The 144,179-nt window shown below is 41.7% G+C and overlaps 1 protein-coding gene across 6 annotated transcripts; it reads right to left on the bottom strand.

The window, feature by feature from the left end:
* Positions 1-82,658: 82,658 nt before the first annotated feature.
* KIF20B (kinesin family member 20B) lies at positions 82,659-130,751 on the bottom strand. 6 transcript variants are annotated; one of them, XM_048506594.1, is made up of 36 exons: positions 130,658-130,751; positions 129,804-130,063; positions 128,551-128,698; positions 127,314-127,400; positions 127,107-127,226; positions 126,264-126,402; positions 124,574-124,758; positions 122,197-122,254; positions 121,833-122,006; positions 120,877-120,988; positions 119,724-119,792; positions 119,481-119,627; positions 118,133-118,295; positions 115,976-116,284; positions 114,354-114,493; positions 112,859-113,012; positions 112,089-112,311; positions 110,328-110,389; positions 110,057-110,176; positions 107,501-107,663; positions 103,452-104,562; positions 101,605-101,743; positions 100,704-100,826; positions 99,391-99,448; positions 97,642-97,767; positions 97,265-97,404; positions 95,452-95,610; positions 95,055-95,222; positions 93,822-93,980; positions 92,311-92,385; positions 90,606-90,806; positions 89,273-89,341; positions 87,764-87,835; positions 86,295-86,442; positions 85,259-85,401; positions 82,659-82,974 (listed from the first exon to the last, which is right to left on the bottom strand). In XM_048506594.1, exons 3-36 carry the CDS (start codon positions 128,695-128,697, stop codon positions 82,906-82,908), a joined length of 5,532 nt encoding a protein of 1,843 aa, XP_048362551.1. In that variant the 5' UTR covers position 128,698; positions 129,804-130,063; positions 130,658-130,751; the 3' UTR covers positions 82,659-82,905. The 6 variants fall into 6 exon arrangements, with proteins under 6 accessions (XP_048362551.1, XP_048362552.1, XP_048362553.1 ...); XM_048506595.1 differs by having other exon boundaries at positions 129,804-130,057; positions 130,658-130,732; XM_048506596.1 differs by lacking the exon at positions 130,658-130,751 and adding an exon at positions 130,399-130,446 and having other exon boundaries at positions 103,452-104,529.
* Between the last annotated feature and the right edge of the window lie 13,428 nt (positions 130,752-144,179).

The raw sequence follows: 144,179 nt of genomic DNA, 5'->3' as shown, positions 1-144,179 counted from the left end.
TAGATGACTGTTTCTTGATCAGCGAGGTTATTTATTCAAGCCAAAAAGCAGAATACATGTGATCACATGTGGTGTCTGAATATTTGGGTTCAGAGACACTTGATCAGAGCTTGCATACACTTTTTATAATTGATTATTAAAGGCATATCTTTGTAGTTTCATCCTATTCTCCTCCCGCTCCTACCTTATTTGGCAAGCAGTTTCCAAGTATACAGAAACCAAATAGCGTCATAATACTTATTTTGCTAATAATTTTAGCACAGTAAGTTATTGGAAGTAAAATAAACAACATATGCTCATTAAAGCTTTGCATAGGAAATGGCAAAAGGGAGGATACCTTGATAAGGCCACTTGGAAAGAAGCCAGCTGCTTATCAAATCTTGGAAGATTGTCAGAGTAACTTAACAAAGATCCGTGGCTTTTGTCCTGAGGAGGATGGAACATATGAAGCTGAGATTAAGGCTGCCTCTATATGTAGCTTACCTGGGGGACCAGGATTGCCAGGGGGTCCAGGCAGGCTACTCAAGCTGCTTTTACCAGCCGATCCAGAGGACCCAAAAGGGACCCTTGGGACCAGTTAGGCTAGCAGCCCTGGGAGGACCTTATGTACCAGAAAGCCAAAAACTTCATATCAGAAAGCATATTATAGCCAAGTCTATTTAGATAGGATAGGAATTGCTATACTCCCTTCTAAGGCTGTCCAACATCGCAGCTGCAACATGTAACATTAGTTCCTTTAAGCGTGTCAGGATGACTGAGCAAATAATCTTTTTAAGCTAAGAATATATATATGAGCTCCACAACTTTTCAATTTAACTATTTGAGTCCAAGTTATCACTGGAAGGCTGGTTTAGCTATGAAGGTGATACTTGAGTTTAAGCTGCAGTCTTAAAATCACACCATCTCTTTGCGACAGCCTCAGGTAGTGGACCTTACGTGCCAACCAATGCAAGGTCAAAGTCTACCTTCACCATCAAAGACCATAAATTTATACAGCCTCCAGCCTCCAAGGCTGGGGAGCCACACTGAAAGGTCAATTCATCCAGGGACAATGGATAGGATAAAGGATAATGTAATTTTTGTATTTTTTAAAAAATGGTAACTTTCCTTGAGCTGCAAAGGTGGGGTATAAAATATAAATGAAAAGCACACTTTTAATGTTTAACACATCACATGCATTTGCATTATTAAATAACGTATGCTACAGGATAGCATATCTGTAACTAACCCACTGTTTGTGTTGTCCATATACAACTACAACGTCACCAAGCGTTGAAATCCCTGTACAACCACAGGCATGTGGTTATATCATATTATTATTGTGTGTTTCTACCCATATGGTAAAAACTTATTTTCTAATTATGCACATGTAGTACAGCGTTCTTTGGCATGCATCTGCTTATGTTAAAGTTTAAAAAAAATCCTTGAAGAGCATCCAATTTGAGTTTAATTTCTCCAGTAATAAATTCATTTTATTTAAGCCTTACAGCTTAATTCTAATTACTAGTTAATCTACTGTGATCTTTTTTTCAAATTTGAAGGACATCTCAGTCATCTCATTTATGGTTTCAAAAACGAATGAATCAGAGATTTATTATTAGCAAAGAATGCAACATTACATCAGTTTCATCCTTTTACAGGAAATTATTACCCTGTGATTTGAAAGAATAAGTGAGTTTTTAAAAATGTGAGGCACAACTGAAATGATTGTCATATCTGGAAATTGGTCAAATTTGCTCTCATTCATTTTATAAAGTCTCAAACCACATGTACTGTTTTAAAAAATAGAAATTAATCCTAGAAGACACTTCTGCAGTTATTAAGCTTGTGCTTATCTATAACAACAGATGCCTTCCACCTGTCAAAAACAGGAGTTCAAAAAGGAAAAATGTGCTACTTTACTACTATCCCATATTGTGCTATTTTGAACAGAGAAAAGAAATAAGCAGAAACTTCATGGAACTAGAGAGAGAAAACATACATTACTGGTTTTGGGTAACAAAATAGCAGTGGCATAGCACCCACAGGCCAATGGGCATGATGCCCTGGGAGAGCAGAGGTGGAGGTGTGGCAGGGCCATTGAGGGGGCATGGTGGGGCTTTCCAGGGGTGTTCTGGGGTGGGGTGGGGGCGGGCAATGCAGGGGTGCAGGACGCATGCATGCCCCAGGCACAGTTTCCCCTCGCTCTGCCTCTGCAAAATAGTTTAACACTCTATAACTACAATTAATCTAGGACAGAACTTTTCTGGAGCCTCAGATCAAATGTTCAATCCAAGCAAAACTCTACAGCATATTCCTGCTGCACCTCTCAGATGTCTGTCTGATCAGAAGTTTAAATCAGAAGTTCTCTACTGCAATCCTATACAAATGCACTCTAGTCTAAGGCCACTGAAACCAATGGCCTTGCATAAGATTGCACTGCTGGTTACATAAATGCATGGCAGCCCAATCCAGAGCTCATGGGGCCCCTCCAAAAGGCTTTCCTGCAGCACGGGAAGACCAGAAGAAAAAGAAAACCCAACCCTCAATGACTATTCCCATAGAGGATTATGGAGATACACCACGAAAAATGTGGGGTATCTCTGAGGGTCCCTGTCCCAGTACATGGGGGATGGAAGGGCACTGGAAGCCAACTAAGGTTGGCTCCATGCCCTGCCCCCCCCCCCCCCCTGGAATGCCTTCAGGCATGCCAGTGCAGCTTTGTGTGCCAGCAGGCCTGGTGGAGGATGTTGGCTTCTGGGTTGGACTCTGCAGAGCCACGTGGCACCCACCCCAGCCTTGTAAATACCCCCTCCACTGGCAGATTTTTTGGCAGCTGAATGGGCACCCACACTGGCACAGAGGGGGATTTTCCCCGCCTACCACTTGAGCTGTGAGTGAAGTGTCTGCCTTCAGTTCTTATGTTTAAGGTGACTCAGCAGAAAGTGCCTTCCTAGTACTTGCAAGGAAATTAATCCTACTATATCCTGAAATTCTGTTATGTATAATATAGTGCAAACCACCATAGATAAATTATTAATCTTCTTCATCATCCTTTATTGGCAGTTCAGTTATTAATCTTTGTTACACTTTAGATGTCACACTAAGGTCTTTTCCACCTGAACAGCTTATTACAGATTTTTCCAGTGGTCAAACTGTCTTGGAAGCATTTTCTGTGAAATCATTCTGCACACCTCCCCTCCCACACAAGCACACACACACTCCTCGTTTTGGGTTTTTTTCTCGCCTTGTCTCTTCAGTTGCATTTATTTCACCCACTTTTCACTGCTGGTGAAAATATATTATTCCTGATGGTGGTGGGATGTCATCCATCGTGCAGAATAATAACCCTTTCCCTTTTTTTCTTTTGTGCAGGCACTCTAGTGTTACTGCACAATTACATTTTGAAGCAGCAATTCAAAAATGCCTCAGCCTCCATTTCTTCTATTGAGAATTACCAATCCAAAATAGAAGCCAAAACAACTCCTAGAGCAGGCACCATTACATGCAGGAACAGAAATACATACCCCCCCCCCACCGCCACCCTACCAAAGAACCACATTTTCAGCCATATTTGCTCTGCAGTAACACACAATCATTATTGCAGCTGTCCCCGATTATATGACGCAGTTATTCCTAGTATTCTTTTCAATTGCTCTAGCATCTCAACATTCTGCATCTATCACTGATGCAGTAACCCCCTGCTTCAAAATCATATTTTGCTCTGAAATTGCCAAAGATGACAAAGATGATCCAATCAGCCCTGTTTCTATGTATCTCTGAACATTAACCTCACAAGTTCCATGTGAAATTGACAAAGCTGATCCAATTGACCCTGCTTCTTTGTATTTCTGCCACAACAGTATACTGCTAGTTTGATATCACAAAGGGAAAAAAATTAAATCCTTTTGAAAACAGAGGTGGTGGAGGAAGAAAAATGCCTGAAGGGGGTGGGGTCATCTTGTTCAATGTTTATAACAGATCATAGGAGTGAAGGCGCAACATGGAGATGGATCCAACACCAGGTAGCACATCTGAGAGCACCTACAGTCATCACCCCCAGAACTCCTGCTTGGGGGACCCACTGGGTGGCAAGTACATGAGAGTCCATGTGGGCACCGACCTCCACTTGGCACTCCCCTTGCCATCAGGGGTTGTAGTCATCCACCTGCCCATGCCTGGACCTGTGGCTTAGTGGTCTCCCCTACCCCCAAGCCCCTTAAGGAGGCCCCAAATAGATGGGTCACACAGGCACTGCCTCCCCCCCAAAAGGTTCTATCCCCATGTGCAGTATGCCAAGCTGCAGCAAGAAGAAAGCATTACAGACATTACAACCTTTATTAACAAAGCTTTTGAAATGACAGCCATAAAAGAGGGAAGGGGTGGGGGTGGGGAAAAAGAATGGCAGTCAATGAGCAGAGGCTGATGGGCAGCATAAGCACATACTCTCAGACATCAAGCCCCCCCCCCCCACCCAAGAGCACAATGTGACCCTTGTAACCCCAAGCCAAGCCACACAACAGTTTTTCAGTCAGGGAAACATGTGACTGGCTAAGAGCTCCCTCCCTTTCCCCTGCTCCTCCTGAGTGGCAACTTATGCCTGCAGGCAAGCTTGTGCTGCATTTGTAAACAACTTGTGAAGAAAAGGCCCAAAACCTAGACAATCCAGGTTCAAATCACTATGCTGTCACAAAGCTTGCTGGGCGGTCTTGAACCAGTCACTTGCTGTCAGCCTCTTTCACATAGTTGCTGTAACATGAAAGCACTCTGTATGCTGCCCTGAACTCTTAATAAAATGTACTTGACAGATGTGTGAAGCAGACCCAAATATAGAATAATCAGTGTTGGAAAATCTGGCAATGTATAGTTTCAGAAAATAGCCACATTGGTCTGCAGTAGAACAATAAATGCATGCCAGCCCAATCCAGAGCTCATGGGGCCCCTCCAAAAGGCTTTTGGAGTCTGGTAGTGACATAGAGATCAACAAGATTTTTGCGGTATACACTTTCAAGAGTCAGGTCCCTTTTCAGAGAGCAATTAATGCAAGGGAAAGAGCAAGCCTATGGTTTGTGATGTTTCCTTGTCACTATTCTCAGAAACCTCTGGAAATGGCCATGCAATACATGCCAACCAGGAAAAATTAGGACAAATTTTAAAAGCATTTTGGGGGGAAAGTGTGCACAGTTCTTTCCCCAAAAACATCTTCAGGATGGTTTATTTCTCTCAACCCAGGTTTTTCAAAAATCGCTAAACTACCAGCATTCATATGTCAGGTGAATGCCTGTCAGTGCTTAGATGTCTTGCTGTGTGGGAATTGCAAATGTTTCCTGTAAATGCTTTCCTGTTTCTCTCTCCCCTCCCTGGCAATTCCCTGGCGCCAGCCCTCCTGCAGGAAGGTGCGAACGTTCCCAGGTTTCTTGAAGCTCTGTAGTGCAAATGTTATACACTTTGTGAAACAGATTTGGTGGGAATCAAATGGGGAGTTGGAAGGGATATAATCGCTGGATCTAAGCAGGAGAGCTTAGATTCAGCTTTCTCTGTTACTCTACGCCAGGGGTCCCCAAACTACGGCCCGGGGGCCAAATGTGGCCCCCTGAAGGCATTTATCCGGCCCGCCAGGCATGGCGGTGATGGCTCCATTCATGTGCAGTGGGGGCTCGAGGGAGGAGGAACCGGCCCCAACGGCTGTTGATTGCGAGATTTACACTTGAAGTGGCACCCCAAATCTCCACTTGAATTTTTTGAAGCCCAGAGTTGGGAAACCCTTACATGTAGCAGCCTGCTCCAGCGCCCTTCCCCTCTACAGCTACTCCCATTGTGTTTGCCTCTCAGGCTTTCTGTTCCACCTCACTCCCATTGGCATCAGCCAGGCTGGCGAATCGCTCGCTGGCTGCTAGGGAGGAAGATACCTGATCCTGGGTTAGATGGAATGTGTCATTGGGAAAGTTCTGCTTTTTTTTTTTTACAGGGGAAGGTATTCCACAGCCTCCCCAACAATATTTGGAGCCCACCCTGTACTTGACATACCTTGGTCACTGTTCTAAAAATAGACAATGACAGAAAGGCTGAAAGGTGAAATCAAACGTTTTACAATCATTTGTGCCTAGGAATTTGTTCATAGTTTTTTTTAGTCCAGCCCTCCAGCAGTCTGAGGAACAGTGAACTGGCCCCCTGTTTAAAAAGTTTGGGGACCCCTGCTCTACGCGTTGTAGAAATAAACTGCTTTAGGACTTTCCTACGGTCTCTGTTATTTCCACATTCGAGAGCCTGACATCATACACTGCATGAAATCATAGTTAAGAATGATTGTGGTCAATAAAGCAACTTCAGATCCTGGTGTGAGAGAGAGACCCTTACTAACTATGGTAGTCTCTTACTAACTACAGTAGTTAGACGAGTAGTCTCCATTCAGGCAATCAATTAATTACACCATGGTTTTATGCAAAGTCTGTACTGAGCCTGTGTCTCACCCAGTCCCCTAGCTAGCTTTCAGTTGGAGAGAAATTCATTTTTTGTATCACCAAAGCACAACAATGTAAGAGGTACATATAGTTTCAGAAAGTAGCCGGCACCTTGGGCACATCAGAAATAAAATGGGCACACTAGGAAAAAAAAGAATCTTTGAAGTTTAAACTCTGCATTGTATTGTATTGAAGTGTATTTGTGCCAAATTGCATAATACTGAATTTTGACTCATTTATCATACTATTCAAATCCTCATTATCCTGCATAATTTTGAAATTTCTTCTGTGTTCCTTTGCCTCTTACTCATTTGCTACTCTTTCTGAAGGAGCACAGAAGAGTTAATGCTGATTGCTGGGGTGTGTGATTTAAAATAATTAGAGGTGTAGGAGGCAACTGTGTGAAGAAAGAGATGGAAAATGTTATTTGAAAAAAGAGATATGATTACCATTTTTGTCTTTATATTATAACATTATCTTGCATGGCTAGGTGGAAACTGATTTGGCATGCCAATATGCATTTCTAGATGTGTGAGCAGTTCAGTTATTGGTAGATAGAACACTATGCCACTTTGCTCAGTTGGCCTCAGATAGGGCCCGTATATATACTTCATTATAGCAACTTCTTTGCACAAGGGGTTTATAATGTTAAGTCTTAACCTCCTTGGTTTATCTTCAATTCTACACTAAAATGCAGGAGACTTCTATGCATTAAACAGCTGCCTGCCTATTTGGGATCAGTCTGTCTCATTCAAGAAACTTTACTGAAGAAGTGTCAGATAATATATGACAGGCGTAGTTGTCAGCTGTTGACATAGTTCATGAGCCCATGTCTCACTAGACTAAAACGTTTACATCCATCAAATAGCCTGTTAGTTTAATGACAACACATCTGGCCTTTCCCCCACTCTTTGTTCTTGGTTTTTCAGCATTTCATATTTTCCTATTAACTTTTGTGTGCTTTTTAATAAAAACTGAGGCCACTGCTACTTGGCAATGATTGTAGAGGTGTTTGCAGTGTAGTAGTAGTAGTAGTAGTAAAGCCTTTATTGGCATTGTAAATTGCAGTAAAACATTTATCAATTTAAAAAACTAGAATGCAGTGGAAATGGAGCATCCACATGGGGATGATCTTTAAGCTTTCCCTCAGTTTCTCCTCACATCCAGCATTTCACCCGCTCCTATACCACTGGCAGGTCTTTTGATGACTTTTAAGAAAATCATTAGTAGTTATATCACTATAGCGTAATGGCATGGTAGCAATATAGCTTTTTTAAAAGACAGCAAAAGAACAAAAAGCTTCCCAATGGTTCAGGGATGGGTGAAATGGGTGAAAGATGAAAAGCTGCACCTTCCCAGTCACCAAGTGGCCAAACCTACTTTGCCTATGGTCTTTCTCAAAAGGTTGTACCAGAGCAGGATTGAGAAAGAGTGGACCAATTCGGGAAAACAATGGACATGAACAGCTGGAGGATGATGACATGTGGATGCTTTGGAAAAAAAACTGTTGTGGTTTGAGACACAAAATGGAGCAAACTGCCCAGGTGGAAATGTGAGCTAATGAAGAACTAGTGTGCTGCTTCCTTGGAGAAATGAATAACTCCTGAGGGTAAGATTATGAAGAAAGAAGCAGAATAATTTCATTGGAAAGCACAACATTCTTAGTAGCATGAGGTTTGGAGGCATACCTATTGAGAGAAAAAACGTGCAGATTCTTGTTACTGGGGCATGTGTTACCTTTAAAATCACCTCAGATCACACATATCTTTATTAAATGCTACATAAGGAACAGATAAGGATTTGAGACCTCTCATCAAATTCTTGCATAAATACCAAGTGATGAATGGTAACTTCTTAGCCATTTATTCTTCTAGAAGTAATAAAGATACCCACGAAGAGTTCAAGGATTTCATTAGCAGCTTGAAAATATTCACTGGTGTTCAATTCAGATCTGTTTTACATATCACAGATTTCCTGCACCAAGGAACTCAATAATGCAGCCTAAAGAGTTGCAATAATGCAGCCTAAAGAGACTTCAAAAACCATTGAAGTCAAGGGGCTCAAAAAGGGGTTAATCTTCTTAGGATAGCATTACCAGAAACATTTTGTAAGGCAGCTTGGAATCTTTTACAAAGGACACATTTTTATGGAATATTTTCCCAAAAGAAAACATATGCTTCTGTATAGACAGTCCCTGAAATCTATGTGGTATATCTCCTCTTCCTATGTTTAATTTTCATGTGTCCACTCTGCAGAAACATCAGTGTGCACCCATGCAACCAACAGAGATTTCAGTGTGAGATGCCACACAAGAGGAAATTCAGAACTTCACTGAAAATGAAAACTGGATTGACTGATATTCTGTACAACTTCATAAGATGATGGCTCTCCTGATAAGAGCACACAGTTTAGACAAGCAAATGCCTTGTGACAGGCTAAATATCACAAGGCCATTCTCAAATGCTGTGGGAAGACAAACTCAGCTACTTCCAAAAGTTGTGGTTTATTTTGTATTTAAATGTCTGAGTTTTTAATTTACTTCAGAAGTCGCCTTTGTGAGGTAATTTAATCATCGCTTCCCCCTTAATCATATTTATTTCAGGCTTCAGGGGTGTCTTTTATTCTTTGCCCACTCATAAAACTTAACAAGCAACCAAAGGAACAGGGGGAAAATATATTCTTCCCATTCTCAGAACTGTTGGAAAGGACCTGAGATGTCCATCAATGCTGCTTTTCCAGTGTGTTTCCATTACAGAGGTGGTCCCAATATATATACATGCAAGACAGATGATGGGTGGGTGAGATAGTTCTGTATGGCATACTACTGTCTTCCCAAATAGAAACAAGTCTGTGTGTCATAAGAAATGGCTCAATCCTAAACATATTTACTTGGAAGCAAGCAAACATGGATTTCTATAGGGTCCTTAAAGAATGCGTTCTCTTTTGTGACCTCAGCCTCTCATGTTTCTGGCATTCTGCAAATGATGCAAAACTGAATTGTACAAGAGGGTATTTTTACACAGGTCTTGTTAGCATGGCAAGGGTAATGTTAGCAAGGCTTGCCATGATGATATCAGTTTGCAAGTGGCACAGTACAGGAAAAGGTGTATAGGTGTGGGGGTTATATGGCTGAATGGTGTACTTTAAAAAGCCTCCCTGTGGTCAGTAAATTAGTTCACTAGGCCGCTCCCTGAAGTTTATAAAATTTAAGAAGTTTTTCCCTAATGTGGAGAAGCATGCAAAAATGGAACACCCCTACCCATCCCCACTCTGCAGGGATATAGTCAGTACTTCCTGTGAATACTGTGAAGAATTGCAATTTCAGATATATCCTTTACTATACAACGCAACAGAGTATGTTCAGTGTTGGATGAACTTTACACATGATATATATACCTTATAATTTTTTTCCTATCACCATTGCATTAATTAAAGCTGTCACAGATGTATACCGATACGTATGAAAATATTAGTGGATTCCATTAATAGAAATTACACAGGATAGGTGTTTTTCTTTCATCAACCTGAAAATATGAAAAAAGAAAGTGCTTTACTTAGTGACAACTGTGTTTGCTGAAATTTTTAACAAGATGCCAAAATTTTCTCATTCAGCTTTAAAAGAACTGCATTTTAAATGTCCCCAAACTGTACAGATGCCAACAGCATGATTTTCCAGAAAGTATAAAGAAGGAACAGCTCACCTGTGGTTAGACTCAATCACTGTTTGGGGGAATAACTTTATTTTTGTTTTAGGAAATACATTCCTAATCAACTAGGACTACACATCCACTACATTTAACTCACATCAGTTGTTGACTGAGAAAATACAGTACCCTATATGAAATAACTTTATAAACATTTGAACTTTTGCAGAATGAAAATATGCAAATAAACCATCTTTTCTTTTTGAGATGCTGACAACATCCTTATTTATTACAGAGGGAAAACTAAATATTTCCACAAAATGTTTGTAACGTTAACAAATCAGTTCTGTTTGTGTAGTGTCCAGAAAAGTATAAACTGATTAAATGACTGAAGAAAAGCTAAGTCGAGAACTGTCAAATGATGACTGAGATAGAAATTGGCTCTGTTCTGCTTGGCCATAATCCCTTAGTGTACTGGTATATGCACCAGTGCTTATATTTCCAGTATATCAGGAAGGTTCTGTCAAGACTCAGAATCACATCAGATCCTAAAGCTGAAAAATATTAGATGTAGGGCTATAATCTATGTGAACTGCAATCCAATCTGGCCAAAAAAGGGGACTGATGTTAGACCTGCAAGCAAGACACGTAAAAGCAACGGGCAAGAAAAAGTAAAGTTGGTATCCTGTAGTTATTATATGGTTTGCTTATTGGTCTACACAACTGGAAGCCCAATCCAGATCTCTACGATGAGTGGGGATGGCACCACTGCAGTGCTGCCCCACAGCCTCCAAAGGGCTTCTCTGTAGTGCAAGTGCGGGAAGCTCCCCCTCCAAAAGAGGAAAACACTGGCTGGCTAAAATCCCCCACAGGGAATAATGGAAACACTGGCCAGCTCTGTCAGTGTGTGGGAGCTGGGAGGGCAGTGGAAGTCAACTGCGGTCAGCTCCACTTCCTGGAACACTCCCAGAATGCCCCTAGCGATTATGGGGCATCTTTCTGTGTTGGCAGGGCTGGGGAATGGTGGCAGTTTCTGGGATCAGGTGCTGCAGAGCTGCACAGTGCCCACCTGCCCATGTATGTCCCTCCTCAACTAGCGAATTTACCTCCTGTGCTGGCAGGGTATGCACCTGTGTTGGCGCAGTGTTGTACCAACTCCTGAGTTTGCCCTCTGCCTCTGGATTGGGCTGTGGGAGACTCTAGTCATACTGTTAGCTGGAGGGTATTTATGTCCCATGCTCTTAAAGAAAATACTGACAAAGATAAAACACATAAATACATGCTAAAAAGCGGAGTAAAATAATCAGTAGGGTTCCAATAAAATGAACAGTAAAAATGGCACAGCATAAAATCAGCAATTGCATTAAAAACATCATTACCTAATCCAACCCATCAAGTTAGATATCCTAATAGTAAAGGGTAGAAGGAAGTGCAATAGTCACACAGCAGAATAAAAAGAGGTAAAAGAGGGTATCATAAAAATCAGGTGAAATTATAAAATTAACCATTGGCAAATACCTGAGCATCCTTTTCTGGCACAGAAAAGTTGTGGTAGTTGAACATATGTGGGGAAAGGCATTCCAAAGGAGAGGCAGCACCACAGTGAAGCCCTTGTACCTGGTGGGTGGGTGGGTGGGTTGGTTCAGGATATTTCTATGCCACCTCTCCAGAGTCCAGCATATCATTGGTGCAATATGAAATTAAAAAGAGATTAAGATAAGCTATGGCCCTTTCCGCACGGGCCAAATACAGCACCCTGGAGACGGAAAAACCGCCGTCCCCAGGGAGTTGTTCACATGGGGGCGCAGCTGCTTCACAGCCGTGCCGCCCTCGCACCTCCTCAGCGGCGCAAAGCCGCCATTTTCTCACCTTGCTTCCCGAGCAAGGTTGTTGGAAAACGGCAGCTGGAAGGCGCCATCCCTCCCCCCCTTTGCCCAATCAGCCTACCTTCCCTGCAACCGTCCGGCTCCGGAGTGGTCGCGCAGGGCAGGGGGGCGTGTCCCCTGGCCGCAGCGATGCGCCAGACGGTAGCAGGGACGGTAAGTCGATCGGGCGATGGCGCAGCGTGGCGCTGTCTTCCCGGTTGTTACCGGGACCGTTCGTGCGAACGGTCCCGGGGGGGTTGGGTCGGCGTCATGTACGCCAACCTGACCCCCAGTGTGGCTGTGCGGAAGCAGCCAAGAGCCATTAAAAACTATCCATAAAACAGAAGCAGACCATAAAACCCACATTTAAAAACCTGAGTTAAAAGATGTAATCTGGGGGGCTAAAAGAAAGTGAAGTAAGCTTCAGGGAGCTTGGACAGAGTGTTTCAAAAGTGAGGTGCCACAACAGAAAATGCCTTTTCTTTAGTCACAGCCAATTCACCTCTGAAGACAAGGGCTGAAAGCAGAGGCATTCCTCCCATTGGGCAAAGTGGGCAGTTGCCCTGGGCGCAGCCCTGTGCGGGGCGCAAAAACTGCAGGTTTGTTTGTGGGATTTTTTGTATTTTTAGTGTTTTTCTTTGGCCTGCAGAGGGCGCAATTATTAGGCTAGCAGCACCAAAATTTAGGGATGTTTTGGGAGGCTCTCCTGATGCTATCACCCATATTTGGTGAGGTTTGGTTCTGGGAGTCCAAAGTTATGGACTCCCAAAGGGGGTGCCCCATCCCCCATTGTTTCCAATGGGAGCTAATAGGAGATAAGGCTACACCTTTGAGGATTGATACCTTTGGACCCCCTGAACCAAACTTCACCAAACCTGGGAGGTATCATCAGGAGAATCATTTACTGATACTATCCAGGTTTTGTGAAGTTTGGTCCAGGGGGTCTAAAGCTATGGACTCCCAAAGGGGGTGCACCATCATCCATTGTTTCCAATGGGAGCTAACAGAAGATGGGGGCTACACCTTTGAGGGTCCATAACTTTGGACCCCCTGAACCAAACTTCACCAAACCTGGGTGGTATCATTAGGAGAGTCTCCTAAAGATACCCTGAAAGCTTGGTGCTGCTAGCTTAACAATTTCACCCCTGACAGAAGGCACCTCCCAAATTTCCCCAGATTTTCCATTTTTGAAATCCCCGCCCTTTGACATGGATTTAAAGAGGAGAATCCTGAGAGACCCCAGTTTAAACAGCTGTTGAAGTGATGCTGTTTCAGGGTGGGGAGAGAATCAACCCCAAAATAGCATCACTTTCAATGTTGTTTAACTAAGGGAACTCGAATTCTCCCTTTAAGGTAGATTTAAAGGAGAATCTGAGCTCCCCTAGTTTATACACCATTGAAAATGATGCTGTTTGGGGGTGGATTCCAGCATCACTTGTTTAAACTTAAGAATTAGATTCTCCTTTGAAACAATGAAAGGGATGCTGTTTCCCCCAATCAGGGGCTGGATTTAGCTGCCATCTTTTCATAGCGGTAATAAAACATTTTGAAAGCATTTTTTGAAAATGTTTTCCAAAAATTATTTCTGCTGTGTGGCATGGCCTATTGCTGTGTTCAGATTTGTGAGTTGGGGCATGTTCTATAATGTGATGGTGACTTTGAAACAACCTGGTGTAAAAAATCATTGCTTGGTCACAGTGGGGGAGGGTGGCTGCCCATGGGGGGCGCCAAACTCCAGTTTGCCTAGATATGCCACTGGGCGTAGCTGCAAGGGGGGGTGCGCGTTGCATTGGGCATGTGCCTGGGGGGCATCAAACTCAGGTTTTGCCCAGGGCTCCAGTTTGCCTAGTTACGCCACTGGCTGAAAGCGAACTTGAGAGGCATATCTTAACTTGTAGGCTGGATAGTACAGAAGGAGATGGGAAGAATGGTGCCACTCACTTTGGCCCTTTCCGCACAGGCCAAAAACGACGGCCTGGGGGCGGTAAAAATGCCGCCCCCGGGCCGCCGTTCGCACAGGCGGCGCTGCTGCGTTGCACCAGCGCCGACCTGACTGCGCTCCCCCTCCCCCAGGGCGGCGTCAGGCCGCCCTAAACAACAACCCTTTAAAGGGTTGTTGTTGCAGAAGCCGATCTTCCCGGCGGTGCGGTGCGAACCGCGCCGCCCGTCTGCTGTTTCCCCTTCCCTTTCCATAACCTCTCGTGTAGCGTCCTGCTGGCCTCCTAAGTCCCTCCCTCGCTGTCCTCCGACCCCTGGAGGTGGGAGGGGGGCAGCGTGAAGCGGCGAGGGCTGAGGAGGCCGAGCAACGTGGCGGCATTAGACGTATCAGGAAAGAAAGAGAGGAAAGCCGTCTGCCAGCCTCTCCAGAGGCCGTCCGCATGCCTGCATGCGAACGGCCTCCGCCTCCACGCCGGCGGAATTCCTTACGGCCGTGCGGAAACGGCCTTTGCTTCTGAGAGTTGAAACATGCTGAGATTCAAAGAGGATCATAGTATTACCAAAATTTTGTATTACTCTAATATTGAAATTCAGTAAAATTCTGAGGCCATCATTATTTGAGACCCTAAACTGGAGCCAATTTGGCTGGTGCATAAATCCAGCTCAGATCAGAGCTGAAGAATAAAAAGCACTATTCGTTTCAACATAAAACTTTTGGCAAACCTTTATCCTTTGTGCAACCGACATTTATGGCTACCTGTGCTCATCTACCCTCACCCGACTGCTTATCTTCTTTTCAACACACACTGCTGTCTTGGGCAAGCTTCTCACCAGCAGGCTTTTGCTCATTTCAGCACCTGGGAATAGAACCATCCAAACCATTAGTGAATCGTGGATCAAAGTTCAGAAAAACCACAGATGTGTCCAGCGGAGAGAGAGCATTTTCCCACAGATAAAAGCATTGCTAAAAGGAAAACACACGGGGAAGAAATAAATCATTGATCCACAGAGAATATTTATCTATGTCCAAAGGAAGAATTGAAAATATAATCCTGGAAACATGTAGCTGGTTATTGTAGTCTTGCAGTTTACACCAGGAATGCAAGCTGTGATTAATAGCATGATTAGTTAAAGCATTACTGAATGAATTGGTGAGAGCCAATGTTAATCAATAAAAACAAACATCTAATCAGCAGGCCTGCTGGTTCAGAACATGCTGATTTTTCAGAACTGTTTTGGTTCTGTGTATCAGTGTTTTTACTTAGAGAAGGAAATAGAAAACCTTTTAAACAATATGTTAGCACACAGTTCATTAAACAACAGTCCTCTTACAGGGCTGCAGCCACCCTTTCTGCTCCTGTGATATTTCCAAGTAGAGTCAGACCCTCCTAGCCAGTTTGCATAGTGGCAGGAGAACAATGCCATCGCCCTTTTAGAAACTGAAAAATTGACTGTTCTACTTCTGACACCCCTGATGCACTTTAATTATCTTGCCAAGCATATTATCATGGTTTATTGCACTTGGTATTTTTAAATTGTGTTTTCTAAGCCAAGAGGAAACAGGGATATATTTTAATAAACAAATAGTAGCTAAAAGTGATCTGTAAGAAATGCTAGATCAGTATGTTCATCCAGGATTAAACTGTGAATAGCAGTAGAGGTTTTTTCCCCTCCCATTTACCATCCTGGCATTCAGAAGCAGGATCTTAAGGCCCAGCATTGGTGCAACCAGATCTCTATTGGTTAGAAGGAAGAGTTGAAGGAAGAGTGGAGAAGCAGCAGCCAAGCCTGCTTTTTCTGGCCAATCTGCATCCTGTCATCATGACTCCCTCTTCCCAGGACCAGGGCCAGGGAAATGGCACTGGTAACCTCCTGGTTAGACTACTACAACACACACTATGTGGGGCTGCCCCTTGAGAGAGGCTGGAAGCTGGAGCTGGTGCAAAACCCAGCAGCTCAGCTGCTAGTGGGTATCTCGGGATGCCATAATCCATGGCCATCGGGAGGGCCAGAGGTTGGAGACTCCTTCTTTAAACCATCAAGTAAAATGGAAACTTTTGTTGGTGTTGCACAAGTGGTCTTTATTTGATAAAAAACTTCACCCCTCTTATGGTCCTTATCAGAGCGTACATGGGGAACATAATATGTCTGCAAAGTGTACAGAGATATACTGCATTCTCACAAGTATTCCAACAATATACAAGTTTCCCTCCATCCTTATCCAATAGCCATACCTATGGGAACAAGTTTCCCTCCATCCTTATCCAATAGCCATACTGATGGGAATTTATCTTTTGAATTGAAAGCACTACAGCGCAGGTGTCAAACTCGTGGCCCTCCAGATGTTATGGACTACAGCTCCCATCATCCCCTGCCAGCATGATGCTGACAGGGGATGCTGGGAACAGTAGTCCATAACATCTGGAGGGCCGCGAGTTTGACACCTATGCACTACAGTCTGTCAGGTCTGATGTCTACATGCAGGTGAATAATGGGATGGTTGCAAGTGGGAGGTTACCATTTTACCATCTCCTATGTGCAAATTTCCTTGCAAGTTTTTAAAAGTACATCAGCAAACATAACAAAGCTTTCATAAATATCCTCATCCAACTGTGTTTTAAGTGGTGTAGTCCATTCTACCACCTCAAGACTGTCACTTGATTCCAACCATTAGCATTCCATCCTAAACAGAGTTAACCCTTCTAAGTACATTGATACCCACTGATTAACATAAGTGCAACTCTTTTTAGGTTGTAGATCTCAACAACAAAGTGGTAATGCCACTGTACCTAACTAATGAAAGCAACTACTCATAGCAAGTACTGATAAAATTTAATAAATAAAGTATAATTTATGGTGCAACATATGATACTGAACAATAACATCTAAGTTCTCTGTGTACAACCCTCTGCACAGTACCAGAGAATATCTTCACAAGTACACTGGGAACAACTACCATCAAAAATACTGATGCCAGAGTCTGGGGTTAACTCAGCATCCAAAGTCCCAAAGAATATCAAACTATAAGTTTTCCAGCACTGTGGTCCTGAGATTCTCTGACTACATTGAATAAGTCCATAGAAGAGAAGGGCAGGTTTGTAGGTCTCAAACAGTGAAATAGAGCATAAGTCTTTGCTTATCAGTACTGGGCAGCAAGTGCAGATATAATGGAGGAGGAGGACTGTTGTATTACGATATCAATGAATATAGGAAGGCACTCAAAAGCAAGGAGAATGGTGTGGACAAATAAGGAAGGCACTAAAAAGCAAGTAAGAAGATATTGACAAATAATGGCTAAACATGCATTCTTTCCATTTCCAGTAGCAATGGACAAGTGAGAAGGTGGTCCCAAAAAGGCTTTATGGACAACATTGGTTTGGAAGAGGGGTCTGAAGAAAATGTAAGAGGAGGTATATGTGCTCAAAAATTAATATGCCCATAAGTCAATTAACTGTAGAAAGCAAAAATAATATCTGAGTAAATTCATGCTGCCAAAAAGGCAGGAATATTGCTGAGGCACAAAAAGTCTGAAGGCATTTTTGAAGATGCAAAATTGGACTGGTTTCAGAGCTTAAAACACAGCATTTTGCTTCTCTGTTAATAGCACAAACATACAGTGTCTTGGGGGTCAAGTAAACAAACTTGGGAAACTATTTATCAGTCAGAATGAAAAATGGATTTTATAGAACGCTGTGTGCCAGACAAGCCATTATATTGCTTGGCTCTATTATAGGCCTACAATGAGCCTCATTTCCATAATTCTATTTTATACAAGCCATGACACAGTCAGTCACAGGTATACATTCTTCCTATGGTTTATTTATAACTTCTACCTAATCACCCCAATTCAGTGGTGCCTTGCAGGTCTCTCTGCATGAAACTCCCTATAGACCACAGCAAAAATCTGTTTAACTCACATGATGGAGAGTGTTCAGTCATACCTGGTAAAGGGCTAGAAAGATTCCCTGTGGCTTTTTAGCTCAAATGACAAAGTTTACTGTTCCTCCAAGTTCAGCAGTAGAAGTTGCACCCTAAAAATATTCAGCCTTCTCACATGAAATAGTACCCCCTATACAGCGTCTAGATCATAATTGAGGAGTCTGACATTTACTGTTTTGAAAGAGGCAGCTCTCTGTGTGCTTTTCAACACCACTGATTCATTCACTGCCAGTACTAAAAAAAGGCAGAATTATAAAGCTTTGGCTCTCCCAGTAAAACCATGTGCTCCTATCAATTCCCCAGTAAAACTAATATGTAAGTGATCATGTGAGGAGCTAGTTCAAGGGTGACTTTTGCTCAGTTCTGCCTCAGTAATCCAAGGATTCTAACAGCTGGATCTTCTCTCATTCTTTAGCTGCCAGGGCGCAACTAGATGTTTGATCCATAACAACTAAAGCCACATCCTGTACTGTGCAAGTGAAGCACATCTGGCTAAGCCCATGAGGCAGGAACAAAAATTCTCTTTGTTTTAGAGTCCCTACCCAATGAAGACTTTAAGTGCTTGATGAGACTTTCTTGTAACTAGAAACAAAGAATGCAACACTATAAATGATCTCAGTTATTTTTTTTTTGTTTTGTTAGTGCAGGTGAATGAGATGTCATAGTGTGTGCTAAGACTGAGAATATGCACGTAGTCCGAATATTTTGCATTGCAAATATGGATGTATGCACACTGTAGTACAACATGGGTATTTGCTCATGACAGGAGATAGATAGCTGTGGGTGTTATTTTGCAGAGATTGCATGCATATGTGTTGGCTTCCGACCATGGCTGCACACCTGAGCTAAACAACCCAGAGTCCTCCTGTTTGGTCAAGTGCCTTCTGCAGCATCATTCCAAACTTTTTCAACCAATAAATTAACAGGAAGAGTGAAGCATAGGATACTGGACTCTAGTGCTTGACCAAACAAATCTCAATTCTGCACATGATGGGCACACTTTTCTCTTAGTTCCTTTTATTCACTCTTTTGGAGAAAACAGCTCTGTTCACACTCAGAGGGACTTAATTAGGGGTGCTGAAAATTTTTTAAAGCAAAATGGGACAACCCTACTTACTGCCGAGGCCATGTGGTTAAGTTGCTTTGAAGACACTTAAGATATAAGACAAAGTCCTTACAAGACCAAGCTATGTTTTGACTTGTAGACCCCAGAAGCCTGAATTGAATGTACCATTCTTGGAGGAGAAGTACCATCCTGAATGTGATAAATAAATAGAAATGAATATTACCAAAAATCAAACAAACCAGGGGCTACAAGCCCTCGTCACATAAAAGATTCTGCAACATGTCCCAATGGGGAAAGGAGTCAATCCTAGAAGAGGCCCAGATCTTAAGTGGAAAGGAATCCCAACCATGCTAACTAATCATCAGAGCTATGCAAAAATCTCACCATCGAAGATCATTGAATGATAGGTCTGCTTTTTCAAATGGTCATTTACACCAATCACATTTCTGGCTCAACAGCTTGAGGGAGGGCTTTAATTAGGTTCTGTACAAGCATCCACAAATGATTAGTCAGTTCTTTGTACTGAACAAAAAGTGCTCCAGATTTTTTAAAAATCTTTCTAAAGCCAGATAACCTTAATTAAATGGAGTCTTGTGAATTAATTTGTTCCTGATAGAAAATTAAGAATATTACATATCGTATTCAGGTTGGATGATTACAATTGTGGGGTTTGGGGCGGGGGGGGGGGGCAACAGAGCACTAAATTAGATATAAAATTCAAATTAATATATTGATTTGTCATAGAAAAATGTCATGATGCTTAATACTTACAAAAGCTATTTAACTAGCTGTCAAATATAATAAACTAGCATAATTTCTATGTTTATGACTGGGAATGGTGAAATATCTCTGTATAGACACCACAGTAGGACTCCTTCCACATGCCTACATTCCTGCTGGGTGACCCTGGGTTTATCACAGTTCCTCAGAACTCTCTCAGCCCCACTTACCTCACAAGGTATCTGTTTTGGGGAGAGAAAGAGAAAGGAGTTTGTAAGCTGCCTTGAGTCTCCTTACAGGACAGAAAGGCGGGGTATAAATCCAAACTCTTCTTCTTTTGCCTGGCAGTTCAAGGCCTGTAATACTGTGAAAAGGAGGTTATACTCTTACTGGAGAATTATCCCTAAATGCAATCCCATAGATGCAAGGGGAGAAAGCACACATCAGGCCTACAAAAAGCCCCAGTTTCTGGCACTTTCAAAATAAGTGTGCACAACCATATCCTCCAAAGGTTATCTCAGAAGTAAATTAAATCAAATATATATAAATCAAATAAAATATATAAATATAGTAAAAAGAAATAAAAACCTGGGTAATCTGCACTGAAATCCTCTCTCAGGGCCTTTCCCCACTTTTCCCTCTACCACCGTTGCTGCGCACTACTCACTGCGCGCGTCATTTCTGGCTCATGCCCTGGCTTCCCCACAACCCTGCGATCTGCGCGGGGTCGTCAAAAGGTGCCGTTTTCTCCAGCGCCAGGAATGACGCACGCTGAGGGGGCGCGACAGCGGCAGCGTCGAGGCGGCTGTGTTGTCGCCTCCCCTGTAGTGGGGAGTGCCGCGGGACCCCACGCTACTTGGCCCTAGTAGCGCGCAGCAGAAGGTAAGTGGGGAAAGGCCCTCAGATAACGGAATGCCTCGTGCAAAACAATCTCCCAGTCTTTGATAGGGAGCAATTTTGGTGGTGTGAGAACTGCTACACTATAGCTTTCCCCACTCACACCTCGGGGAGTGCAAGAATCCCTGACTGGCAATCTGAGAGGACCCCACTTTGTGACTCTTCCTCGTATTAAAGTAGTCCATCTCAGAAACTGGAGCAACATTAGCGTGTGTGTATTGGCACCAGGGAGCTTCAAAGGACAGAGTGTTTCAAAGGCAATGGTGACTGTTGCTGACACATTCACATTGAAACTTTGATCTTTTTATTTCTTATTTTGAGCTATATATTTTCCTCCCTAAGTAGTGAGAGATATCAAGTCTGGTTCTGGAGTCTGATAGTGTATGTGGAAGGGTTATTGTATGGCCCATTCCTACATGGGTTGCGGGTTTTTTTATTTCTGCTAATAAAAATAGCCCTCATGGCAGCTGACATACTCATCAAAACAATCCAAGAAACAATGAACCACAATGAGAATAGAAAATAAAAATGTTACACAGAAAGGGACCATACCTGAACGGCAGAGCATCTGTTTTGTATGTAGAAAACCCCAAAGTTCAATTCCCAGTATCTCCAGTGAAAAGGATCAGGTTGCAAATTATGTAAAAAACCTCTTCCTGAGACCATAGAGAGGAGCTGCCAGTCTAAGTTGACAATACCAACCTGGATAGACCAACAGTATGACTCAATGTTGAAGGATGGCAGACACAGGTTGCAGGTCTGGCAGGGGAGAGGCGTCCAGCATTCCTTCTGAGCACCTTCTCCCTTCACCTTTTATTATGAGCTTATCAGGGTAAAAGACAATGGGACCAGTGGGGGATTACAGGCAAGGGTTGCACCACCATGGTCAATGAAGGCATGTACGAGCGGGAGCCAAAGAGTCTGCTAGTCAGCAGTTTTCTGCCCAATACACATTTTAGCCCGGAGGAGAGGGTGGGCACGTGAATGACCCTTGAGCTTGGCATGTCAAGCTGAGAGGGGACTCCAGCCGGGAGTGTGCTCACCGGGTAGGGCTCCTCTCGGCGTCCATGTTTCCCTACACAATGTAAAGCGATTGTTGAAATGGGCATAAAAGATCCTTTAAAAAGAGAAGAAAGCTATGCAGAGGACAGAAAGAGGGCAGTTAGATAGGAAAGTGAGGTCAGCACCTTTTCTCCTATTACATGTCATTCCTTGTTTGTCTTCAGTTTGTTACTCTTGGAGCAATGTTCTGTTCTTTTTGAAAGTTTCACACTTGGGGGGTAGACACATGTTCAACCAAGAATCTGACCCAAAGGGAATGTATGCTTACTGCTGGGCAGACCACAAGTGCATAAATGACCTCTCTCTCTCCTCTTCATTACCAAATATGTTAGTTCCTGGATAAAACTTTATCTACACTTTAATCAAGTTGTGCACCTTTGTTGTGTTAATTACTCTGCCAACATCAACTTCATGTGTATGTGTATAGTGTGCATAGGTGATCTGCTGCTTTATTGCCCATGCCATGCAAGGACTTAAATCACAGGTTTTCAAGGATGAAAGTAAAGAAGAGTGTAAGTGTGACATAAATTATGAATACTAATAGAGAATGAGCTATTTCTGTCCATTTCTTTCTTCTCAACAAATAGTCCTTGTCTGCATTTTGGGGCATGTGCATAATGAACTGGAAGAAAGAGCAATAGATTCATTTGAGTAACACTGTTTTATGACAATTTTTAGACATAAATGAACAATAATTGGTGAAGCATATTCTTTATAGAAGGGCAGACATTAAAAAAAGTAAGCAAGAGGGAGACAGATAAAGTGGGTAGTTGTGTGACATTTTCACTTGTTTTAATAACAGCAAAAGATTATTGCAGTTTGAAAGAATGAGGTGTTCGCTCCGGCTGCTTCATTTATCATCCTGAGTGGGTCTATGGCGCTCCAAGAATTTCTAAATGAGTTTCCAAACTGCCCCCAAAATTAAATAAGTCCCCCCCCCCCCCCCCCCCCCCACCACGCACACACACACATGCACACTCCTTGCAGGCATTTCCAAGGGATCTATGGTCAGCTTTTGCAAAAAGCAGAAAAATACGAATATAACACAAATATCAATATACATAGAAATATCAATTTAAAGGGCTTTAAAAACAAAGCTGGCCATTCTGCAATGACTGGGAAAGATCCAGAAGTAGCGGCAGGCAAGTCACACAGCAGGCAGTGGGGCGTCTCCACATGTGAAAAGAGAGAAACATGAGGAGACCCCGCTATAACCCCACTGTGCAGTGAAGAGCCCCAAGGAAAACACTCGATAGATAGATAGATAGATAGATAGATAGATAGATAGATAGATAGATAGATAGATAGATAGATAGATAGATAGATAGATAGATAGATAGATAGATAGATAGATAGATAGATAGATAGATAGATAGATAGATAGATAGATAGATAGATAGATAGATAGATAGATGATATGTCTAACCTACCACAAAGCATAAACTATGTAAGGTCAATCCTCTAACCATCAGAAAAAGGAAGAGAGGTGTAGTGGAACAAGCTAATCAAACCAAAAAGATACCTACTACAGCCAAGCTACTGGCTAGTGAAAAAACCACCAGTAATAAGATACAAAGTGCTCAATTTAATAAAAAGGTGTAACAGTCATTTATCACAAGCACAACATATGAACAAGAAGACAGGCTAATAATAAGTACGTGCATATGTATCTGCTCACCAGCCAGTAAGCACTATGTTAGCCTCTACAGGGAAAAAGTCACCAACTACAAAAATATACAGTAGGTCATCAAAACATATACTGAATCAAACCTCAAACAAATACACTCCAAGTAAGTGCCAAGTAAGTGAAGAGGTAAGAAAAATCAATGTAAAGTAACTATATGAACAGGATTTTCGCTGTGTGTTAGTTTCTTCAACAGGGCATAGATTTTCTATACTTGCCCAGATAGGAATCAACACAGCAAGCCTTAGGCATTATAATATAATACCAAAAAAGCATTGTATATGAAGCATAATTAATTATTTAAAAAGAAACATGTAATGACAACATAATACAATTACATCAATGGAAAGGAAATAAAGAATATATTTAATAAACAATAAATGGTAATAGTAATAATTCTAAATTTAAACATCAATGTTGCCAGATACTGGGATATAAATCCCAAATCCAATATAAATCCAAATATCTGGCAAAATCCCTGAACCTGGCCTTTGGCTGGAGTAGGATGGGATATATATCCAATAAAAGTAAAGCAGTTGTCATCCACCTGCTATTCATTCAGACGTTTTTCCCTGCTAAACACTTCCCCCCTTTTTTTCTTCTCTTCCTTTTCTCTCCTCTATTTATATGTGATACAGAATAAAAATCTCTAAACAAAATAGGTAACATGTCAGTTCAGTTTCCCCCTCCTCCACTGTTCATTTCATGAAGATAGTATGAATAATATGCTTTCCATTCCTACTGAAATTCTGTAACTGGTCTATTATTCCCATAACTCATTAATTTTGCCTTTACTGCATACTCGGATAGTTTGCTTTTCCAGTCTTACCACCACGTGTGATGCTGTAATTTCTGATGGGTCCATCACATATGCAATTTATCATTTCAAGTCATCAGAGATGGTTGGATCCAGTGGAATTTCTACTGATCCAGGGGGAGGGTGGATTTTGCCAGTCAGCCATCCTGTTGCAGACTTTTGACTACCCCACTATGCTATTCTTCATCTCTGAGCAACATTTTGGGAGGCTTCAGTAGGAGGGGGTGGGGAGGAAATCATACTCTTCTGATGGAAAGTGCTTCCTTCTGTCAGTGCTGATTTTCTATGGGATCCAAGCCTCAGTATGTAACATGAGAAATAGCTCCTAGCTACATATGTTTTGGGAACTTCATAGACTACGGTAGCTTAATTTTAACCAAATGTACTTGAAAGTAATTTCCATCGCTTTAAGTGGAACTTTCTGCACCTCTGTGAATTCCAGACTGAAGCCTCCACCATCTCGTGGCTCTGCCGTCCTTCACATGTGCCCCTCTACAGGTTGCTTGGCTGAACCACATTAAATTCTTATAAATCTTTCATTAGATGTCACTCAGTCTGTGCAGTTTCATCCCTTTATATTGACACGTCAGTTGCTGCAATCCCCAGTACTCTGCACACAATTATTCATATTCGGGACTCTGCTTTTAGAGCCGCTGTTCTGCTTTGTTGCTGTCGCTGCTTGACATCCTAATATTGTCTACATTAAATAGCTGAAACTATTTTTATACAATCTTTTTGCTTTTTTTTCCCTGCCAGAGGCTCCCACCCTTCTTATTGCTGGTTCTTGCTAAAATAAATTTTCTCATTGCATTTCTATTTCCCACTACTTTTCTGTCTTTGGGGTGGGGGGAACAAAGTTTATTTTCAGTGCCATTTTCAAAAGACCTTTTTGATTGCCTTTCTCTACAATTCTGTTGGTATTTGCAAGTGTTTGTCACAACCAGTCATAAAAGGGTAAACTGTTTGTTTGTAAACAAGTTGCTGAAGCCACTGTTTATGACCTGACCTATTGATTAGCTATTGGTCTGTCAGATAGCCATTGCTTACATGTTAGTGAGCACTACCTCAGAAGTTATAAAGTTAACTTGTTTTGGGGTGATGTGTGGTTTCCGGGCTGTATGGCCGCGTTCTAGCAGCATTCTCTCCTGATGTTTCGCCTGCATCTGTGGCTGGCATCTTCAGAGGATCTGAAGGAAAAAATGCTACTAGAACGCGGCCATACGGCCCGGAAACCACACAGCACCCCAGTGATTCCGGCCGTGAAAGCCTTCAACAATACATTAACTTGTTCTCTTTGTTTTAGCAGAGAACAGCACACAACATGTGAGACAGGAGAATAGAGAACATGTAGTCTTAAGTGCACAGCTAGTACTATAAATATGTAACAAAGCAATACATCATGTATGTGTTTTTATTTCATTAACCCTACTCTTTTAAGTTAGTAAACTTTTATATAAAGCTACTCAAAGTATCTCTGACTCTCTTCTACTGGATACTGCTTCCATATCTCTGTTAATTAAATATCTCTTTAAATGTATACTAACAAATTTCAGTGAATGCAGCATGTGATATTTCTAAATGAGGATTAAAAGATTGTTGCTGACCTTTAGCAGTGAACATGTCCAACCGACTAACTCATCATGTTTGACTGTGACAAAGGCCATTTCTGCACTGCACAATTATCCTGGGTTACAATAGGTATCTTATGATCTGGGTCTATTTTATCCCGTTCTCTCCCTTCTCATGACTGCCTGTTTCTGTGAACGCATCGAATGAAGACTGGGAGGAAATACTCCAGTTCGTTTCGCATGAGCCCGGGTCTTTTGTATTTACACCGCAAGTGTATCCATGCATGTGCAAACATTTCCTGTGTCTGGCATTCTGAACTACTGCTGTTTTGGGGCAGCAGTAGGGGAAAAAACCCCGTTTTCCAGTTCTGGATAGGGCCTGGTACAGGCATCAACACAGCAAGAGGCAGCAAAAAACAGTGGGACACAGTGTCACTCGCATTCCTATTTCTCATATTTTTGTGGAAAACGAGAGATTCCCTTGGGTTGTTGTCAACATGTGGATAACCCCAATTTTATTTCAAAGTCACAGGATCTCAAAATAGCCATGTAATTCCTCAGTTTTCTTAAGGTTGTGGTCAAGTGCCTGAGAGTAAACAATTGGAAGCTTAATCCAAACAAGAGGGAGGTGATGCTGGTGAGGAATGCACAGTAACGGATCTATGCTACTGAAGTCTCCAAACTGGACTCTACATGGAAGTGCCTTTGAAGATGTCTTGGAAACTTCAATTGGTACAAAAATTTAGCCACACAACTCTTCTTTAACATTAGGGGTGCACATTGGATAGGCTGAATCAAAAAAAGTTGAAACAGCTTTTTTCCATCTGAAAAAAGAGGCACAGTTGAAAAAAGGTGATTTTTTCCCCCAGATTTTTTCCCTGTGTTTTTCAGGTCAATTACCTTTGTGACGCTTCGGGGCGGGCGGGTTGTTAAAGGTAAACCCACAAAAATTGTAGTGTAGCTGCAGGTGACTCTCCTTACAAGTCACCACAAGTTTTATGAAGATGAAAACAATGGAGGAAAACTTGAGGGCCCATAAAATTGGACTCCCTGTAGAAATCTTCACCAAACTCAGGGATTCTTGTAAAGAGAGGGACCAGTAGCTATGCTGCAAATTTGGTGCCACTACCTTAAAAATGCCAAAAAAACCCTCCCCCGACACATTAGAGCCCCACAAAGCTTTCCCAGCTCCATGTAACTCTATGGAGAATCTTTCCAGAGTTCTGGGGAAGGGTGTGTGTATGAGCTATTTTTCAAGGTAGGGCCACCAAATTTTCTGCAGAGCTGCAGGTGCCAGTCCTTATGAGAACCTCCATGTTTGGTGAATACTGGGTCAGGGAGTCCAATTTTATGGGCCCACAAATGGAGGAAAATGAGGTGCCTATAAAAGGGACCCTTTGACTTAACCAAACTTGTGGCTCACATAAGGAGAGGCATCTGCAGCTTCACTGAAAATGTGGTGCCTTTGCCTTAAAAAACAAAACAAAACAAAACAAAACCCAGCTCCCAGATTGCACAATGCTGTTTAAAAATGTTCCTACCATTGCAAGAATAGTGGGAGAAATTGACTCAGCTCGGTTCTCTGGTCTAAAATTTGCTTGACTGGAGTTAAGCAATTTGTATCTTTTAAAGGGAATGGTTCCTATGTTAGTTAATGGAAAAACTTTTCAGGGCTCGGGGGGCATTTTTAAGGTAGATAAAGAACCCCCAGGTTTAGTGAAGACTAGATGAGGAGATCCAATTTTATCCCACCCCCCAAGTTTTCCTCCATTGTTTCCATTGGAGAATGGATGGGGACACCCTCTTACAAGAAACTTGCATGAAAAACAAGTGGACTATTTACTTGTTTCTTCTTTCTTTCCTGTATTTTCAGTAAGAAGGATGAGGAGAATCCAGTATTAAGTGTTATGAATGTAAGAAGCTGCTATATGCTGAGATAGATTGCTTAGACGGACCATGCTTAATTCTTTATACCTTTATTCAGATGTACTGCACTTTTCATTCCTATATAATCAACTCTTTTGTTGCAGAACAGAATCAGCCATTAAACAGAGCCTAATATTGCCAGTTCAGACTGGCTCCAGCTGCGTAAGGTCCAAGAAACAGAAGTCTGTCAAAGTCCTGCTATTTTATGCTTATTCCGACCAGAGCTGCTATTGGCAGAAACTGAGACTATTTGCATGCAAAGAGGGAGTGGGGTTAGCCTAAATTATTGGTAACCTTATGGCATCTTCACACTCAGATCCAAGACTGGTTCCAGGTTCTACTGAAGAAGTAACATTGGGATACCATCCTCCCATAACAAAAAAGTTAAAAGTTCTACTGGCTACAAATAGTGCTGAAGTTCAAAGGAAAATCAATTTTTGACAGCTTTATTGTTATGGACACTAAATCTGTCTAAAATTGGCTGCTGCTCATTAAATTACACCATAAAAGTTGCTGCTACTTAAATCTGTACAAAAAAAAACACCTATGACATGAGTAATAGTGCTATCATAATGGCACCACACACCATTGCTTTAGGGACAGAGTTAAGGAAGGCATCAGGTGCATAGCCCTAAATCTGACAATAAAAGCCATCAATACATTTCCTGAAAGAGATGCCTCTTGTGTTGAGTTCTAGTCCTCTGGCAGCTCTTCTGTGGACAGTATGCCATGTGTGTATAAAATTGTGTGAGAGATAAATCATCTCGACGTGACCTCCACAAGCTGCTTTTCTCCAGCCATTTCTCTTCTAGCGAGGTTTATTTCCACTCATGGAGCCGACTGGTAGAAAAACTCCCAGTTTACTATATCTGCTATATCTATATTTACTATATCTAGTGGTTAAAGTGGCTGGCCTCTGTATGGATGAGAGGAAAGTCACACAACTGGAACACCCACAGGCACAGCAGGAGTGTCTAAATGCTTGGAAGAGTAGAACAGTACTTTGTAAATTAATCAAATAGAAAAGAAAGAAAAACCAAAACTGAGGAGCCTGAGGAGTCAAGTCAGCAAATTGTCTCCCCTCCCCCTCAGTTCCTCACAGGTTTCCAGCTTGTCATTGCGTTTTCTACAAACAGAATGGCTTGTGCCAAACATGACAGGAAGACCAAAACAGACATGAGTGATTTTTATTCCAGGAGACTACATACACTGAAAAATAGCACTTGGGAACTGACCAAATGAAGAAATGAAAAGAAAATGAAGTTCGTCCCAACAAAGATCTTGATGTGCATGCCTAGAAGATCCAGAATGTTAAGAGCAGTTGACAGTGAGATGTTGAGAAAGCTGTGTACGACTGACACCCCTTTCAACTTTCTATATTGCCAAGGCAGGGAAACCACTCAGTCTTATTTTCCCCATATTTTCCCTTCAGGGACTGAGGTGCTTCAGAAATAAGGTAGCACTGGTTTGAAAGCATTTTTCCTCAGGCTTGTTATCACACACCAGAAGGTGAGGGATGCCTGCTGACTTTTACTTTTCTTTTCCACAGACACTACACAAAGGCACATTAAAATAAATATACTGAGGCAGATATGAACACAAACACAACAGATTTATTTAACAGGCAGAGGAGATAGCAATATTAACTTGGAGATGTATTTGGATGAGGCAAATAAGGCAGGAGGCAAGAGAGTTATATTTGCACCATTCACAAAAGAGCTTGGCACATAGGTTTATAGTTTTTGGTTTCTTCAGTATAACAGTATAACAGTATAACAATACAATGCAATACAATAACCTTTATTAGGCATAAATTGAAAGTTATTTATGATTTAACCATAAACCTTTAATCAGAGGTGGCAGTAAACTGACAAAACCTTTATTGACATAACCTTTAAGGCCTTTCACGGCCTGGGACCTTCATACCTTCGGGACTGTCTTACCCTATATGCCCCTAGTTTCTAGCCTTCATGCTCTGGGTGGCAGAGGCCAACTTGCTAGCTAGTGGTCCTGGCCCCTCAATGATGTGGCTGGCCTCCACTCAGGCCAGGGCCTTTACGGTCCTGGCCCCTGCCTGGTGGAACACTCTTCCTCCAGCAGTCCGGACCCTGCAGGATCTTGGTGAGTCCTGCAGGGCCTGTTAGACCGAGTTGTTCCACCGGGCTTTTGGAGAGGCCGGCCGCTAATAGGCGCCCTCCCCCTCTTAAATTATGTGATCCTATAACATCTGCAGGACCTGCCATTCCCCTCTTGGGAGGGTTTTAGCTGTCAGACGCTATGTATTATATATTGGAACGCTGTATTTTAATGGGTTTTAGTTATTTTAAAGTTTATATTTCTGATGTTGTCTAAATTGTGCTCTACTATGTATAGAGCCCTTTGGGGAAGGGCGGTATATAAAATTAAATGATGATGATGATGATGACGACGACGACAATAATAATAATAAAACATCATGAGGTTTACTATGCAAACTACGTTTACGGGGTGGTTTGCCATTGCCTTCCCCAGTCGTCTACACTTTACCCCCAGCTATCCTATACCAGGAATAGTGGTATAGTGTAGTGGTTAAGAGCGGTGGACTCTAATCTGAAGAACCGATTTTGATTCCCCACTCCTCCACCTGATGGCAGACTACTAACTGGTGAACTAGATGTGTTTCCCTGCTCCTACACATGAAACCTGCTGGGTGATTTTGGGCTAATCACAGTTTCTCAGAACTCTCTCAGCCCCACCTACCTCACAAGGTTTCTGTTGTGGGGAAAGGAAGGGAAAGGAGCTTGTAGGCCACCTTGAGTCTCCTTACAGGAGAGAAAGGTGCAATATAAATCCAAACTCTTCTGCTTCTATACCTCAGTTAGCATTATACGTTTATTCTGGGTATAGTATACAATTAAATACTATTAAAGAATCCATTGTAAACTTTTTTATTAAAACATTAACAAGTGCATTTTTAACATAGACTAACATTATACTATCCATCCATTCAGAACATTGTCCCATATGAATCTATCTGTTCATCCTTGTTATTTTAGGGGCCCTGCTTCAAGTGCTCTTGCCATTTGAGTCTAGGTCAGTGGTGGCGAACCTATGGCACGGGTGCCAGAGTTGGCACTCAGAGCCATCTCTGTGGGCACGTGCGCACACATCTAGGCTTGCCTGGGCTGCTGGACCTCAGCAAGCAGGGAGGACTCGGCTGGCGGGCCTGGTGCCTGTGCTCCAGGTGACTGCTGCCCGGGGGTGGGGCAGAGGTGGAAGAGATGCTAGAGAGGCACAGAGCGGCGCATGTAGGACTTGCTGAAGGTTATAGCAGGCTGGCCCCTGCTCAAGGGGGTTATTCAGGTTAAATTGCCACATTGGCACTTTGCAATAAATAAGTGGGTTTTGGGTTGCAGTTTGGGCACTCGGTCTAGAAAAGGTTCGCCATCACTGGTCTAGGTAGATGGAGATCCAAGAAAGGGCCTTCTTGGTCATGGCACCCAAACTTTGGAACTCTCTCTGCAGGAAAATTATTCAGTTTCCCTTTATGGTTTTCTTCCATCAGCAGGTGAAGACTTTTTTTGTTTTATTTGACACACCCTCAATAACTGTTATTAGTCCTCCTTTACAGCTTTGGTCTTCTGTGTCCATTCATACATGTTTATTGAATTATTTTAAATACTATTTTAATGTTGATTTTTAAAAAATATTTTGATGTTCACTTTCTTGGGAAACCCTATTGGTTGGAAGGGTGGCATAGAAATGTTCTAAGTAAAAACAAAATAACACTATCATTGCTCAATAGAAGACTTTGAGATTCAGATGGGAGTCATAATATGATGATAAGACATAGTACATCTTTCTGCGCCAACTCAGGAAGCTCAAACTGCCCAAGGAGCTGCTGATACATACAGTTCTTCCTACAGAGGGAATCATTGAGAGTCTTCGTCATTCTGCACCTCCTATAACTGTGTGTGTGTGGTTTGGTTCTGCAACCCAACAAGATCGACACAGACTTCAGAGAATAATCAGAACTGCAGAAAAAACAATTGCTGCTAACCTGCCTTCCATTGAGGACCTGTATACTGCACGGGTCAAAAAAAGGGCTGTGAAAATATTTACTGACCCCTCGCATCCTGGACATAAACTGTTTCAACTCTTACCCTCTAAACGTCGCTACAGAGCACTGCACACCAAGACAACTAGACATAAGAACAGTTTTTTCCCGAATGCCATCACTCTGTTGTTAAACAAAATAATTCCCTCGATAATGTTAAACTATTTTATTATATACTTATTATATAATTAATACTGCACTACTTTTTTTTCATCATTCCTATTACCCATCTCCCTCCCCACTCTTATGACTGTATGACTAATATAGCCTTGTGGTGCTGACATTTTATATTTTTTATTTTATGATTTTACATTTTTATGTTTTCTATATTACTACTGGATTGTTTCCCCTGGATTGCCATTACTAGGACCTATATGACAATCATTAAGTGCTGTACCTTATGATTCTTGACAAATGTATTTTTCTTTTATGTACACTGAGAGCATATGCACCGGAGACAAATTCCTTGTGTGTCCAATCACACTTGGCCAATAAAGATTCTATTCTATTCTATTCTATTCTATTCTATTCTATTCTATTCTATTCTATTCTATGAGAAGGGTAATTAACCCCCAAGCCAATACCTAACCTCAGAAAGTACCTCAAAGCTGCTGCTTATCCTTCCAGCAAAAACTAGGGAAAAGGGCTGGCGGCCATGAGAAAAACACCAAGTGTAAGAAGGATTAACTCCCTTCCTCTCATGGCACAGATTCAAACTGGGCCCACTATCATTGCTACTACCGTGTTTCCCTGAAAGTAAGACAGTGTCTTATATTAATTTTTGCTCCCAAAGATGTACTATGTCTTATTTTCAGGGGATGTCTTATTTTTCCGCTCTACAGCTGCATGCTCTAGTGTTCTGTTCGACGGGCATGCTTCCAAACAAAAACTTTGCTACATCTTACTTTTGGGGGATGCTTTATATTTAGCACTTCAGCAAAACCTCTACTACATCTTATTCTCCAGGGATGTCTTATTTTCGGGGAAACAGGGTAAGGACTAAAGCTACAGTATAAGTTTGTTTATAAATTATCTCTGAGTTGATTGCCTGGACCAGAGTCACATGTCAGCTCCAGGAAGGTCGCTTTAAAAGCATGAGATACTTATTTTGCTAATGGAGTGGCATGGGTAGGGGGGGAATCGTCTTCTGCCCCTCCCAACCTTTTCACTGAGTCTAAAGAACCCCCAGTGGGAATATTATTCGCATAACTTTGGCACTGTGGATATTTGGACTACTCCACAGCTATAAGCAGCTACAAAGTTATGGGAACAATTTCCTACTGAAGATTCTTTAGGCTCAGGAAAAAGGCTGGGAGAAGCAGGATTGCCCTTCTCTACTGATGCAGCCTAAACAGGATCTTTTAAACAAATGGATATTACAGTTAAGTTCTTAACAATAAGAGAGCCAGTGTATTGTAGTGGCTAGAGTGTTGGATAGACCAGGAAGAACTGGATTCTACACCAGTCTTACAGCTCCAACAGATGAAATGAAGGTCACATATATCACTCCATTATTAAGATGCAGGCTCATTTGCCTTGGAGCCAAACAAGAAAAGGAGAGATATTTAACTTTTCAACTGCCTTTTAGATGGAATATTATAAATCAGCTTTCCAGCTCTGCTATTAAAAAAGGAGACATCACATTTCTAATACAATTTCTCTGTTAAATTGCTACAGGAGAGCCAGTTGCAAATAGCAAAAATGAGGGGTGATTAAAGGGTTAAACTTCCTCCTCCTGCATGTTGAGGCCAGACAAACCTACAATTTTGCTTTTTATGGATCTATTGATGTGTGATTTTCATTTCATCTGTTTGAGCCCTCAGTCAGGAAGCTCATCAGATAACCTTGAGCTAATTATATTCTCCAGCTAAACCACTTTTCAGTACGGCTGCGAGGTTAAAATGGGGTTGCAATAATTTCAGGGATGACAGATGAGATAAAAAAATGTGATAAATACATGAACTCATAATGCTGGTTTATACTGAGAGACCATCTGTCTATCAAGGTTATTATTGCCTAGTCTGTCGTGACCTAGATGGTCCTGGCTAGCCAGGTCTCATCAGATCTCAGAAACTAAGGAGGGTTGACCCTGCTTAGTATTTGGATGGGAGACCACCAAATAAATTCAGGGTTGTGACACAGAGGCAGGCAATGGCAAACATCTCTTTGCCTTAAAACATCCCTTTTTTCCCTATGGGGCCACTGCAAGTTAGCTGCAACTTGCCAACACTTCCTAGCACCGCCATTGTTTGGTCTAACTGGTGGTAGCTGCCCGAGGTCTTAGGCAGAGGTTTTCCCCATCAGCTGCTACCTGACCTTTTTAGCTGCAGATGCTGCAAATTGAACTTGCAATATTAGACCAATTTCAAGTGCACAGGTAGTCCACAAAGCCATGTAGCCACTTACATAAATGGAAACCAGATGTATTTTAAAACTTGTGTTCATTCACTGACAATTCCTGATCTCTGCAAGTCACTTAGTACATATTGGCAGATCTTGATGATATCCACCTCTCTGCACTGCAGGTTGATTGAGATGCTTGAGAAAAACACGAACATTCTTTTCAGTCATTGCATATGAGGATATCCAACTTAATTCTGGGAATATGAACTACCCACAATCCTCCCAAGACAGGCAATTGCCATTTTGTCTAAATAGGACACCATGTATATTTTCAACTTCAAAACTTTACAATGCAGGAAACACATATGTTGGCCACTGCCGCACAAGCCACTGAAAACATTTGCAAAACATTTTCAATTCCCCTTAAATCTCCCCTGTTTGTTCATACATCTTCACCCCTTGAAATGCTTTCTCCTGGCTTGCTATTCCCAGGATTCTTCCAGATTATTATTTTCGATTCTCTGCTCCATGGATTCGCAGCTTCGATGCTTCAAAGCCTCATGCTGTGATTCTCCTTGTCTTTGTGGCTTCAAAGAAATCAGCATCCCCCCACCCCAATTTTAAAAAACCTGGCAAAAATAAACAGGCAAAACAGTGGAGTAAGCTCAGAAAATGGCACTACAGGGAAAGTCCAGGGACTGCAGAAAGGCATAGGAAACATTTTAAAGACATATGCACAGCTAGTGAAAGCATTTCAAAAACGTTTTCAGAAAAAAAGGATCTCTAAAATTCAGGATGTGCATAAAATGTTTTGAGGCTGGAAATAAAATGTTTTGGGCTAAAAACTATGTGGAGCTCCTAGGACAAAGTGTTTTATTGCCTGCCTCAAAATGTTTTATTTTGTTTGTGTGGAAAGGGCCACTGTCCTTCACAGATAAAACGGCAAACGTACTTATCAGAAGGATCAGTGGTAGCATGCACTCCTGATATGTTTAGTTGGATTAGTTGAAAAGGGCTGTAGGTACTGTCTATGTTGGAAAAGAAGAAATAGTGATCGGGGGTCAATTCCCCATGGTCAATTAATTGTGTGGTACATGAAATATCCAGGTTTCCGCAAGAACTCCCCACTGTTTGAGCGCCGAACAGTGATTCATCCCATTTCTGGCGCTCATTCTCCCCCTTATCCCGCGTCCCGGCAGAACCCGCTTGCAAGTACAACTTTTTCCCTTAGCATGTTTTTGATCCAGTTTCATGGGGAGGAACAGGAGTCCAATCTGTGTTTGAAATTCCCACTGTGGAACGTGATTCAAGTCTAGCAACCAATCAGCTCTCGGCGGGGGCTGAGCGATGTGCACACAGCCTCTTCTGGGTTTTGATTTTGCCGTTGGTCTCGGTGAGAGACATTAGCATAATGAAAAACCGGTTAAATGATTAACCTTTCACCCTTCCAAACGAACGAAAACCCACTTAGCGCCTAAACAGTTAAACGTTCATCCTTGCTAACAAGCGAACCTCAGATTAGCAAGTTGCAGGGAAAAATTTCCCACCCCAAAAAGGTCTTGCCCCAACACAGCACACCAGCCAATCAGGAGACACCCTCAAGGAGATCGAGTGGTAGTGTGGATTGCTACATTTCTGGGATCCAAGATCAGCCTACATGTCTTCGCTGAATACATGCTGCAGTGGGGAGGTTGAAACCTCGATGAAAAGGTGCAGTTTCTTTACAAACTTGGTTTGATCTAGATAGATTCCCCATGGGGAATCAACCACAGAGTGCTACCTTCACTGTCCACCTTGTTTTGTGGGGAGAGGAGAGAACTGTTTGTTGTTTGGGGCTTCAACCTTAAACCAGGAGCATGGAAGCTTCTCCTGCACAGCAGGGTCCTTCAGCAGTGGCTCAGCAGTTCGCCCATTTATTTGGGCAGTCAGATCATGTACAGTGACTTTTTCCTAAATAAAAAGAAGATTTCAGAACTTGGTTTCCAGTGCCAAACAAATGTGGATGCATTATTCTGATGAGTTATTTTTGTTGGTAGTTTTGAAGCCCTGAGGATGATTCACAGGAGCCTTAATAGATTAATCAGCATCCTGTAGAGAAAAAAAAACGGTGGAAAACAAATAAGATTTTACATAAACTCTTTGTAATGGTCCCAGTATATTAGGAAAGGGTGAAAAGCATAGGAAGCAAAAAAAAAAAAAAGAGATGGTGATGGTGGCTTGCAGAATTGGTGCTTTCTCCGATCCCTTTGGTCACCTGCCTGGAACCTTCCTTTTGATCACCTGCTTTCACCTTTTGTGGTCACAAGGATGGTTTGAAAAACACAGAGATTAACTATATTCTTCAGATAATACAAATAGTAGGTGATGAGAACAAAAGTAGAACAAATTGGCCCTGAAAGGCACAGAGTATGCTCCAGTCTGTTCCACAAACACCCATCCCTTCAACTACATATATTGGGGGGAAATAGAAGACTGTTCCATGAACGAATGCCAAGAAAGTATGGCAAATTACAGAATTCTGCAAAACCAAGTTCCTCTTCCTGCACTATTCTTTAAAACAGTTTCATCGGGCATTAATGGGGGGCGGGGAACAGAAAGAACATGAATTCCCTGTCTCACTACAATTCAGCAACAAGATACTAGTAAGACAGGCATTACAAAACTTAATGCCTTGAGGCTCAAGGTATAAAAGTGACCGCCATCTTAGCTAGCTTTGAAGAGTGATTAGACAGATTTGTGGAAATAATGGCATGCGGTTGCTCCAGCCTTCTTTGGCGCCTGGAGCAAACTGATCCACCCACCCTCCCTATATTAAAAGGGAAGGGTTTGCTGCTCTATTTGTCGCAGCCTTGGTGGTTTGGACAGAGGAGTGCATCCTGATGGGGAGGCTGAGCTTGCGCGTCGGACCTCCCCACGGTTGGGGGCCTCCATAAGAGGCTTGGGGTGGGGTGGGCTCATGGCGCATGCCATGCAGGTCTCTGCAATTCAAGCCCAACACCCCAGCAGTTAGGGGGCCACAAAGGGCAGGCGCCCCAGTGGCTCAGTACCTCTCTGTCCTCCCCAATAGGGATTGGGGTTGTTGCTGGGGTCAGCCAGAGGTACTGACCAGCTGCTAAATGGATGGCTCCTCTTGCTTGCCCAGCTTCTGCCTTAATAATAAAAAGGGCTGCGGCCCATTTTAATTCCAAGACATGACCTGTGGTTATTCACCAGATGAAACCTCTGTACATTTGGATGCAAAATAAGTTTGTCTATGCTACCAGCCACACTGGTTAGTGGGAACCTTTATGTTCAGTGATACTGTTATCTCTGATACCAGTTGCTGAGATGGGATTGACAGGTGGCAATTTTGGCCTCTGGGATTCTACTTAGCATTGTCCTTCCAGGTCATCAGGTTGCTCATTGTAGGATGCTGCTGAAATACGTGGATCTTGGTTTGATCTGTTCTTACATTCTAATAACACTCCAATACCCACACTATTTCCCCTCTTTTGTGAGTGCTCCATGACTTTCAATTAGTTTGTACATGTCCCCTTAGGAGTTATAGTTATTAATTAATAGATTAATACATTTCCTTTTCTAGACCAGTCAAGGACACTAAAATGCAGCCACAGCTTTCTCACAATAATGCTTCATGCGTGCCTTTGAATTCAAATAATGCCTTTGAATTCATATAATGCTATATGACAATGCTATATGATAATAGAACATCAATGTGTTCTATTCCCTCTGCTGACCTAGTGATGGCACCATGCATAAAAGTCAAAGGACTACTATGCCGGTCATGGCCATCAAGACTAAAATGCACTGGATATCTCTTTTCAAAGGGCGTGACACCATCACAAACAGGTCTGTAACCCACCCTCAGCAAACTTAAGAGCAAATGCTGGCTCATTAACAGCCTTGCAAATCTCATTCTTTGCAAGACCACCCAGCAAGTCTCCTCTATCTGAAACATTTCATTGTGGCATACTTTACACTACAGTGAGTGCTTTTGTGTATTTTCTTTGCAGCATTGACGCAAAAATGAATACAGAGCAGTACTGCCATGTTTAGAAATAGAATACTGAATGCCGAATGCAAACGACAAATGGAAAGTAACAGATGTCTCCAGCCAAATTTCACAAAGAATCTAACTGGGGATAAAAATGGGCCTAGAAAGCTCAGCTGCATGTTGACAAAATGCTGAGCAATTCTGACAACAAAGAGGGATTCAACATACACTGCTGTGAAAACTCTTGACTTCATGCATTCAGTTGCTTATTCAACTATCCTTTAGAGCACAGCATCTTACCCATGAAAATGGGCAAAATAAGCAAAGTATTCATATGTATCTCTCTTTAATAAGGTTGCCAATCTCCAGGTTGGGCCTGGTGTCCTCCTGAAATTATGACTGATCTCCAGATCACGGAGATAAATTCCCATGGTAAAAATGTCAGCTTTGGAGGGTGGACAAATATCTAGGAATTTCCCATGCCAAAGCTGGCAACCCTATTTCTTCATCCAGTTTTAGGCATCTTTCTTACAACTTGATTCCCCAGCGTGTCACCTATGGGTGTCCTGATGGCATGTGATGATGTATTTCCTGATCTCCACTTGTTTCTTCTCCAAAGAATCTTTTCACCAAAGCAAAGAACCAAACCTGCATTTTTCACTGAATTGGAGTAAGGGGTACTCAGAAGAGTCTGGGAGCAGAGGTGGGATTCAGCAGGTTTGCACCACTTTGGCAGAACCGGTTGTTAAAATGGTGCTTGTAAACAACCAGTTGTTAAATTATTTGAATCCCACTACCGGAACCAGTTGTTAAATTATTTGAATCCCACCACTGCTTGGGAGGCATCATGCTTGTTGCCTGCATCTTGGAAGAATTCTCAGTTTTGAATATTCCAACATTTTCTTAAATTTGGAAGGTCCCCACCATCAACAATTTTGTAATGATGTCCACTGCCTCTTCTCAGGATTTCGAAAGTGCCCACATGTCCAAAGATTGGATTATTATTGCCTCCCACTAGCCCCTTTTCTCCCTTGACCAGTCAGTTAGGGCTCAGTGATGGGGGAGTGGGGTGTTGTGTGAGAAATAATGCGTACTGCCGGGATTCTTCTGCATTTCCCACTTGAAATATGGAGTGATTCAGGGAATCCCATTGCATACTTTGCCTTTAAGGACATGTTGCTACTCATACACTAGTAGAGGGATGAAAAACACTGTGTGGGAGGTTTGATGCACAAGCAGGCATTGTATATATCCTGCACAACATGGTAGTTACATTTTTTACACAGTATTCTCCAGTCCTCATGTTCACATTAACCAGTCCTGAGTATAAATAGGCCCTTTTCAATTTAATAGAAAATAAGTTTTCACTGTGAGCAGTTTGGTTCCACCCACATTAATTTCATATGTTCCCAAATGTATTTCCTTCAGGAATTTTGGCACTGTTTTTAACTGTTTTTGTACCATTTACATATTATATGTCACTTGTAGACCAAATACCTTTATTTAAATAGGAAGAATTCAACAGAAGGAAACAGAAAATGACACATAATAAAGGTTCTTGTGTTCAATTTGTTCAAAAAGGAAACAAAATTGGAACAGGAGCCCTTTATGCATGCACTACTTACCCAGGCTCTGTTTGCTTCACAGTGAATTTTTCCTGTTTCTTGTTTATATTTGGGATTCTGCTGCTATCCCTAACTGAAACAATCCATCATTTTGCCTATCGCCTGTTTCTTGATCTCCACATGCAACCTCTTTCTGGGGAGGTTGCATGTTGCATTTTTGTGCCCTCTGTGATTGATTGATTGATTGATTGATTGATTGATTGATTGATTGATTGGTTGGTTGGTTGATTGATTGATTGATTGATTGATTGATTGATTGATTGATTGATTGATTGATTGATTGATTGATTGATTGATTGATTGATTGATTGATTGATTGAGTTTTTATACCGTCCCTCCCCTTGCAAGCTCAGGGCGATTTCCAACACATCAGACATTTCATATCAACAATAAATATTATGGTCATAATAAAACAGTGGCTCCCCATAATTCCTAAAACAATTTCCGATAAGATTCAAAGCTACTTCCAGCCTTTCTGGATGGCGACAAAAATTAACTGAAACAAAATGGATGAATCGGATGAAAGATTTGAGCAAGTCATAACAGATCAATCAACAGATGAATAATATGAGCTAAAGTGGAATGAAGGGGGAGGCCAAAGGATGTCAACTGTCACTGCCTCATGGGCCTGGTGAAACAGCTCTGTCTTGCAGGCCGTGTGGAACTGCATAAGGTCCCGTAAGGCCCTGGTCTCATTCGACAGAGTGTTCCACAAGATGAGGTCAAAGGCTGAAAATGCCCTGGCCCTTGCCGAGCAAAAATTGGCATGTGTTTCAACAGTCGTAAGTTTAAGTATTCTGTGCATTGTCTCTTTACATTCTGTTTCTTACTGCTTAATACGATAATGTAAAACAATGTAAAAATGACAATAATATAAAAACGTATTATTTCCTTTGGTAACTTTACTGTATGAATAAACACTGCTTTGATGAATAAGAACTAACTGTTGAAACACATGCCAGTTTTTGCACAGCCTCATTAATATAGCTTATACGCTTTTGGTTGTGCCTCCCCCCCCCCTCCTTGTTTTTTTCTTTAGTTTGGCCCTGGTTGCGGCATGCTGGACCCCTTTTGGGCCAGGGATCTCCAGCAAATGTTTATGTGCTGGCTGAAGCCTCCTTCAGGGGACAGTCTGAGAGAGACAGTCTTGCAAATATGCTGGCCCCAGACCATTTAGGGCTTTGTGTATTAGCACCAAAACCTTGAACTTGACCCAGTATTTCCCCTGGAGCCAGTGCACCTGACGGAGCACAGATTGAATGTATGTCTGCCACGAGGATCCAGTAAGGATCCTCACTGCTGCATTCTGGACCTGCTGGAGTTTCTGAAGCAAGCCCTGAGTGAAGCGAGTTACTGTAATTCAGTCCAGAGGTTACTATGACATGGATCACTGTGGCTAAATCAGTCTGGGGCAGATTCACTAGACCACTTAAGTTTTATGTCACTTAAAAAAACCTCTCACTGTCTCACTGTTGGTATTTGCAAGTGTCCGCCACACTCAGTCATAGAAGGGTTAACTGTTTGTATGTAAACAGGATGCTGAGGTGATATTGTTTACCTATTGGTCAGTCAGATAGCCATTGCTGACATGTTGGTATGTACATCAGAAGGTATAAAGTTAACTTGTTTTCTTTCTTTCAGCAGAGAAGACCACATGGACAGAGAGAGATAGGAAGGAAGGAAGGAAGGAAGGAAGGAAGGAAGGAAGGAAGGAAGGAAGGAAGGAAGGAAGGAAGGAAGGAAGGAAGGAAGGAAGGAAGGAAGGAAGGAAGGAAGGAAGGAAGGAAGGAAGGAAGGAAGGAAGGAAGGAAGGAAGGAAGGAAGGAAGGAAGGAAGGAAGGAAGGAAGGAAGAGCAAGATGCGGTCTTAAATGTACTGTAAATATGTAACAGAACAGTACAGCATTTATTTGTTTTATTCCATGTAACCTTACCTTTTTAAATTAGTAAACTTTTATATAAAGCAACTCAAGGTATCTCTGGCTCTCTTATTTCCCAACAGATGCTGCTTCCGCATCTCCGCTAATAAGTATCTCTTTTAATTGAGTACCCTTCACTCATTCTTCCTTGTTCTCAAGTTGACATGCAGTTTGGGAAGCAGGGGAGTTCTGAAAACACTTGATGCTTGCATTCCCTCTCCACCTTGCCACTCACTTCCCCCTCTCCTTTTTTCCATTTGCAATTACTGTTCTCCATTTGGGGGATCTTTCTCTTGGTGGCCAGAAGACCAGGAGAAACTGTTGGGGGAAAGTGTGGAGGAGTGGAAAAACCCAAAGAAAGCAAAATACATTCTGTTTTCCTTCCTCTCATGCTCCTTGCAAAGGGAAAGGAAAAGCTGAGGTTTTAGAGGTTTCAGAAACTGTGGAGATTCTCTGATCAGACAGTTTGGGAAGGGGGAAATGTGTGCATAACTGAGAATCCAACTTGAAGGAAATGAACGTTCAATATGAAGGAGACCACACGTGTGTAAATGGCCAGGGATTTTAAAATCAAAATAGTGGAGCTGCAGAATTCTTTATGTTTCCTAATTGTGGCATTCAGGTTTAGAAAAATTGTTTTGAAGGGGGAAACTACATTCAAAACATACTGCATCCTGACACTGTATCCGAGAGTTTTATATTTGGAAATCTATATTTGAACACAAACTCTCTCTTGAGGCAAGCTTTTAAGGTGGCTTAATGGAAGTAATGTTTGAACAATGGAAACAGAAATTAACTTACATAAGAAGCATCTATCCCAAGCTTGAATTGCGAAAATAGTTGGTCTTTGTTACAGAAAAGTATCGCATCCTCCAACAAAAATAAATCAAATGTAGATCATTCAAATCTAGGATTTTCACTGTCAATCTACAATTTATAAGAGTAGAAGAGAATTCAGTTCCACTAGAGTCTATAGCGAAGACCATGTTGTACAATGTCATATGATTAATAAATCAAGATGTTTTATAATCCCCACTCACAATGTGATGAGTGTTCAAGTGAGAGAAAATTTAGTGTGCATTAGCCTTACTTTTTTGACCTTTGGGTACTTAAAGTGACCCTATTAATTTTCCTCTTGACAAGATCAATGTCCTCAAGTCTACTTAAGATTATAAAATACCTTCTTTAAGTCACTTTTAAATGCCTTTGTTAGGTCAGATGCCGTAGAACATTTCTGCTAGCAGAGGTGCTCCTGTCTAGTGGCAAAAAACACATCATCACTAACAAAATAGATTCACAGAATCCAAATCCACTATCTTTTTTCCATTCCTTCTTCCTTGGAGGACTGAAAATCTCTACTCATTATTGGAAAAATACAGTGGATTGAATCCTGCCGATTCATTGTGTTAGCAGATGCATTTTTCTCTGGGAAAAGAGCATTTCCCTGAGCATCTTGCATCAGAAGGAGGCTCCTTCTACTAGAGGAAATTACCTCGGCTAGTGGTCTGGATTCCTGGAATCTAACACAGTGGGGGCTACAAAATATCTCTTGATCCCACCACCAAATCTGAAGCTGTCATTAACACATTCTGTGATAACATGCTACTGAAGAACAGCTGCCCATATGGAGTCATTCTCATTTGGAGAACAACTAATTGGGCTCCTGTACTTTCCCCCTTTGAGCATTAACAAACACACACCCCAAATATCTGTGTTCTGGCTCTGGCTCAAAGGAGATACTGGAGTGGTGGCCAGTGGAGTATCAATGTGCTTGTTTTTCCCACAGCATGTTCAGGGAGGGAGCAGAGCTGAGCTCCACCTTCAAAATAGCAGAGCTAGGCTCTGCATCCCTCCCCCTTAAGTCCTTTAATAGGCTTCTTGCCCCAGATGAGATGTGAATGAGGAGAGGGGGGTTGCATGAGAGGTTGAGTGTGATTGTTGACTTGCTTCTACAGCATTGTAATGAATAGCAAGAAGGTCGGGTTGGGAGGGCAGGATTGTGGTGGGCGGACACCTTCCCTATGCAACTTCACCCTGCACACTGCTGTTTCCACTGTGGGGTGATTTCCTCCCCCAATCTATGGAAGCCACCCAGGAGGAAGCTCTGCTAGAATAGGGATGAGTCACATATCACAAAGTCTTCACGGATGCAAAAGGACTTTGGATCTGACATATGCTGGGAGTGCTATGTTTCCAAGGCATGTGTGTTTCCAATCTGAACTGAACCTGGAAAGCACAGAATTTACAATGTGTATGTGATCTAAAACCCTCATGGCAGTTAAAAGGTCTTGTAGTATCTGAGGTACCAAAGAAATGTCAGAGGATATTTCAACAATTTTCTTGAGCCCTTTAAAATTGTCCTTTTCAGTTTAGCTCTCCCTGGCCTGGCATGATCAGTTTGCTTCAAACTGAGCATTTTGGGAGCAGTATTTATTATTGCTCTGGTATTTTTCTTTACTGATTGACTTCAGATAAAGCAGGGCTTCATATAAAGCAGGGTTTGAGAATAGGATCAGAAGAGGAGGAGGAGGAGCAGGAGGAGAAGGAGGAGGAGGAGGAGCAGGAGCAGGAGCAGGTGCTGGTTGGATTTATATCCCACCTTTCTCTCCTGTAAGGAGACTCAAGGAGGCTTACAAGCTCCTTTCCCTTCCTCTCCCCACAACAGACACCTTGTGAGGTAGGTGGGGCTGAGAGAGTTCCAAAGAACTATTACTAGCCCAAGGTCACCAGCAGGAATGTAGGAGTGCAGAAACTCATCTGGTTCACAAGATAAGCCTCTGCCACTCAGTTGGAGGAGTGGGGAATCAAACCCAGTTCTCCAGAACATAATCCACCTGCTCTTAATCACTACACCACACTGGCTCTCTGGTGGGATGGACAACTGGTGGGATGGACAACATTGCTTCTGGTGGTCCTTCAAGAGATTTACTATGGTTGGACTGGTTAAGAGCAGCAGACTCTGATCTGCAGAACTGGGTTTGATTCGCCATTCCTATACATGCAGCCTGCTGAGTGACCTTGGGCTAGTCATAGTTCTCTCTGAACTCTCTCAGGTGGATTCCACATGAGCCAAAAACAGCAGTGTGAAAACAGTGTGAAAACGATGTGAAAATAGTGTAAACCTTTTTACACCATTTTACACTGTTTTCACACCACTGTTTTTGGCCCATGCGGAATCTGCCTGAGTCCAACTGTCCTCCCAATGTGTCTATTGTGGGAATGGGAAGGGAAGGTGATTATAAGCTGCTTTGAGACTCCTTAAAGGTAGAGAAAAAGTTGGGTATAAAAGCAACTCTTCTATTCTGATTTCACGTAATTGTGGGAGTTCTATGTAAGAAAGTAGCTCTTTGAATGTGCCCTGAAACAGATGGGAAACCAGGGTAGCTCTTTCAGCACATGGGTGATCGTAACTATATTAAACAATGAGATTTACTCGGTTTGGTTCTGATTAATTGACCTTGTCTGTACATCCTTAATAAATCCCCTTTTTTAAATGTGGGTGTTTCCTGATGATGGTCCACATTAAAATTTGCCATATGAAGTTCACTAACATGGACTGGACATTTTTAAAATAATGATAAGTTTTGCTTTTTCATCTGTTTAGGGGATAATAATCCAGAATTTGAATTATTTGCAATAGCATAATAGCCTTTATAAGCCAAATTGGCTACTATTATTTTTTTAAACTGCATTTTTCAAATCACCTACAGTCTCATTGACTTCAGTGGGATTCTCTTAAGGCTGTAAGAAGGTTGAAGGCGGCTGCCTCATTTCAAGTAATTAGTGCTTCAGGAGTGCTGTCTCAATGCATCAAAATAAACGGAAGCTCTGCCATTGACTTCAATGGGATGTGTCTTGTGCCCTAAAAGATCCATTAGGGCATTGAACACTGGTATAAAGCAAGCAGTGCTACCTTCTAATGAGCTCACATACAAGGCTTCTCTTTTAAAAAGGATATCATTTAGCTGTTTCTTGGTGAGAACATAAATAAAGTAGTCGTGATGTGTTAAACACCCAGGGGGAAAAACCACTCCATTTGCGGGGGGGGATGATTTTTAAAGAGCAAACTGCATGTTAGGGGAAAGTGTATGACTCAGTAAGGTTTTAATTATCAAGTTATCCTCTCATAAGGGAGCTGGGCCTGTATCATCTAGAATCGCACTTCTTGGAAATCCTTGGAATATAGCTAGAGACATACGTTTACGAAGGCAGCATGCAGACATCTGACAACTTGATCAAGTACAGCAACACTCTAAAGTAAAATTGCTTTACTGACTGCAGTAAATGATTCTATTCATTGTACACACACAATGAGAGTTTATGCCTGAAGGAACTGTTCAGGCTGCTATCATGCACTGATGGAAAAGGGGAGGGGCATCCTTTTGTATGTGTTGAGGGCATGGCTAGGCAGCCCAGGGGGGGCAGACCACAATTCCTGCTGAAAGGTTTGATGAAGCAGTGGAAAGCGGTGAAGAGGAAACTTTAGTTTAAAATATGATAGTAACAACTTGTTTCAAGAAACACTATCCCACCAACGAAAAGAGTTATTATTATGACACTTGTTTCCCTCCCCGCCCTCATCATTCTCATAACCAAGCATTAGCAAGAATCACATCTGCTCCGCTTCTACACAATTATTATATCATGTACCTTCAGACCTCTTGGGAGTATACCCAGTTCAAATAAAAGTATGAGGAAAACAGGAATTTGCCTTGCCACCATTTATATGCAAACTGCAAAGTGAGAAGCTTCAATTCAGCCCCTTCATGGCAGGATCTGCAAGTCTAATCCTTTGTGGCAATTCTTACCTCAAGTACAATATACACTCTCAAAGCCCCTGAGTGCCCTCACCCAATATTTCACTTTTTTAGATAATTGCCTACCTGAACTAATGGCTCCAGAGGTATATGGGAGGGAAATGGCACCTGGAGACAGCCATACTCCAGGCGCTCCCCGCCTGCTACACCTGGGGGTGGGGCTCAGGGGCCACCAGTGAGCCCCACCCCCTAGGCCTCACACCCCTTCCCAACTCCCAGCTCCCAGCTCCCAACTCAGTGGAGCCCTGCCCTCATGCTTATAAAAGCAAAGGAGGTGAGGACGGAGCCTTGCAGTTGCTTCTGCTCTCCCCAGAGGGGAGGCAGAAGAGACTGCCTCCTGGGAGCTGGGAGGGGTCAAGGCTTGGGGGTGGTATCTTCAGGCTTCCTTGGCCCCGCCTACATTGATGATGACATGGGCGGGGCCAAGGGCACCCGAAGACGACGAGGCAGCAGTACTTCCTGCTGCGTTACCATTTTCCTGGTCACGTGGGGGAGATTTTGTGCCCCCCATGTGACCAGATTAGTGGAGCCCGGGGACAGAGGGTACCCACATCTCTAGGCAGATACGCCACTGAATGGCTCCCACCCTGTAAGATCTAGATTTGTCATCATTAAGGACTGCAATTTTACTAGTAGAAACCAATTTTGTACCTTGCCCCCAAAGCTCTAAACAGTTAATAGCCTATCGGGCTGACAGGTCATACGTATAACAATCTCACCTACATTCTCACAGTCTTCTACTTTTGACTTCTCTCAGACTGTTTTTTAACAGCTGATCTGCTCTGATGTCTCACTGGACCTGGCCATTCAGATTTCTTCTAACTCCTCTGGTTCTCATTGGCTTACCTACTTTAATAAGATAATTGTAACAACTTTGAGCTTTGCGTGGAGGGAAAAGCAGAAATTAGCAGAAAGCAGCAGAAATTAAACAGATCATTCACATCACATGGATCAATAGTACTACATGCTCTTCCCCCATATTAAAATTCTCTGCACATACAAATTTAGTACATTAGAGGAAGGAGGTAGAGCCTAGTCTCCTTATCTCTGCCATTGTTTGTTTGTTTGTTTGTTTGTTCGTTTCTTTCTTTAACATTTGCATCTGGAATCTGAAATGGTACAGCTCAACACACACTTCAGCACATAAGGGCTTTGAATGACATGCTAATCAACTGAATATACCCACTTACTAAAATTGTGATGTGGAACTGAACAATTTATGATCAGATATTAATGTATTATTAAATCCTACAAACTGTCAATTACAACTCTGTCCATAGAAATAAATAAGAAGAACAAGAGTTTCAATGTGGCTTACAAACTCATTTGCTTCCTGTCCTTGTGACACTTTGTGAGGTAGGTGGGCTGAGAGAGTTCAGTAAAACTGTGACTAGCCCAAGGTCACCCAGCAGGTTTAATGTGTAGGAGTGGGAAAACAGATCCAGTTCATCAGATAAGAGTCTGCCATTCATCTGGAGCAGTGGGGAATCAAACCCAGTTCTCCAGATGAGAATCCATCACTCTGAACCAGTACACCATGCTGGAATAGTTCAAGTATAGTTAAATTGGGAAGAAATATGGGGTCTCGCTGATACTAAAAGATTTTGTACCAATGTGCATGCCTATCCTTTAATGTGAGTTATATTATTGTTGATATTACCTTTTGGTATTTTTCTGCAAGACAGGTAGATTCTGTTTGCTAACCCACTTAGGGTGGCTTGACTAGCATCAGTCAGAGTGAGGGCCTTTTACATTGTGGCTCTGGCTCTGTAGAGTAAGGCCCCTGAAGAGGTGAGGGGAGTCCCCTCCTTGAAAATCTTCAGAAGGTGCTGCAAAGCCTTTGAGGAAGTTTGAATGGCAGGGATCTGTTAAGGGGGGGGGGAGATTTGGGGTTTGCTATTTCATTTTTGGTTTTAACTGAAAATGTTTTTTGCTAGTATTGTGAACTGTGCTGGGCCAGAAAGAAAGCTGGGATTTAAAAAATGTTTAAATGAACAAATAAACATACGTGAGGGATAAACTAGATGTTATAGGCATGTGTATGACATAAAATCCGGACAGGTTTTTATACTGAAAGCAGTATAGGTAGGTTTTAGTTTTGAGTACAGGATTGGTGGTGGCAGTGGTGTCTGTGTGTGGGGAGGGTGTTATTTGATAAGCACAGAGATGCTGCCTACAACTCAAACAGGTTGTGCATGCTGTAATAGATCTTCTGAATCCCTTGAAATTAAGGAATGTGGCAAACGGCAGCCTGTTGGTCTCCTTTGTTCCAGCCCTTTCCCCCTATTACCACTGTTGCTGGCAGAGGTCAAGCCTGCAAAAACAGAAGAGGATGCTTGATGTGTTGACAATGAGCATAGCAATTGCACAGGGAAATGGTTACTGTTATTTAAGTATCTTGCTGAGGCATGGACAAATAATGGAGACATCATTGTTAATTAGGGAGAGCTGCAAGCGGATAATAATCAGGCCACCAGAATCCCTTGTTGAAACATGACAAGGTGAGAAGAGAAGCACTTTATTCCCACAGAAAGAATGAACAGGCCATTCTGGTAACTTCCACACATCCAAAGGTTGTGAAAAAACAAACTCTGTTGTTAAAGTTGTTGAGCTTAGTTTTGCTGGCAATAAACTATGGGACACCTCACTGCTCGAATCCCCATTACCGTCTTAGCCAGGTTTCAGAACACAAACTAACCAGGTTTGAGGGACAACTTCCCCGGTCGAATCCCCACTACCATCTTAGCCAGGTTTCAGAACACAAACGACCTCAAACCTGGTTATTGTCGAAGGCTTTCACGGCCGGATTCAACTGGTTCTGTTTCCGGGCTGTGTGGCCATGGTCTGGTGGATCTTGTTCTTAACGTTTCGCCTGCATCTGTGGCTGGCATCTTCAGAGGTTTATCACAGAGGGAAGTCTGTTACACACTATGTGATACACCTCTGAAGAACTGACAGGCAGCACAGCATAGCCTGGCCTGGAGGCTGGAGGCTATTCACCTGCCTGGCCTGGAGGCTGGTGGGTATTCGCCTGCAAAAGCCATGGGTAGGGCAGGAGGAACAACCCAAGAGCTGTAGTCAATGACCAGCCGATTGTCACTGTTGCTGGGGGGTTGTGGGCTGCAGCCATAACAGTCAGTGGTCCTTCTGCTCCCACGCTCCACTGTGGTTCCAAAGAGGAACACGCGTCTCCTTAGCATGTTCTCCACCAAAACCAGTTCCATTGGAGATCCGCACCATTGTGCTCTGCTTCTCCCCAATCCCACGAATCAGGCAGAAGTGCCACTGAGGAGGAAGGTGCCATGTCCATACCTGTGACTGGGTTTCACCCCTGGTGCCCACAGCCACTGGACTCTCCCTTCTGTATGAGTGCAACATGATCCTCATGAACCCAGGCTGCCTGGAAAGCGTGCAGCTTTGCCAAAACAGTAAATAAGGCCATCTGGGCCAAGGGAAAGAGGGCCACAGAAATGGAAGAATGGCTGGCTGCCAAGAAAGGACAGTTCATGGCCAAAGCTGCTGTGGGGGATGAAGAGGAAGGAGAGGCATCTGCAAGGCAGGGGGGGTGGTTGTTCCATGGAGTTGTATGGATTGATAATGTTGTTCAGCCAGCAACTGTAGGGGAAAGATTGGACTTGAAGTGTAAAGGAGATTGGAGCTTGAGGACAGCCCAAAGGTATTTATCCCTTGGCATGGCATTTATCATTTTTTCCCTTGCCCTTTTCAAGACATGTTGGCAAATGGGATTGGCAATATATAAGAAAAGCCTTACTGGATCAGGTTAAGGTACATCTTTGTCTAGGAAAGTCACATCTGTGAGGTTAAAGGCAACAGCCTTCTCCTTGTAGCTAATAATGTACCTCTTCATGAGTTTGTCCAATTCCTCTTTAAAGCAATATGTTATAATATTGACCAGTATATTTTGACTTGGTAAATTTCTTTATTATGTTCTGTATAAAGAAGACATTACCAATACTATCTTGACTGTACTGCTGGCCAATCAGTCTGCCATTATTATAACCCACAGACAATTCATAAATGCAACAAAACATGGTAGTATTGTAATGGAAATACAAAGTTAAAGTACCAAATAATCATAAATAGTCTACTGCAGAGTACTGCCACATGTGGTAAAACATATTAATTAATGCTCAATTAGACCTAATAGTAAAGTTGATAGGCTAATTTAGACTTAATAGTCTAAATTACCTTCATTATAAGACTCAAATATGTTTTACAGCTCCAGACAGTTTTTTCTTGAGGGGTGGGGGTGATGGCTCTTTTGCTAGTAAAGGTTGCCAACCCCTGATATGCAGGATATGTAGAGAGCGCCCTGTCTATGACTACACAGAAAGCGAATGGGTGAGTTGATGGGGAATTCTGACCCACAACACAGAGAGGATTGTTTTAAAAGAAAACTATATTGTGCACAAGGAGAGAGAGCAAAAAAAGACTCACCAAAGAGATACAAGACATTGTCGAAGGCTTTTACGGCCGGAATCAGTAGGGTGCTGTGTGGTTTCCGGGCTGTATGGCCGTGTTCTAGCAGCATTCTCTCCTGACGTTTCGCCTGCATCTGTGGCTGGCATCTTCAGAGAGAGAATGCTGCTAGAACACGGCCATACAGCCCGGAAACCACACAGCACCCTAGATACAAGACAGTTTTCTCTCTCGGAATCAACAGGGATGTCACAGGTTGTTTTACAGGCTGATATGAACAACTATAATCAGGAAGAACTAATATTTGCTGTCAATGTTTACAACCTTTGCAAGGTAATATTATCTCCAAAAGTATGTAGAGAGTACTTTGTTTATGGCCATTCAGAAAGCTAACGGCTGAGGAAAGATTGGTTCACAGCTTATTAGCTACTATACCAAGATAGTAACGGATCTGGGGAGACAGAGAGGTCAGACAACCCAGGCACCACTTTAAGGCATCACATAGGGGGTACCATTAGGCCACCCCCCCCACACTGTCCCCACCAAAAAAAACCTTTTGTTACTGTACCTTTAAAATTTGCAGAGTTGCTGGGTCACAGTGGCAACAATTGGTGGCTTCCCCTCCCCCTCGAACCCGAAGGAGAGGCACTGGGTGCCTTCCTGAGCACTTCCTGCTTCACCTGGCATGCCATCTTTCCTGTGAGCCAGAGGGTGTGGGAATGCAGTTGGCTACTGCCACAACCCAGTGACTGCGAATTTCAAAGGTACCCTACCATAATGGCAGGGGCAGTGGGGGCAGCAGAGGTGCCAAGGGAGAGTTTGCTCGGGAGCAGCTGGGGGGGGGGGCAAATTTGAGAGCTAGCCCTAATTCTAACCCTGTACCAAGGAGCTATTTGTGCTCCAACCATAAGTTGAGCCATGTTGCGTTCCTGTGTATCTTCTTCATTTCTATTCTATTTGTCATTTGGGGAATTATGTGATCTGCTTGTTATATCTCAATTTGTTTTTGAGCCAAAAATGTATTTTTTAACAATAAGTATTAACAGTTTTAATCATGGTAGATAGACTGAAACTCTTCTGTCAATTAAGCTAATTAGTGGCAAGATTTGACAGAGCACAGTAGGATGTATATCTCAAGATTTTTAGCAATGCATTGCGTGACTAAAACAACAGGCCAGGAGAAATCTCTGTTACATATCATTGGTGGATTCTGTGCAGCATATATATAATGGGCTGCAGTCATTCTAAAGTAACCCATTTTCCTTTATCCCGTTCACACGTGTATACTCCACTTGTTCAGGCAGCAATTGGAGTTTGTGGAAACAACCTGTGTTGCTTTCACACCTTTGCATGGAATCATGCATGCAATTTTTTAAAAAATTCCTGTAACTAATGTGTAGCTGCACAGGCATACAAAAACAAACCCCCTCAACCATCGGAGGGGGAGGACAGGAGGGCGAGAGAGAGAGAGAGAGAGAGAGAGAGAGAGATTATATGACAGATTTTTTATTTTAATTGTGATTATAATGAATACATATACTGATTTATATAATCAAAATTAAATATAGCCTATATCAGAATTAAGTATTAAATGGATCTGTATTTATAATCTTATTAATACAGGTGAACTAAAATTGATTGGTATACTGGATAAAAACAACTTTAATGAGAATTTAGGTAGTCTAATTTTAACTGTAGTTTTATTTTATAATTTTTTAAAAACAAAATTAATGAACAATAGCCTCCAAGTCCCTACTTTACTCACAGGATCCTCTTGACCCTCAATAGTTTTGTTCTTCCACTCCAGATCAATTGTCAGCTTCAACCATCAGTGTTTGGACATTCTCCTTCAACTGCCACATTTGAATTTACAGCCCCCCCCCCTTTTGAACCTCCTGTCACTCAAGGTTCTACAACTGGGACAACTTACCACTAGGAAGCTGTCCATCACAGATGGCATGCTTGACTAGAGGTTGGGCTGCCAGAACTGCCATGGCCTTTTAAACAACCATGTTTCCAATCCAGCGGTGTCTGGAGGGAGGGCACACTGTAGGATTCCTTCTTAAGGGCTCATTGTATTATATGGGGGTAGATCTGGCCTCAGGCCAATTCCAAGGCTCCAACAAATGAACAATTCTTTGAATACTCAGCATCCTGATCTTTACTATGCTCCAGCACTCATAGCTTCAATCTATTTGCCTAGGTTCAGAAAACAGATTTTAATAATATTGTTTAAATATTTTATAAGTTATATCAGGGTGTTCACTTGAAAAATTATTTTAATTCCATATTCTAATTTCAGAAAGGGCAAGATTATCATTTTCATTAAATGGCATGAGTGTATTTATTGTATCAGAAAATCATGTCACTTAAAATTTCCATTTTCATTAATATCGGATTGGATGTCTGCCTATTATTTCCTATAGGGAAAAATTAGGTGAAATGGTAGGTATTCTGGAACAGCTGTTTCCCTGCAACAAATGACATTAAAATTTCAGCAAATCAAGTCCTCCTTCTCTACTGAAGACCCCCTTCCCAAATAAGTGAATTGTACAGCCCTCTAAGGAATTTTAGAGCCCTGGTCAACCTTCTCTCTATTTGGGGAAAAATTATTTCTGAAACAGCTACTTCTAACTAAATGGCATCACTCTTCCCCAATACAACAAATGAACAACAGTGAAAATAAGTGTAGTATATTACCCTATTTCCCCTAATGTAAGACATCCCCGAAAAATAAGACATAGTAGACGTTTTGCTGAAGTGCAAAATATAAGGCATCCCCTGAAAGTAAGACAAAGCAAAGTTTTTGTTTGGAAGCATGCCCGACGAACAGAACACAGAAAAATAAGACATCTTCTGAAAATAAGACATAGCACATATTTGGGAGCAAAAATTAATATAAGACACTGTCTTATATTCGGGGAAACACGGTAATAACAACAACTCAACTTCCCCTCCCCCCACCCAATAAAATACAACTTAAGGTCCCCTGGTAATGAATTCTTCCAGAGAAAAAAGAAAAGCTAGTGACTATTAATAATCAGATCAAAAGCAAACCAATCTGTTGTCCAGCTGAGAGTCCAGCACAAGAGTCTGTATATTCCAAGCAAGGCCCAGACAGGGATTTCCAAAGAAAGTCAACGTTTTTGAATTTGAATTGAAACAGGCAGTCAAACATGAGGAGCAGTGGGGAGGGAAACTGCTTCATAAGGTAGTGTAATTGGTAGCTCCCCTAGTCTCTCTCTGGGATAAAATGAGCTGAGAGACCAGACTCTGTAGCCCCTCTCCCTCCCTTTTGCAGAAAGCATAAACAAGCTGCAGCAAAGAACTGTGAATAAGCCTAATTATGGATTTTTCCAGTAATTACCAAATTACCAAAAGCTTATCAGCAAGCTTTTTGCTGTGTTGGATATTGCCTTTCTGATGACAGAAAGGTCAGTTAATTTTTATGCAATGTTCAAGTGCAAACCCTTATTTTATTTTATCCATTATAATTTATTTCAAAAGTGGAGGTGGGCTGGAAGTGGGGGTTGGGTTATTTTACTGTGATTTTTATGGTGGTTTAATTGCTATGTTTTATTGTGGTTTTGATTGTTTTTTAATCTTTGTAAGCTGCCTAGAGACACTAGTGTGAGGCAGGGTAAGAATATCATAAATAAATAAATAAAATGTTAAGAGTATCTTGTTAACCTCTCATGCCTATTATCCATGTATTGGGAAATTGTCCCAGACTTGGGGCTTAACAATTGGCTTAGGTACCATGGCTACAACATACTCAGTGTAATGCTGCAATATAAAGAAAAGCTCTGAATGGTGGCAATGAAGAAGAAGGTGGAGATAAGTGGAAATATAGATATCTGTGAAATACCTACATCCATCAGTGAAAAAACCAGTGAAGCACCTGGACCCAGTGCCTAGGCAAATGGGCTGTAGCAGAGTGAGGTGCTGTTGGCCCAGTTTTGTCACATGGACACACTACCTCACCCAGATTGAAGTCAACCTTGAAAGGAATTATGGACACCTAGAGCTTCTCTAAGCCCCCATTTCTGTGACAGGTACTTCAATAGCCAAGTGATCATACCCAATCTCCAGCATAGGAGTGTCACATTATCTGCTTCATGCATTCACTTTCACAAAGGGCCATCATTCACTTGATGTGAAATAAATGTGTCTCATTGTGGTATGGAAGATATCAGAGTCCAAAATGGTCTTCTCACTTTCCATGCAATAGATAACAATTTATTTTATTGGATTTATATCCCACCCTGTCCGCATTGGGGATGCATATTGTAATTTCAGTTTTCACTTCACTTACAGAAACCTTCATTCTGCTTCTACCAGTTTTCTTCTCTTCTTCAATGTGTGTGTAAAGTAACCAGCCATTAAGGCATCTTCATCAGCTTTCATCTAGCCCTCTCTTAAACAGAATTCATTTAACTCAAGACAGCTCAAGACAGTCCATTTTTAGCTTTTTTCTTAAAAAGGAGAAAATTCGTTTGAATTGAACTCCCATGATCATAGTTCTGATGAAGAAGATAACGTTATATGGGTAATATAAAGCATACATGGAGACCAAAAAGAATTTACATGAAAATCTTTTTAAATAGCATTTTCCAGGAAAGTTATGCGTCAATCGAGATCTATAGCAAAATTATGTCCTTTTCAAATAATATGTGCATTAAACATGAATCACAGCAGGGAATAAAGTCAGACAACTTTCCCAATATTATTTGCATTAGAATCTCAAAAAGCATTTTAATGTAGCAGGCAATTGCTGCTATTTTTAAGACTTATCACAAAATGTATTTCCTCTTCCCCATTCAGCTTCTTTCTTAATGTACAAATTATAGATCTCACAAAAAAAGTTCTTATTTTTTATTACACCTATTAGTACAGCTAAAACACATTTCTCTTAACTGTATGAACTTTTGCAGCTTTTTATTTCCATTCCAGTTTCTCAGTAGTATCACAAAATATAGAAAAGGCATTTTGTGGAGTTCAGTAGGCTACAATGGGAGGGGGAGGCAAGACTGATGGAAAATTTATTCTAGATCCAACCCTCTGTCTGACAGCCACTGAAGTTCAGGCCACACAGTACTTGGGTAGTCACTATCTTTTGAAAAATTAGAAAAGCGTTGATAGCTTCTCAGAGTGACATCATTGCTGGTGGAGGATTGCTTCCTATTGAACAATTGCCATTTGTAAATGGAGGTGAGGGAAAAGTCAAGTTCAGTTTGATTCTGAAAGCCTTGAATGGTCACCTTTGCAGCACAGTTCAATGGATATCAGTGAGAGAGAGCATTTATATGACAATGTTCAGTCATTTTTGTCCCAACCTCCTAAGGTATTAGAGCCTGCAAAAAAATAAAGAGGCAATTATTATTGATCAGTTGAATAATTTAACATTATTTTCATTTTAAATTTAGACAGTCCTTTTGTAATTATATAAATCCTCTCATTAATTCTGAATTGTTTTCTTATTTTAACAGCTTGTCCAAGCCATGAGTTCATAATTATTCTCTGACTGAAGACTCTTTCTGTTGCTGTGGGATGAGAAAGAGGAGGGAAGGAGTTGCTTTCATGGCACTTAATGGACAGTATGCAATGTTTGGCCCAGGTGGCTATGTACATCACTATTCAATGGGGTTGCCAGTTCTGTATTAGGAAACAAATTGAGATTTGGGAGGTGGAGTCTGGGGGGGGGGGGTTTTAAGGAGGACAGGAACTTCAGCAGGTTGCCTAAGAATCCATCCTCCAGAGCAGTCATTTTCTCCAGGCGAACTGATGTCTAGAGATCAATTGTAATAGCAGGAGATCTCCAGTGCCATGTGTGAGTTGGAAATCTTTCTATTGAAACACCTGCAATCTGATAACAAAGGCCATGATCCAGTCAATGTTCAAAGTTCATCCTTTATTGACTGAGGACTATGCAAGAACTAAAAAGATCAACAATAATTCGCTATCTACTTTCTAACAGACAATTTCTGCAAGAAACTTAGCAACCATGACAGTAATCTCTGGAATACGATCATTCAGTAAAATCTGGTCAATGCCATCCTTATTTGTGAGGTCTTCAGAATGGATTAGGGGAAGGAAAACGGTATTACGTCATGTAACCGGCAATCCAAGATGATATGATGGGTTGTGTCAAGGGAACTTGGAGAACGTATACATGTTCTCTCCTGCAGCAAAATCTTCTGGTATCTCCCAGTCAGCAACTTTGAGGGAAGGGCATTGAATCGAGTTAACATAAAAGCCCTGTGTTGTGAAGCAATATCTAAGTTGTAAAAATATTGAGCCATTCTTCCATAGGGAGTTTATATCATGAAAGAGGTTGGGCAGGGAATAATTTTTGGTATTCTAGATTTAATAGTCTCTACTTTAAAGCTCTGAATATGTGATTCTCACTAAAAGATTCAAAGGATTGAGAAGCCTATGTGTCACATATTGATTTCGGTATTGGAAAACCATTAAATACTATGGGAATAAGGTGAAATATTAAGGAATTTGAATTCACTCTAAAATGGACTTTGAGCCAGAACCTAAAGGATATTAACTAAGCCTTGGTTTCAAAGAGATGTTGACCCAACTCTGCACAGATGTCAGAGTAGAATGCATATTTAGGAGTTCCTAGAAGTTGTCAAAAATAATTTGGCTGGACTCCCTCAATGTTGTTGTCAAATGTTTTCACCCAGACAGAAACTCCATGTAACAATTGTGACAAGATTTTGGCTTCAAAGATTTTGATAGCAGTGAGGACAAATTGATTTCCTTTCAGAAAAAATGCTTAATTAGGGCTATAAAGGAACATTTTGTTAGATTCACAATTCTGGATTTATGCATAGTCCAATGAAGATTGTACTGAAAGGTTGAAATACTGAAAGTTTTTAATTTGGGTGAGTACCTTGTTCTTCACAGTCCATTTCTGAGGTTTCCAACTTTTGGAAAACACTAGTATTTTATATATCAAACAATTAATAGTAAGCTAATTTTCCAAACAATAATTATGAAAAGTCAGGAAATATCTTAGTAGGCCAACTCTTGTGTACGAGAGGATAGTAATATCATCAGCATAGAGTAGTATAGGAGTGCTGCAGGAGTCTAATTTGGAGGGATGACCATTTATTGTCATAAGAAATTGGTCCAAGTTGTTCAAAAATAGATCAAAAGGATAAGGGGTCAGGACACAGCCCTGTCTCACTTCTTTGGTGATTGGCATTTTAGAGGATAAATGACTTCTATTTGTATATTTTACTTGGCATTAGTTACCTGAAGAGTTTCATTATTAGAAATAGAAGCCAGGGATCTGTTTTCATCAGTTCTAGCTTTCTCTATAGAATCTCTCTAGGAATCAAATCGAACATGCTTTTCAAATCAATAAACGCTGCATCCAGATTTTTTGTGCCTTGCTGCATGTATTTATCAGTGAGGAAGGTGAGAAGAAAACAATAATCAATAGTAGTTTTATCCTTGGAAAAGCTGATTTGTTCAAGGCCAATGATGTTATTACCATGCAGCCAAATCTTTAAGCAATGTTCTAGGTGTTTGGCATATAGTTTGCCAATAATAGAGAGAAGGCTAATTGGCCAGTAGTTTTCAGGGAGATTGGTATTACCTTTTTTGAAGATTGGAATAATTATGGAGTTCTGCCATGGGTCTGGGACAATCCCAGCCAGTCAGAGTTAGTCCCATTGAAGTTCCATTGACATCTTACATCTAATTATATGAAATTTTGAATTTTTTAAAAAAAATCTAGGTGGAAGGGAGTTACTGGTGTTCTTTGTGATAAGAAAATGCCTATACACCTGAAATTAAAATTGTACAAGACTACAGTCCGCCCCGTAATACTCTATGGATCAGAGTGCTGGCTGAGAGACAAAAGCAGCTGAGAGACAACTCCATGTCATGGAAACGTGCATGACTCGCTGGACACTGTATCCCTCCTCAACCACATCATCAACGACATGGTCTAAAAACAATTTGGCATCGCACCCATTGAGGCAAAAATGAGCGAGAGGAGCCTGCATTGGTTCAGCCATGTCTGACGAGCAGCCCAGGACACTGTCGCCAGCATCGCCTATCACATTGAGGTTACTGGTCAGCGGCCATGTGGACAGCCAAAGCAACAATGGCAAGATCAATGTGGATCTGAAAATCACAGGTCTGCAACCAGACATTATGCTCGATCTAGATAACTGGCATTTTAAAATCTGAGCAGCGGACCCTGCATTAGTGGGACAATGTTAGGAAGAAGAAGATCAGTTTTGCCTTCATGTTCATAATAATATATCTTTCTCTTTTAAAAACATCAATAAATATATACTGATTTTGATAAACTATCTTGTCTGTTTCCCTCTTTACAGGAACATAGGGCATAATGTCTGATATTTTACTTATTTCTATACACTAATAGTTCACTTTTGTTACTGAGATTCAAGGCAGATTACAAAAAAGGAAAAAGGCAACAAAACAGAATATGCATATACAACAGCCAAGTAATAAACTATTCAAAATTCCCACAGATATTTAAAACTGTAATCTTAATCCCTTACTTTATAGCAGTCAGCAAAGGTTTTCTCATAGGACATTAAAGTGTCCTGTATATCACCTGTTTTGTAAGGATATTCGTATTTTAAACCATCCCAAAATCTTCATTTAAAAAATCATTCCACATTATCAAAAACAATTTGTGCATCAATAAATGTTTGTAAGGCTTCTAATTACTGTTAATACTGTACATCTAAGATATTTAATAAGTCTCCAGCCACCACCATCCTTTTTCTTGTTTTGCAGAAAACAAATTTGACTAATTCTTATCTCTTTTGAGCACATTGGATAAAATGTGCCTTCATTCCTCTAGGTTTTTCTCCAAACCATTGTTCGTTCTTCCAGTGTTTCTCTTAAATTTTCCAATTAGTTCTCTTTATATTCCAATTAGTTTTTCTTCCAACTTCTGCATTCTTTGATTGTTTCTTTTCTCTCCTGATTGTAATTCACTACAAATCAATTCAGTACTCAAAGAGGGATTCATCATATTTTTCAAAATCTTTATGTCTTGTTTTCTGAAATGCCATTCTGGAAAAATATTTGTAAATAAACTATTTCTTCCATTAAGAAATAACATTGTATTAAATTGTGAGGCTTCTGAAACTTAATACAAGTAAATAATATTTTCTATATGACCCACCTTAATGGAGTGTCCACAACCAATTTGTTATCTTTTAAAAAACTCAACAAGTATTCTTTACCAATAAGTTTTCATTCTAAAATAAACTTTTTATCTTGATTGTTCTACAGTAATGAGATGTTGCCTGCATATAGTCAATGCTTGGAGTTTTCACTCACTAGATTATTAGCTCCATTCATTGAAATATGACAAAATTTTAGTCAGTTATCCTCTAATTCTATTAAAGTGTCATTTTGGAATTCAAATGCCTGAAATCTTTAATACTCCAAAGTCTCAAGTCCTTAATTATTCAATCACTCCCAATGTATTCTTTGATATTAAAATACCTCCTAGTGTGCAGTCAAATATTATTTAATATTTTAAAAGCCTTGTGGTGTCCATATAATGAACCCTTAGAACTAAACTTTAGTTGGTTTAGTGACAAATAACAGACCATATCTCCTTTGCCCTTTCTTGAAGATTCACAAGGCTTTAGAGCACTCAATGCAGTTTTTCTAATTTCAAAAGAACTGTGAGAAGAGATGCACCCAGCAGCTTCATTACTTCAACTACTATCTTCCTAACAATCCAGTACTCTCTTCTTTCCTTCCATTCCTGTCATTGTGTACTCTTGTTATCACCAAGTGTGAATTACCAAGCAAGGGTTCAAGTGATAAAAAGCTACAATAGTGCAGTGGAGAGTTCTTCAATCTACAAGTGGGAGATGCCATTTCTGAATGTTTCTCCCAGGTTTAACCTCCCCCACCACACATACACAAATATAGAACTGGCACTTCAAGAAGACAAAGGCCGTTTCCGCACGGGCCAAAAACGGCGGCCTGGGGACGGTAAAAACGCCGCCCCCAGGCCGCCGTTCGCACAGGCAGTGCTGCTGAAACGCAGCAGCGCCAACCTGGCTCCCATTCCCCTCCCTCAGGGCGGCGTCAGGCCATCCTCAAAAACACCCCTTTAAAGGGGTGTTTTTGAGAAAACAGCATGTTCCCTGCGGCGTGGTGCAAACGGCACTGCCGGGAACACGCTGTTTCCCCCTTCCCTAAACGCACTTGCCTTGTCCCCAAGTCTGTCAAGTAAGCTGCCTGCTGTCTTCCCTCATGAGCCCATCACCATGCTGTCCTCCTCGGACCCCTGGGGAGGGCATGCATGGTCGGGGCTTAGGAAGACAGGCAGGGCGTACGATGCAGGCGACATTTTAGGAGTTGTTTCAAAAATAGCGAAAAGGGGTTCTGCTGGGGCCGGGCCTCTACATAGCTTATACGTGCCGAGATCGGCCTCCACCCCCACGCCAGCAGAATTCTTGCCGGAGTGAGGGTGCCCGGAGGCCTGTGCGGAAAGGGCCAGACATTTGCCCGCTATGTTGATCATCTGTCTTCAGGGGGGATTTGAAAGGGATACAGTAAAAAATGCTATCTCCTACTTGGAATCTAAAATATTACAGATATTTCATCCAACTCATTCTTTGACCCTTAGTGGTCACTAGCTACTACACTGGATGTAATTGCATAGATGCTAGCCAAGCTGTACATTAGTACTGCCACCCTAAACAGTTACACTCCTCCCAAGTTAATTGACGTCATTGAGCTTAGAAGGGTGTAATTTTGTTTAGGGTGGCTCTGTTAAGGAGGAAGAACTAGTCTTTGCCCTCTCCCCACTCCTTTGCTTCGTAATGAAAGACGCCCTTTTAGTCTTTGAATGAGGCAAAGTCTATTGTGAGGCTGAGGGAATCGATGTTGACCCCTGCCTTGCTCTTTCTTCAAACCCCATACCAGATTGATCTCAGAAACTCTTCAACTTTCATGAGTAAGGAACTAGAATTTTTTTCTTGCAGTTGTCCCCATTGCTTTGCTTTGAAAAGATTTAAGTTTTAAGATTTTTTTTCCTGTTTCTCAAGCATAAATTCAGTTTGGGGGTTGGGGGAATTGTATTGACACAATAATCAAGAGAGATATTAAAGCAAAAATTGGAAAAAATAAAGTGTCCTGGCTTCTGTCCTTCCCAACCTCATTAATGGGTTCATTTTTGGGAGAAAAAACTCAGCGTGATTTTCTATCAAGAAACTTTTCATACTTCGTTAAACTTTTGCCTGTTTAAATTGGGCTAGAAAGAGAGGTTAATTTAATTCACTGACCTACTTGTCTCCAAAGGCACCAGGATTCTGTCTGCAGAACAGTATCAAATGAAAAAAACATATATTGCAATACAACAGCCTTGGCTTGAATGAAAGGAAATAATGATACTTTGTTCCCCCAGCAGCACTGACAACATGGGTCCTGCTGCTCTTCTGAACTGGCACTTAACAAAAAAAGTAAGGCACTCTTTAGTGTTTAACTGGAAAAAAGCTACTGTTGTCACACTCCTTCCTGAAGACAATAAGATTTATTTTTAAAAAACAAACAAAAACATTTAGGCTCATTCCGCACACGCAAAATAATGCATTTTCAAACCACTTTCACAACTTGGGTGCTGTGTGGTTTCCGGGCTGTATGGCCGTGTTCTAGCAGCATTCTCTCCTGACGTTTCGCCTGCATCTGTGGCTGGCATCTTCAGAGGATCAGCCAGCCACAGATGCAGGCGAAACGTCAGGAGAGAATGCTGCTAGAACACGGCCATACAGCCCGGAAACCACACAGCACCCAAGTGATTCCGGCCGTGAAAGCCTTCGACAATACACTTTCACAACTGTTTGCAAGTGTATTTTGCCATTCCGCACAGCTTCAAAGAGCACTGAAAGCAGTTTGAAAGTGCATTATTCTGCATGTGCGGAATGAGCCTTAGACTGATAAAAGAAGAACTTGGATTTATATGCCACTTTTCTCAACTGAAAAGAGTCTCAATCCAGCTTACAAACTCTTTCCCTTCCCCTCCCCACAACCTTGTGTGGTAGGTGGGGCTGAGAGAATTCTGAGAGAACAGTGACTAGCCCAAGGTCACTTAGCAGGCTTCATATATAGGAGTAAGGAAACAAGCCTGATTCCACTAGATTAGAGTCTGTTGCTCATATGGAGGAATGGGGAATCACCAGATTAGAGACATCTGCTCTTAACCACTATACTACGCTGGCTGCAGAAACCTACAGACCTCTGCTATAACTCCCATCCTTTGCAGAAAGCCTCGTCTGCATATTTTTTAATTTCTAAGAATAAAAGCAATTGTAACAGATCAACAATGCAAACCTAAGCGAAGCTACACCCTTCTAAATGATAGAAGTCAAAAGAGCATCTCCTTGGCATGGATGAAGACTGAAGACCAGAGTGAAAGTTCAACAAGCAGGAAGTACAAATTTTCAGATTTCAGGAACTTTTCCTCTAGCTCTTCCAAAACTTCTTTTCAGTATGTATATATCTCTGTAAGATCTTTTCTGCAATTAAATCATTTTAAAATGTATACTATTTCTCTTCTTATTGTTTTTGTTAAAGATAAATGTTTTGAGAAATTACTGAGCAAACTAAAACCGTCATGTTCAGAGGAAATATATTCGGTAATGGAAGGAGAAAGAGAAATACAGAGGGTTGGATCCAGACTAAAGTAGATCAACTTCCCCTTGATTCCCTATTCCTGCTTCAGAACCTCTTCTTGTCATTCCTCAATGTCTCCTTTGCCCCATTTCCTGGAGATCTGTGGGCTGCAGTGGAAAAGGAAGACAGGAAATTTCCATTCTGCCGTTGGAAAATTTAGCTTGGATACAGCCCAGATAGTTCTGGGATTGGACCAGGATCAACTCTACCGTTGCTTAGGCATGGAGTTTACATGTTTTTTGATTTGTTGGATGAGAATTGTACTTTCACTGTGGTGAAGAAAGCCGAATCTATCCCAGGGCATGTTGTTCATTTCAACCCACACAACTTGGGAAATTGGCAGACAATACTCATTAAAACAGCAGGACTCATATTCTGTTTATCACACACATATACACACTCATGCTATTTATTCCAACCTTATTTACTAACTGAATCTGATTTTCCATAAAAAATGCACATTCACATCTTCTCTGAAATACTAATACTCTCTGAAATACTAATACTAATACCAGTGTAATGGTCTGAGTACATAATGTTCTATGGGCCAAATGATTTTCTGTGTTTTTTATATAATGGACTAAAAGTGTCGCTTGATATGTTGCACATTAACATTTCAACACTAAATTAAGTGAAAGAAATGGTTGCTCTGGAGAACGATACACTTCTGAGTTATCCTGCCTCAGGCAATAGTTATTACCAAACAGGCAATAGAGAGTGTCAATGAGGTTTAAAGGTCATAATGAAACCTTGACTATATCCTATATATGAACCCAGATTTTGCTTTCAATTGAATTTTTAAGGAGGCATTTTTTATCCATATATTTCCAAGTAATTCTAGGTTTCTGTGCCGATTTAGCTTTAGGGCTCTTCTTGTTATCACACTGTTGTTTCTGGGGGCTCCAATGAAACCAAAGACATACTTCCCTCTGTGTGTGTGTGTTTAATGGGGAAAAATATACCTCAGAAAACTCTGAGAGTTGTCTTTGAAGCCCCTTATGGAATAGTCCCTGGCCAATTATGCACAAGATGTCTGCTGCACAATGAGGGCTAATGTCCGTCATGGCAAAATTTCTTGTACAGACTTATTCCCTTGAGCCCCACTTTCACTTTCCATTCTCTCCACAGCAAGTGAGATGACTTCTAGCGCAATTTTAATTTGCTTCGCTGCCAGAGAGGGACAGATTTGCCAGTGAGCACAGCTTTGCCCCGGACATTTCCCTCACCCGCTGCCAACCTTCCCACTCCCTTGGGCTGCCATCCATGCCTTCCCTCTGTGTCTCACACCTTCCCCTCACCCCCCCTTCTATGCTGCCCGCTGCTTCAAGTCACAGAAAAGAAGCTCATTCACACGAGTTTAGCCAAAACATCCCCAGGGCAGAGCAGCAGTGAGACTTTCTCTGCAGAGAGTCAACTGTTTGCAGCCTCTCTTTTATTGCCCCCACATTATTTATTGTAATTTGTACTCTGTTTATGTGCTCCATTTGTTTGTGGCTGTATTTTATGATGTGCACCGCCCAGAGCCCTTCGGGGGAGGGGCGGTATAAAAACTAATAATAAACAAACTAACAAATAAATAAATAAATAAATTGGCCCATGGGAGTGGATTGTATCATCTTGTCTTGTTCTGCTGTGCCAATTCTGTGAGTCACTTACAACTGGTGGACTACCTTTTGGCCAGATTGGAGCTGAACTGGTGGCAGTGTTGTTCCAATGTGGATAGCAAGCTGGAAGGGGAGCTTGCTCTGGATGCTTTCTGAGCTGACAGAATGTTCTGAGAGAGGGCAGGATTGCCACGGAGCCCGTAAGATGGTCCTGGCGCAGAACTGTCATTGCCAGGTGATGCTTCCCAGTTGTGTTGGTGTGCTTGCATGGCCAGCTGGTCTTCTATTGGTGGATCTAAATGACCCGATGCTTCCCTACTGACAGTTGCCATCACCTCTTCATCCAAGTTGCTGCTGTTGTCATCCAGCTCCACCTCATTTTCAAAGCCAAGGAATGTCTCTCTGCTGTCTGTGGGGAAGTCGAGGACAGGATATGTGCAGGATATGTGGATCGCTTTCAATGCCATAAAATGTGACTCCGCTGTCTGACAAGAGATTGATGATGCAGAGTGAGAGACTGGTCTTGCTCTGGAAGTCCTGGAATGTCCCCTTGCTGTCAGATGAGGCAGGGCGTGGGGGGCTGGCCATGACATATCTATGAGAAGGAGGCCAATCAGTTCTATATGGCACCTTGAAGCCTAACGAATTTACTGTTGTTACAAATTCTTATTACTATTATGAGGACCACAGATTCATATACTGGAAAACAGTGGTGATGGGATGTGTTACATGTAATTAAAACATTGCTACAATTCCCCCTGTTCTTCCCCATAATCTATGGAGATGCAAACACAGAGGAACAGACTTATTTGTTTGTACTGCTTCATTTTTTGAATATTCTGTGTGAAGAAAGTCCATTTAGCTGTTATCAGCAGCCTCCAGCACCTTCAATCACTGTTCCTAGCTTTTTTTTTTTAAAGCCTCTTGTTATTCCAGCAACAGAGCAGCATGTGGTAACTTTCAAAAACACACATTAATGAAGCAGGGTTGTCTGTCCACATTGCGTAGAGGACATGTATTTAAATAAAGCAGCAAGCAAGCAAGCAATTCTTACAGCAGCTTTGACTCTCTTGATTGCTGTTTACCTTCACATGTGGATGTTATAGAAAAAATAAGGATACTAATTTATGGTTGCCAACCTCCAGGTTTGGTTTGGAGATCTCCCAGAACTGATTCCAGACTACAAATAAAATGGCTGTTCTGTAGGGTGCACTGTATGGTATTATAGTCCACTGAAGTCCCTATACTCCACAAACCCCACTCTCTAGGCTCCACCGCCTCAAACCTTTAGGAATTTCCTAACTAGGAGCTGGCAACTCTAACTGCTATGTTTAAATGAAGGTCAATTCTTTGTTTGCATTTACAATGCAGTATGAAGACTGAAAAAAGAAAATCAGTCTCTCATTTCCCTTCCCCTACTATTTCTGGTTTCACTTTTCTGGAAGCCCCCATAACTTTCCCCTTTACTTTTCACATTCCTACCTGACCGTCTTAAGTTTTCTGACCTTTACTTCCCTTGGTCAGGGAAAGCCATGATCAAGACGTGTAGTGGAAAACCTGCAAGGAGGCACCTCAGTTTCTTTGCATCGCCCTGCCCACCTGATTTCATATCTTTGCCTTTCTGACAGTCCTCATATCCTCACTTCTCTCCTTTCCCCACCCTCGCCAATCTTCCTTGTATCTGCCACTCTGGTGCTGCTGTCATTGCCGGGGCGGGGGTGGGGGAGCTGTATCTTAAGCAGAGCTATTTACATCACAGAAGACTCATGGGAGGAAACAGTTAAAAACTGGGGACCCAGGTTCAAATCCCCATTCAGCCAAGAAGATCACTGGGTGACCATTGGCTCAACCTAGCCTGCCTCACAGAATTGTGGTAAAGACAAAATGGAGGGAGAACCACGTATAATGCCCAAATCAGTGGTTCTCAACCTTCCTAATGCCGCCACCCTTTAATACAGTTCCTCATGTTGTGGTGACCCCCAACCCTAACATTTATCCATTTTACAGATGGAGAACACTGATGCAGAGAGTCTTAGGCAACCCCTGTGAAAGGGTCGTTCGACCCCCAAAGGGGTCCCAACCCCCAGGTTGAGAACCACTGACCCAGATCATCTTGAAGGAAGGTTGACATGAAAATGTATGGGTGGGAAGCATTTGCTCCTGTGACTCATCCCCAGTTTGTAATGCACTGGGACTGATAACTTGGGGGATTGTAAGTGATATTTTAAGCACAGAGTGCTTGTAACACTTGTATCTCTCCAATTCCCTTTGGTGCCTCTCCAGTAACTGAAAAACTGCAGTCTAGAACCACCCTGGAATAACTTCCCTTCCACCCACAATAGGACATTTTAGTATTGATTAATATTTTAATTAAAATAACATAAAATGATAAAAAATAATAAAGTATAATGATTTGAATGCAAAGCTGGCATAGGCTCAAGTGTACATATTGCACTGTGACTGTTATTGTAATGCAAATTTGGGTCAGGGTTTTTCAATTGTTATGAGCTCTTCTGCTACTTCCATTCATTTGCTTTCATGAGCAGTATGTTACATATAATATATTCCCTAAGAACAAGAATTTCTGTTTTACAGCTATTGCTTCTTGTGAAAAGCAGAAGCAAAAAGAGGAACTCCCATTACTGATAGCCACTTCACAAGTGACATTTTTATTGCACAGGAAAACTCTGCAAGGAAAAATGAGTACTCCATCACTTTCATCAAAAGTATTTATTTTGCCAGCGATTCCTTCCTCCATTATTACCTAGTGTGTGCCTTTTCCCAGTCACAAATGATTGTGCAACCTTGCCCGACACGTATGTGGAGATCTTGTCCACCATACACAAATCCAACGAGCTCAAAGGTTGCTGATCCTTAGATAGCATGCTGAACACAAATTTCTGCATATTTTGTGTTGGGATTTTTTTTAAGTAACATTTGATTCCATTTTATCTGCTGCAGATAAATCATATTAGGTGCTGCATTAGTCAAAGATATGAAGAATGTTGCCAGAGTCATGAAGAGAAAGATATTCCCTTGTAATATATTATTGGGGGGGGGGGGTAATTTTGTTTTCACAAATGTATTAAGCACTCTGATAGTCTGTTTGTCCATGCACGAATGAGAGAGAGAGAAAATAGTCTTGAATAATGTTTGTTTTAATTGCAGAGAGAACTCTTTCTTTCATGAAAAAGATATAATTATTGCATTAAGAAATGGCACTCAGCCCATAAATGTAATTCAAATGAAATGAAATTCAAATAAAAGTTTTGTCTTTACTGAAGCTGTTTGTTCTTGCTTTTTCAAGTCCACAGTTAGTTATTTCTCCCTATTGATTCAAATCCATTTGTTCAACATTAATATGGTGCTTGCCAGAACCTCTGCGTTTTTTCCATCTGCACAGCTGCCCACAATAGTGTCTGTCTGAGATCCACAGAGTACTAACAATGGCTACTTTTCACAAACCATAAAATTGGCCCTGACCAACTGTGGTAGCTGGCCAGGATATGGAGAAGGGAAAGAAAAAAATGAATCCTTGCAATTCCTTCCATAGTCCGACATTTCTTTGACGTAAACTTTTAATTAATTTATTATTATTATTTATTCGAATTAATAAACCACTCTCCCCCAAAAGGCTCAGAGCAGTGTTTAGTTTACAAATCCTTTTGCCTATGGCTTATTCTAAAGTTATAAGGTTTTCAGGGTACTGTCAGTGTTTGCATACCAAAGTCAATTGATGAGCTTTAAGTATGAATAATACAGCAGTTGTTATCTCAAACAAGACAGCAAGTCTGTGAAGAACCATGAGTCTCCTTAGATCTCAAGGATGAAGAACATAATATATGCAGATAAGGGTACCAAATGGGCCGTTCCTCTAAGGAAGAGATAGGGGAAATTAGCCATAGAATGTGTTTTATTGTTTTATGACCTTGCTGTGGGAAAAGCTTCACTTTCTACTAGGTGGAATGTTGACTGAGGTCTCATTTGCATGGTAAAACACATATCTCTAAGATTGGTTGTACTGCTTTCCCCAGTCATGGGATGGATGATGTTGCCTGAAAGGGATAGCTCAAAGTGATGTATTGACTGATGTAAGAATGACTGGAATGAACTTGAATATATAACCTCTGAACTTTGTATTATCTTTACTTCTTCTTTTCACTAGTAGCCTATTTGGCTACTACAGCCAAATAAAGTGGATTATACCTTTCAACAGAGCCATAGCGAGAGGGAACTGCATCCGGGGCATGCGTGTGCCCTGCACCCCTGCCACGCTCCCGCCTGCCCCGGAACGTCCCCCGCCATGCCCCTGCCACAGCATGTGCCCAGGGCAAGACTCTCCCCATCCCCTGGGTGCTACACCACTGCCTTTCACCCTTGGTGTTCATCTTATTGCATTCATGTGCAGAGGCAAGACTGATCCTGGGACACACACACACACACACACACACACACACACACACACATTATGGTAATACAGCCTTTAGTGGAGTGCTCTAGAGTGAATTTTATTATGTGTAAAAGCAGAAAACATTAACCAGGTGTCAAGTGGATAGTAGTTCCCTAACTCTCACCTCATGCTTGGTTGGTTGGTTAAACTACTCAGTTTGAGGGACTGGAAAGTCAGATTAAAAGGAGAATCTGTACTACATCCATGGTGTTAACAAAAACAGTGGCCAAAATACACAAGGGTTGCTTGATTTGTTGAAGACTTTCACGGCTGGATTCAACTGGTTGTTGTGGGTTTTCCGGGCTGTGTGGCTGTGGTCTGGTAGATCTTATTCCTAACATTTCATCTGCATCTGTGGCTGGCATCTTCAGAGGTGGATCACAGAGAGAAGTCTGTTATACACTGTGTCCAGTGACAAGGGAAAGTTTAAAGGGGTATATATTGTCCATGTCCCAGGGTGGGGAACCAATCAGTAAGTGTTTGGGTGGAGTTGTACAAAGGTGTGGTTGACTGCATTGTAATGCAGGTAGGGTTTTTCAGTCAAGGGAGTGATTCACATTTGCATTCCCTGCAGCAGCAACAGTCTAAGAGAATGCAAACCTTGTGTCTGGGTGGAGTCCATTATTCATGAACCTTAGACAGTGGTTCTCAACCTTCCTAATGCCGCAACCCTTTAATACAGTTCCTCATGTTGTGGTGACCCCCAACCCTAACATTTATCCATTTTACAGATGGAGAACACTGATGCAGAGAGTCTTAGGCGACCCCTGCAAAAGGATCATTCGACCCCCAAAAGGGTCCCGACCCCCAGGTTGAGAACCACTGACCTAGCATGTCCTTGGCCCTTGATTCTGGTGTTTTTAAGTACTAGTAGCCAAATTCTGTTAATTCTCAGAGTCTCTTCCTTCTTGTTGAAGTTTTCTTGGTGCTTATGGATTTCAATGGCAAAACGTTAGGAACAAGATCTACCAGACCATGGCCACACAGCCTGGAAAACCCACAACAACCAGTTGCTTGGTTGTTTTTGTCTCTGAGGAAAACCCCACTCAGATACTAAGCAGGGAAGTTTATAAGGTGGAGATAAAAAGAGGAATTGGTTTCCTGGCAGTTAGTTGCTCTGTTAAGCAATGTGTGGGGGCTAGACATATCCAATAGAAAGGATTGTCTCGAATACAGTGTTTTAAGGAACTGTTTTTGAAATACTTACCTGAGGGTAAAAGAAAGATATTTTCGAACCAACAGTAAAAAGAACTGAATATGGCCTGACACAACAGGGTCACCTAAACAGAAGTGTTTATATATGTTGTAATACAATTGAATGTGACCTGAGCCAAGTTTGTAGTACTTGTGATGAAAAATAATGTAGCATCCTGTATATACTAATCACTCAATACCTGCTTCTTGTTTATTAACTTTTTGATCCTTTGCAAAAATCTGTTTTTTATGGTGTATGCAAATAAAACCTTCTTGTTTCATCATTTTTACTTTAAAGAGCTTCTGGTGCCTGCTTTTGGTTTTTTCTGACAGAAGGAAAAGGGGTTATTTTTTTGTTCCCTCAGAGCGGTTTCTCTGCTGGACTATAAGGTGCCCAGCTGAGCAGCTGAAGAACATTTTTCCTGTTTATTATAAATATAAAGGTGGGAGAACACAAAGTGAACAGAAATAAAGAAAAATCATCACACCCACACAACTGCATCACAATATTAACTGACCAAAGGGCTGCTCAGGCAAAGTATAGTGACAGTTGGAACTTTTGGAGGGAAAATCTCCTCAGGGCAGTAGTGGGAAGAGGGAAGGTGCTTGGGGATGCACAACAAGGGGCAAATTAGGCATTATATATACCATGAGTTAGGCTGGGGTTTCCTGGCCTGTTTTATAGAAAGACATTACATCAGGGAACTAATGTTCCCAAGCACACCTGGGCTCAGTTTGGCTTGGGAGCATGGTCCAGCCTCTCCCGCTCTCCTGGGTCCTTTCCGCACGGGCGTTGTATGGTGGCCTGGGGACGGCAAAAACGCCGTCCCCAGGGAGCCATTCGCACAGGGGGCGCAGCTGCTGCACCCCCTGTGCGCCCCCGACCGGCACGAAGCTGGCGTTTCCAAACCTCGCTTTCCCTGGGCCAGCTATGGGCAGGGGCCTGGTAAACATAACTTTTAGTATAATTTGTCCTTTTGATAATTTTGATAATGGTTCAAGATTACATTGCCCCTCCTAAATTTACAGAAACAGAATGCACAAGACCATAATAAATATTTTCTGAAGACTTTCAATCAATTCATGAAACAGTTATTAGAGAAAGAAAGGCCTTTTTTTAAAAAGGCAAGTTCCTAGTAAACAGTTGTATTATCACTTTGATGTTTCTTGAAGTCAGAAGTCTGATGGAAAGGTGGAAAATACAAGAAAAGCAGACAAACTCAAATGCACCCCAAATCAGAATGTTGGTTAAATAGAAACCTCAAGATTCTAACGCTGGAAGGTTTCTTGTTTGAGTTTATAGCTGATTGAGTTTGCCATAATGTACATGCTCAATTGTTATACATGCTGGCAAGAAATATCATTTGGAAGCTAGAGATCAGCTTTATGAAGGCCACATGGCAACTGTAGGAAAAAACCTCTGGGAGATAACTTGTATTAGTGGTGGCCATAATGTATATTACTTGCCAGCACATCGTTCCAGCATTGGCACAAAGAACTCCCAAGCCAGAGCTAAGACTTCTATAAAGCAGCTAACACTGGCGTGGAAATTGCCCACCTGTCAGGCCAACACAATGTAATGGCCAGTACCGTATGTTACAGTTGCAATCAGCTAAGTCATCATGACAATATAGTTTCCAGTGGTTTCTTCTGGATCATTATAATGTGTCTGTCCTCTGAATCTTTCAGGGTCAAACTAGACACATGCAATAGAGATTGTTGATCTCTGGCCCATTACGCTTGGAACACTTACCTTGGGACTCTTCTCTGAGTAGTGGGCTTGCAGAGGGCTCACTTTGCATATCTCTGTTTACACGTGAGAAGGCACTCCCTCCTTTCCTCTGAGTTTTTCTGCAGAGAGCATTCCATACCTGGTTGTTTTAACTTCACTCATCAAATGATTCTTAAAAACACAGATCTCATTACATCCAGTAGTCAAGACTGCTGGCTTAGCCCTTTAAGCTGCACTTATGTCAATATTACTGTTCCAAAAGTAACCCACCCCGACCCCCCAAAAATGAAATAGGCAAAGCTAAAGAAGGGGACCATTCTAGAGCAGATATTTTCTCCCGCTCCCCTCCCCTCTACATTTCCTGCTGCTGCTGTTGCTGCCGCCAGCAGAGGGCAGAGGCTTGTTATTTCATAGGCATAGCTGAATGTACACTCCTAGTTAGGAGCCCGTTTCAGATTTGGGCCATTCAGGGGAGGAAGAGGGGTTTTTATCTTTCCACCCTCCATAAAGCTTTGTTTTTGAAACTGGGCTTCCAGCGCTGTTGTTAACCATTTAAAAGGAAAAAATTAAGCTATCTACCTTTTGCCCATCTTTTTTCTTAATGCATTCTAACAGGGCAGAGAGGCCAATTTCAACTAGTCAAACTATGCTGGAATGGAAGGATTACCCACCCGACACCCCGAATCTGCCAACTGAAACAGATGACTGTATGGCTGTAGCTGAAGTTAAAAGGACATGGAGAGGATTTTCCATGTCTCATTGCAGAAGCTGAATGCAACATGACCCATGCACAATGTTATATAATAGATTGACCCTTCATCTCCTTCACAACATTGCTTTTAGATTCTAAGTAGGGATGAAGCAGAAGCACATGGGGATGGAGTCTGATTTTTGAGTCTGCTTTCCAGAATCCCCTAGGATCTGAGTTGAATTGAAATGGATGTTTCAAAATATCTCTCACAATTCACTACCGCCCTTTCCCTGCCTCCCCCACACTTTCTATGCAAAGGATACTACCAGAAGAATAGGTTGATTTGGGGTTATTACTAGACAAGGGTGACCTCAAATACACCCCTGTGCAAAGGTGCATACGAGCACCACATAGTGGTTAAAGTTAGGATCCGAGAGCTAGGATCTGAGAGTCCCGCCATGGGCCATTAACTGTCTCCCAATGTAACCTGACAGCGTTATTGTGAAGATAAAAATAAAAGGGAAGAGAGTTGATGTCGTAAATCACTAGGGAGAAAAGTGTGGTAGAAATATCTAAACAAATCAATATACTCTCACTGGCGAAAGTAAGGTGCTGGATTTGGTGTCTCCTTGCTCTGAGTGCAAAAATGCACCTTCTATCACATATTTGACCCAGAAAATTTGGCCTAGACTTCACTGTCCTTAATCCCTATGGGTCAAAGTGTTTTTGTTCATAGAGTATTCTTTCTCTTTCATGCACCATCTATTCCATCCCACCATTTTGCTGGCATAGCAATACATTATTTTCCAGCCCTCTTCATCCCTGATAGACTAGGGCGACTAACAATTAGAAGCATTCCAACTCATTTACTTTCTTCAAAAGCAAGCTGCTTTGGACTGGTCCTTCTCATCCATAGCCAAGTCATAGCTGGACTTCTGTGAACGGAAATGACAAGGAGCTGACATGCCTGTGGCATATGTTTCACACTTGGCCACCCTGAACCCACATCTTTTATACATTAGCTCCATTAAGGAGATCCATTTTCCCATCTCATTGCCCACCTGAATGACAGGTAATGCTGTGCTATGCCAGAACCCCGTGTCCTACAGCATAGCTAACGTAAGATGACAATGTGATATTTAGGCCTTTGTAAAAAAAATTGACTGAGGGCAGGAGAAGAACTGTTAAGGTTGAAGGGGAAAGGCAAGCCATACAGAATTTTTAAAAATACTTTGAAAATGATCTGGCCAAAAAGTTGTTTTTTTCACACAGGGGCAGAGCGAGGGGAATGGCGCCCAGGGCATGTGTGCGCCCGGCGTCCCCAGAACACCCCCGGAATGCCCACACCCCAGGGGCATCTTGTCCCATTGGCACTACGCCACTGCCCTCACAATTGGTTTCAAGTTATCTAGGGCATCAGGAATGCCTCTGGGCTGAAGGATAAAACAACCTTAACTGGTTCCTCTCAGGACTTCATTGGCCCCATTATAGCTATTAGGCTGACATTAAAGTTCATAATGCCCACATATCAGATAGGTCTCTTTCTTACACACCCAGTTTGGTTTTCTGTGCTGATCAAATGACAGCTGATTTGATTATGGTGTTTAGTTCTACAATTACCTTGTCAGTCCATATGCATAAATACAGAGAACATGCAAGGAGTCTAGTAATTTAGTTGTGCCTGAACACTGAACAAAAACACTCTTATCCTTAAGTGAGGTTTGGATTTGTGAGGGCCTTGGTCAGACCACTATGTAGTACAGCACAAACTCAGAACTTGTGTGGCAGCAGAGGATTGATTCTGAAGTCTTTGGGTAGATCCCCAAAGGCTGTCAGAGAGCTTCTTGATGACATGCCTGCGCTCTTGAAGAAAATCTTGCTGATTTTGGAAATTTCCTAAGAGAGTAAGCAGTGTTCCTTACATAGACATCCTTTCTTATTCCATGGAGCAGATTCTGTTTAATGGTTTACTGAAGTGGAGGAGATAGTAAACAAGATGACAGTGGATAACATTTTAGAATGAATGACTGAACACAGGCTACAATATATTTTGAAGTTTACTGTGTAGCAGGGATACCAGAAACATACTTCAACCTCTCCCACACTACTGAACAAAACTGTCTGACTGAGCTTTCCATCTTGTGACAACATCTTCAACAAGGTCCCAGTGGTAGTATTACAGAAGATTATGTGGATTACTGTGACTGCTTTGCTTGGCATTTCACATATAATAGATTTGGTTTGACCCACAAGCCATGACATCTGCAGAACAATCTCAGCATGCCATCAGCTTCCAGTTTAGCCATAACTGCTGGAATAAATCTCAGCTAATGAGGTCTGAGGCTGTGGACAAATTGTTTGGAGAAGCACAGCCTAATGTTTCTGTTTGTGATCTTTGCCCTTCACAACTTTCTACATCTAACCAGATAGGATTGTGTGACCGGGCCCAGGAAGTAATGGCCACTTCACTGAAGGAACTGCACTGAAGGAACTGCTCCTCCACAGTTTGAATGGTGGGTTGGTAGTAGTAAACACCCCCTGCTTGGGTTATGTGCTTAAGAGAACAGCATTTAGGCAATTATGAGCTTTCTTAGATGATTATCCAAACTCATTTTAATCTGGTTGTCAGCCTTGTTCTGAATGGAAAATGCTTTGGTCTTCCTAATAGTCAGGAAAAGAGGCATGAGGCTCTGCTTTTTCTCTTAGCCCTCTCAGTAACTGTTGATACAACTGATAATGGTATCCTTCTCGACCAGTAGGCTGGTCAGGGGTCTCAACCAGATGGCTAACTGAGGTCTATCCAGCCAGCAGAAATGTGGTGCTGGATTACTGCTTTCACATTTGGACACAAGGTGCTGCAAAGCTCTATCTTGCTCCCCCCTGCTAATTAACTTCAACACTGGAAATTGCTAGGAGAGGCCATCTAAGTGATCTAGAGTGTAATGTTCTCAGTGCACTGATGACCCTCAATTCTACTTCTTTTCACTGAGCTAAACCAGAAGAATGGATGTTCTAAAATGAGTGTGTGGGTTAGAAAAGAGCCAATAAACAAGGGCCGTTATCAACAATATAGTCAATCAGGAAGTCCACAGCTTGAAGAATGTTCTAAGGTCTATCTATGTTTGCATGTGAAGGCTCAGATTTTCAGCCACCTTTATGCAGCATGCCAGGATAATTTGGCCCGCTATCTATGTTCTGATCACATTCAAGTCATCTTAATGCACTCTTTGTAGCACTGCCTTGGTGTGTTGCCTGAAAGCTTCAATGAGTTTAAAATGCAGCCCTGAGACCTTGAGTCAGCCTGACCTTTAGGGTGTATAGCTTGCCAGTTCTGAAAAACTGCATTTTGTTTCCAGCCACAATAAAGAACTGACTCCTTGCCTTTAAAATCCTAAAATGTGCTTGACAGACTGTCTTCTCCCATATGAACCTTCTCAGCAATTGGAGTCTTTTATAGATCTTCAGAGACTAAGTGACTATCAGCAATCAGACCTTTCCCACAGTAATTAGTGAACTTTTAAACTTCCGCTCCCAACTATTTGCTGGATAGTGAAGTGTCCCCCCACCCCCGCCCCATACCTAAACATTGGCTGATTTGCCTTGTTCCTATTTTGGTTTTACTGTTGGTTTGCTATTTTATTGTTGACTCTGCCATTCTTGGGCTTATGCTTGTGATGCTACTGTTATTAAAAGGATGTTGCTACCTGATAATTGACAACTTAAACATTTTTGGAGGCTGGAGCGCATTCCATAGCTTTTAAACATGACCAGTAGGAAATGAAACCAACTATATATGCCTTCCATCAGGAGCTGTTAACCAACGCCACTGAAAGGTTTGTTTTGGAAGCAGGTCAATAGATTGCAAGCTTTATTCCTCCAGTATACTATTTCTACATGTTATGTTTGCACATTACAAATTATTATGGTCCATGTTCTAAAGGCATCAGGTGATTCAGGAAGAAGGCTGGTCATAAATTCTGTTGGTTTTACAAATGACATGTACTCAACAAATCTAACATCCCCATTGGCTGCATGCTATGAGAAGAACATTGGGAGAATTAGAAAAAAATGCATTAGGGAAGATTGTCTGCTATTACTGATCTCCTCAATAAAGAATATAAGGTTCAACAAAATAAGCTTCTTGCATTTCCCAAGCTTGAATGTGACTGTAGTCTACTTTTCCTTGCTTCTAGAACAGGGGTGTCAAACTCGCGGCCTTCCAGATGTTCATGAACTACAATTCCCATTAGTCCTTCCCAACATGAGCATTGGCTATACTGGCAAGGGCTGATGGGAATTGTAGTTCATGAACATCTGGAGGGCCGTGAGTTTGACACCTGTGTTCTAGAAGCAGATGTATCCTGTTAGTCCCTCACAGAGAGATTTATGACACCGTTTTGCTCTTCTAAAATACTAGTACTACTATGAACCGTAATTCACCTTGGTTCCTGTTTCAAGTCCGCTATGACAAAATACTCTAAGTGATTGTTACATAAACAAATACTATTAGTGCATTAGACAGTATGTTAATAGGGTTTAATACAGAAATAGAAGTCTAGTATGCACACTCTCAAAACTTAAGATTACCCAGCATTCATGTAGTCATACACTTTACCTAAAAGGCCATTGCTTCATGTGGGGATTAGGAATTTCTCTCCCAGGCTGGCCCTAGACAAATCTGAAAGAGACTCTGACAGTTCTGTTGTGGGGCTTCTGTTAAACAAGACAGATGTCGTGCTCTTGGAAAAAGTAGCAAAATTTCTTTTACAAGTGACAGAACTTTCTAAGACTCACTCAGCACGTGCAGAATAATGCACTTTCAAACTGCTTTCAGTGCTCTTTGAGGCTGTGCGGAATAGCAAAATCCACTTGCAAACAGTTGTGAAAGTGGTTTGAAAACGCATTATTTTGCGTGTGCGGAAGGGGCCTAAGTAATGTATACTGCTATATATAGTCTTTCTGTCTGCGTTTCGAATGTACTCTTGATTTGTACTTTATAAATGTGGTAACACTCTATTTTAAATGCCCAATAAAGGTTGTGAGGTTATTGCTTCGTTTTGTATCCTTGGTTTGGCAGCAGATATGGAAACAAACAGGTTTACAAGAAATAACAATGGGCTGATCAGAAGGTAACCATTTCGAAAGCTGTCCGGTTTAGAAAACCTTGAAAATCTTAAGATTTAGCATGTTTAAAATTAGCATGTTTTACAATCATGAGGCACCCCCCCCCCCCAACCACTCCATTTGAATGAAAAGTTCAAAGGCAACTTTGCAGCTTCATTTCATTGTCAGCATATAAGTACAGGATGCTTTTGAGAATGAATATCTGCTTGTTTTACAGTAACACAGGAAGAGAAGGCAGGCAAGGCTCAACCTGCAGTATCAGTTCCTCAAGAACAGCCCACCTAAACCCCTCCCCCAGTTTCTTTCCAGTTCTTAATCTTTTTCAGCATAAATGTTCTTCTTTAGCCAAACTCTTCACAGTCTCCTCCTCACTTAAACAAAATCCAAACTGGTCTCAGATCTCACCCAGGCAGTGGGGATGGTACTGCTAGGTGCCCTTGAGCACTCGTTAAAATAGGATTTATTGGCGACAGCTAACTCAAGCCAAATTAACATGGCCTCCAAACCCTCAACAGGTTAAAAGCAGAGCTATTGATTGACGGTATGAGCACATTAGACTTGGGCTTCAACTATAATAATGACAGATTTGGCTCTGCAAGTCAGCTCAAGGTGCTAGTCAGCACCTGGAAGACTTCCTCTCCTTGCATGAATCTGGGCCTCTTTTCCCATCCAGTGATAAACCTCTGGCACAGCCAGGCTGAAGGCACATATGGCAGCTCTCATCCATAACATCCTTCAGGGGGACCAGTAAGACATTTCTTTTTTGAAAGCTTTTCGGTTAGTATTGAGGATGAAGGCTATATTTTGCTGCTTAGCGAGGAGGATTTCTTTAACTAAAATTGCCTTTTATGGCTATTTAAAGTTTTGCTGGGGTTTGTGGGTTGGATTAAAAAAAAACGAGCAGTTCTCTATTTATGTAATTGTAATTTTTATGTAATTTTTGATAGTTTCCCTGAGATCTTCAGGGATAAGAAAAGCAGATTTTTTAAAAATACATACAATAAGGGGCCTAAAACACACCTATGCACTCCTGCCCAACAACTGAAATCTCATTTATTTGCTCTTTACACAGTTCTGCATGAGTATGTTCAATTAAAAAAAAAGAATCCTCACCAACAGTATCGACGTGAAGGAGTAACTATGGATAGCAAATGCAGAGACCATCACAAGGATACCAAGGGATAGTGTAAGAGAGTATATATAGAAAACCAGATAGAACCGCAGCTATAGTCATATTCCTAAGCAACATTCTGCAGTTTACCCCAATTTCTATTAGCAGCTACAAGACCCACACAGCCCAGTAAGAGGAATCACTAATGATTCATGGGCTACCTCAGGCTATTGACAAAAAAAATTAGACAGTCATGTCAGGGGACAGAGTTTATAAACAAGTGATGCTTTATTAACAGTCTCTCTTTTTATACTTTTACAGTTATGGCTCTAGGTTCTTTCCTTTTCATGGCCAAAGTCAGCTTTCAAGCAGCGATTCCATTCTCTAAGAAGGAGAGTTCATAAAAGCAATAGAATAGCATTTGAAGGCTAAGATAGCAGTCTGGCCACCAAAAAGGCAGTTTTTGTCAAAAGAGCTTCCAGTCTTTGCAACAGCATCCATTTGCCTTTTACAATAACTCCCCATGAACACACTTACAACTAAGCCTATATGTAATTTTACAATTTCCAGCATACTTTAAGGCCAGAAACTGTGGAAATTGGACCACCCCCTTAAAAATAGCCTATGGTCGCATATTTTAATGCTTTTGTTTAGATACTACATCATTTACTTTTCCTGAGTCAGGATTAGGGGGAAAAATATCTCCCCACACCCCACCAAATAATTTGATGTTTTTATAAAAGTGTTGAAGTGCCATCTAGTGGCTGATTCTTCCATTTGCAAAGTTTAACATAATGGACAGCTGTGGATGCCCTTTTTGTTTGAACAACATTGGGGAGGTAATGTTCTCTACATTTTGTTTAGCTGCATAATTTGACTTTGAGGTCATGCTCCCGGGACATCAGTTCTGAATGTTTCGTGCAGGCAAGGGTGATGCTCAATGTTGATTTGGCTGGAAATACATGACATCACTAACCCACCTCTCTCCCTAAAAGTTCAAAAGGGGGACACAGTATATATTTAAATGCGTGTATAGGGCGCTTTAAAAACAAAGACAGACGTTGCTGGAAGCATGTGGGATAAGGCAAGATACTCCTGAATCAACATTCAATTTGCTCATCTGTATGTCTGTCAAATGTACTGCAGAGGAGGGGAAAGCAGGCTGAGCTGTGGGAGAGAAAAGCACTCCCCCCTTGATTTCTGTGTGCCTAAAGGAATCCTCCCCTGTTGACCGATGTCTTTACACTCACATCCAAATGACAGGCACACTAGTGTGATTGAGAAGTCTGTATTAGATAAAGGGCTAGAAGTCTATGCAGGTATGACACACAGGTGGAAATCAGGCATGGCCACTAAATCACAAGAAGCAAAGCAAACAAGCAGCAGTAGGCATGACGTCTGAGGGAAGGGACAAAATCCACTGTTCTCAAGAAACACACGCTTGTTCACCCCGGTTCCCTATCTACTTGGCCACTATTCACATCTCATGAAAAAAACAGGCAAACTCTCCCTAGTCCTGCTTGCAATGGACACCGGAGGAAGAGAGGCCTGAATTCCAGTCTCAGGAACAGGATTCAGGGTGGAGACGAGCAGAAGATGGGGCAAGCTTGAATCTGGAGGGCAGTTTAAACTCTGCATTAGTGACTTGTGCCAAGGCTGTTAGGTGAGCTCTATGATAAACAAGCATACAAAAAGCACACATTTTGGGGCTGGCTGAGGGCCTTCCCTATATAGGGAGAATTAATGTAGCAAGATTTTTGAACTGCAGGTTCATTCCCTGCAGGTTGCACAAATGTGCATTAGTGCAGCCATTAAAGTAAATAGTTCAAATTTAGCCTGGAACACTCATTAGTTTGTTTTGCTTTCGAAGTAGAGATTATCCCAAGGACATACCAAAGCATTAGGCATCAGGGCAGAACAGCCCTCACCTGACTGAAGAGTTCTAGAGGAGCTTGAGTTTTTAATCTCTATTTGAAAAGGAGGTAATCACAGCTGGATATGCTAACTGCCTTCTCGGTTTGGGAATAAATAAATAAGCTGTCTTCTCGCTTTGGGAATAAATATGTGTGCAAAATACTGTTTATTTATTCGTTTCTTTCCATATATCACTGCCACCAGGAATTTAATTCCAAACCCTTTTCAAAATTTCTCCTAAAGTATTGTGGCCAATCTTTAAAGCAGTTTCGAAGGTCTATGTCAGGGATGTCCAACTCTGGTCCTTTGGGTGTCCAACTCTGGAAGGCCAATGTTGGACACCCCTGCTCTATGTATTCCTTAAGAGACCTTCATAAGTTACTGGTGTTGGATTCCAGGTTAATTTGAACAAATTAAAATGTTATTTATATATTTCCTTTACCGTAACGATTACAAGAAGTAATTTATTTCCACAATGAGATAAACAATTTGAGGCAACAAATTCTACTCTCTCTAAATTTATGTGACCATATTGGGATTTGACTCCATTTCTGGTCTTCTATGTATATACTTCCCATTTCTTTGGACAGTTTTGACCTTTATATAACACTAGGAAGGATTCTAGTCAGAAATCTTTCTAGGCTGTGATTATCATACTGTTCTCTATTTGCAGCCCCTTCTCACACTCAGATTCCAACAGACTGACTCTCTCTCTGAAACCCTTCACAGTCTGTCTCTCAAGTGTCAACCAAACCGTTCACTGTCTCATACCCCTTGCACCTCCTCTTTCTTTTACAACTAACCTTTCATTTAAAGACACACATACAGTTTTAAAATCATTACACTATCCTGTACCTTCATTGGGACAGGACAGTTTGCAGCAGGGATCTGTACACCTACAGAAATATACAGTGCATGGATTGTGTGTGGTGCTTGAAGTCGTGAGTTCACTTACAGAACTGGTGTGTGTGTTTGGGGGGTGAGTTTCTTTACCCACACAGAAGAGAAGAACATGGGCATCAATCCCCTGGAACTGCCAGTGCTTCAAGACAAGATCCATGTAAGACCACAGCCATTGCTCAGCCTCCCTTTGGCATCCAGGAATTCACCTGGGATGGCTTGCCCATTTGAAGTCCAGCACCATAGTCCTAAGGTCTAGAAACTTTCTTTTTTAAAGCAACGCAACAGAACAGTGACTCTGAAAATGTTGAACTCTATACCATAATAAACGTTAAAATAAGAACTGGGCACAATTGTAGCCATGGGACATGCTGTTCTATGTATTATTATCTCCACACACACAAAAATCACATATAATTACCAGTCTGAAAGCAAAGTGGTACAAAGTATTACATTTAATCTCAAACACTTTAGTAGACTGAAGTACAATAAAGAAAATCTACAGAGGAATTTCAGGAACATGAAACAGAGGGAATAAAGCTTACTATATACATATAGTTAAGGGCAATTTCCAATTTACATTTTCTTTCATCCACTTTGGAAGAGTTATGTTCTGGAATCCTTCTACCAAAACTTTAAATTAGTCATGTGATTCTGCAGAGTGTGTGTGTGTGTGTGGGGGGGGAATTATGTTCTCTTTGTTCGAAGCCGTCGCTTGATGATTTCATGATCACTTTCCTTTTGATCCATAACAATCTGTAAAGAAATTTAAAGTTCTCTTATATCAGTCTGACATTCAATTCAATGAAAAGACTGTTACTTTTTTTGCTACTTAAGCTTTCAACATGGCTAACAAAACACACTTGAACAAAGTAGATGCAAGTCTCAACACAGGCAGACTATGAATGTGTACCCAGAAGAATCCATCTGTCCTATACTCAACATCCCTACTAGAGTTCACCAAGCGAACACAAACCAAGGTCACATCTCAGAACTAGCTTGATAGCAGCCTCCCCTCCAAGTTTCTGCCTCCAGGGACCATCTGGTATCGAGCCAATAACACATGGGTTCAAAGACAGGGTTGCTCCTGACAACAGCATCTTTCCTTAGATCTGAAGGCTGTTTGAATCTTGATAGGAATGGATTGGATAGAACTAACCCCACCCCAACACTACTGACACTTTTTGCCATCTGCATAGTCACCCTAGAACTGATTCCTTGGTGAAACAGAGGGCACCATCCATAATGGCCTTGGGGTCCCTCAGTTCATCCCTAGTTCTGTCCCAAATAGAATGGCCTCGTCACTTATAAAATGCAACTCAACAAGATGAAGATCTTGGTGTTCAAAAAGAGCCAAGTTACTGCCATGAGGGACTATCAAATTCTGATCAGGTTCCTACATGGAAGGGAAAGGAATTTTAACCCACCCTATACACAACATTATCTACTGAAGACCCAAAAACTATTTATTAGCTCACTGAAGAAAAAACAAACAAGCATGGACACAGTTTTTTCCTTCAAAGGACTAATATGTGCATGTACTTATGTGGGTCAATTTTAATTAAGGTGGCTGCCCATGAATAATCCCCACCAAAAAACAGAAAGCCACCCATGTATGTAATTTTCACAAGATAAACAGAGGTCCTGGATCTGTTTCTTCTAGCATCCCGAGAAGCTGTTACTGTGCTCCAAAGAAGGGTTTGGATCTATAACCTGCTTTTCTCAACCATTAGAAGTCTCAAAGAGGTTTACAAACTGTTTCCCTTCCTCTCCCCGCAACAGAAACCTTGTGAGAGGTTCTGAAAGAACTTTGACTAGCTCAAGGTCACACAGCAGGTTTCATGTATAGGAACGGAAAAACAAATGCAGTTCACCAGGTAAGAGCCCTTCGGGGATGAGGCAGCCTATAAATTTAATAAATAAATAAATAAAATAAATAAATAAGAGTCCAGCTGCTCTTAAGCACTATGCCACACCTCTACCAAGCACTTCTACCAAGCAATGACCAAGAGTAATTCTCATCAAGTCATACTGAAACAAATTAACACTTGACACTCTGTTCACTTGGGGAGGACAGTAGCCTTTGCTCATAATTATCTGCTTTGATTGGCCAGTGTTTCACCACGACCACCGATTAAATTGTTTCTGCACACCACGGTTGTCATACCCATCAGCTCAACACTCTGAAGACAAAGAAGAGCTGGATATCATATTGTTGCTTAGGATTAAGCTGAGGAACATCTATTGTACCCTCATAGAAATTCATAATTGGGAACACACAGTATCCTGATACAGCTGTTTTCTTTTTCTTTTTTAAGGGACTGGAAAAAAAGAATCTTATTTCATACTGCAGTCATTGCTCTTATATTCCAACTTAACCCCACTAGACTGAATCAGTTTGTTTAATATATACAGTTTCATATAACAAGAAATCTGAACGAGTGCATGCAATGTAGAAAAAAATGAGACAGCAGTAACTTTTTCTTGGCACATAATAGAATTGTGGGCACCAAAGCAAAGTTGACCAACAGCAGATTCAGGACAGTGGCTGAACTTAATTTAAAGGCTAACTAACTTGTAGAATTCACTAGGACAGGATGGTGTGATAGTCACTAGCTAGGTTTAAAAAGTGATTACACAAATTTATGGAGGCCAGGTCCATCAATGGCTACCACCCACAATGACTAAACAGAGCTTCCGTGTTCAGGGGCAGAAACCCTCTAAACCCCAATGCTGGGAAACAACTTTGAGAAACTTTGGCCTTTGTGCCTTGCTTGTAGATCTTCTGTGGGGGGTATCTGATTGGCCAGTGGGCTGGAAGGACCATTGTCTGATCCAGCCTGACTGTTCTTGTGCCAAAAGCAATAAAATCAACAGAAAAGATGGATTTAGACTCACTGGGCTATATGCAAAGATAAGGCAGGATAGAAATATTTTAAGTAAAGGTTTTTTTTAAGTTTTTACAATGCTGGAGCTTCAGAATTGCTCCTGTCTTGCCCCAAGGTCTGTACTCTGAAAAGGGTCTCACCAAGTCACTTACCACATGACCAGAAAACTCCATCGGGGAAGAAATGTCAGTGTTATACAGCCTTCGCTTGGCTCGCTTTGGCTTGAGACCATTTTCTTTAGCAGATTCATCCTCAGTAGCTTTGGGAGACTTTATTGTTGCCATCAGTTTCTTGGCTGAAAGATGAATTTTGAAAAACTTTTGAACACTTTAGTTCAAACTCACTAAGGTAGCATAAGCACGCAGCACTTTGTATTTTGCGTTCTTATCTAAACATTGCTGAAAAAAGAGCTGGTCACAAAAATTGTACTGCAGAAGCCCCCACTTTGACTCAAGCCCATTTTAAAACCAATTCACAAAACTGAGAAGCATGTAGCAAAAGCATGATGTATAGACACTCCCCATCTTGTCTCCCTCTATGCTGAGACAAGTAGCACCAATGGCAGTCCCAGGCCAGGTGATGGGGCTGTTCCTCCAATCCTTACTCTTTGCTGAAAATAGGCTGACAGCATCATCAACAAGGACACCCACTTAGTCGCCAGCCTCTACCGCTGCTCACCACCAACCCCTGGTCGCTCCTCAAAATATTTTTGCATAAAGAAGGCTTCGTGGAGAAGTGAGGTAGTCTTTATCTGATCCACTGCTTGGGGAAAGTACAAAATAGCACAAGATCTTCTCCTGCAGTTTCTTACCTTCACTAGCAGAAATGAGAAAAATCCCTCCCACTCTGCTAAGCCGTGGCACTTGCAAGAAGGTCTGAATGAGAGGCAGCTTTTCTAAGCCTTGGATAAAGATAAGCAGCTAGAGACAACCCCTTACTTTCCCCACATCACAATGCCACAGTGCTCAAGGAGGGATGTATATTGTTGTAAGCCTTCAGTCCCTTCCAATAAGTTTTGCAGATACTTAAGTCATTTCATTATTGCTTGCCAGCAAATATTTGCAGGAACGGAGGATCCATCACAAGCTTACTTAAAACTGCCATTTTTCATTGTTCAAGCAGGAACTACAGGAACATTTTTATCATTGGCTAGTATTTAAGGCATTGACTTTCAGTTTCACAGTTTACCTTTGGTGTGAAGGATTGTAGGAGAGCTCTGCAAGAAATTGCCAAATTTGTGCAAGGATCCAGCTTTGTTCCCAGGTGATGCTGCACTTCCAACAAAATGCTTACTTCTCAGGGAATAATTGTTTTTAAGAGATGGATCAGGAACCATCTAAAGAATGTAAGAAGTTAAAAAGACACTATGAATATTCGGTTTATAAGCAGCCATTTGCTACGTTGTCATTCTTCTGCCACTGTCCTGTTATTGCAAAGACTGCCATGAAAAAAAGTTGAGTGGGATTTTTAGCTGAAGACTTGACTAGAACATGTGATGTAACCTAGAAAGCATTTTTGGCACCCCTTACAAAGCTACAGGTAAATTTCTCCTGGCAAATGTTAAAGGTGGCTTTTGTGTTTCATTGGAGTAGATATTGCATGAAATCCAATGTACTACTATTGGAAGATGTGGCACACTCTGACCCCCACCCCTACCCCTAACACAAGAGCAGCCTCCCCACTAACACTTTAAAAGAGTGTGAAGGGCAAAGATGAGTTGTATTGAGAGGTATCACTTCAGGCTGTTAAGAATTTGTGTGGCCATAATGACTTGAAAAGTGCAACTATAAAAGTTAGAGCATGTTAACTGGCATCTCCACACGCATAGAGTCTGGCTGTGGAGTGACCATGAGCATATCCAGGTTATTTGAAGTGGCCACTCTCAAGTGCAAGAGGCCCAAGAAGGCTAAAATGATCATGTCACCCCTAAGAGTTAAACTGCTTCTGCGGCTGAGGAAACGTTTCCCACTGCTAGACTAACACCTGGGAGGGAGTTTTTTAAAAACACATAGGCCCCTTCCGCACACACAAAATAATGCATTTTCAAACCACTTTCACAACTGTTTGCAAGTGGATTTTGCTATTTCGCACAGCTTCAAAGAGCACTGAAAGTTTGAAAGTGCATTATTCTGCATGTGCGGAATGAGCCATAGTTATTCAGTTCTGCAACAGTTTGAACTAATCACTACCTTTGGTGCTTGCTTTACACTTTATCACCACCACTTCCAGAACATAAGTTCCAGAACATAAACAGATTCTCAGAGAGGCTTGTTGTTATCTTAGTTTAGAGGAGCAGGTGGTAGTTGGATAAGCAGCAACCTAAACTCTGGGATGTTCACTTTTTCTCCCTTTGGCCTGGAAGATGCAGAGAAGAGTTCAGCTCTGGAGTAGACTGCTATGTCCACCATCTCTAGAGGCAGGGAAATTTAGATCCTAAGAGATAGGATGGAGCATCTTGGTCTAGCCCATACCTCCTTACGCCCCTTCGGTTGCTTGACTTTGTTGCTGGTGTCAGTGGGGCAACAAGGTACTGCTGATAGGTGGCTGCCTAGGCAGGTAGGGAAATGTTGTTACTGATACAATCAATTTGCTTCCTCTCAAACAAGCCCTCACACAGATGTAGGCAAGTTATTGAGAAAGTCTATGAACATACAAACCTTCTTTTGTCTACTTGATGAGCCATTTGCTGAGGATTCAGCATTCTTCTCATTTTCACTCTTTCCATCCTCCTTAAAAACGGAAAACCATGGTCAGAAAACAAACAAGCGTTGCCAGGATGGTTTGTTAGGTTTTTTTCCAGCCAGCTGAACCAGTGGCAATGTCCAAACATCCAGGAGCTATTAGACAACACAGCTTAAACTGTAGACATGCAAAAAAAATTACTCTCTAGTGAAATGGAAACTGATAAATGGGTGTTAATTTTGCCACCGCTATTTTTATTACTTTACTATTCCATCTGTGCAGCCCATTTGCCCAAGAAACAGATATTTAGCTTTCTCAATTACCATGTTAAACTGATAGTCTAACACTAAGCAGCCGATATTTTAGGACATTTGGATTCAAGATTGCATTCTTGCTTGCTTGTTTTTGTACAATGAGCCAAACTGATACAGCACAGCTGGATGGACCAATTCTATCTAATGAACAGACACTTTCCTTGTTCACCCATGCATACTCAGGATTACTCAATACAGATTAGGTATGTCTAACCATTGAGACCAGCATGCCTGTGCTTTTCCTCTATATATTTGACTAAAGCTGGAAGGCCACAGAGATTTGAGTTTAACTACACACAATTGAAGAAGGTGCACTCATCCCCATTATGAATAGAGATGCCAAATGAAACCATGAGAAACTGTTGGAACCTGGTCACACCTAATGAATTTTAATAAACTATGATACCTAAAAGACTAAAAAACTGGGTTCATCTTGGAGTGAATAATGTCTCAATTGCTCTCAATCTGTCACGCAGAGTACGTCCTGTACTTAAAAGTATTCGTGTGTATCTTAGACTTGTATCTCGTTGTCCCTGACACAGCAGGCTCAGAGTGGCTTCCCACATTGTTTCAAATAAAATCTATGAACTAGCATGAGTGTCTGAGTTCTAAAAGAGACGACCAATCCATTCACAGCAAAGCAAGAGGCATAGGGGGAGAGAGGTTTAGAAGCCCATCGCTGCCACTTTGTGAAATGTAATTGCTAGCCACAGCTTCCACACCCTGGCTTTGAAAGCACCTTTCCCACAGACTTCTCCTGCCCCAATTTCAGTGATCTGTTCTTCACACTTGCAAAACAGGCAGCTTCAGTAAATCCAGCCTCACTCAATGCAATTCACTTGCCAGTAAATTTGATTCACACTGAATCCTAGAGTAATCCACTGTTACCTAGCTGACACCCCAGATTAATTACTAGTTAATATTAATTGTTGTGCAGTTTCATTTTTTAGGAATACTGAACTCTGATTGACATAGCAGGTGATATGAAAATAGAATTTAAGAGACAGGACAATGAAGGAGCAACTCTACACATTATTTCTGCTAAAGTGCAGCATTTCTAGTTATATGATCTAAATCTACTTACTAGATTAAATATGGATTCTGTTAAGTATTCTAAGCTATCTATACTTCTACAGTAGTAAAAACACATAAAGTTCAAAGATTCAATACCTGACCAACACCATCAGAAGTGCTCTTATTTATAAATTTGCATTTCCGGAGACTTGACAATATATTGTTCTTGAAGAAAATAGTTGAAAAGACAAGTTATGCTTTCAGGGAACCCACCTTCTCCAAGGATTAATGGGCAATAATGAAGTCCAGATCAAATGGCTTTTTTCTACCAGCGGTGATTCTCTTTAAGTACAACACCAGATGTAAAAGCTGCTCTTCGTTATCCTTAAATACTACATACAATAATACAAAACTGCACATTCTATCCTAATGGGCAATGTTCCCATTCAAGAGAATAAAATTTGCCCCAGAAGCTCATGATTTCAAACAGCAACCTCCCCAAAGACTGCAGTCAGGTGGCAGGTCAAATCTTGGCTCAAAATCAGTCATTCTTTGCCGGGGGGGGGGGGGGGGAACTGCCCTCCCTGATTTATAGTACAACCCCAATCCGAGTTGCCCACTGACTTCAGCGTAGTTAGAAAGGTGTAACTCAGCCTAGGGTTTGTGCTGTCAGTCACCAACTACCTCTTTCAGATGCAAATGAAACAACACATTTAATGGGGTGCTGTGTGGTTTCCGGGCTGTCTGGCCGTGTTCTAGCAGCATTCTCTCCTGACGTTTCGCCTGCATCTGTGGCTGGCATCTTCAGAGGATCTGATAGTAGGAAAGGAAAGCAAGTGGAGTATTTATACCTGTGAGTAAAGGTATATATAAAGGCCACTCCTATTCAGATGCCCTCACCTACTGACCTTTACTCACAGGTATATGTACTCCACTTGCTTTCCTTTCCTACTATCAGATCCTCTGAAGATGACAACCACAGATGCAGGCGAAACATCAGGAGAGAATGCTGCTAGAACACAGCCAGACAGCCCGAAAACCACACAGCACCCCAGTGATTCCGACCGTGAAAGCCTTTGACAACACATTTAATATAGTTTTTAGACCCTGCTTCTCCTCCTACTCCTGGTCCAGCAGTGACTTGACAACCATCTCTCATATATTGTCACTTCTAAAATCAGTGTCTTAAAGAGATTAATTTGGACATGGTATAAATTTAAAAGATGAGAAAACAGGTAAAATCCAATATACATTGAGCAGAGGTTAAGTTAATGTAGGTTTCTAGGCAAGACATATTTTGCAGCCTCCCACCTGTCCACACAATAGAGAGATCAAAGACAGCACAGCTTGACAGACCAGTTGGGGATACCCCAAGGCAATTCCTCTCTCTCTCTCACTCAGTGGTTCTCTCTCCTCTCTTTTATATTTACACTTGTGTACAAACCAGGTACCATCGCTTGTTTTATTCTCCCTTTCCAGAATTTAATACCTCATCCATTGCGCTGCTCTTTCTTTTCCTTGCCTTGGGCACTTTTATAGTCACTGTGGAAGGACTGCCTTGATGTTTCACTTCCATCTTATTGGGTTGTAAAGGTGTAAAATGAATCTCCATTTCAGGCTTTGGAAAGCGGCTGGCTTTGTCATTCTCTGAAGACACTTCACAAGAATCTAGGATGATTTCCGACTGGTCCTGTGATTAAAATAAAAAGAAAGTAAAGAAGGACAAATTGGGAGCTTTTACAAAGTCATAGGGAACCAGTAAAGCATTTTAAACTTTCTCCCAGGCCCTGCCCTACCCTCCCTGGCATTATAAGCTGTTTAACATTTGAGCGGCCAAAGTACCCTCAATGTTCAAGGTCCCCTAAAGGCAACAAGCACAAGATCAATACTCACAAGGTTGTCTGTGAATGTCTTAGCTTCTGCCTACCTGGTAGGCCTATCAAGTACCCGAAAATCCCTACCATATCTCTGAGTAGCCCTATTTTGCTGCTCAACTGAACAGGCACCCAGCTATGAAGTTTGATGGTGCAGAGCGGGAAATGATACAGAGGGGAGGGGCGGGGAGAACAAGTTTGTAGAAGGCAGGACAAAGAAGTTATTCCATCAAATGTTCTGTTTCTCCACCTGAGTGGCAGAGGCTTATCTGGTGAACCAGGTGTGTTTCCGCACTCCTACATTCCTGATGGGTGACCTTGGGCTAGTCACAGTTCTCTCAAGATTTTCTCAGCCCCACTGACCTCACAAAGTGTCTGTTGTGGGGAGAGGAAGGGAAAGGAGCTTGTAAGCCACCTTGAGTCTCCTTACAGGAGAGAAAGGTGGGGTATAAAGCCAAACTCTTCTTCTTAAGTATCTTGCTATTCACTAGCCGTTGGGGAAAAATGTATTGGGAACCAGGTCTGGATAGTCTAGGAACAAGACAGGAATTTTCAAGTTTCTTTTTCCCCCAAAATAGAACCAGATTCCTAGTAATTATTGTTGTTGCTAAATCCGTAGACTGATAACCTAATAGTAAAAGTCTTGTTTGAAGTAACTCCCTCCAAGGGTTAAATAAGGATTACATCAGTCATGAAAAAATATTTCTGCAATGACATAATTGACTTGCAGCCTGAACTGGACTCTCCCAAGCATCCAGGACCTGCTAAATGGTACCCATTTCCCACCATCACCAAAAAGCTTGGATCTGGCTTTTTTAGATACTGATTGTGGACATAAGCCATCTGCTTCTACTTCAGCGATGCAAATGGCATAGATATCCAGCTTTACATCAGATTTTGCTAAATTATACTGAGACTTTCCTTACTAGACTGTGGACTTTACCTGGAATATGGGCATACCTGAGATGGTTGCTTCTGGTCTTTCAAATTAAATGGCTGACAAAGTTTAGAGGTAAAATAGTACATCAGCAAAAACGGAGAGCTACTGCAGTATTAGTTAAGTTCAAATGGAAGACCTGAAGAGCTTTTAGTACAGCCAAATCCAATGTGGTTCCCCAAAATTATCCTTGACAGCCTCCCAACAGTTTGCTTGACAACTTCCCAGTTCAAACAAACAGTTTCTGCTTCATCCCTTTCAATAGATGGGATAAAGTAGTTTAATTTGCCACTCCCTAAGAGATAAAGCTATTTATTCAGGAAAAGCTGTTTTTATTCCACTCTCAGGTTTTATTAGCAGTTCTTTTCAGCATGGAAACCTACCTGAATATCCTCTACTGAAGATGCCCTGGTAGAACTCCACAGTGGTAAATCATTGTCAATTTGCTTTTCTTCAAGCTGCAAAAGGAATCAAATAATATTACCTAATTCAAACACATTTTTCAGTGTTGGTAGAATCACAAGCCCTCTCATTTGCACTCCATTCTCTAGGGAGGAAATGTGAGAAAACCTGCAACCTGGCATTCTCTGTCAAGGCACCCACAGCTTCTTGTATCCTTCACGAATGGTTTTTCAATGCTCAGTGCTTGCTCATCAATTAGCATTAACTAGAGCAGGGGTAGGGAACCTGCGGCTCGAGAGCCGCATGCGGCTCTTCTGCCCTTGCACTATGGCTCCATGAGCCAAGCCGCCAGCCCCATCCTTGCCCTCCCTGCAGGCAGCAGGGCGGGCGCACCAACTGCCTGTGGTCAGCTGGGCTGCGCCGCGGGCTTCCCCTCTCGCCCACCCTGTTGGAGCGGGATGGGTGCTTCCCAGGCGGCCGGCGAGGCCGAGCTGCCGGCTTCATCCTTGCCCGCCCTGCAGGCAGCAGGGTGGGCGCATCCATGCGTTTCTCCGAATGAGCGGAGTAAAAGGTTAAAAATCACAATATATACAGTGTTATCTTTATTTTAAATGTCAAAAATTATTTGCGGCTCCAAGTGTTTTCTTTTCCCGTGGAACACGGGTCCAAATGGCTCTTTGAGTGTTAAAGGTTCCCTACCCCTGAACTAGAGAGAAGGCGTCACTTATTTTTTACTACTTTGACTTACTACAGATTGAGCATAATCTACCCAAGTTGTATTGTTGGCTGATGCTGGTTTGGCTTGCAGGAGTTTTCTCTTTTTGGTAAGCCGTCAGATTAGCAGGTTTTGGCCAGATAAATGCTTAAAACAAGATGTTTTGGCCAGATAAATGCTTAAAACAAGATGTGGTCAACTGCTCCTAGTTAATGTTATTAGTGCAAGCAATTTTACTCAGGAATGCTCAAGACAAGGAACCCAGGAGAAGTTTTAAAAAGACTCTGCTTTGCATTCAAAGAAACTTGAGGAAACTTCTCACATCAGAAGTACAGCTGTGGTGTTCCTAGATCAGGGGTAGGGAACCTGCGGCTCTCCAGATGTTCAGGAACTACAATTCCCATCAGCCTCTGTCAGCATGGCCAATTGGCCATGCTGGTGAGAGGCTTGATAAGTGGACTCTAATTTATCTCAGGCTACCCCTGTCCTAGATAAACCAGTGACTAAACAAAAGAGTTGCTAACTCAAAGGATATACATTTGGCTTGAGTCTAGGCTTACTCAGTAATGTAGCTGTGGTTATGCCTGTTTTAATATCTACAGTAATTCTAATTTGGAACCTAAATGGATTGATCAACACAAGAGCAACATAAGAGGGCGTGTAATTCTTGAAGAAATAGTTGAAATGAATGTATTGGCACTGATTAGGCCTGAGACTGAGCTGTGTTCTGACAGAAGACCCACCCATTTCAAGTACTGTTAAAATCCTGAAAGTTACCTGTTTACAGCTATGGAGACCTTCCTCTTTATGTAGTTCAGCTTCTACTGGTAAGGGTGACACTGTAGTTTTACAGTTTGCGCAATAACTTTGCTTTAATTCCTGAATAATGTTGTCTCTCTCAGCCAGCTGCCTTCTAAGTTCCTTTAGGGTTTCATCCTTAACAAAAAAAATGAACATTTTAGCTATGAAAGTTTGAATGGATTAGTAAAACACAAAACTTTGAGTATATCAATAAAAATCTATTAGTGTATTGTCGAAGGCTTTCACGGCCGGAATCACTTGGGTGCTGTGTGGTTTCCGGGCTGTATGGCCGTGTTCTAGCAGCATTCTCTCCTGACGTTTCGCCTGCATCTGTGGCTGGCATCTTCAGATCCTCTGAAGATGCCAGCCACAAATCTAGCTCGCATCAGGAAATACTGCTAAACTTTCCTTGGCTCCACAACATAAATAATTTGTGAAAACCAGTTTAAATTTTCAATATGGAAGCTAGCCTTTAAAAATTATGTATTCATTAGACTTGTATCCCGCTTTCCCCGCCAGAGCAGGCTCAGAGAGGTTACTAAAACCTTCATACCAAATACAGTCCAAAATAAAACCAATAAAACATCCTACAATAAAATTCAACAGGGTGCATGAGTAAACCAGTAGAGGAAAAAGAGAAGGGAAAAAAAAGAAAGGGAAGGCGAAGGTGGCCAGCAAAATGACTCAAGCTGTTGCTGCCCTTGAATATAGGTCTAGTGGAATAGCTCTGTCTTGCAGGCCCAGTGGAATTGAAATAAGACCCCAAAAGCACATGCCGAAAGAAAGAGACATGACTGCTCCGTTCCGTTAGGTCTGTCAAGAGCAACTAAGAACTACAAATCAAGGCAGCACCCCATGTCCTGTATCATACTCTCCTCATGAATCACCAGTCACGAAAAACCCCAGGGAATGTAGAAAATGGACATGTTTAGCGCCTAGCCATCTAGGTTCAGCCATCTAGCCTTAGAGAGCTACAGGTGATTAAAATTTAATTCAAGAGTTGATCACTGACTTAATTTCATTTATTTAAAACATTTCTGGCTGCATTGCCACTCAAATAGAGTACACATAGAATAAGAAGCAGCATAATTTATTTTGCAACTAAGAATGAGCCTGTGGCATAAAAGCATAATAGACAGAATAATTCTGCTGGAGGCTAAATCAATACCAGAAAAGTCAGTAGGGAAGAAAAAACCCAAGTGCACAGACCTGCGTGGAGGTTTTCAGTGCTGCCTTTTTCAGTTCTTCTATTTCGGCATCTTTTTGTGCATTGCTAGAAATCAGGGAGCTGAGCTGGACTTCCACGGCTGCCACCAACTGATCTCTCTCAGCCCGCCATTTTTGAAGGTCATTCTCTTTTTCTGCCACAAGTTTTTCCTGAAGTGGGACGAGAGGGTTTTGCAAGATTTCGTTAGACTTTGGAAAGGAATTGGTTTAGTTAAGCAAGTGATTTGGAAAGAGAGTCACTGTACACTCGTTCTGTGCTATGGAAAACTGACAGTAAGGAACTGAAGCGCCACAAGAGCCTTCATGGATTTTGGAGAATTAGACTATAATGTTTGAGATACGTTCTGGTGCTGTGCAAATCTGACCATTTACTACTTACCACTTCTACCAGCAACTTCGCATGATGTTCTCGGTCTCCAACAAATCTCTTCATCTCTCTATTACGATGAGTCTCTGCTTCTTTTGCTTGAGTTATGAGGACCATTTTTTCTTCCAACCACTTTTTGCGATCTGTTTGATGTTTTTCTCTTCCACACTCCCTGTTTCTCAAAAGTTTAGTAGCTGTCATGGACTTCAGAGAGAACATGCCATCCTTTTCTATAAAACTGTATCAGTCTATCAAAGACATTAAACTCTCCCAAGACATTTCCAGAGGTGACAAAGCGCTTTATTTGTCATTTAACTATAGAGTGCTTTATTTGTCATTTAACTTCTGTTATACAGCACAATGATGTTTGGAACCAATTCCTGTCACAAAAGGCAAAACAAACTGCAACCTGGTTTAGTGTACCCAAGGTCCTTAACACTTCACTGTTAGCTAGGAATTCATCACCAGTAGCTGGATTACTTTTGAACTTCCACTAAGCTTTCCCATCAGCCCATTTGATGGGGACAAATTCATGGCTATACCACACCCTACAAGTAGGCAAAGATGTGCATTTTGCTATGGCACAGATTAAGCTGACTTCACCAGTTTGGAAGACTATCAGATAATGGAATTATCCAAGATTGATGACCAAAGGTCAGATAGTGTAACACCTCCAAGCCCAGAAAGATGAATTAAGACCTTGAGGGATCAAAACAGCAATGGTACAGTTATTCAAATGGCACACAAACGCTTGCACAGTTGCTTCAAGGCAGACTAAACCAAGGACAGATGTGACATGTTCAATCCTCTCCTAAGAACAAAGTAGTTAAGGATAATCTAAGACTTTGTTTATATTTTATGTTGCTTCTCAGTTTCTGTTCCTGATACTCCAGTTATTCTGTTACCCTTGAAGAAATTTCTCTTTGATAATAGTAACAGGATACGGTGCAATTAGTGTCAACTTAAGAAACAATCAACCTTGGGTACCCCTTTTGTGAACTTAGTGATCTTTTCCATTAACTCTTCTTACAAAACTAGGAAGGTTCCAAGTTCAGGCCAACATATACGGTAATCTAAGAAGAGGTGAGCTACTGAGGGTCTCAACAATAGCTGGGAGCAACTAGGAAGTTGGCTGTAACTGCACTAGAGGCAACAGGAAACAAACAGGTTTTTGAGACATGTGCATTGATAAAAGTGCAAACTTTACATGCTTCTGAATGCTTTACTGCAGTGATGGTGAACCTTTTGGGTTCAGGATGTCAAAAATTCAGAAAATTCCCCACTTGACTGTGCTAGCATGTCAAACACCCCTGCCTCCCAAATGAAAGAGAAACAATTATTTACATATTAATTTAACTTTTAAAACACAGTCCAATCATGTGTGGGGCTATGTATTGTATACAAAACAACTCAGACATGGAGAAGAGTTGTTGTCGGGAGTTGGTGAACGCAGGTATCACCCAGAAGGTCATGGTGTGTCACCTGTGACAAACGTGTCGTAGGTTTGCCATCACTACTTGACTGTATGGTACGCTACTTCTCTTGGATATGGCATGAACAGTCCAAGTTATGGTGATGAGTTCAAGTCAGACATGCCCATAGAAAAAAGTAATGTGCTTAATGTGAATAATGCTGTTTCAGCCATCTAGTCCTAGCAGTAATTTTGGCTCCATCACTGAAGAACAGACACCAATAAAGCAGAGCATCCACCAGTTCCTGCACATTTTAAAGGCAGCCAGCTACTGTCAAGGGAGCCCCCTCACAAGTTTGGAACCAAGCTGAACTTAGCCCTTAGAGAAAAGTTTGGCTTCCTGTTGCACATTACCTTCAGTTTCTCTTGCAATCTTTCTAGGTGTTCACTAGGCGACTCAGCAGTTTTTTCACGTTCTGCATTAGCACGTTGTTGCCCGGAAGCACTGCTCTGCTCCACTAGCTCATGGTACCTCTTTTTCCATCCTTCCAGCTCTATGTTTTAAGAGGTTGAAAGAAACTGTGTGAGCTTCACTATAGACAAACTGCAGACACTCGTGGAGTTTGCTGCTGGCATGCAACTCATACGGGGGAAATGGTCCAGAAACATGGACCAAAAATAAATTAGAAAAATTTCAAACAGCTTTTTGATGATACTTCTTAGATCAAACGAATTAATGAGCCTTGCACTCATTTTTTAAACGGAATTCATTTGCCTTCCTCATAACTCACCAGCCGCTAATCTTTCCAATTCTGCTGTCCTGGACTCAAGTACTTGATCTTGTGCTGACTGAGTCTGTTCTTGCTCCTCTAAAGTCAGTTTCATATATTCAATTATCTTCTCCTTCGAACAGAGATCTAAAGATTTAAGAGCACACCATCTTACTAGTATTTGTTCTCATGCTATTGTTCTGGGGAGTAAAAGAGTGCTCCTCAAGGCTATTTTTACATCTGCACCCAAACACAGCACTCAAATTTTCCTTTCGGGAAACATCCTCTGTCCCATTTCATGCTAGGGGTGAACTAGAACACAGTGGAAGCACCCAGACTGACCATTACATAGTGAGAAGAACAGCATCCCTCTTGGATCACTCCCATTTATACCTTTTTTTAATGGCCAAAACATAATGCTCTTAAAGGTAAATTTGGCTTCTTGTTGCGCACTGTTGCAGGTGAAGCCCTAGATCAGAGCTTGTGTGCTAGAGAAGGGAAATATTAACTCCCTCCCACCACACACACATTTTGCCAATCAAAAGTATCCCCCAAATTGGTTTTAATCCTGTTGGAGAAAACAGACACACAAAGGGAATTTTTTGTTTTTTGATTATTATATTTTTTGCTGAAACCATGGTTGAAATGGCAAGACCAAAAGCCATCACCTCCAGTATGCACGTGCCTCCAGCAACAATAACAGCAATGAATTTGGTTCTCTTTCGGGGAAAAGGAAACATGAAAATAACTGCCTTGTTCTTAGGCTATCCAGACCTGGTTCCCAATAGAATTTTTGTATTGGAAAAAACATGGTAGGATTCAACTGGGGAAACACCACTAAGCTTATGGCAGGGAGACAGCTAACCTGACCTCCCCTGTGATGTAAGAAATTGCTATTGGTGGCCAAACGATGACATTTGGAGGAGGGATCTGTCTTTTCAAAGTTTTCATGAAGTGAGTAGGGGAGGGCTAGGTGGGTGCTTTTTTAATATAAACCATCCTTGTTGGAAGGATCAGAAAAACAGTCCTGTATCTTCAAATGCACTGCCTCCAGCAGGTTCTACAGAGAGGAAGGATAGGAATCATCCAAAGAAATGCATAAAAAGGTTAATGAAATTTTGACGACACAATCTTCACAAACCTTTTAGCAGCAGCTTCAGCTAAAGGGCAATACAAGAAAAACCCAATTGAGGCTGCTAAAATCTCCTTTTCATTTTCCCATTTATGACAATAAAAGACAAAGAGTAAAATTTCTCACTACTGTGCAATAATTGCCTGAATGTATCTTTTTTGCCAGTTCTAAGTCCCTGTTATCCTGCTAGGAATTGTGTCCAAGTCAATGTACTGCAGATCATGCAGGATTTTTTATTCTTTCTTTATTAGGACAGTCAAAAACTGCCCCCTCCCCATTCAGGTAGTTCACTGGAATGAGCATTGTCTGCCAGCCCCTTCTCTACCCAGTCCTGCCTTCTGCCCTGCAGTGGCACAGTGCACAGGCATTGGTTGCTGTCTAGAACAAAAGTCGTCTTCTGCTTGTAATGGATTCTGCAAACCTTTGGATCATTCTCTGGTCAAATAAACATGCCTTGAAAGAGGCAAATATGTTCAATGTTTGTTCAACAACAGATTTTTAAAAATCAAACTTTAACCCATGTAAAATTTAGGTGCTCATTAGCAATACCAATACAACAAGCACCTTACATTATCTGAGTTTATACTGTGCTTCAATAATACATGGAGGGAGGAAAACAACCCTTGACAATCACATACCTTCACACGCCTTCTGTTGTTGCTGCAACAGGTCCTCCAATTTCTTGTTAAGTTCTTCCTAATTTGGAAATGGGATTGTGGGGGAGAAGGGTGCATACAAGTGAGATCCAAATATAAATCTTTATTATAGAGTGAACATTTAAGTAGCAAGCCCTCTGCTCTATGACAGACTTCTTTTAGGTAGGCACCTGAAGGGTTGTACTTATTTTTAGTGTGGTATTATGTCTTTCAGTGGGAGAATATTAAGGAAAAGCTTCAACGATCCCCCCTCCCCACATGCTCCTTTGGACTACAGCATAACACTGGCTTGATCTGTGCCCAAGATAGTGAGATGCAGCCGCCATTGGTAGAAGAGCAGCAATTTGTGGCAGAGTGTACAAATATGCCAGGTAGGAACCCAAAAAGAGCTGCATCTATATGACTATTGAAAGAATACACAAATATGTTGCCAGATTCTACATGAAGATCTTGACTATTTCTTCCTAGACTTACTTGGGGCCCATAGGCAATATATTTTCTTTCAACAATGATCTTTTATACACATGTTTACAAATTAGGCTGGTCAGGTGACCTACTTTGATAAGCAACCTCCCGTAATTGATCTGCTCAACAGTTTGCGAGAGGGGGGAACGGAAGGGGCAAAATGTTAATTTCCACTGCAGATGGAAGTGACATCACCATGTTGTGCACTTTCAATCCACTTTCAATTTACTTTGCAGCTGGATTTTACTGTGTGAAAAGTAAATTTCACTTGCAAACGATTGTCAAAGTGGACTGAAAAGTGCGTTATTTTGCAGGTGCGTAAGGGGCCTAGGAGTCTCCAAAAAAAACCCTCTACAGTACCATAGAATTTCAGGTGAATGCTAGAGGGTCCAAGATGTGGTGATGTTACTTCCAGTCATGCAACCAGAAGTGACACTGCAGCATCTCAAGATGTCCCAGGCCTTCTGTCTCCCAGAGATGGCCAATCAAGGGCTAGCAACTGTAGTGCAAATACTAGAGCATTTAAAATGTATGACACTGTAGTCCACTGAAGTCAGTGGGCTTAACACTGTTGAGGACTGCACTGAAAAATATTTTGTTAACCTCCAGTGTTTCCCTTGTGCTTCCTTACAGGCCACTGTGATTACCTCTACATTGCAAATGGGGCAGGGACAGAGCTGAGATCATGGCTTACCTATCCATGGCGCAACTTAAACTGCAGACTTCTTAGCTCCTATTCTTCCCCACTGTACTATGCCAACAATTTGGATTTTGCAGTCACCCTAAGAACTACCTGTATAAAAAGAAATTGCATTACAAATATTTCGTACCTTCTTGAATTGCTGGATTGTTCGCTGTTTGATTTCTAGCTCCTCAGCCAGTTGTTTTTTAGATTTTTCAAGTTCATTCACTCTGTTCCGCAGTAATTTCTCTTCAGTACGCATGCTGCACACCTAAAAAAACATAGGCACATAATGCAAGTTCAGTGTGGACTAAGTGGGAATGGCATAAATGCTTCATTATGCCTTTTTCCCAAAACACATTTAAAGCATGCTTTCAGGGCTAGACTGAAAGCAAATCACAAAATTACAATTCAGCCATGTACACAGTGTAGTTTTGTGTGATGCAGAAGGGAACAAGGGTATCCAAGAGCATTGGGACACTCACATTTGCAAACTCCAGCATACCTAGAAGATAGTTCACAGGTTTTTTTAGGGGCAAGGGTACTGAGCACTAGGCCATAAAAACTCAAGGAGAAAGAACTGCTAGATGTGCAAGGTAAGGACCTCCACACATTAGGTTGCAGACAACGAAATAGGAGGGAGAAATCAATTGTTGCCAATTTCCCCCTCCTGTTCCTGACCTCCAGCTCCCCACTCATACCATTCCTGAGGGCCCCCTGTCCTCCAGCAGCAGCATTGGGGGGGTTATTTAAGGTCATGATAGGAAGCTAGGACGTCCAGAACCACTGATGGAAACTTTAGTTTCCATACACTGGCGGATTCCGCATGGGCCAAAAACAGCGATGTGAAAACGGTGTGAAAATGGTGTAAACCCTTTTACACCATTTTCACACTGCTGTTTTTGGCCCATAAGAAAACCACTACTGTCTCCACCGGTAGCAACCCCAAGATGAGAAAGAAAATTGCGGGGCGCGGGGGCGAGTACAGCAGGAAGAGCAGACGTCTTGTATGCAGACTGAAGGACTTTCAAACAGGCATCCTTACAAACCTCTTTCTGAACTTGATCAATTTGTTTTTTGGCATCAGCCAGCTTCTCCTTCAAGTCTGTGTATTCTTCTTCTTTCTGCCGGATTTCTACTTGTAGCCGGGAAGAGCCAGCAGTGCTTTCCAGGAGATCTTCCTTCAACCTGGAAAAGGAATAGGTAACAAGGACAGATCAAGTCTCTCTTGGGAGGCGAAACAGACTCTTCAGCACGGTTCCCGACCTTAACCAGCAAGGCCCCAGTGAGAATCATCCCAAGAAAATGGCTTAGCCGCTTCTCTTCAGGATCAGCAGACCAAAACTGGTAGAAGTGTGAATTTATTATCACCATTGGGCCTTTAGCAATCCACCAAAATGGAACTCACTAAGTGACAGGGAAAAAAAATAAGCCTCTGTATTCTCTGCAACTCAGAAAAGAATAAAGAGTGAAAACTGTTATTTTGCATGAGCTACGAAACTGGGCTGAGAGGATCCTCTTCTCTGAAGGAGAAATCACAAACTGAATTCTTCCCACAAACATGCTTCCCACAAGGGAAGCAGAAATTTTGTGCTGAGTAGCAACTGCTGTTATATTACATAGAATGAATACATTGCTTGCATAAGCAGTGCATTTTTAGTGATTGTCAGCCCCCATGTATTGTTCAAATCGACTCTTGAATTGGCCCCCTTATAAGGGAACCCAACAGAACATATCATTTAAAGAAGTACCTGGCAGTGACATTCTGAAGCCATGAAATGGCTGCTTCAAGCCCAGTGATAGCAAAATGCTACCCAGAAATACAGCTCTCAACTGAGGCTATTGATTGATTGATTGATTGGATTTTTATCTCACTCTCCCCTGCTGTGGCGAGCTCAGAGCGGCTCACAACAATAAAATTATACTGGTTGTGGTGGGTTTTCCAGGCTGTGTGGCCATGGTCTGGTGGATCTTGTCCCTAACGTTTCGCCTGCATCTGTGGCTGACATCTTCAGAGGTGTATCACAGAGGGAAGTCTGTTACACAGTTACAAACTGTGTAACAGACTTTCCTCTGTGATACACCTCTGAAGATGTCAGCCACAGATGCAGGCGAAACGTTAGGAACAAGATCCATCAGATCACGGCCACACAGCCCAGAAAACCCACCACAACCAGTTGAATCTGACTGTGAAAGCCTTTGACAATACAATAAAATTATAATACATAAAATTATAACAAACAATAGTGCAATAAAACATATAAAGATGGTGCTTGGTACAACTAAGGGTGGAACAGCTCAGAAAGTTCCCAGCCTTATATTTCTAAAAGAAATTGAATATAACGAGACACGGAAGGAAAGAAAGGGAGGCCAGCTCAGATGGAAACGTACCCGTTGCTGCCTTCAACTGTAGGGCTGGCAGAACAGCCGTGACTCACAGGTCCTGCAGAACTAGCACCAGGGACAGCAAATGCTATTGAGAGCTAGGGCCAGTGGATTCCGCAGCAAGACTGCTCTCAAGTACTGCATGGAATAAGGGCAGAGACTGATACTGCACTGATCTCCTAGAAATAATTGTTTCCTATGGTTCACCTAATACAGAGGCCTTCAACTGGCCAAGACTCACCTTTTGTCCTCAGATTTAGCAAGAAACCCAGTGAACTATAAGACACACTTTATGAAATCAATCACATGACAGGAAAAGTGGAAGTCAGAGTTATGATCTGCCACAAGTTTGACAATTATACAATTGATGATTACATACAGTAAATACATCTGGACTGTATCCCAGTCCAACTAATTGAAAGTAAATGAGAAAGCCAATAAGTCACCAATAAACACAAACCAAATTTGATGCTCATGTCAGTATATGGTTAGGGAAAAGGGAGTTACTTACTTCACCATAACTTGCTTGGATTCCTCTTTCTCCTTTTCCAGAACTTCAATAGTCTTCAAGTTCTCCTGAACTTGTTCTTTTAACTGCAGTTCTTGATTGCTTAAGCTTTTGATTTTAGATTCTGAAACGGCAAGAATTCCTTGCAAGGCATGAATCTCTCTTTCTGCAACTGAAACAGCAGTGTCTCTCTCCTTAAGTACTTGCTCCAAAGCAGATACAGTGACCTCTGCTGCTTGATACTGTTCCATGAGGCCATCAAGGTTTTTTATCTTCTCAAGAGCCTTTGCTTTGTATTTCTCAGAACAGAGAGCATTTTCCTCTTGCAAATCCTTTAACTGACTAAGGAGGCACTTTTTTTCCTGCAAGGATGCTTCTACTTGACAATTGGCCTCGATCAGCTGAGACTTCAGCAGAGACTTCTCTTCTTCAGCATCCATGATCCTCCTGTGCAATAGCTCTACTTGTTGTTGCAGGTCTTTGATCTGACTGCTCTTCTGAGAAGAGATGCTAATGACTTGCTTGCTCATTTCCCAGATGCTTTCAATACTACTGTGAAATGAGCTTCTTCGTCCCAGGTGGAAATGTACTTCTTCGTGTGTATCTTTTGAAAGCTCTCCCCTATCCTTCTGATTTGGCAAGTCATCTTGTGCAGTGGGACCAGCTGAACCTAAGCTGCTTAGCTCGCCTATTTTCACCTCAACTGATTTTACTTTTGAGTCTTTTTCTGCAATCATTTGGCTCATAGCCTCTAGTTTTTCAAGCAGCGCATGCATCTTTTCCTCTTGTTCTTTGTTTAGAGATTTCAGGCCAGCCACCTCAGATGTTATTTCCTGGTTGTTGGCCTGCTGCTGGTGCAGTTCTTTTCTCAAGCCAGAAGCTAGTTCTTCTGAAGAAGAAAGTGCCTGAGACAAGTGAGCTATTTTACTAGCCAAGCCCTCCCTCGTGCTTCTTTCTTTTTCTAACTGCTCTCCAAGTGCGGCCAAGTGAACTTCTAGCATTTTGGTCTTCTGTTCCATTTCCATCATTTCTCTCTCTTCCTTGACGGTATGCAAGCAAATGTCTTCAAGTTGCTTTGTCCCTACGGTGTCAGTAGAATGGTCATTAACAGAGCCTACAATTTTTTTAAAACAATAGTTACTTGGATTGAAGCAAGGTGATATTTATTATTTATACCAAACTTCTCAAAGAATCTCTGGGGAAGATGAGAGATAAACAGAAGCAGGTTAATTTGGAAACAGGTGTGTATGATCACATCTGCTGTCTTTTTTTAAAAAAAGAGACAGTTTTTTTAGCTCAAATTTTGGATATAGACAGCCAACTTGCCTTGGAATATCTTAAAAGCACAAGCACTTGCCGGGGCAAAGTATATAACAGCCTATGCAGGAGTGCCCAGACCTGGTAAGCCATAGTTACTCATCTAGAGAAGTCATTCTAGACTTGTGGTTGCATCGGATTAAGCAATAGCAGCATGAAAGTGCCAAATATGAGCAGGAAGTAAGCAATGTCCAATTCCAGAAGGATCCTAACAAACAAAGGATGCATAGGTGCACAATCCTTACCATCTGGATTCTTTTCACAGCTGCTTCTTCAGATCAAGAAGAAAATGTGGAGGTACTCCAGTTGCCTACAGGCCTCCTACACCCAGCACTGCCAGAGAAGATTCAGCCTTACACAAGCTGCAGCGCATACTTCAGAAGGCTAGCAATCCCAACTCTGCTATCACTAATTTTAAAAGCTATATATGATCAGCAGAGCTGTTTCACTCTCCCCAAAAGAGTGATAAGTGAACAAAAGGAGAAAAATGGGGGAAGCAGAGGCACATTTTCTCGTCTCCTGAATGCATGCATCTTTTCACCCGAGTACCCAACATCCTGCATACAAATTACTGCTACACGCACATAAGAGCTAATTCACATATGATTCCTCTGAGATAGGTAAAATCAGATCAAAGAGAGATTGATTCCAGTTCCTGGAACATTTTCCATTTCATCATCCTTCCAATAGGAAACTTCACAGTTGAGTATTATTTTTAACTTAATTTATACAGTGCCTTTCTTCCCAATGGGGACGCAATGTGGTGTATATTCCTGTCATTTTTACCCTCATAAGATACCCTATGGCAGTGGTGGTGAACTCTTGGCACTCCAGATGTTATGGACTACAATTCCCAACAGCTCCTGCCAATTGGCCATGCTGGCAGGGGCTGATGGGAATTGTAGTCCATAACATCTGGAGTGCCAAAGGTTCGCCACCACGGCCCTATGGCATAGGTGTCAAACTCGTGCCCCTCCAGATGTTATAGACTACAGTTCCCATCATCCCCTGCCAGCATCATGCTGGCAGGGGATGATAGGAACTGTAGTCCATAACATCTGGAGGGCTGCGAGTTTGACACCTGTGCCCTATGGGGTGATTGGATGAGAGTGTGTCACTGGCCCCAGGTCACCCAGAAAGCTCCCATGGCAGACTAGAGATCCAAACCTCTATCTCCAAGATCCTAATCTGATGCTCTAATCCAGGGGTGTCCAACTCTGGTGCCCCAGATGTTCATGGACTACGATTCCCATCCAATTGGCCATGCTGGCAGGGACTGATGGGAATCATAGTCCATGAACATCTGGGGCACCAGAGTTGGACACCCCTGCCTGATCATTACACCAAAACAATAACCACAAAAGCAGCAAAATTGGCCCAGTTGCTGACAACGTTGTGGGTTTTGACACACTCCCAAAACAAGGTGAAGAGTGGCAAAAACCAGTGCTGAATATACTCAGTGCTCTTGGGAGTTGACTTCTGCGGAGTCAATTAAAGGAAAATAGCTGGAAAGGGGAGGCGATGGGAAAAACTGGCCTGCTCAACTTAAAACATCCTGTCAGGTGTGGGTTCCAGGGAGAATCTCTTCAGTTGCCTACTCTCCTTCCACCACAGGCCCCTACTGTACTACTAGTTTTAAGAAGAAGATGAAGAAGTTGGATTTATATCCCGCCCTTTCTCTCCTGTAGGAGACTCAAAGGGGCTCACAAACTCCTTTCCCTTCCCCTCTCACAACAAACACCCTGTGAGGTAGGTGGGGCTGACAGAGCTCCAAAGAACTGTGACTAGCCCAAGGTCACCCAGCTAGGCATGTGTTGGCATGCACAGGCTAATCTGAATTCCCCAGATAAGCTTCCACAGCTCAAGCGGCAGAGCAGGGAAATCAAACCCAGTTGCTCCAGATTAGAGTACACCTGCTCTTAACCACTATGCCACTGCTGCTGATCATTACAAGGGCCAATGTAGCATAACGAAGTAGGAAAGAATAGTTCCAGAGGTCAGGGAAGACAATATACTGTTCCAGACAACTTTCCCAGATGAAAGCCCTGTCTGGAACATCCTCCTTGCTGTGCTGTTTTTCCACTGAAGAAGAACAACAACAAAGCAATTTTCTAGAATACCCCAAAACATTTATTCCAGTGGGGCTATCAATATTCCATTTACATATAGACACTGGGTTCAAGCATACTTTTTCTGAGCATGACATATGACTCGACATTTCTTGGGATTTTTCGCATGATATGTTTAAGCATAGTGTGCTCTATTTTGATTGTCTTCAAGGATTTTCTAGCCAACCAGATGCAAAGTGCTGCTGATTTTTTTTCAACTCTGCTCAAAATCAGGAAACATTTATCTTTGTGCCTGGTTCAGAAGTTGTTTGAATATTCAAAAGAAGGATGTCTACACATCCATACCAACAATGCCCTGGACTGGAACCAAACTGCTCCAGATATTGTTGTCCTTTTTACAGAACCACTGAAAATAGCATGTTTTACATTTGTTCTACAAGAGCAATATAACAAGCAAAGGGAGAAACTTCTTTTCTATGAATAAATGTTTATTTTGACTTTTAAAAATAAAAGCAATTGAGCATGTATATCCAAATCCAATTTGAAAGCTGGCTGTATTCTCCTTAAGTCATTAACATTTGTGTCACAACATTGTGTTTAACTCTGATTAACAAGTAACTTTTGACCTCAGAAGTCTCTCTGCATCTGTGGAACAGGAAGCAATACCTTGCTTTGAGGGTGGGCCTTCTTCTTCTTCCTCCCTTTCCAAACATCGTTTCCTTCCAGCATCCAGATGTTTCTCTAGCGGCTCACTAGAATGGGCACAGTTTGCTTTCTTGTTTTGGTTCTTCTGTTCCATCTGTTGTTTAATAGTAGTGATTGTGCTCTCCTGTTTAAAGTTATACAGAAAACATTTGTGCTTTTCAAGTTTTAAGTTTTCTTCCTAGGCATAGGCAAGTAACTATGCCTTTTTCAGGATAAAGGTGACAGGAGATTTGTGAATTCATCTGCCATTTCCTGGACAGTCTTCTTTCTAGAATGCTCTGCTTGTGTCCTAGTGCCTTGTGAACAGAACTAGGTAGGTAGAACTAGGCAGACCCAAGCAGAGAATTCTAGAACAAAGATAAATTTGACAAGGCAGATGAATTCACAAATCTCCTGTCATCTTTATCCTGAAGAGGGTATAGTTGGGTTAATAAAGTGAAAACACTGATTAGGAACTGTGAATTGCCAACCAAGATGTTTTGTTATTTCATTTCTTACAACTACTCATTCACCTCTAAGAGAATACCTGTTGCTAGATCAAACTAAAGGCTCATTTAGACAAGCAGCCTCCTGCCACCCCATATAATAGCTAGCACCTGGGAAGTATATGAGGGCATGAAGTCTTCCCCCCACACTGTTGATTTTTACCAAATGGCATTCAGAAATAGACTGTCTCTAAACATGGAGGTTCCATTTAACGACCATATCCACTCTAACTCAATTAGCTCCTCCCCTTTGTCAAAGCTGCCAAAAACATTTTCTTGGCCTGGTGCAGTATCTGGACACCTGGATGGGCACGAGGGGCACCAAGCAGATCCAGAAATCACTGTCACATAATGCCATGAAAATGTTAGTTCCTTCACACTTTACCAGATGTTAAATATCAAGCAGAACTCCTTCCAGGTTTCATTGCCCCCCCCCCCCCCCCGCCCCAATGATGCATGCACATCAAGAAAAGGGCGCATATGTAGGAGCCCAGAGCTTTTTCTAACCTCATCTTGCAGTTTGTGTAGAAGGAAAGAAATCTCAAACAGTCCCTCATCCTTCCCCAAAATTTCTCACACACACAAACACACACAGTGAAACTTCAGGAAAAAAATACTAGATATGTTTTGACGTACATTTCCAACTATTATTTCAGTAGCCGCCTAGGAAAGCATTGAGTTACCAATACTGTTCAACTTGGTAAGAGCAAACATATCCCAATATGTTCCAATGTGGATTTCTTCATAAGGCATTGGGCTACACATGACTGCACATGGCGTTTTGAATTAGTCTCCTGATTTTTACCAAGTCTATTTAAAACAAATTAAACTAGTAGGTCAGGATCCATAGATTTAGAAGCTCCATAGATTCAGAAAGTTTTTGGGCATGGAGAAAGGTAATCTGAACCCCAGTGTCAGCAAAGAACCACAGATACCTTGTTGTCTATAAGGAACTCCTGGCACCAGTCCTGATCTGAAGAGGAAAGCGAACCACACTGTTTGGCAGATTGGACCCTATGGCAAAATGGTGGTTTCCAATACAGCGAAAGTCAGTTTGGACCCCATGGAACTTTTCTACATGCTCAACAATCTTGTGCATGTAGAAGTGCTAAAACTACTTGAGATAAATAAATGTGACGGTACTCACACTATCTTTTCATGGTGTGTGAGACACAGAACAACCTATTTCTACAGATACTTTTCAAAACCAAATTATGCAAAATTAGTGTTGTACATTCCATTTCTCCCTGCGCCAATTGTCATTGCTTACAGGTTTCTGCAGCCATTGTGCTACTGCTTGAATATGCGGAACTGCATTAGATTTTGTGCTCATCCATTGCTGGGTCGAATTCACTGGCTACAGGACAGGGTCCAACTCACTTAGGTCCAAGGTGACATTTGGCATTACATCTGAACAATGCATTTTGCTGGCAGGGCTAGACACCTCCTACCCCCTTTGAAAAGTCAAAGTAAGTGCAAAAAAGTTGCAATTTTTTTTGAAGAGAAGCTGGAAGGCCAGCCACACAATCTGACATATTTTATTATGCTTTGTTGCAAGCACAAAGGAAGGCAAGGACCTAAGAGTCAAGGGACAACAGGGGAAGGCTAGTTTATTACACTGACTGTAAACAGTCTTTGAAAATTTCACAAGAACTTAGTAATGATGGTCGGGAGCAAAAAAGACTGTTCTTCTCAAAACAAATCTAAAGCTCCTTGGGGTCTACAGTATAAACTCATGCAGTCTTTGGATTCTAGCCTAACTGGTTTTTATTCACAAGTACTTTACCTTTCACCCAGTGGGGACCCAAGCAGCTAACTTCACTCTTCTCATCCTCATTTCAGCCTCAGAACAGCCCTGTGAAGTAGCTTAAGCTGATAATGTGACTGGCCCCAAATCACTGAGCAACTTCCATGGCACAGTGGGGATTCAAACTTGGCTCTCCCAGATCCTAGTCAGACACTAACCACTACACCACACTGGCACAAATGTTGAGTGCTTTGGATTAAGAGATTTAAAAAGTCAAAAACATACCAAGTCACGTTTGATAGTTTCTAGATGATCTACCAGATCTTTCAGCTTGTTTATTTCATGGTCCTTTTGCTCCACAATTTGCGTTAGCTTTTGTATTCGTGCATTCTGTAGAACCATTTTCTTTAAGAAAAGAAGAAAACAAATTTAAGATGTGCCTTGACATTTTGTGGTAATTTGAAAATTCACAATGAGAATTCAATGACACTTCTTTCACGTAGAACAAAGTGTGTAGGGAACATCGGTGTTAAAAGATCCTCACACACATATTTACCTCAGTAGCCTCTTGAAGAACCTGTGCAGATTCAGTCAACTTATTTTCTTGCACTTTCATGTCTGTAAGTTAAGTAGTACATATTAGCAGTTTCAAAAAGAAAGAATAGCTCAAGTCTGCTTAGCATCACATTAGACTGTGACCAGAGCTATGCTTGCTAGAGCAATCTTTCCCTAGTCTTCTGCAACCACTGTGCTCATACCCAGCAACAAGAGACCAATAAGCTATCATAAAAGGAGAGGTGTTCTGATATCTTGCTTTTTCTTATCATAAGGAGTCAAAAAGGGGCTCACAATAATTTTTCCTTCCATTTCCCACAACAGACATTTTGTGAATTAAGTGGGGCTGAGAGACTTTAGAGAGAAATGTCAGTAGCCCAAGGGCACACAGCAGGCAGAGAAACAAATTCAGTTCACCAAATAAGCCTCTGCCACTCATTTGGAGAAGCAGGGGATCAAACCCAGTTATATAGATTAGCGTCCACTTGCTCTTAACCACTACACCAGTGATCTTAACTCAGAACTTGTCAATGTTTCCTGGATAGACAAACTCAGGTCCATTTTTTAAAAAAAGAAATGAACTGGAGTCTACAAGGAACAAACCCTGATCTCTGCAACAGCTCAAGATGGCCCACCTCTGCAAGATTCCCTGCAGACTGGAACTGCCTTGTAGAGCTATGTACTGCTAGGGTTAGTAAAGAAACTGCTCATCTGTCTGTGAACCTGAGCAGATGGGGTATTTGTATGTTCCCCTCCCTATGCCACGCACCCTTCATGCGCTTTGCACACTGTCAGGGCCATCAGAAGGCCAATTTACCGCATGACCTGCAGAAGTCATGGAATGTTGAGGCTCCCAGTGCGCATGCTGCCTTCAGGGGATTTGTTTCATATAGTAATGCTTATTTTTGTTATGTTTATCTATAGCTGACCATGATGGAAGGGACCCTTATAGGCCATCTAGTCCAACACCCTGCTCAATGCAAGATCAATGCAGGATTTACCTGATTCAGAGGTCCTTTAACTGGTCACTCCTTATTCCCTTTTTAATCAACATTAAGTCTGCTTATTTTGACCAGACAGTAGACTTTCCACAACCTGGTGGATGAAATTTTAAACTGAAAGATCTGTTTGAATTTATTTTTAATATCTTGTTGTTTATATTTTTTGTATATAAAACATACTGGAGTGCAAATGAGTTTGTGTGGATTCATGGTATTTCTATGTACGTGTGGGTTATGTATTGACCTCTGAAGAAGATCCAGAAGGGTCAAAATTCGTCAGGTCTTTTGAGGTCTTTTTTGTGTTACATTCTGAGATACTGTGTGTTTGATCTTTACAACTGAGGCTTTGTGGTGGTCTGTGATACATTTTGTAACACTGTGATATCCTACATATTTTTAGATATGAATGTATATTTTCTATTGAGATTTTTATGTATAGTGTTTTATTGTTAGGAATGTAGCACAGTGCAATAAAATATATATTTAACATATATTCATGGATAGCTATTAGACTTCTCAGCCTTTTTGGTTCCTGGTGTGTTTTGCAGGTTGGGTTTGGATTTTTTCTCTTTTCTTCATCTGCTTAAGAATCTTGACTGATCCTTTTTGCAGCTTGTGAAAGACTCCTCAGTTTAAAAAGACCAAATGTCAGAAAGGGCTAGCTCAAGAACCTATACTTTTACTGTGAGTAACTGGTTATATAATTCTTTAGTTCCCAAATTTTTGCTGATACCTGCTGTCAGACTTTCCACAGTACCTACCTTCATTCCTGCACGTGAGCTCCTCTTTGATTTTGGATAACTCGGCTGTAACATCAGCCAGTTGCTTTTCCAGTCGCTCAATAGTTTGCGGGGGGTCTTCCAAAGTATTAAATACCTCGAATACAGTTTCTGCCTGCTGCTTAATATCAGAGACGTTATGTTGCAGTGATTCTACCATGCAGAGAAAATCAGCAGGACTTCCCAGACCTCTAGCTGCATCTCCCTTTTTGCAAGCCATGCAAAGAGAAGAGGAAAACACACAAAGCAGTCACACAGATCTACAGGAGAAGGCTCAGTTGTTACCAGAAAGTTTTCCCCAAAATCACTGCAAGACATCACTGGAGCATTTCTGGCTCGCTTGCTCACACACACACATTCATACATATGCATGTATATATATTTGTGTGTATATACACACACACTTTAAAAATAGAAAATAAAAAATAAGTGGGAAGAAAGAATCACTCAAGAAGATGGTTAATCCAACCAACCCAGCTCATGCATTCTAGTTAGTTTACCGCAATACAAGGGCAGATTCACACATTAAAATGTGTGCTGTTCCTTAGATGGGGAAAAACTACCCAAAGTCTCAAAGTAAGGGATTGCTCATCAGTCCAACATTATTAGCAGCTCAACAGCAACAGATAAACAAGTTGGTACAACACAATCCTTGTAAACACTCATATCAATTAGCAGATTCCTCAATGAAGAACAGAAATCTGGCCTTTAGAAACACACCTATAGAAGGTTAAGGATGCGAAGAGTTTTACCTGAGGTCTGTCCTGCTCATCAGAAGGTGGACCTTCCGCCACCCTTGCTCCATTGTTCACCAGGGGTATATATTCCTTCACAAAGTCCTTGTAAATCTCCATCCGTCTCTCACAGTTGTCCTCGACCAGCTCTTGCTTACGGGCAGCCAGTGCCCTAAGGTTAAGAAGAGGCAAGAATGAATTGTGTCATGACTTCCTTTTGCACAGATAACAGCCATTTTAGAAGACAGAAGGAACTTGCTTTTACAGATAAACAAAATTGGGAATGCCTGGAAAGAACCACTATTTTTTTGTTGTTGGTTTGAAGGATTTTTCTCCTGTATATTGTTGAAGGCTCTCATGGTAGGATAAACTTACCACAACTGGTTGTTGTGGGTTTTCTGGCCTATATGTGATCTGGTAAGTTTTTGCTCCAAATGTTTTGCCTGCATTTATGGAGGTCATCTTCAGAGGCTGTGGCACAGTAAGGAGAGATTGTGTGGTGGGGCATACCTTTTGTTCATTCCACATTAGGAGCAGAAACTGGCAGCCCATGGCCACAAATCCCAGAAAACCCACAACCACCAGATTTTTCTTCAACTTTTCTAGGGGAAAAACTGAGTAATTTTGGGGAACACTGAGAAGCTATGAAACATAAATAGATGGTCAACAAATAGAGCTGCTTTGGGGTCCAGTTATGTTGTGCTAAGTTATGTTATTTTGCAAAGCTTGGTAATTGTTTTGTTTGTGTAATGCTTTCTGTGCTTATTGTACATTTAAAATAAATATCTATCTATATCAACAGCTGTCTTGTATATTATTTCTAATGACTGAAATGAATACAGATGGCACAAGATACAGCTGTTTACAGCTTTCTTATGCTTCATTAGTGGGAATACTTGCAAAGTTACAGGTAAAAAACTAAAGAATTAATCATACTTTTCGGCCATTTCCACAAAAATTATTTGCCCCAGATTAAATGTTAGAAAGTGAACATTTTCACAGTCCCGTCCTATAGAGCAGCCAATTTTCCTGCCCCTGAAATAGCCAGTTCTTCTCTCTGTTATTTGGGGGATTTCTAGATCTGGCATCTGAATAATACTAAACCAATATAAATCACAAGTTCTCTGAATTCCCAGCCCCCATGCCCTTTCTTTAAATCAGTCTCTACCACCCTTTGTTGAAGGGATATACATTGTTATTTTTCATGACTGGTCAGACGTCTAAGAGAGGTTTTAGTCTGCAGGAAGTCAGGAACTAAAGAACAGGAGCAATATGAGCTTGGTATTTCACAGTTACTTTCATTAGGTGATGACCAGAATTGTCACACCAGTGACCACTGTACAACTCAAAATCAGTTTCAGGTAGTTGTAAAAAGCCTTGTACAAACTGTATTGACCTTCATTCCCTTGGCCATTGGTACATACTCCACCATACAGCAGCCTCCTGGATTTGCATCTATACAACACCAAACCGTAAGCAAAGAAACACTCCAGAAACAGATAGGAAGTCTTACTTGAGATTTTTTTCATTATCAGCAAGATACCGAGCATACTCCTGTGTGACTTCTTTACGGATTCTCAGCTCCATTAATAGCTTCTCTTTTCTTTCATTGATCAGTTTGTTTTTCAGATCTTCTACTATATTGACAAGCCTCTAAGAATGAGCAAAATAAGTGGAGTCAGTGAGTGGAAAATATTTGCCAATGTGCAGTGCTGCAGCCTGTTAGGTGCATTTAAGAACACTTCTGTAGGCAGCACCAAATTAGATGGCGCCTCATGTTGTTGTTATGTGGCCATGGTCTGGTAAGTCTTGTTCCTAACGTTTTGCCTGCATCTTTGGCTGGCATCTGCAGAGGTGTATCACAGAGAGAAGTCTGTTACACACTGCGTCTAGTGACAGTGTGTCAGTATGTCACACTATGTCACACTCAACACAGTGTGTAACAGCCTGGAAAAACCACACAGGTCACACAGCCTGGAAAAACCACAAAAAAACAGGAAGGTTTACCAATATCTTGAGGAGATGGAACTAATCACTTGAACAGATTAATGAATCATGAAGCCTGTTCCTAGTATTTTAACACATCAGATGTGCAAAATATTTATCTGAAACACTGTTGAAATTTTAAAGGTATGACCCATTCCCCATATGACAGCAGAAAGGACCTCATATAGGAAATCTCAGTTTCTCTCTCACTTCAGCTTGCATTGGGGGTGGATAAGGAGACATAAGATAGGCAGGGATAGGGCAGAATTACAGACATCCACCATTTCCTGTAGAAGCCTGGCATAATGTGTGTGATGGGGGCTGTAACAAGGAGATCACGCAATTGCTTTGTACACAGAAAGTCCCTGGATCAGTCCCTGGCATCTCTGGCTGCAGCAGCTATCACACAGAAAGTGATTAGGGCTTTCTCAGCCATATGAGGGGAAAATCTGGCAGATTGGCACTGGGAACCTTCAGACAAGCAGGGTGGAAAGGAGCTAAAGTCCGTTGCATCCATTGCAATTGCTCTGCATATGGGTCCACACCGCCCTTATCTAACACAGTTGAGATCTTTTTGTTAGCCACAAAAACTACCCAGCGAACACAACAGACTTAGGCTTACAGTTTAAGCTTCCCCAGACAGCCATCAGGGGGAAAAAAATTAGTTTTCAATCTGATGTACTAGCACAGTGGTGGCAAACCTTTGGCACTCCAGATGTTATGGACTACAATTCCCATCAGCCCCTGCCAGCATGGCCAATTGACCATGCTGGCAGGGGCTGATGGGAATTGTAGTCCATAACATCTGGAGTGCCAAAGGTTTGCCACCACGGCACTAGCATATCATGGTTCACATCCTTGTCTGTCAAGTTGCTGTTTTCAGTACAGCATATGTCCTGCCTTGCTAACTTTGTAGCATACTACATGCTACATACAGACTGTCTCAGTCTATGTCGACCATAAGGAAGCAGGCTGCTACCACATTAACAGTGCAATCTTATGCAGATTACTCCAATTGAATCCCACTAATTTCGGCAGGTTTGGGCTGGACTAATTGCATAGGATGGCACTGTAAATTAGTTGTTAAAACATTCTGCATTTTCAGCTGCAGAACCAACACAGCTCCTCCTCGGACCCAGCAGAATATACCAGATATTCCTCTTTCCCAATGACCACTTCATCTTCATCAGCTGTCTGGCTTGGTGTCTCCTCCATGTCCTCGGACTCTGTCACCTTGAGGGTGTTATTCTCCACACAGATTTCATGCACCTCACTGCTGTCAGCAGTCAGTTCTTCTTCATCTTCAACCACATCTTCCAGAGTCCTCTCCCAAAGTATAGTTGTTCTTTTTAGAGGATCACCCACTTCTGCTTCTGTGACAGTTACTAGTTCTTCTGTGATGGATTTCTGGTCATGTGTTTGTTCTTGTGAAGAATTGGAAGAGTCAAGGACAATGACCTGTTGGGCAAGAAAGTTAATTAGCTGTGTTAAACGCCACAGTAGAAGCTGTTAGTTTGGCTGCCATTACAGCTTCTTGCAAAAAGAGGTTTAGTAAAGATCTCTCTCTCCTTCATACACAGGAAAGTTTTCCAAGGACACACTTATTCGAGAACAAGCTAAAACCAAAGTTACATAAGCTTCCTCTCAGTTTAGGAAAGAGACAACTAAGTAGGAGACGTGATAGAGGTTTTCAAAATTATGCATGCAGTGGAGAGAGTTGACAAAGAAAACTTTTTCTTTCTCCCCTAAAATACTAGAACTTGAGGGCTTCCATTGAAGTTGATGGGCAGTACATTCAGGATGGGCAAAAACTATATGTACTTCTTTACACAGAGAGTGATCAAAACATGGAATTCCCTGCCAGAGGTTGTAGTGACAGCCACAGGTATAGACAGCTTTGAAAGGAGATTGGATATATTTACGGAGGATATGTTTCTCAGTGGCTACTAACCATGGTGTCTAAAGGGAACCTCCACATTCATACAGAGACAATCTCTGAATCCCAGTTCTAGAAGGGAACATTAGGATAAGGCCTTGGCCTCTTTGTTCTGTTGTTGGCCCTCCCAAGGAAGAGACTGGCAACTATGTGAGACAGGATGCTGGACTAGGTGGACTTCTGCTCTGAGCCAGCAGTGCTCTGATATTCTTTACTTGCCAAGGTGTGTGCCCAGGGGCATATAAGAACTTTATGGCCCTTTATGACAACAGTTACCAGCTTTAAATAAAGTGGTATCCCCTATGAGTCTAAAAGAAATATCCATGTTCAATAGGAGGATAACAGTCAAATACTGGGGTCTTGAGGCAAGCAAGGGCTGATTATCTCAACTTACCAAAGGGGCCTTGGCAGGTCACTGTTTGGAAAATAATGCTGAACTATATGAATCTTTGACCTTTCTAATAGTGTGGAAGCTAAAGATCACGTATTACTATTCCCATTGTACTTGGCTTCTGATGTTAAACTAAAATAAACAAATTATCTCAAAAGCATTGTCAAAGGCTTTCACGGCCGGAATCACTTGGATGCTGTGTGGTTTCCGGGCTGTATGGCCGTGTTCTAGCAGCATTCTCTCCTGACGTTTCGCCTGCATCTGTGGCTGGCATCTTCAGAGGATGAATCTTCCTCTGAAGATTCCAGCCACAGATGCAGGCGAAACGTCAGGAGAGAATGCTGCTAGAACACGGCCATACAGCCCGGAAACCACACAGCACCCAAGATCTCAAAAGCAATTACAGAATTCAATGGACAACAAACTATCCACTTAGAAGAAGAAAAAGAGTTTGGATTTATATCCCCCCTTTCTCTCCTGTAGGAGGGGCTTACAATCTCCTTGCCCTTCCCCCCTCACAACAAACACCCTGTGAGGAAGGTGGGGCTGAGAGAGCTCCGAGAAGCTGTGACTAGCCCAAGGTCACCCAGATGGCGTGTATTGGAGTACACAGGCTAATCTGAATTCCCCAGATAAGGCTCCACAGCTCAAGTGGCAGAGCGGGGAATCAAACCCAGTTCTTCCAGATTAGAATGCACCTGCTCTTAACCACGACGCGACTGAAGCTCCCTGAGGCCATTAGGCTCCTTAGGCTATTAATACTCCAATACCCATATTTTAAAAAAACCTCTGAACAAATAAAAATATGCTTTCTTGAATTCTGCAGGATTTACTTTAAAATTAACAACAATCTGGTTTACAGTGAGCATTCTTGCATTTGAAATGCCAAACACGTCACAGCTATTTGCAAATCTCACACAGGCCAAATAAGCCAATTTTTTGCCACTAAAGACAACTGGCAATTTATTTGACCACGTACTTTTTGAGCAATTGCCGAAAACTTCAGCACGTTGAGCGTCTCGTCATATGCAGCAGCACTCGGGCTGATGTTGACTATCATGCACACTTTCCCTTTACCGCTGAAGAAGCCTTGGAAGAAGTGAGTTAGCTTACTTTCACGAAAGGGTATGTGCTGCTGCAACCTGGAATTAAACATCACAACGTCATCACATTGCAACTCATCTTCAAGTGCGTTTATTGAGGCAGGCAAGTTGGCGCAACCCTCATTCAAGCAAAAGTTCTCCAGCCATTCATACAATCCACAGCAGCAAATTTGCTGCTGGTCTGCAATGTAAATCTTGGAGGGCAGAATGGATGTTGGCAAAGAGAAGGGACATGCAGCACAGAACTACTTCGTGACCCCTGTGTCTGAGGATGCGGTTTCCCTTTGCCAGGACAACCAAGCAGTGTACATGCAACAGATTTGCACTGCACGATGTGCTTATTGGTCCTCAGCGAATGGCACCCAAACAGATTTTCTTTTTTTATAGGCTATCTTGGTTTTCAGCATTAAAATAAATAAACCAGAGGGTGAGTGGGTGTGCTCCAAGATCAAGCAAACTTAGATGTAAATGGGGAAAGGGAAGTTGTACTTGCTGAACACAATACCAGTTACAGCAAACTGTGTGTAAGTCATACTTCTGATAAAAAATTATCAAGATTTTTAAAAAATGCAAACTGCTATGCAGATTTTTAACAATCGGCCAAGCATCCTATGACAGGTAGAGGGCAGAAGAGTACATTCAGTCTAGTGCTGTTTCATTGCAGAGGCACCAAAGGCACCTTTAAACACATATAAGGAAAAACTCTTTGAAAGCTTAAGGTGCCATCTGAAAAGTAAGGCACTTGCTGCCCTTTTACAGCACCTCCCCACACACACTGTAACAATCTCTGCCAGTTATGAATGGGAAGGAATACAGGAAGTGGATTATGCAGCCTGTGTGTTTCTTGAGAAAGGGGACAGAGAAATTGGGATGACTATATGGATGGCCCAGGCTAGCTGGGTCTCATCAGAAGATAAGCAGAGTGGGTCAGCCCTGATTGGCACTTGGACAGGAGACTATCAAGAAGCCCAGGGTCATCACACCAATGCAGCCAATGGCAAACCTCCTCCATGCGTCTCTTGCCAAGAAATCCAAATGGATTCGCCCCAAGTTGGCTGATATCACTTTACACACACAACTGGGATAAATAATGCAATCGCAAACCATTAATTATCAGGACGCACCAAAACTACTTCTCCCATCATACAACGACCATTTTACCCTTTGCAAGTGGCAAGACAGCCTTCTGCCAAAAATTCTGAAGTCCTATCCTCTAACGCTTACTTAGATTGCTGACTGGCCTTGAGAGCATTGATGCATTTGCCCAGAATAAGCAGCGACGCGTTAATATTCCCACTCTCTTTTAACCTCTCTCCTTCATTGCGGGTTCTGGTGCAGCGTTCCGAGCCAGCCAAGTCACACAGAAATAACCTGAAGATAGATAAAAATCCACAAAAAGAGGAAATTAAAGCTGCCCTTTGTTTGAAGAATCAAGAAACAGACTTATCTCCGTGCAAGAGCACTTACTCACTGACTCGCACGACTTCAGTTGTGTTGGAATCTATTCTAAGCATTTTCACGGAGAATATGCTGTGGCTGAAAAGAAAAAAAATAGAGCATAAAACCAGGTCAGAAACATTGAATTTTGCCGAAAACATTGTTGCAGCTTAAAACTGATTAAAGAATTTAAAATCCTAGGATCAGGAAGTCTCAGCATACTTTATAAGGTATGTTCACCTTGGTTCTAATGAGCAGTGACTAAAGACCTATCACCATGCACATATTCCCCCCTACCCATACCCTAACATGGTGTTTTCCCCGCAACCAATATATCCTAGGATAAGGAAGTGAAACATCCCAGCTCAGCCATGACTTCTGCGCATGTGGCTTTTCTCCGGTCTTAACTCGACTTGTCTCCTGGAAAGATTTCCCCTTATCCCGCCACTCTTCAAAAAAAAACGCATTAAAGTTGGCGTGGTTCTTTTGTAAAACATGCCACTCCCCGCTCTCATGCAAACACTACGGGAGACGGACTGGTTTATTTTTCCCGCCTCACCACCTGCAGCCAATCAGAACATCAAGAAAACGGGACAGTTCGCGCATGTGCAGAAACATCAACAAGGGAAATGAAACTAAACGAGGGGCTATGCGAGTTCTTCCTCCTGGCCTGAACACGCTGACAGGCTGCCGTGCAGAGGGAGAAACCGAGATAGAACCATCCTGGTATGTATGATCCTGGAATATATTGGCCCTGGGGAAAATGCCCATGATTTTTAGGCTTATTCATTACTGTGCTGTTAAAGCAAGCCTATTTTTAATATTGAAGAACACAATGGGAATTTAAACAGTAATTTCTGAAAGTTTCATATTATCAGAGGTCCTAAAATACACTGCTAACCCTAAACAGATCTAAACAGTAATTATTGTACTCTCCAGATGCTCCACCACCAAGTTCTAGGGAAATGGCTTTGACAAGTCTGATTCTGATTAAGTTCACAGATAAGAAACCAAATAATCCCTGTCACCTTTGTCACTTTGCTAGATAAACAGAGCTCCAGTGGCACCTTAAAAGACTAGCAACATTTATTTCCATAGGAGTTTTCATAACATGCATGCTTTGTACCTGGCCTATTCCACTATGAACCTCCCTTCCCACCTTCACCACGCTCTCATTTCTTACCTCCTACTGGAGTTAGCATTCAGTTTTGTAGAAGCAAAGCTTTGATTCTTGAGGCCTAGTTTCACGAGTTTAAAGGCTTCTTCAGCATTTGAAACCTGAATCCACTGTAAATCTTGAGGAAACATTAAATGTCGGTGAAGTGTCATATAGAAATATCGCACATGCATAATTGAGAAAAGGATGAGTCCACAGAATAAGAAAATATTCTTTATGCTTTACACACATACTGGTCTAAATTACAGCAATGTGTTCATATGCTCTCCCCCTCCCCACCCCTAGCCTGTAGTTTGTTCATTCCCCACCCCCATGGCGAACAAGTCTGCTTGCACAGGTCACTGGACAAATTATAAAGTTAATGCACACAGGAGCAGGGCACAAACTCAAGCAATGCTTCAGTTCTCTGCTGTATGCATGGGCCATGTGGACCAGTTCTCAAATGTAACATCCACATATTTGCAGAATGTATAGACATATCTTTTAAAAGCAGATGGACTGGAAACTGAAAAGTGTCATACAATAGCTTGGGGAAGCAATATTCATACTTCATCTCCTAGATGACAGAAATGTTTTTGGCTCACAGATCACATGATTAGGTCTTCATACTGCAAGAAAATAACTTTGCCCAGTTTAGAAGGAGCAAGTCAAGTCGTGGATCCATGATAAAAACAAGAATCAAAGTTGCAGCTGATGGGAAAGGTGAGGATACAGACAGGGCTAGTAGGTATAGCTGTTTATCCCATTCTGAAACAGTAGTTTCAGGGAAGGAGAAAGGTAGAGACAAAATTCTGTATTTCCTTTACATGTATTGTATATACAAGACTGTATTTCTTTTTGAAGAGATAATAAAACCTGCTTTAACAAGGAGTTGGGAGAGTTTTACTTTTCCTTGGTAAAACTCTGGTTTCCAGACTCTGATTTAAAGACCACCAAGACCTTTGACTGAAAAGGCTCATTACCTTTAACATACGAACAGCCTTTTATGTCCTGCGCAAGGTACAGCATCCTTCTTCTCTTATCGTTGGCCACTGGGAGCAGCAAGTCATAAATGCATTCATTGTAAATTTCACAAAACGACACCCAGACAGAGAACTTGGCACCACTTTCTTCATCCCGACTAGATTTTTCCACTTCTGGCAGCGGTGGGAGGAACCCATGCAAAAAGATGGAAGTACATGAAAATTTTATGGATATAAGCCATTCCAGGCAATACCATGTAAAATAGCATAATTTAATAGCATTCTCAGCAATGCCCCTTAGTTTTAGATAATCTACTTGAACTTGAAATTTATGCACCCTGATTGTTTCTGATACAGGCCTTACCTTCAGAATTATCAGCAGCTCTGTTATGATTTTGACTCCTGTCATTTTGATGATATACCTGGCAATTAAGAAAGGAATAGAACCTGGGTCGTTAAATATTCTACAGAGAGATGTAAAATATCATTCTTTATATTACGGTAGTAAATGCTTATGATGTGCTACTAGAAAATTACTAACATTGAAATTTGCTGCCGTTACTACAGAACCTATCAAAGGGTAAGCACATTGGAATGCTTTAGCAAAAATATGAGTCCTGTGCTATCCTTCAGAGTATATTAAGAAATGCGTTCTTGCAGGCCAGAGAACGTTTCATGCATTTGACAAAGCTGCTCCTGGGTACCACTAAAAACATAACATTCTGAAGCCAGCAAGAGACAGTAACGCAAGATCTGTGAAAAAGCATTCTGGCATCTTTCAGCAGCACCACCAACAAAATGTATTCAGACTGCAATATTCTGCTTTTTGCCCCAATGTGATACCAAAGTGCTTATAATATCATTCTCCCCTCCTCCATTTTACAACCCCGTGAAGTAAATTAGGCTGAGCAAAAGTGATTGACTCATGGTTACCCAGTGCATTTCAGGACTGAGCAGGGATTTGAACCGAATCTGACACTATTATTATTATCATTATCATCATCATCATCATCATCATCAACAACAACAACAACAACAACATTTGTATGCCGACCTACCCCCGAAGGGCTCAGGGCGGTGAACACAAGATATATAGGCAGAGCACAGATAAAACCAACAAACGACCGGAAATAAATAAATTATGGCTCTGTACATATTAAAACTAAACCCCATTAAAACACAGCGTTCTGGTTACAAGAAGCACATGGTTACAAGAAACACTATATTGGTTCCACTGTGAAATCAAGGAGATAGACTTCTCTTAGCAAGTCTCATATGGAGAACAGCAAAAGAACATGTGACTTTCTCACTTTAGCACAGCAATGCTTGCTGATGGGTTACCTGGTAGGCTGTCACACCCAGCCTTGAATACCTATCATTTTTATTCATGGGTTAAATACAGGAATGCAAAATACTGATGGACAGGTCTTGAATTACTTGGCCTCTTGGTTCCCAAAATTTGTTTTGTAGAACACTAGTTCATACTTTTATGAAGTGGGCCATAGCCCACAGAAGCTTACACCAGGACAGGTCTGCATTTAAAGGTGCTTTGGGACATTTGTGTTTTGTAACCAAGCTCAAGAGCTTCAGTTCACTAGTCATGGAATGCGTTGAAAGTAAGCAAAACAATGGCAATTTTACAGGAGTAGCCAACTGAAAGGAGGCTGTAGTGCCAGAACAAGAGTTGGCCCAGTATTGGGGGAATGTTCATAAATTATATGACACCACTAGCAATACAGGTCTTTGCTTATGTTCTCTGATTCCCAAGTACTGGTTACAATATTGTACAAGAGAGGTAGAACTCTGTAAATCAAGCACAGAAAAGGGATTCTCTGAGAAAGAGAGATGGGCTGCTTGGCTTTAGAGAAAAGGACAGCAGACTACTCTATTGCCACCCAAGCTAGCAGGTGATATCTTCGCCCAGCAATAAAAATGGTGACACCAATAAATTTATCCAACAGCAAATCTACCACTACTTTCAAGCTGTTGGAAATCAGGGAGGGCAAGAGACCTCGCTAGTTTGGTGCAAGGATGGGTTAAAGATTAGGTATTCAACATGAGAATATTATAAATATTAGGCAACATGCATACCTGCTGCCAAGAATAGTTGCATGAAACATACTGAAGAACATGTGATATAATTGTCACTTTCCCTAAAGCACCTTTCTACTTTACTGAGGCAAACACTAAATGCCTTCCATAACAGTACATCAGCCTTAAATTAAAGGCTATCAAATTTTTCAAAATACCTTTGACCGCGCTTCATCATTTGACAAACCTACACAATGGCAGTTGAATGTCCTAACAGCTTTGATAATTCCATAGTTTGTGCTACCACAGGAATTCTGGAATCAACAGTAAGCTGCAAAAATGAAGCAGGAAAGTTTTCTTCAAGTTTTGAAATAGCTGAGTGATACAGCCTAGGGTCATGATGTACAAGAAAGATTTTCCTGCACTGGTGATATACCTTTTGGACACTGGATTGACCATGCTCCCAGGGATGGAAGAGGAGGCAAAAACAGCCCTAGAGAAGGATCCCCACAACCAAAGAGGGAAGGGAAGAAGAGCAGGCTCTCACCTGCCTGGGACAAGGACCACTGGTTCGCTTAGGGACAGGACAGAGTAGCACTCTTCAAACCCACTGAGATTTCTCACAGGTGTCTGCAACCTGTGGCTCTCCAGATGTTCATGGACTACAAATTGGCCATGTTGGCAGGGGCTGATGGAAATTGTGTTCATACCTCTTTCACAAGACGAAGCAGCGAGCTCTTAAGAAGAATTTCTTCTCGCACTTCTTCTTCACTCAGTTTTCTATGGTCTCGGCATCGGTGGGGTTTGAAGTCCATCTTGGGATACAGTTTGCCTTGAATGTTTCTAAACAGCATATCCAATGCCCTTGGGAGGATGCCAATGCTATCCTCTGTGCCTGTCAGGTTCAGCAGAAGATTTATAGAACTCTGAATATTCTTTTGGAGCAAAACAGTTATGGAAAAGCAAAAGGTTCACATGCAAAATGCACCTGGAACTAAAACCACACATGGAATATGAACAGGTGGATTCAATGGACAGCATAATCAGGGTGAACTGTCATAGGCACTTTTAAGGAACCAGCAAGTGATAGAAAGCTCTGCATTCTTGACTGATTGTCATATATGTCTTCTATCAGCCACATCACAAAACCAAACCATTTGCTGTCACAGGGAACAGAATTAGCACTTCCAACATGCATCTTAACAACAGACCCAAGGGCTGGCCCACAGAAAGAAAGTCTCCTGTGCACAAAAGAAATAAAGAGGAAGCAATACATCTCCTTTCTCTCTCACACACAACTCCAACCAGTGTCAACTGATTTAAGCCACATTTATATCATTACAACTTTTATGTGGTCCAGGCAGCTGTCACATTGAACACATTGGTAACAGATAAAGTGCTTGGACCAGTTAGAGCAATTAAGTTACTTCCCATTTCAGTATCTCCCCTCTGGGACTAGAAGTGCTCATGTTGGAAAGTAAAATTCTGACAGGTTGATGTGAATCGTCTTTACAGGAATGAGAGAAAACAACATATGTAGATCCCAATGAGAAAAATGTGTTATAATCCTTTTCTGGAAGACCTCAAGGGTTCCAAGGATCAAAGTATGTACAATTTCATGCAAAGCCTTTGGTCTTCAAGACCTAATGAAGTCACTTGCAAGAATACTTTTGGACACTACCAGGACTGTTTCCCAGTAGTTGAGAAACTTCACATTAGGTTAACTCTAGTAATTCTTATGACAAACTCACAGAAGTCAGTGAATATTAGTAGATATGTTATAAAGTCTCAAATGAGGCCATGTTCCAGAACAAAAGTGGTTTATGACTACTTTGAAAAAGGCACATTTAGTTGAGGCACCCTGGAACTAACTCTTTCTGGATGCATGCCAGACTCCTTCCTTGAATAACCTGCAGAAAGCACATTAGTCTTTCCTCTTTTTGCTAGTGTTTTGAAGAGGGTCAGAAAAATAGCAAATGGCTCTTTTAAAACGACTCTGAACTGGCAAATTCCATTAAAAAAACTTTGTTTAATGCAATTGAATTTTAAGGTCTTGACAGCATGTTTAATAAGGTCTCTGAGGAGGCTACTGACTAAAAAGTAGGGAAAACAAAAAAAGAACATTCTTCTCGTATCACAGAAGAGTTACAACCAAAAGATGGTGGCTCGCCTAAAGAGGTCATGCTTGAACACCGTGATCCAATGCCTGGTGTTAGCCACAGATATCTGCAACACATATGTAAAACAAGAAACAAACTAACCAAAGGCATCAAAAAGTTATACTCATCTCAAATAAACAAAAAAAAATCTCCAGGGTCAAAATGGTACCTTCAGTGACAAAGACAATAAAGTATAAATCAAACTAGCATTTCCCAAGCAATCACAAGAATTCAGATGTACCTTGATAAGTATATGTTTTCCCTGCATTTGTAACCCCATAGGTGAACACCAGGCGACTGTATCCCCTCAGGAAATCTTGCACTTGCTGCTTCACAGTACTTGCAAAGAACTCCTCTTGAGTGGTTTCAGGGCCAAAAACCTAACAAGTTGATAAGAGGTTTTTATGGCTTTAGGACACAGAGGGGTAAACCGCAGTATTGCAGTCCAAGCTCTGCTTACAACCTTTGGGGGAGCCCTTTGGGGGAGGGGGGTATAAAAGTGGAACCAATAAATAAATAAATAAAATAAATAAATAAATAAATAAACCTGAGTTCAATCCCAACAGAAGTCAGTTTCAGGTAACTAGTTCAAAGTTGACTCAGCCTTCTGTCCTTCCGAGGTTAGTAAAATGAGTACCCAGTTTGCTGGGGGTAAAGCGTAGACAACTGGGGAAGGCAATGGCAGACCACCCCGTAAACAGTCTGCCTACTAAATGCTGTGATGTGACATCACCCCTTGACCTGGCGCTTGCACAAGGGACTACCTTTACTTTGTTGGAGGCTATGGGCTAATGGCAACTCCATTTAGAAAGCTATTCAAGGAAGTTTACAGGGACAGCCCACATCCCCACTTTATCCTCAGAGTAAACCTGTGAAGTAGGTCAGGCTGAAATGTAATTGCCCCAGTGCTACCTAAGCTTAATGGTAGAGTTTCCTTTTTGTTCATGTTCAGCATTCTAATTGTTATACCACACTGGCTCAGGTTTTCATGTCTTAAAACTTTCCAGATTGCATATATAACCAGCCAGAAATATTTAAACCGTGTCCATACTGCAGATTATAGACTGGCAATGTGCTTATTTACCTGTGAAAAAGTGAATGTCTGCCCCACCTGTCTCAAGTTTTTTTCACTAAGCCGAAATACCGTAGAGCTCTTGGGCGCTTTTAGTATAACGCTTGTCAAGTCAAGAATAGAAACACAGCCCTGTAAAAAGAAAATTGCTTTTTAATCTAAAAGATGGTCAACCTTTAATGAAACTGCTTTTAAATGTTTGATGCAATTTAAACATACCTGAAACTCAGTCTCTTTTTCTGCTTGTGTAAGGGGTCTAATGCGAAGGCAAACGTCAATACATTCTCTGGATTCCAAGCTCTCTCTCTAAAATAAAAAAACAATAATAGTTGGAATCCAAGAATGTGCTTTGTATACCATACAGACTGACCATTGTCTTTTAGTTTAAAAAATTAGTTTTCCAGTCAACCATTTCTTCCTCACACTTTATCTCTTAATAGTGCAGAGGCTGATCATGTCTTTGTGGCTCAGTGATTTCTACTGCGGGCCATCCAAATTACAAGTCTGCAAAACCTGATTCTGGCAAATGGGAATTGGTCAGCTGCAGTTTTTCATACTATGATTATCCACAGTGAAATTACCATCCCTTTCTATCCATTGTTAATCTGCCCTTCCTTCACAGAGCTTATAATGAGATTCCCTCCTGCTTTTGTCCTTACAGCAACCTTGTCCAGCCGAGAGACAATGATTGGCCCAAGATCATCCAGTGTGATTCACAGAGTGGGGACTGAAATCCAGGATAGGGGTGGGGTGGGGTGGGGTGGGGTGGGGTGGGGTGGGGGGAAGAATGGTCCTGGAAACAGGCCCCTCCCCTTGCCTAAAGAAAAAAGATGGGAAGAAGATCCTGTCCAGACAACCCCAAGCAGATGTGGCTGGCCAAGCTGTGCATAGCGTAGCCTAGGAGGGCATGTCCCTCACCATCATAGCAAGGCCTTCTTCACACCAGCCCCTCTTTTTTAGACTGGCATCACCTGGAGTTTCTGATAGAGAGAACCTTAAGGTCCACTAGGATTCTCCTTGGTGGCCATAATGCCCAATCCATATCTGATTGAATAAGGGCTGCCCCGATACCAGTCAAACATTAATCACTACATCATACTGGCTGTTAATCTCCAAAGAGATTCATTTAGTTTAAGACATTAGACACTGGAACCGTGATATTTGAAATTATGATTTGTACTTGTATTGTATATTTACTGAACCTCATCTACAATCTCTCTCGGTCATGGCTAACTTTCAACTTGTTTGATGCAACTCTTTTATTAAGACAGAGGAGCTGGAGTTGGAGTGCTAACACACACGGCTGTTCACAGCTGAAATACTTTAAAAAAATTTTTGAAATAGGATTTCAAGTACTCATCACCCAGTTGTATGCTTTCAAGCAAGCTCTACTGAGACCAGCTAGCCTCAATTCCAGGCAAAATTTCATCGAACCCTGCAGCCTAAGTTATCTTACCTGGCTTATATCAGAGCTGGAGGAAAAGTCTTCATAGAGACTTCTCTTAATGTCGGTAGCATCCAGTGAACCAAATCTTGGAGTCACCTCAACTGACGTAACAAAGGACAGTCTGGAAATTGCAGGCTTATTCAGATCTGCCTCCATCCTATTTTTAAACAGGGGAGATGCAGCTTGAATGCAAATGCGCAACTGAAACATGGATTGAACATAGTTCAGCTATGCAAACATTTGAGTCAGAGGCTAGACTTGCGACGAAAGAAGGCCAAGGAAAGAAATTAATACAACTTGGAACACACACAGCAGCGTATCATTCAGGGAACTTGTAAAGCAGTGTTCTACATCTGTTAAAAGCATGACAAAATCTGAAAGCCTATAGAATATTCAGAATTATGTTTTCCAGCTCTAATTAATGTATGAGGAACAATTACTCCTCCTGACCATTCAGCTATATGCTTGCCTTAAAAAATAAACACATGAAGCAAGAGGTGGGGCAGTCTATTGCAATCACAGTCACTCAGTGGTTTATGGAGAGTCACAATAGCTGTTATCAATCAATCTTACTTCCATCCCTGGGATGAAGCCTGCATTTTAACGAGACTTGCAGCTAAACTTTTCCAATCCTCCGAAGGCAGCTATTTAAAATACCTACCAACACCAAGACACAGAATGAACACTTATGGGCAACAGTAATGCTTCTACTTGAGCATGTTCCCCAATTAACATGGCGTGCTTATGTTTAAGTACACAGGGACAGGGTTAGATTGTTTGATGGGGAATTGACTTACAAAAAACCCATAAATAACGTGAGCAGAAAGGGGAACACCTCATCATGAACACAGCTAAAGCACAAACCTAAGCATGTAATTCCAAATTAGAGGAAACTATTTCAGGAAATAAACCACCCAAAAATGCTGTAAGGTGTTCAGCAGTTGGAATGCCAAACCAAAATAATGTATTGCCAAGCAAAATATTTATTTATTTATGTTTCAATTTATATCCTGCACCGCAGGGCTCAGGGCAGCGAACAATAAAACAGTAAAAACAGCCATAACAATAATACAATAAAAAAGCAAATTATTCAAAACATCTTTTGCATCCTAAACAGGTTAAATACCATGTTTTACATTACTGCACCTTTACTAAAACAACCTCAAACTGACACACCCTACTCTTATTTCCATTCTGAGTAAGCATATTCACAGCTTGTTTTTATGTCTTCTTTCATAAGTGTGAAAGGAATCGTTACTTACTTTTAAACCCTCAGTCATACATCCACATCAACAAGTCACCCAACAACAGGTTGATGTCAGTTTCAAACTTCAGAAAGATGCCAATCACCTCGATAAGAGTTAGCTGCAAACCCAGTATCCTTCGCCACACTGGCTTTACAGGAATCAGCTTCTAATCAAAGCAAGGGGTTGCCCCACCTGGTGGGGATTACAGGGTCAGTCTCTTCAGGGGAGCTTCTGGTTGAAAGCCAGGTGTCTCCAAACAGGATTTAACTCTGTAACTGCAAAAGAGTTTGCTCAGAATTGCCAAGATTTTCAGTGACATGAGTTGCTTTCCTCCTTTCTAGCCATATCAGGTTTTTCCTTACAACTGAGGGCATAATTTTTTTCCAGATCCTTTCTATTTAGGTGTTCCTTTGAATGGGTTCATTTCAAACAAGGTCAACAATCTCACCGAAAATCGTCACTCTGATAATGTAGTCAAGAAGGCGGGGTTTACAAAGTCTTAATTTTTGTTTTTTTAGCTTTACATCCATTACATGATGTAGCACAGGCCCACTAAAGGTAAACCCCACCGGTTATCACATTCCTGCTTCCCGAGAGGCAGCAAACCTACCCATAACTGGGACCCCAATTCAGACTCCCTCGACTGCCCCGCAGCACTTCCTTAGGCGTGACTATACCATGGCACAATCCCAGCAGAGAGCGTTTTCTACTGCTTTTCCCCTCCTTTCCACGTTAACAGACGAGAGGAAAGCCTCTTCAAGTCCCAACACCCCCCAGCCCTCGAGATGCAACAGCAAGAGTTGGGGGTGAAGCGCTAAGCCCACGTGCTTATTTAAAAAGGGGGGGGGCGCGTTTGGAAATCCACTTACCGGACTTCCAGTTCACCAAAATTGATCCGCAATTCTACCAAAAGCGATCAGAGCAGCGGGCTCTTTTTTTAAATCCAACCAATAGGAGAAACATTGAGCCGAGAGGCTCATGGGATGGCGCCGCAGAGCCTGCTGGGAAAGGTAGTTTTCTCGACAGACGTGCGTCTTGCTTCCGGAACTTGGAGACATTCCTTTATTGCAGTGGATCAGATGCGATGTGAGTTTACTCGAAAGGAAGTTCAACCAGCCTGGTTCAATGGGAGACGTACTCCCAAGAACCCAAATGCACTGAGGGAGTCAGTTTTGTTGTTGTCGTTTTCAAAAGTGCATTTAAAGGCCTCACAAATAGTTCCCTCTGCCGTATGCCAACGACCTAAAAGCTCTCGACTACAGTCCAGGTCAGCACGACTTCAGTCATGCTATGGCGCATAGCACCAACAACAACATTTTTGCAGCACATATATTCATAGTATATGTGCATTCAAAATCAACTTGCTGCATTCCTACCAATCACCAGTCTCCGAGGGAATATATTATTTTATGGTTTAGTATTTTATTTTGAATTACATATACAGTATATGGGGGTACCATAATCTTTTCAGTGCTTAGGACGGTTCTAATAGGACCTCTAAAGATCTTGATCCAACCGTGCCCTGGCAGAATCACCTTAAAACACCAGCCTCTTCCAATATGTACAAGTTAAGTGCCGTCAAGTTGCTTCCCACTCTTGGTGACCATATGAATTAATGACCTCCAAAATGTCCTGTTTTTAACAGCCTTGCTTGAGTCTTGTATGCTGAGGGCCATGGCTTCCTTTATAGAGTAATTCCAGCTTATGTTGGGTCTTCCTCCTTTCCTGCTGCTGCCTTCAACCTTTCCTAGCATTATTGTCTTTTCCAGTGACTCTTGTCTTTTCCTTATGTGACCAAAGTATGGTAGCCCCAGTTTAGTCATTTTAACTTTTAGCCAATATCAATGGAGACCTCTAATCCAGAGACAGGATCTGATACCAACGTGGCAGCTATGTTAGACCACAGCAGCAAAACCAGAAGGCAGTGGCAGAACACCTTAAAGACGAACACATTTACTGAAGCATCAGCCAAAAGCTGGGACAGGAATCAGTGACCTTCTCTGCCTGCCTCTTAATTGTCCTGTTCAAAAGAGGAACATTCTGTGCAAATGTAGCTATTTGAGCCTCATAAGAAGGTGCCCCAGCTAAATGAACTTATGCCCAGATAGTTGAACTTATGCCCAGATAGTAAGAAAAGAGGACTCTCTTGGCCTTCTTTGTGGCTGATCCCTTGCATAGCCACACTCAGAAATCCACTGAACCTATTTGGGAAATGTTGTGTGGGCCAGGCCGACTTCAAATCCCAGCAGACTCTGCAGTCAATCCAGGTAGCCTACTATGTGGGACTGAAATGGAAGATGAGACGCACATGAATATCGTTGGCCCCTTGGGCTGCCAACCTCCAGATGGCACCTGAAGAGTTCCAGGGATTAATAACCGATCTCCAGGTAATAAGGATAATTTCCCCTGTATAAAACAGCTGTTTTGGACTCTATAGTATTGTACCCTGTTGAGGTCCCTCTCTCCTCCAAATCCCATCCTCTTCAGGTTCCACCTCCAGTCTCCAGATATTTCCCAATCTGGAGCTGGCAACCCTATTGGTCATTCCTCCACCAGGGAGTGATGACCATTTGCACTGGGCAGACCATATTGCAAAATGTTGATATTGGCATGGAGAGCCGCTGCAGCTCCTAGACAGCAGCACAGAAAAGAGGGAGGAACCGCACTGGCAAGTGCTCTGGCTCTCAATCAGCTTGTTTCTCTCAAGGCACAATTATTCAATAGTTGCCTGAGCAGACACTGTGCAGAGGTGATTGGACGGATGACTGGAGATCCTGAGGAGTGGGTCTAGCACAGGCTCGTGTGGCCTTTTTGTGAACACATTTTCCACTGTAGAAGGAGGCAGCATGAGTTGCTACCCAAGGCCACTGGTGCCTTAGAAATGCAGCTCGTGGGCTCCCTTGTAGCAGTGGCACTACAAGCCCATGGCTGCCTGTTTAGATCTGCTCTTCTTCAACAGGTCATGGGGTGGGGGGTGGGGGTAAGAAGTGGAATGTACAATTTGATCCTATGTGTGATTGTTCAGGCCCTTAGATCACGCATGCTTACTTGGGACAAAGTCAAAATGATTCTACATTGTTAGACCTAATGTAGGGATGATTTCAAGGGGAAGAAGGTGTTAACCTAAGATTTCGGGTAACTTTTTTCATTCCACCAGTTTTTAGTTACAATTAAAGTTCTGTACTATGAATTTTAATCTTAGTTTTGTGGGTCTTCATTCTGAATGGTATGTATTTAATGTATATAGCAAAGTGTAGTCATCCCAGGATCACCTTGATTAAGTGGGATAGATGCTTAGTAAACAATTTGCCTGAAATCTGGCAGCATTTTAATGCCATGCCAACTTGTCTAATACAGTTTCAGGTACAGTAACTTAATCTGAATCAGGCTTCAGGGCACAGTATGAGTTTCAATGCATGGACTCTTACAGACCTAAATATCTATTAAATAAATAGAAACATATGCTTCTGGATATATGCCTTTCCCAAAGCACTGAGTAAAACTCTTCTTTTATGACATCATGGGGCAGGGCTTCCAGTCACATAAAACAGAATCAAGTGTACCTGAACTGTTCCACTTCATTTCAGATGGTGAGCACAGAGACTAAAAAACTGAACTGTACATCCGGGAGTTACCCATGTTTGCTTGTGCCATAAATTGCTAGCAATGCTGTTGTAAGTGAAGCTACACCCTTGAATTCAGTGGGCATAAAAAGATGTACCTCCGTATGGGATGGCACTGTAGGTGCCCAGTCTTCAGCATTGTTTTCAAGATTATTAAAAAAGGTACATGAAGCTGTGTGAATATAGAATGTTGCTGTATCAATGTTTAACATTAATCAGGCTGTGTCAGGGGGATGTTATCTGGGTGACTGAGATGCATCCCTAACTCCATGTGACTGATTGAAATAATAAATGAATGCTGCTCAAGAGATATATGTAACCACTGCCATCTGTGCATTCTTTCCTTGATCTTTACTATATGGCTTCACACACTTTTTAGGAAACTAGGCTTCACTTGGCACCTCTGTCCCATGAGAAAAGAATTACATCTGTTATTTCATGGGGCAGGAAGCCAGGTGGCTCTCTCACTATCTGTCGCCAACCTTGGGGTGCCTCGGCTCCAAAGACTGTTTTTCACGAATTCTTGAAAAACTGGGAGGGGGGCTTTCAGCAGGGAATAAAGGGAACTGTGAATGCCAGTTTTCTTAGAACCCGCTTTGCCAGGTATGGTGCTTCGATACCTCATCAATAAACACTGCTGAGTCTGTTTATTGGCTTAAGATCCTGTGGGGCCAGGACCGCGTCTCTGGTCCTACACAGCTGAATTAGTTTTAAGACTAAGTTAGAAAACACCCAAGAAACAGTTTTGAAAGAAAAGATAAGTTTACTGGACAGCATAAGTATCTGACCAGGGTGTCCCCTTAAGGGTAAGAGGCACACCCCTTCATACAAAGGGACTAATTTTTATAGACACAAAATACAGACATCACACAATCATCATCATAAGATTTATGTACATAATCCATACCTCTTTCACGTGCTACAAGCATGTACCTTTAAAATCCCATTGGATAGAACTGTCTCCTGGTCACAGTAAGACAGCCTCTTATTCTACGTGTTACATTCCTTCTGTTACTCAAACGCTGCATGCTGTTACCTCTACCCATATACAAAGGGCAGTAATAAAAACTAGCTTGTTGTCTTCAAGAATAACTTGTTCTTCTGTTTTTCTAAGTTTATTCCCAAAGAGAGAGCTATACCTTTAGGGCATGCAGCATTCCTTAGGATCATAAAACTTTCCTTTCAATTCCCCAGTTTGAAATGTTAAAACATGATTTACAAATATTGATTCTAACAACAATTATACTTTTGATTCTAAGACAATAGAATTATGATCAAATACAAGTAAATGTGAATCACTCATTATCATTTCTGTGTTCATTCAACATAAATAGAAAAACACTTTTTCCTTATTTAATTAATCACGTTGGTTTAGCTATCCCCTATTGCTGGTTCTAACCCAGAAAAACAAGGCTATAAATTTATATGGCTTCTGTCACATAGTAACCTGTAGTTACAAGACCTTAAAGATGTTTATCTGTACTTGCCTGCATCTTCACTGAGAAGCTGCTAACATGCAGGCCTGCTGGTCTCTATACAGAGAACCATTTTGATTCTTCAAATCTTTGGTTCAGGCAACTTCCATGTTTCTTGATTAAATACAAATTTTATACATTCTGGCCCATCTCCACAATCCTTTTTACAGATTCTTTTTAATGCTTCAGAGTTGCTCCATGAATACACTGCATAGCATGCCAGGGTTCTTGTTCTTCCTTACGTGCTCTCTTTCTACATGCAAAGAGGGGGTGGCATTCAGACTTGATTACATACATATGTGCTCTTCAGTGATACAGTCCATCACTTAATCCTATTGCATGGATAAATAAAACCTTAATTACTACTCAGAGGGATTTGGTTCACAGAGGAGTTTATGTGCAGGATTCATGGGAACAACATTTGAAAATAGGTAGTCTAATTCTGACCATTTCATCAAAAATAAGGCAATATGTATTCAGTCATGTCATGTTAGAAACGTGGGTCCAAGGACCCTCAAAATAATCTGGACAAAGTTGGTGAAGCAGATAACAAAGCTTTTATTGGTTATGGTCTTGCAAGATCGGGTGTCCACCCAGTAGTAGGCACACCCTTCCTTTGTTCTAAAACAGTTTATAATACTTTTTCAGGACCACCCAATCCCTCCCTCACTTCTCCATTGGCTAGGAGATGAGGGCCATAGCCTATTACAATTCATCTAGGCATACTATGTCATATACCAGGTGGTATCTCCTCCAATTAATACATCTCTATATGGTCATTTCCTGTAATTAATATTTGGTTCTTCTTAGTTGTCAACCCTTTGTTAGTGTCTTCATGATATATATCCATGCACCTGCCACGTCTTTGGTTCCCTTATCTACCTAGAAGACACCATCATATTTTACCCCTTCATCCAAAGGCCTTCTACCTTGGCACAGGATCTTAGCCTCCTATAAGCGGGTACCTCTTGGCACAAGAACCTAGGTCTTCCTGACCCACTCCCCTGCTTTGAAGACACTATCCCAAGCTTGCTAGGGGCCCTCTTATCAGCAGGTGTCTTTTTGGCACAAGAACTCATGTTCCATTACTGTTTATGACTATTGAAACCAGGCTTCAGAAGCATCTTAGAAAAAGACTTTAGCTAGAGGCCTTAAGAAGCTTCTGAATGGAGTTTCTGCTTAATAGCACCTACTGATTAGGATCTAGAGAAGCAAGCTGTTTTAGCTATTTTACACTTTAAACTGAGAGAATAACATTTATAGCAAGATTCATTACACATGAAGCATTAGGATACATATATTGAACATGAGTGATTAACATATTCTTTAAGTTTCATTATTTAGCTACAATATAAAAGAGCATCCAAATATACAAACATGATTATAAACTACTGCATCACCACATCACCTATTATTCCCCTCTAACCCTTGACCTTTCTTCTTCTGCTAGCTCATTATTTTAAAGCAGGTGTGCTTTTAATTGGGATATGATAAAAAATACACAAGTCAAATGGAATATACTAAGCATCATACTCCCATCTCTCTTTGAATTCCATCCAACTTAACAGGCTTTATTCAAGTGTAGATACTATACATGGACTTTATATTCAGAGTTCACCTACTAAATCTTGTGATTCTGTGAAGGGTATATTCTGTGTGACTTCTAAATCCAATATTTGTACACTAAATATGTTTATGTGTGTAGATAACTCAATATAATCTTACACCTTATGAAAACACCTAAAGCTACCTTCTTTTATAACTTATAAGGCAATCATTGTCATTGTCCCATGTATACTTATGTTTATAAAAGTAACACCTCTTTGGTCTATGTAAAAGCAACATTTTCACCTCTCGCATGTCATAAGACTATAGTTCTAAATACATGTCCGTAAGAATATAAGAAGAACCCTGCTGAATTATTCATGCAGTGGAGAAAGTTGCCAAAGAACTTTTTTCTCCCTCTCCCAAAATACTAGCATTTAATGGCACCCACTGAAGCTGATGGGTAGTAGCTTGAAGGTGGACAAAAGGAAATACTTATTTACACAACAGATGATTAAAATATGGCATTCACTGCCAGCGGTTGTAATGATGGCCCAGGCAAAGGCAGCTTTAAAAGGGGACTTGACAGATTTTTGCAGGATAGGTCTATCAGTGGCTACTATTCACATTGAGTAAATTCAGAAGCAATAAAACTCTAAATATCAGTGCCAGGAAGCAACATCAGGGGAAGGCCTCAGCCCCAAAAAGAGCATGGGAAACAAGGGTGTCCTGTGATGTTGCTTCCTAGTACTGGTATTCAGAGGTCTGGTGCCTCTGAATATGGAGGTTCCCTTTACTCACCATGGCTAGGAGTCTCATCTGTTACCAGGGTTTGCCTTCCCAAATGCTGGGAACCATCTTGGTTGTTTGCTTTGGCAGTCATTTTAGGAGCTAGCAATGCCGTGCTTTGGAGAAGATGTGGCCAAGGCTCTCCTCCAGCTGTGCTAACAAGTGGTAAAAACGTTGGGTAGAAGACTGATTCACTGTTTGGGCATCAGCGTGTCCACCCATAGCCAACAGACTTGCAAAGCCAGCCAGCCAGCCACCCATCAAAGTAATTTCATCAGTCAGGGCAAACTTGTTAATGGCTGCCCTCATTCAAATGAAAGGTTTTCCAAGTGGTTGCAGCAACTGGAGAATCAGAAAAATTGGTAAGTAGCTATATGTCCCATTTCCCCTTCAGGCTTTCTACCCCACCCCCCTCCATTTATTTCTCTTTTATTTCTCCATCTCTTCCTCCCTTCCCACTCAGGCTTTCCTTCATCTCTTTTTTATTCCCCTTTGTTTCAAAATGAGAAGGGAGGAATTGTATTTTGCTCTGCTTCCTGTAGCAGCCATATAAGGTTGGCCGCACTTGGCACCTCCTCTCAAAGTCCCAAAGATGATCACAGGGTCAAAAAGGCTATTGACCCCTGCTGAATAGAGTTACTCAAGATTGCACCTGATTTGGACAGACTGGACTAGGTCTCCTTATAGCTAGGACTGTAGTGTAAGTTACTAAGTTTTGCCCTGGTGAAGAATTTAGCTGCAATTTCTGTCCTGAACACCAAGCTTACTTTGGCTATCTCTGTATGTTGGCATTCATTACTGGCATTGCAAAGTTCAATAAACCAGTTTAAGCAAACTGCATGCACTCTCCCTGTGAACACGACAGAAAAAGGTAGCGTCCGTCAGAGACCATGGCATAGATGACGTCATGGGAAAATTGTTCACAATTACCAAATATTGGTCTTGTAGTGGATTGCTTGGGTTACCTCAGTTCAGAATTGTTTCCCTGTCACTAATCTAGCAAATGTCATGGCCTCTTTTTTGTGTGACTTCAGACATTCATCCTGTTTGCAAAGCTGATGTCACTCTGCACAAAAATGCCTAAACATCAAGATTCTCCACTAGGGGGATGTCAGTGAATCAGCCTACTTGAGACAGAAAAAAAGAGCTTTAAAATTGCAGCAGTGACTTTGTTACAACATTGGCCATAAATATCACTGTTTTCAAATTAATTCAGTTTACTGATATATTTAGACTGTTTCTGTAGGTTAGAGTATTGATGAAGTGTGCCATGAAAAGTCAGGTGTTACAGTTAATTCTGCACATGGTTGTATAATTATATTTCTGTGAAGGGGAGAGCAGAACCCTAATAAAAATATTTCATTACTGCTACTCAATTTAGAATAATTTCCAGTTTCTCTGTTAATATTTCCCTTTTACGCAGACCCAATTCACACAACAAGAAGAAGAGTTTGGATTTATACCCCACCTTTCTCTCCTATAAGGAGACTCAAGGTGGCTTATTTGTGAGTCCATTCTTTCTTTCATCCTCATGATATCACAGCATACATGACATCACACAGCATACATGACATGACTGCCTTATGTTTCACTTTTCTGGGTTTAGAATCTACCCCCTAGAATTATGACTTTCCAAAAGACAGGGATGTTTGAGAAATGTTTCAGATTTGGGCTACATCATCCTAATGTTTACTTCATTCCAAAGCAAAACCTGATAGTGCAGGAGAGAGAAAGGTTACCGCTCTACAGATTAAACAGTTATTGGAAATAAGGTGTTATTTGAAGCAATCTATGTTATGTAACCCTGTGATGTCACCAGCATTACACAAACGCTCTGTTCACTACCCTGTTTCTTTCCTTTCCTTGGTGTATTTGTTAAAGGTAACATTGATATTTTCTAAATAATATTTCTCTGTTGCCAACCAGATGTGCACACATACAAAGGCAAAGGCAAATGTACAAGACTGATATTGTCTGGACACCTGAGTGACAATAGGCCTAAGCATAAATACTGGTAATACTGGTGTAGATGTCCAGAATGAGTGATAGAATGTGTCTGTGGAGGGCCTGTGGCTCAGTGGCACATGATCTGCTTTGCATCCAGAAGATCTCAGGTTCATTCTCTACAGCCAAAAGGATCAGGTACGAAGTGTTGAGGAAGACCTCCATTGGAGAGTGGCTGCCAGTGAGAACAGACAATGCTGACTTTGATAGACCATTGGTCTGATTCACAATGACACTATTGCTGCTGTGTAGATAGAACACCGCTTTTATCAGTCGCCACGCTCCTGAATTGGAGCTGGAATTAATACACTAGAGATAAACTCCACAAAAATATTTCTGAATTGCTAGATGATGTCTCACTGCTACACAGTATTACCTACACATGCTGCCAGATCGTTTGTTTGTTTGTTTATCAGATGTAATATACCGCCCCATCCCCAAAGGGCTCTGGGTGGTGTACAGCCAATAAAACCATCAACCTCCATCTTTACTGTTTACTATTCCTTCAGCAGTCTTGTTTCGAGATTCTAGGACAGTGGTGGCGAACCTGTGGCACGGGTGCCAGAGGTGGCACTCAGAGCCCTTTCTGTGGGCACGCACAAATAGAGTGCTCCTCCCTACATCTAGGCTGGCCAGGGCCGCTGGGCTCAATTATTAGCATTAAACCTAAGACCTAGTTTTGGGGAAGCAGTGTAGGTAACCCTGTTAAGCACTGTCAAACCTCACTGATTTTCATACAAAGAACTAAAGCGCAATCCTTTACCTGGGAGTAAGCTCAGTTGCTGGCAATGGGGCTTGCTTCTGAATGAACACTCCTAGGGTCATGATTCACCCGTTGGAAGAGTTGCACGGTTGCTTATAAGCAAAGCCACCGACTACCATCAAGCTTACTCCTGAGTAATGCACGCCTCGGAGCCAACCGTTTTTTCTAAACAAAAACCTCAATATTCAGGTTAAATTGCCGTGTTGGCACTTTGTGATAAATAAGCAGGTTTTGGGTTGCAATTTGGGCACTCAGTCTCGAAAAGGTTCACTATCACTGTTCTAGGAGCCCAGCAACCTTCCAAGGTCATGATGAAAGTAACATGACATTCTGAAGGAAGAAATCATTGAATCTACAGGATATGCTTTCAGATGGGAAATGTGCTGTCAATTGTGGTTGTGACAGTGGTGAGGCCAATGGGCAGAACTCCACTTTATTTAGCAGTGAGAGTGGGACCTTATGTTCAGAGTAACATCACTGGCTCCTCTTATTGCCAGAATGTATCATACAGGGTAAATCTTGGGTGTATGTGTCACAAACAGCACATGCACTGTGAAGATGTTGTGGAGGAAGTGACTTGACCATGAAAGCGTGGGGAGAAAGCAGCCCAGAAAGGAAGGGCAGGGCCAAAGAGAAGTGACAGAAATGTACAGATATCTGAGATAAAGGCCAGTTACACACAAGGTGTTTGTTGTGTGGTAGAGGTGAATGTCCGCCACAGCAAGATTTCTTGTAAGGACGTATTTCCTCTAGTCCCACTTTTACTTTCCACTCTCTCCACAGCAAGCAAATCTACTTATAGCATGATTTTGTTTTGCCGCCAGAGCAGGATAGATTTGCCAGTGGGCATAACTTTGCCTCAGATCTCTTCCCTCTGCCTGCAGCCAGGCCACCTAGTCTTACCCCCTCCCTTGTGCTATTTTGCATGCTTCCCCCTTGCCTGCCTCCTTGTTGCCAACTACTTCCTGCTTCTTGCCCTGCTGTATCACTTCTATTGCCCATGGCCTCCCCACGCCTGCATACCTTTAGATTTTTTAAGGAAAAATTAAATAACCATACCAATAGATCAATAAATCAATAGTAATACTAAATTTTCCAGTACAACGGAAAACCCTCAGCCCATATACAAACAGCCATACACACAGCACAAAGGAGCTCACAGGCAATCCTAAGATATTTTCGATCACAAGGGGGTGGATTTATTCCAGCGGCAATTAGATTATTTGAAGCTAAATCCCTGGCACAACTCACCTATGGAGCCCCATTGGCAATAATTTCGGATTTCACTCTATTAGAGAGAGTCCTATCCACATTCCTCAGAGCTCTTTTTAACACTCCTAAATGTACAGCTAATGTAGTTTTAAGACAAGAAGCAGGGTTGGTTAAAGTTGAGACAACCTTTTGGAGGCTTATTATCAAATACTGGCTTAAAGTCCTCTCCCATCCCATGGGTTTTATTGCCTTTGCTTCTGGCAGCTTAACTTACCATATCCAAGCTGGCTAGAAAAAATAACACTTAAACTTACACAGTGTGGTTTGGATCCTGTACAATTATTGGAACTGGATCATTGCAGAGCAACAGCCTTGGTCTATCAACGGCTCAATGATATTGAAATGCAAACAGATTTCTCCTTGTTACCGGCGTTATATAAACCATTGGGAAAAATCTTTGGACGGAGGTATCATCGGCTGCCCCTTACCTGTCAATATAACATCTGAGAAATGCCGCTGGAGCCTTTTCAAGGGCCACGCTTTTGACGCCTTTCCATCACCCAATCTAATGGGCGAGATTTCAAAAAAATCCCACGACATAGGAGACTATGTGTTTATGTAACTCAGGGGAAGTGGACTCTGTATTACATATTTTTATTGCATTGCAGGAACTCCATAAAGGGAAGGGAGGCGTTAATTCATCCATTGTTTATCATCAGTACAGAAATTTAACTAGAGTTAATTCCGACTGCTAGTTCTTGTGAGAATTTTGCTGGAAGACCGAGTTTCTCTTTATATCTCAGCAGGTAGCTAAATTTTGTATGCTGGCATATAGTAAGAGAAGAACCATGTTGGGACCAAGAGCCAGACCACATGAGGGTGACCGTAAGAATGCTACAAGCTGATGATATTTTTTGTGTGGATTTCTGTTTCGTGGATTTCAGTGCAAATTCGATTGTTCTTTTGTTTGTTGTTCCTCCTTTTTCTTGTTCTTCTCTGCTCTTTTTTGCTGGCCTAATGGCCGTAATAAAACTGAATAGTAATACTAAAAAAGTAAAAATAATTAGACTAATAGATCAGTCCAAACACCTGATTTGCCCCTGCATTTGATCATCAAACTGAAGTGTCTCCAGCATAGTGGTTTTATACACAAGCAATCAGTGATTCCAGACCACACTGGAAAAAGCCAGTCAGTCTTGATGCTTGGGTTTGTAGCACTTCAGGAGAGCCACAATCATGTACCTGGGGAGCTTAGCAAATGGCAGCTCACATTGTCCTTTTGCAGTTTTGCAGTTTGCATGCCACCATTACTCCCCCTTCACTTCCCATCATAAAAAGATAATCAGTGTTTGGGCAAAGTGTACAGATGTCATACTCAAGATTTTTTGCCTTGTTTTGCCTTTTTTATGTTGATCTATTAATCTGTCAGTAGATTGATACATTGAAATATTGATCTATTGATAAGATTATAGATAAAAATTAAGGATTATATTAAAATTTTAAGCATGCATGTGTGATAGACAATCCGCAAAACCTCACCACCACCACCACCCCCGCCCAGACGCAAGCAAAAAGCCAGCTGATGGGTAATGCCTGCCCCTGTGCAAACAGGGCTGTGGGTAATAATGCCGAACATGTCCTGAAACAAAGGCTCATTCCGCACATGCAGAATAATGCACTTTCAATTTTGCTGGTGATGGACAAAAAACAGGTAACAACCCTTAATGGGAGTTACAAACTAGGTGGTCATGAGAAGGGTGAGTCAGAGGAAGACCCTTGAATAGGTTAAGAGATATAGCCAAAAGAGAACTGTTTTCATCCAGGTGTGCTGTTGTTCCTATTCAAATGCTGTTTCCTGAGTACATGCAAGACATGAGGTTGAGGGAAGAAGTCATTTAGGCAGTCTTGCCCGAAAGGTCAGACACGGTCCCAAGATGCAGTTCTGAATTCAAACAGACTGCTCCACTCAGGTCACTGTTCTTCCAGGTCAGACAGGACAGCACTCCAGGTAGAAAGACTATTCTCTCTTCCTCCATGCCACCACAGATTGGACTGGTTACACTGGGGGCCCCAGGTTTGAATCCCCACTCTGCCATGGAAACTTCCTGGGTGACCTTGGGCCTGTCATATACTCTCAGACTCAACCCTGCCAAATATTTGGATGTGAGACCTCCAGGACTTCCAAGCGCATGAGGTGGAGGCAGGCCATGGCAAACCATTCCTGTACTTCTCTTGCCTTGAAACCCTACAGCAGTGGTGGCGAACCTTTGGCACTCCAGATGTTATGGACTACAATTCCCATCAGCCCCTGCCAATTGGCCATACTGGCAGGGGCTGATGGGAATTGTAGTCCATAACATCTGAGTGCCAAAGGTTCGCCACCACGGCCCTACAGGGTTGTCATAGGTCAGCTGTAACTTGACAGCTAAATTAATAAATGACTCTTGGGTTTTTTTCTTAACGTTGGTAAAGGAGGTGTGCATAACTACAATTTATCAACCTAATAGTGATGTGGTGGTGAACAAGATGCTGCTGCTAGGTTATCTATTCCCCGCCCCCCCCCCCCGGAAAAGCCCAAATTTTCCTTCTTATATTTCATTTGTGAGGTTTCTCTGAGGTGTTAAATTGCATAAAAGCAACGTGTGCTCTGGCCTAGTCCATTTCATCCTTCCATTGACTTTGCATACCTTAGATTGCCACTCAGCCTCTGTTCTTTGCACCTTTACCATTAGTTTGATGCTTATTTTTATTCTTTGAAAAGCTTCACTTACTCATAGTTGCAGTTCAGCTATTGCAAGGGCAGGCTAGATTAGCCCTCTCCCTCTTCTTTCCTCCCCTCTCTGCACTTTAATTGACTTTTCCTAGGTGTATGGGGAAATGACTGTGGCGAGGAATTAGCATGATAACTTTTAAGTGGGGTACAATGCCATTGACTCCATTCTCCAAAGGAACCACTTTCTCCAGGAGAACTGATCCTTGT

Source organism: Sphaerodactylus townsendi, linkage group LG08 (assembly GCF_021028975.2).
Source record: "Sphaerodactylus townsendi isolate TG3544 linkage group LG08, MPM_Stown_v2.3, whole genome shotgun sequence".
In the NCBI taxonomy this organism is placed as follows: Eukaryota; Metazoa; Chordata; class Lepidosauria; order Squamata; family Sphaerodactylidae; genus Sphaerodactylus; species Sphaerodactylus townsendi.
This window is presented reverse-complemented; position numbering and strand designations above follow the sequence as displayed.

What these genes read in the sequence shown, in the direction of transcription:
- KIF20B (XM_048506594.1), bottom strand. Translation starts at nt 128,697, where the DNA reads ATGGAGGCAGATCTGAATAAGCCTGCAATTTCCAGACTGTCCTTTGTT. An exon ending in CTTCTGATGGTGTTGGTCAG is followed by an intron (nt 87,836 to 89,272) that starts GTATTGAATCTT and finishes TCCGTTTTTAAG; the next exon opens with GAGGATGGAAAGAGTGAAAA. An exon ending in TGGAGTTTTCTGGTCATGTG is followed by an intron (nt 82,975 to 85,258) that starts GTAAGTGACTTG and finishes ATTTCTTTACAG; the next exon opens with ATTGTTATGGATCAAAAGGA.